The sequence below is a fragment of the Vidua macroura genome, chromosome 2 (assembly GCF_024509145.1).
Source record: "Vidua macroura isolate BioBank_ID:100142 chromosome 2, ASM2450914v1, whole genome shotgun sequence".
Taxonomy (NCBI): domain Eukaryota; kingdom Metazoa; phylum Chordata; class Aves; order Passeriformes; family Viduidae; genus Vidua; species Vidua macroura.
In genome coordinates this window covers 98,722,869-98,867,047 of record NC_071572.1, presented here as the reverse complement: position 1 = coordinate 98,867,047, position 144,179 = coordinate 98,722,869, and the positions used below count along the sequence as shown (strand labels likewise).

The window sequence follows — 144,179 nt, the reverse complement described above, 5'->3', positions numbered from 1 at the left end:
TGAGTAATTTTTAAATTTTGTTTGCATAATTTTTCCTTGGCTGTTCTAAATATTTCTCACAATTTTGTTAGCAAGGGAGGTTTTTTTTTTTTCCTGGAAAAGAGTGACCATTTTTCACAACTTGGAGAAGCATTATAGGAAAGATTTACTCACAAAGAATATGTGAAACTTGCAGTTTATTCCGGGGTTAGAATTGTGACCGTTTTTTGGGTTGCTGGCATGGGTTTCCTTTGCTATCTCCATGAACATTGTTGAGTGTACTCTGCTAGTCACATAAATTCTATACTTGATTCAAACTCAGAAATTTGCACAGTCTTTTTGGGTAACAGCCCAAAGGTATTAGAAACATATGCAATCTCTAAATAATTGATGCTCCAAATAACAAACTAGCCAGGAAGCTTATGTGTTGTTAGTGCCATATTGCTAGCAGGGAACTGAAATGCAGAGAAACACACAGCTGAGATCCAGCCCCCTTCTCCTATGCATCTTGCACATCACCAGGTGGCCATGTACATCTGCCTGGTCTGCTGGGAGAGGCGGGGGAGAACCAAGAGGGGCAGAGAGGGAACCACTCAGGATCACTTTAGTTCCTCCATAATTCTGTAGATTCCTTAGTGACACTGAAAATTCAGGTGCTAGTGCAAAGAAAGCACACATCCAGGGCTTCTTCCCTTGCTGTGGGATTAAAGCCTGAAATCGCCCATATTGGGCTGTTACTCTTTGTGTTGTGATAGTGCCATGATTTCCAAATCATGGTCAGGACTGAACCATCTGTAAGCACATTAGGGACCCTGTGAAACCCAAGCCCTGGTGCCTACACTGAAATGCACAAGTGGTAAGGTGCAGAAAGATGGGGAGAGAAACATAGGCATGAAGAGAGAGAGTGACTTGGGCAAGTTCAGGCAATAAGCCAGTAGCAGTAAGAAAATAGATGAAAATCTACACTTTATCCAGTGTAAGAGGCCATTCATTCACCATTTGAGAGCTAGATGTGAAACACCCTTGGATGGGGCTCAGGTCTGTTCACATACATTTGTAATGAAGACAGGCTACAATTTCAATCTTCAGCCAGAAATAATACCTCAACAAACCAGCGATGCTGATGCTTCTGCTCTTCCTGTCACAAGGCTTATTATATGGCCCCTACTCAAAATTGCACAGAAGTCTGAAAGTTGGATCAGAGTTTGTCTTTGTTAATGATGTGGAAAAAGTCTGGGCAAAGCAGCTGTTGAAGAAGAATCACAGGGACTGGTCTGATGCAAGGTAAACATAGTTGAATGTGGAGACAACGGCACACACTCTTGGTCCACTAATTGAAAGTGATCTCCTAGGAAAAGATCATAATTCCTCAAAGGACTTTATCATAACTGCCATTGGAGTCCTGTGCAGAGGCTCCTACAGGCATCAGTGGTACGGAATCAGTCCTTTAGAGAGAGCTGGTGACAGTCTGGTGAATAATAAAACAAAATCTGAGTCCAGTGCCCATAGAAAGATGCAAAGATAACAGTGGGGAGCTCTACAGGACCATGAGTTCACACTCATGAAACTTCAGCTCCACACCCACATTATTCTTGCAAACTCCTGAATGGAAAGTTTTCAAAAACAATACCACAAAATACATATCTGTCCTTCTCTTCTTGATAGGCAGTGGTGCAGTTAAGGGTACAGCGGGTTAGACAGAGTATAATCACTTTTTATTTTTGGAGGCAAAAGTTTGCCTGCTTTTTGGCAGCTGTAAGTGTGGGTATACCAGGAATAAAAACAACAAACCAACCATCTTGTTTACCTTACATAGCTTCCAAGCCTTTCACTTACTGAAACTATCCTGAAGATGGTACTTTTTATGGACACAACAGTATACGTGATGGTGCTGTGATAGAAGCTTTGATAATATCTCAACTGCTCAGTAAATCAGACATTGTCTTCTCATAATTGTCTGGGATGCTGATTAAAGAAAACAAAGGAAAACCAGAATTTCTTCTACAGATTTCTTTTCTCCTCTTGCAGGGCCTATTCTTGAGAGTACCAAGGGTGGCTGGGTGTCTCCTCTGGCTTCTGTCTGACTTTTTTTCCCCACTGAAAAGCATGAAACATCACTGCTATTCACAAGAGTCTGCCTTCATGTCTTGGCTTTCCAGAATTTGAAGTCACATTGACATAGATGTACAAGTGACAGAAGTGCTGTGGTGAGCCTTATCTGGCAGATGATTTGCTGAAAAGGACCAAAATGAAACAACCAATTTGCTGTATCTGCATCAGACGACTGTCCAACGTTCAGGGTTTTTAAAAAGAGCTGCCCAAAGAAAGAGATCTTTGGGATGTGCAGAGATACATGAAAAGTTGTCTTATTCCTAAAGAAGCAACCAAAAACATAGTAATGAGCATATGCAAATATTGGTTCCTGGACCTTACATGGTCAATTTACAGAGATAGGAAAGAGATTAAGATAATAATTTATTTACATTTTGCTTGGGACTGCATTGAAATAGTATGGCCTGATCTTATATGTGATGCAGTGAATGGGCAAGATTCCACAGTTATTCATAGGCTTTGGATCAAGCCACCAAGTATCATTCAGCCTATTTTCCTCAAAAGCCAGAGAATGCCAGTGCCAATACAAATTTGTTTGGGTTTATCCTGTTATGCATAGCCAGTATAATTGCAAAGGTAAGGGCAGAAAATATTTTTCCAATTAACATTTTTTAGTGATTTTTTTATAAAATGTGTGTTCCAATCAGCTTTGTGGGATAGCATGCCACTAGTGAGAGGCGCCTTAATTTTATGTTCCCTGATTTTGCCTCTTTTAGTTTACTTTAATGTTTCAGGAAAGTGGATTGTTCTCCATTCTTTTCCTTTGTTTCTTAAGCAAAAGTGGGCACATGAAATATTTGGATGTATTGTTTGGAAGTTTAATTTTGCTGAGTTACATAGTTTTTGCAATATTTGGCAGGAGGACTTCAAAGTTCACTAAGCAGCCTTTGTCAAGGATCTAAGGATCCATTGCAACCCGATGCAGTACAACTGTGCCAAGAACCTGAGGAGCAATCACATTAGAATCCATCTGTCCAGGGGACAAAAACTGGAGGAGGCAAAGATCCATTTTGGAAGCATACTCATAATTTCTCAAAGTTAAGGAAGGTTCTAACCAAAGACTGACTTTATTTTCTAATAGATAAAGGAGGTAGATCCAGAACTTGCTTGTCAACCTAGGTCCAACCTTCTCCAAAGTGGATTTTGGGTCTGAATAGTTCTTAGATAGCTCCTTAAATATCTGGGAAGAGGCTCAGTGGAGAACTCAGACTCCAGGAATTATATGATGACATAATGTGTTATCTTTTCCTATTTCTCCGCTTATTTATAAAGCACCCATCATGATGGCTCCCCACACTTGGGTAATTATTTTAAATACACACTAGAGCTATGGATAAAAATCCAAGTATCTTAATTTGCCCTACTGGAACAGTTCCTGGGGCTAAGCAAAAGGCTTTCTCAACTTGAAATCATAATTCACTCAACCCATTATCTCCAATAAGAACTATAAAACAGGTGGCTCTTGGATCCCCGAAGTCAGTGAGTTTGAGGTTTTTCATACAAAGATGGTGGAGGCTGCTCCAGAATGGAGGACCCTGGAGGGAAAAATGCCTGCTGTCAGTGCCTCCTTCCTAAACAAAGGATCTTTTTGCCCAGATTGCACCTGTGGCAATGTCACCTGTGGGAGGAAGATCTCTTTATAGCTGCAAGGCAAGCATACTGGTTAAACCTACCTATTCCTCTTTGACACTTTATGTTATGTCTTATGTTCCAGTGGTTGTAAAACACTAGCCTTTTGGAGCTCTTCCACACTGGAAAATTTCATCATGATAAAACACAACCCCGAGGAATCTTGGTAACTAAGACAATGCTAAACATGCTGTTAAACATTGAAGACAGACAGGGACTGTAATGTTTAACATCACATCAGCTGGTTGTGGTTGACCAGCTGCCACAATGCTGAATATGATGGTGTCTGCCTGCACTGATTATTTAGTAGTGTGTTAGCAGCCCTTATTCTCAAGGGTCCCTTTCTTTGCATGATCTGGTTTTCCAGCTCAGGCACACATCATACTCATATACACAACTGTTGCAAGAGACCAGATTAACCAGATTGGAACAGTTGACATGGTACTTGTATTTATGTCAAGGACCTCAGTCTCTTAGTTCAGCTCCTGGCTGCGGCAATCACATACATCACGTCAGTTCATACCTTGCCTTTGTTCCTGCACACTGTGTGTCTGACCTCAGCACAGCTGGATTGTGACTGCTTTGGTCTGATGGGGGAGAGAGCAGATGCATGGCACCCTGACAAACATTGGGATTTTTACAGAGATCTTATCCTAGCTTGGGAGAAAGGGGAGACAAATGGTTGAACAGTATTTATGTACCAGCAAGATGGTGAGGAAAGAAATGACAAGCATCTGCTTTCCCTCACGTGACTGGGCATGATGTATTGATAGCAGTCTCAGCTCTGTAATGTAAAAGGATAATGCAAAGTTAACTCTACTAATGGATCAGTTCCAGGACTATTTCAGCTCCAAGAAATATGTGACATTTGGATATCTCTTTTTATTTATTACCAGATATCAGACTCCTGCAGATATGCAGAAACAATAGATCAGTATGTGAATGGTCTAAAAATCAAGGCCAAGTTTGTGATTTTGTGCAGCATGATGCATGACAAACTCCCCACAAGACTATTGGGATGACCAGATATTTGGCTTATGAAAGGGAAAATAAAAGCATTCAACAAGTGAAACCAGTGCTTTCCTTGAACATGAGGAAAAAGAAACCCAAAAACCCCAACAAATGAGACACATGGCTTAAAGGTAAGAAATGGAAGCCTAGGGAAGTATTATTAAAATAGCATATGGCCTGAGAGATGGTCAGCTCTTATTGCAGCTTTTCCAAAGGCAGAAGGGCTGTTTAGGGTCTTTCTCCTCTCTTTAGCTCTGATTTCCCAGTGGCTGAAATTATATCTTCAGCTGCACTATATAACATTTCAAAGCTGTTGGAACTTAACATTTTGAGGTTTCTCTACACCTGTCAAATTTTATTGAAATTAATCAGTGGCTTCTGTTATAAAACAGAAATGATGAAAATACTGAAGCAAATGTTAACTTTGTCTTTACTAAGAAACTGGGCTAAAATGAATATACGACATTTTAGTTAACAACATATTTTTATTTTTTATACTTTTTGATACTGTGCTGGTTTTGGCTGGGGTAGAATTAATTGTCTTCATAGTGGCTGGTATGAGGCTGTGTTTTGGATTTGTGCTGAACACAGAACTGATAATACCGAGATGTTTTTGTTTGCTGAGCAAGGATTATATATAGCCAAGGCCTTTTCTGCTTTTCATACTGAGACACTGGTGAGGAAGTTGGGACTGCATGAGAGTTTGTGAGGAGACACAGCTGGGACAGATGATCCAAACTGACCAAAGGGATATTCCAGACTGTGTGAAATCATACTCAGTATTAGAAGAGGGGGAAGAAGAAGGAAGGGGGGGACATTTGGAGTGATGGCATTTATCTTCCCAAGTCACTGCTACACGTGATGGGGCCCTGCTCTCCTGGAGGTGGCTGAACACCTGCCTGCCCATGGGAAACAGTCAATCAATTTGTTGTTTTGCTTGTGTGCACGGCTTTTGCTTTCCCTGTTGAACTATCTTTATCCCAACCCACGAGTTCTCAAGCTTTTACCCTTCTGATTCTTTCTCCAATCCTGCTGGTGGGGCAGTGAGTGAGTGGCTGTGTGGGGCTTGGCTGCTGGTTGGGGTGAAACCACAACAGACACATTTTTTTTCTGTGAGTTTTATAAGAAGGTAAAAGCAGTCAGTGAAAGAGCTGGTATTAGTCATGTAGGTCCAAAATGAAGAAGGAAAGGTAAAAGATATAAAGGGTGAGTTTGAAGTGGGTGTGAAGCTAAAGATAGGGATATATGCTATGGGAAGGATGAAGAAGATCCAGACAGTAGAAGTTCTGCATAGAGTAAAGTCTGGGAGAATGAAGAGAGCATAACCACAGCTTTCACTATGCCAAGGAAACACTGTAGGTGCTACTGAGGTTTGTAGAAGCTTTCTCCTTGTTGTTGGCAATTTGCAAATCTATTGCCCAGGCTGAAGGACTTATCTCACTGAAAGGGAAGGAAGAGTACTGATGCATATTTATAATCAATGCCAATTTGCTTTATCCAGATAAGGATTTAATTTCTAAACTTCACGGCCAAAGAAATCCTCATTTAACCTAAATCCCATTGCCATGTCTAAATCAAGGTGTTCCTAGCTCTTGCTGGACCCCAAAAGTGTTTCAGTCTAAAGGTGCATAGGGACTAAACTGGAGTTTAAGTGAGATTAATTTGGGCCAAAGGCATCATGGTATGGTGCTGTCTGAATTTCCCCTTAACCCCAGGCATCAAGAGATCTAGTTCTATATCTCTGATACCTCAGTGCTCTGAAGGAGGTAGGCATTCCCCAAGAAAAAGGAGTGACAACAACCACCATCCTGCTTTCCTGCCCCTAGAGTATGTGGCAAAGTGACATTATTATTTATTATCTGTTTTGCTGTAGTCCTTAGGATCCTTTACACTCACAGTTGTACTCTGACTTTGGAAAAGGAAAATTTGTTGTGCATGAAGAGGCTGTGTCATCTCAGCTGTGCAAGAATTGCACCGTAAACACTCAGGATTTTGTGAAAACTCCTCTTGTCTAGCCCCAAAGTTATGCTGTCTACTGGGATAGCAGAGTAAGCAAGCAGAACTGTTGAAGGATTTACTTGCTGAACCAAAAAATCCTCTAAGTAGTTAACGAGTGTTTAGCCTTGCTGAACTTTCATAACACTGTCACTGATAACCAAGTGGGACCAGCATGGCACAGGATCATGGAAAAAAAGTGCTGGACTTGCCCTTTCTCAATTACAAGAAGCCTCTTAAGCCCCAGGTGGTGAAAGATGTCAAAGTTAAGATGCCAGTAAAAAGAGACAGCTGAAGGCAAAGCCCTTGCCCATTTTCTTTGACAAAAGTGTAGCAAAGCTACAAATGGGGTGGTCTGGTAGCACATGCACTAGGAGTTGTATTCTGTTCTGAAACGTGAATCTGGGCTGGAGGACCATTGAGAGAAAGTCATGATCCTGGGGGAAAGTTTTCCTCTTCAAGCATTTGGGTGACAATCTAAACATGGTGTGAGTAAGAGGCTAGAGAAAGGTTAAACCAAGGGCATTTATGCTTTTATTTGTAAGCTAAGACAAGGGCTTTTATTTTTCTCTTCTTTTTATTAGAAGGTTCATTTTTAATTTGGCCCTTGGTATTCAAAGTGCTTGCCCCTTCTTTGTGGAACAAAAACTGGGATTGAGTTGGTTTTAAAAGGATTTTCATTTGGTGACTGCTTGAAAACTAAGAAAAGCTATCCCTCAAGACCAATTTTTGTAAGTTCTTGTTCCCACAATGGAAAGGGTTCAGGTAAATATATATCTAATTAGATGACCATTACCCAAACATTTATGCAGTTATCTTCCAGGGATATGAAACCCAGTTGGAAACACTCAGTTTTTTAAATTACAATTTACAATTCCAAATTTATGACTAGTGAGAAATTAATTAGATTATTCCCTCTCTTCAGGAGTCGATGAACATCCCCAGTTATCAAGATGCATGTGGGCTGACTCATCAGAGTGGGATGGCCAAATTTCTGAGGTTCATACCAAAATATACAAAGAGTCTCATCTGTCAGAGGGCTATGGGAAGGGCAGACTCAGGAGTAAGAACTTCACAGAGATCCCAGAGATCCAGGCTCAGTGTGCAGTGACGTTTGCCAGAGCTGTTCTCCTTGCCCACCTTCTCTCCCAGCTGGAAAAGCAAATTACCCAGCAACCTTGGTGCTGCACTTACACTCTTTGCAAGCACATATAGCTTGAATCAAGATGCTCCTTCACCCCCTGGTGTGAACCACTATTAACAGCTCAGGGTATTTAATATGACAGGTTATGAGAGCACATGAGAGCTTTTTGAAGCTGGTCTACCCTGGATTATTCAGCTCTAGAGTAAAGGGAAAAATACAGAATATATGTAGGCTGGGTCTAAGAACATAAATTTTGAGTGAGATCAGAATGGGAAGAAGAAGCCAGTGGCAATGTGGCCATAGAGCAGCTGGCCTCAGGCAGGGTCCGTGCTGGTCGATGCAGGCACTGTGGTGCAGTGCCAGCTGGGATGAACTGCTTCAAGTCCCAGAGAGGCTGGTGAGGCACCTGGCTGTGCACCTCCAGAGCCACAGGACTTTCCAGGTGATCTGTATGGTCACCATGCTGTAAGTAGGTACAAACTGCTGGTGATGCCTTGTGATTACTACTGAAGTCGTTGTTGGCTTTTATAAGGGTCTGTTTTCTGTTTGCATACAACAGTGCAAGGAAGCCAGCAGTCAGAGAGACTGTGTTCATGCCACATAGATGTACAAATCCAACTTCCCCCTTGACAAAGTGCAGTTTGTTGTGCTGGTGAGGGAGGTCACAGGCAGCAAAAATCTGCAAGTGCTGCATCTAAACCCTTCATTTCCAGATGTGCACACAAAGCAAGTTCCCACTGTTCGTCTTGATAGGTGGTTTCTGTCTGAAGTGCTAAATTTGTGCATGGATCTGTGACAATGCAGGGTTGCTGCAGTCCTTCTAACTATTGCCAGATCTGCTGAAGAACAGTAAGAAGATTATGCTTCCCTCTGAATTCCATAGAGGTTTCCAAAGAGTACTTGTGTAAAGAGGCTCAGGCCCAGGAAGCCTGTAATTATCAGCTAAATAAATAATTTAATTAATACAAATGCTGGGCTAGATCCCAGTCTGACTTGGCAGTTTTATTCTGTTCTGGGGAGGTATAAAACAGTGCCAAGGGCCCAAAATCTAGCCTTTAGGGATTGTTCTTTTGTACAAAATTCCAGGTGTTATACAGAGGAGATGACCTAGCCTTGCAGGTTAGCAAAATCCTTCAGAAACAAATAAGAATGGACGGAACTTAATATTTTTTGCCCTTCAGTTTCTCAAAAGTTCAGCTCTTTTCCTCACCCCAATCTCCCATCTTTTTTTTTTTTTTTTCATCTTTACATACCTCTAAATTTCCTGCCTTTTGGCTGGGACCAGGCATGTCAGAGCCAAATACTGTTATAACTGTTTTTGTGTTGGTTCCAGCCCAACTGGAAGCAGGAAATACTAAAATTCTCATGGGTAATCCTCTTCTCTGGAGACTTTCAGTCCAATTTTGCAGATTCATGAGTGTTACGTGCTTTAGGCAAAGTTCAGAGGTGCAACCAAAGCCAAGTGCTAGAGATACATAGACTTGAGAGACACAGGGAAGGAAGTGAGTTCTGTATGGCTTTAACATCACTTGCTACCCGGGCACTTGCCTGCACCAAATGGCTCCGTTTCTTTTTAGAACTGAGTCCTGAATCATACTGTTTCTGCACACTTCAGAAACTTGGTCTGCACTATTTATTGTGTGAGGGCTCAGGTTCAGGGGGAAGCCAGCAGAAGAACCATATCAGGGCCTGAAAGTGGGGACTAGAATAATGCAAGCAGACTGTATCATCTTCAGTTTGTTCCTCATCTTTGTTCCTGGCGCGTTTCCCCTTTTCTAATGGTGATACTGTGCTGGATTACACATCTCTGCCAGCAATGCTGTGTGATGGACTTGCCCAGCAGGACACAAGTGGCTGGAGACGCTGTTGGTGCTGTACAGTGGCAGCATTGAGAATTCAGGATCCTGTCATCGTATGAAGGGCCACCTGGGCAAGAAAGTCCAGCTCTCCTGCACACAAGTAACATTTGCATTCCCTGTGGTGGGGATGGGACATGAAAGCACTGCCGAGGCCTCACTGGACCTCTCCTGCCAGATCCTCTCTTCTGGGCATGGACAGTAAATTCAGACTGGCTTGTTCTGGGAAGAGCACACAGAGATGACAGTCCTGCAAATGTAGCTCCTCTCCATGCTGAATGTCAGCTGAGATCTGCTGATGGCAAGCATGTTTAAAGCAGCTGCCACGAAATGGCACCACTATGTGATGGACATTTCTACTGAGAGTGCAAAAATAAAATCCTTTTGAGAATGGAGAAAAAAAAATGAGACTGAGAATAATCTGGTGAGCTGTTGGAGGAACGGGAAAGAATGAGTACTGAGTTAGCCTCATATCAATGTGATTTCTGTCACTAGTGCACAAATAATCCTAGAGGATACCCCATCCTCTTTGTTTGCTCAGCAAACAGCATGGACTTGTAAAGATTTATAGACATCATCTACTGTCAGATAACCAGGAAGATTTGCTTCACGCGGCCTGTTTCTGGGGAAAAAAATAACCTGAGCATGTGCTTCTTTGCCTGCTTTGGAGCTGATCAGAAGATATTAATTTAATAAGACTATTATTCTGTATTGTTTGCATGACATTAGCACAATATTAGTGCTCATTGAAACTGAAGACCCATTTCAAGTGGCACTGTACCCAAGCACAGTAAGATCCAGTAGCTGCTATGCTCATCAGCTGAACAGACAAAATGTGGTATGTTCCCTTTCTAAATGGGGAATTGATACACATAAATAATGAAGTAATCTACCCCACAGATATCCAGTGTGCAAACGCAAGCATGACAGCCAGCTGCAATACTGAACCATGGTAGGAGGTTTAACAACACAGAAAACAATAGGTATTGTATACTGTAGGCTTATAAAAAAGGACTGGATAAAAAAAGGTTCTTTTCTCCCCTGGGAATGGACAGATTTTTGTCAAACACAATTTGGCTGAAAACTGAATATGTGCTTATTGTAATATCTTTTGTTTGGTAGCTCACATTTATTTCAAGGACACATGCAAAAATGGACACTTCATATGCAGAGTCTGTCTTTGGCCAAAACAGGGAATAACAATTTTCACTAAAAATTTGCTTTGGTGAAAAATTTGCAGCCAGCTCTGATGCAAAGTACCGTATGGTAGGTGTTTCTTTTCTCTTTGCTCTTGTATCCATCTCTGCAATTCTGTATTGCTTTGGCCCTTACTCGAATACCACCTTCTGCTACTAATATAATGCTGCCAGCTCCAGCAGCTCAAGCATAAATCTTCCTAAATTTGAGCATTGGAGTGTTGTGGGAGAGGAGGAAGAGGAGAAGAGAAGGGGGAGACTAGATGGGCACAAGGGGAATTCCAATCCAGGTTTTAAAGACAGATGTCCATCTTCGATTAACAAATTAAAAAGGGAATTAAGTTTTAGCTGTTGTGGTCATGGAGAAAAGCTAGAAAATGTGAAGCTCACGGGCTCAAATAGCACTCAGCCACAGACAAAGATCCTTTATCTTCTGCTTTGTTTGCAGTGCTGGGGCCAGGTGCACCCCAGCTTGCCATGGGCATTCAGGGCAGGAGCTTCTGCCAGCATCTCTGCTCTGGTACCTGCCCCGTGGTGGGCCAGGGCGCTGATGCCAGTGGCTGCCCCTGCTTGTGCATGGCCTCTGCACACCTCCACAACCTGGGCCCCACACTCCAGCCCTGGAGGGGAGGAGGAGGAGGGGGAAGGACTAGCTGGCTGCAGCAGTGAAAAACCCATAAGGAGTAAGAAGAACCATACAAGGACCATGTGTGGACTTTTGTTTGGAGTAGCTCTGTTGCAGCAATGCTGGTTGCAAGCAACACACCCAGCTCTGGCATTGCCACTTCTTCTTGGGCTGTTCAGGACACTTATGTCTATAGGGCATAGGGTTACTTACACCCAAATACTGCATGCTGGTTTTGTGAAACCAGTGCTTGGCCTTAAATTCCATTACAGGGGTAGTAGAAATAGTGTGGAGTTGTGTCTATCAGCTACACCTATCCTAGTCTGAAACAATACCTCTGTGAACAATCTGTGCTGACATGCCTAAAATAGTGGAAGATTGTAATGGTTTAAGCTTTTTCTTTTTTTTTTTTTTTTTTTTTTTTTGTGGTTTAACCCCCTCTTCTGGGTACCTGGTGCTAGACCCCACCTACAATGCCTCTGAATTTTTTTTTCCTCTGTCAAAAATAGGTATAATTTAATTCTCAGGAACTACTGAGCTACTATTATACACATCAAGATCTGTGGACCAAATGCTTTTTGATTGAAATAATTTTACTAATTCTAACATGCTAGAAGAATTTTAAAATCAAAGGTAATACCAAATGTTCTGTGATATAAATGCCATAAAAATACGTTCAGATCCTCTTCTCTTATTTGCCTGTTATTTTGTGTGAGAAGTATACTGTGTACTAATGAAAAGGTTATACAAGCATTAAAGAGAAAATTCTGAACTTCAAATACTATATAAAAATGGAAATGTAAACACAGTTTTCAGAAGGACATGTCTTCGGGCAGACTGGGTGGCCCTAATGGTATGAGATGCCGCATTGCACAGGGTATCCTTCACATACAGTCATTTGGGGGACAACACACATTGTTTGTAAATTAATTCCATAGGCAAAAATGGGTTGAGAGGGTAAAAAGCCACAAAAATGTGGGGGAAAATGTTTGCAGATATACCCATATCTTTTGAAGTAAAATCAGTGTAATAGTTATGGTAGCATGAAGATTTATTTGGGTGGAAAAGACCAGCATGTAAGTATTCACAGAAATACTTCACATCTCTGTCTCTGCATTGTTTCTTTGTTTTGTGCTGGTTTTATTTTTCCCGTTTGCATCAATAAGTTGTATAAAAACCCTTCTCTCTGGGCTTTTGGGTGAGTGAAGAATACGGTATTGGTATAGGATGTTCTCTAATGTGAGAGATGAGCAAGTGCTCTACTTACAGTGAACATGGTACATATTCCCAGCATGACTGCTCCAAAGTGATTCTCAGGAAAGAGGAGAACTCCTTTTAATAATGTTCAATGTTGGACATCACTTGTTTCCTCTTAGAAATTTATTCTTTAGAATATATCATTTCCTCGTTCTTTAGAATAAAGAAATGTATTTTTGAACAGACGTCTTGGGTCATAAGTTATTCTTGATGTGAATGCCCTCCTGCAAAGGCTGTAAGTAAAACCTCCTTGAATGATTTTCAAAACCTTCTGCATTTGGGACTGGCATTTGATGCTTGAAGGGACCATACATGCAACTAGAAGACACGTAAGCAACCAATACAGATATGTTTAAAAATTAGTCCCACTGAACTGGGCCCATTGAAATGGCCACAAGAACATCTGTGTATCACTTAACACAATGGGAGCTTGGAGCATTTTTATTAAGTGTTTATCAAAACATCATACAAACCATCTGCATCATGTTGTCACCTATTCTCTATTTGTGATCAAAAAGGTGTACTTGATACCGAACATCTCATTTCTTCCTTCAATAATTTTAGGATGGCTAATAATTGTGTTTTGTATGACCTCAGAGAACTGTGTTTTTGTACACTTCTTCTAATGGCCTATAGGTTTCTGAAGTTCATACACATCAGGGGAAGATAAAAACAGCCTATATTTTCTGAGCTTATTTTGCTTGTGGAGATTCTTTTAAGTACCCACAATAAACTTATTTGTGTCCTTACTATTTTGTTTTGCAGAAGCTACCATACAAGACCAGCTTAGATTCAGGAGACAGTGTGTACAAACACACACACACACACACACACACACACACACACACACACACACAATCCAGTATGAACTCTGGTTACAACTAAATTGTAAATAGCTCTTCCATCAGGGAATCCCCCAACTCTGCATTACTGCATATTACAAAAGTAGCAAATGAGTCATGTTTCCCAGTAAACAGGAGCTGAAAGCAAAAGCAGGGAAGAAAAGCAAAAGCCACAATGAGACTTGTTATGACAAGACTGTCATTACCTTTCTTGTCTGTCAAGTAGGTATTAATAAAGTTACCTCAGTTACTGAGTTATTGCTTAAGGGACCAGAGGTAGATCAGAGAGGCTACCACTGCTTTTCCATGTGAGCAGGGGACTTCGAGAATTTTCTGAGCTGTTGATTCACTATAATGCTCTAGCCAGGAGTTAAAGTTTCATGTGGTGTTTCATCAATAAAAAAGCTGCCACTGGGTTGTAAATTATCTGTGGAATCCTCCCTCTGGGAAGCCCTGACCCTTTCTTGGCTGTACAATGTATCACACATGTGGGCCTGACCCTTATGTACAGGTAAAAAGGTATCAGCTATGACTGTTTGAGAAACTGGGCTTTTGATTGCACCCCCCGCCCACCATTTTCCTAGAAAAACAAAAGATAATCCCAAAGTTGATTCATGTTTTAAACCCATGACAACCCAAGACCTGAGGACAATTATTATCATTAGGCTGACAAGAAAGGGGAACGTGGGAACTCTGTATAGTGGCTGGCAAGTATTTTTTAAAAGGCTGGTGGAGGAGCATCAGTGGGAAACAGCAAAGTGGGGTGGAGATGCTTCTTAAGTGACACCTGAGACAACAACTGTGTATAACAGCTGTGATAATTTTAGATGGGAGGAGAAAAAATTGGAGAGAAGGGAATGGGGGGAGAAGGGGAGAAGCAGTAAGAGTTTGGACGTGGAAGTGGGTACCTGTTCTTCAGTATTCCTGAGCTATATCTCTAATGTACATGTTCATTAGGTCTGCCAGTCTGTCCCTTATTGCCTAAAGACCTGACTGATGGTAGGTAATCATAATGCAGTGTTTCAAAAAGTAGGAGTAAGGAGTTCATACTAAAAGTAAAACAAGAATTCTTACTTTCCTTACAGATAGCAGGGAATTGTACTTATTATAAAAATCTAAATGGAAGGCTGCAGCTTTCAAAAGGCAAGGTATGGTTTGTCTGCAGAAACAACTTGTGTTTTTTTTTTTTGAAACTGACTTTTAAAGCAGTTTAATTACAATGAGGTGCTTTTGTGTCTTGTGGTCAAGCAGTCGATCTGATGAAGAGGCAGACACTAAAGAATGAACTGCAGCAAAATCAAACCACTTGCAAGCCGAAGTGAGAGCCACTCCAGTTAAGGAAATTGTTTAAAACTCACCCGTGGTCAAGCGGTGCGTGTCACATGAATAATGCATGTCCGCTGACTGCCCGCTCCCTGCTCCTCTGCCCGCCTGCAGCGGCTCCGCCGGGGCGTGTGCTGGGCACGGCGCTGCTGCCCTCGGTTTGGGTAGTGGTGACAGCAGCAGGGACTGTCAGGCAGACCTCGCGGGGGCTGAACTCAGAGCTCTGGCAGCAAAGTGAGCCAGGTGCTCATTTTAAATAAATTGGCTGCAAATCCCAAATTTTGCACATTTTGCTTGTTTTTGATCCTCGCTTTCTCTTAATATTTTGCGAGTCTGCTCAAGATCTGAGGTTTCAACAGAAAGTGGTGCTGTGGGGGAGGTTTCTTCATTTATCAGGCTGTTTTACAATCTTCTGCTTCAACTCCAAGGCAGACAGATTGATGGAATAACTACAGTATGGTGGTGCCACAGCTGTAGAAGTGTGTGATCTGTTAGAGTTTGGTGTGGTTTTGTTTTCACACACTGGCTATTTTTTTGTTGAAGTAACTCTCTTTTTCCTAATACCTCCAGCCACAAAGTAGTTTCATCTCAGCAGATGTCTTAAGCATAGTTCAGCTGCATCAGCAGATATTCCAGCGATGGTATTGCTCCCCTGTGACTCTCAACAGGGATTTTTAATTTTTTTTTTTTTTATTTAAGTGCTGGCAACATGGTTTACTTATAACAAGGAACATATTTCCAGAACATTTTCTATATCCATATCTATTTCTTCAATCTTTATCTCAGTAAATAGAACTTAATGTTCACATTTAGATCTTTCTTTTTCTCCTGCTCCCTGTACTTTCTGCTCTTCAGACAGCTGAGTGGCTAAGAAATGCTTGGTCGAAGTGGTGTTTGGTGCTATAGTCTAGAGCAGACTCAGCGGCACTAGACAAACATTTTCTTTACAGCATTAGTTCTTTCACCTACAAAATATATCAAGTGAAATGTTCGTAACACTGCTTTTTTCCCTCATGTGTGTTTCAATCTTTCTGACATCTGGAAAAAGTGTTTTTTGACTTGGTCCTTCCTGCATAACTTCTGTTTAAACTCGATTCACAAAAAAGATATAGTGTTTTCCTAGGGTCTGGGTGATTAAGATCATTTCTCCTTTTACCTGGCAGTGCTACAACTCTTTGGTGGAAGGAGCCCCAAAAGAACTACTCTGGGAATTGTCACGTTTTATGATGTATGAGCTTCTTTTTCTTTTTAATTTTACCACAAGAAAAGAAGGAGCATTCTCCCATCTGCACAGATCTCCTCAGCCCTGCTGAAGGTTGAGACTCAGAGCTGCTTAACCATTAAAATGAAAGACCAAAATCCTGCAGAGTCCTCTCAGGCAAAGCTCCCATCTCCTTTCTTAGGTGCTCTGCTTGATGAAATATGGATGATCAAATGCTTAACAGTTGAATAAACAGGCTTTGCTGGGCCCCCACTCCATGGACTATGGCTGGGACAGGGTCCTTTTCCCAAAGCTGGGACTAGAGTACTCCTAATGCAATGACAGGGGTGTGGTGACAGCTGTCACCTTGTTGTTAAAGGGAGAATTTTTTTTCAAATTTTGTGAATCTCACACTTGCAGACCCACTGGCTGGGTCCCTTCCCCATTTCCTCCAGATGCCACATCTGAGCAGGAGCACAGCTAGGGCCAGTCAGTTCTGTGTTCCCAAAAGACCAACTAGTCATCACTTTAAGTTCAGGTCCAGAAGAGACATTTACATCACTGATCAGGGAGCTAAGGTAGGACCTTTATACTGGAACTTTCCACTGGCATAAAATGACCAGGATGAAAGCCTTCCAGCTGCTCCACTTTAACCATAGGCAAATGGGAAGGTGATGAAACTAAATGAAATTTGTCTGTGAGATGATTTGTCTTGGAAGTGAGGTCCAGTGGGATCCTGCCTACTTAGAGCTGCTGAAAGTGGCTTTATATTTCCAGCCCCTTAGGCGATGGGAAAGCAATTGCCCATAGTGCTCAACTGTTAGCAGAGTCCTTAGCATGGGTTTGGCCTTTCTGTGTCTGGCTGGTAGGTCCAGAATTAGTGCAGGAGAGGAGAACAACTTGGTAATAGCTACCCATTTTTGGAGAGTAAGTGAAGTTAGCCATACAGATGTGGGCTGTTTGCAGCTTGCTACCCTCAGGGACAGGGACTAGAACTCAGCATGTTTATACTATTACTATTTTATATGTTTACTATATGTTTTACTATTTACTATATTATACATTCACTATTTCTGTTATGGATGTGGAAAACCATGAAAGAAGAAGCTACGAATGCTCCAGAAACCTGCTTTAAGGTCTTCCTCACTATCCCTTGCTTGAAGGAATACTCCCTTACTGTGTTCATCTGAAGGTGGGACTGTTTTAAAATGCTAGTAAAAAGCATAAAGTTCTTCTCTTCGCACCCTCAGCACTAGATCCTGTCATGATTAATAAAACCATTTAAAGAATATTTTCCATTTCTTTTTTCCATCTGCTCTGCCTTGCCCTGACCTCAAATTGTGACCTTCCTGAATCTACCTTCTCTTTCCGTGTTATTGACGCTTCATGTTTTAGCTTTTATATTTTTCAGATTCTGTACTGCTTTGGTGTGTACCTCTGAGCTTCATATTAGGGGATAGTAAGCTCTCTTCACAGATTAGGCAGACAAAACAATTCCTTCTCTAGCTGGGGACCAAGGACAAATGATCCAAATCTCAGGTCCAAGAACATAAACAATGGTGGAATGAAGAGAGAAAAGCAAGAAGGAGGGGACTTCATAAACTAAAGCTATAATTGGACAATTAACTCCAATATGCTAATGGACCAGAACTTATAAAAGTGTGAGACCCTGTGACCGGTCGTCCATTTTGTGACCATTTTGTGACCATCTTGGGTGTAGCCCTGGCTGGGCTCTTGTATTGCCCAAGGTGTGTCCATTGAGGCCTTCTAATAAATATCCACTTTATTCTTTACCTCCATCTAGCCTCTATTCTAGGTCAGCCTTCACAAGGCATCACTATAATCCCAGGCTCTGTTTTGTCAGACTTAGAACTTTGTTTTACGGATTAACTGTCCATCTCCATGTCTGCTTTTGAACCATCCCATGGCAGTCCTGCTTTGCAGCCCTTGTCATTCATAACTGTCTTGTATTTTCACAGACGCACCACTGCAGATGGTACAAATGAAAAGAAGAAAGAGCTGCTCCTCCCTGTTACTCATAATGGCAAAACATGGTCTGACCATTCAGCTGCAAAAATCTTCAGAGCAGAGCTGTTTTCATTCCTGACAGTGTTACTTCTGCAATGCAGAAACAATCAAAACTCTTTCCTTCATGCACAGTTATATAATATTTGAGACACACCTGTTTGTAAATAGTGCTGAAATGTGTAATAGTTTATTCATCCTTTGTAATCTCCTTGTGGCCACAGGGAAGGTTTATTGGGGGAAAGGTGTGTCTTCACTGGTGATTTTCATTACAGATATGTGGGCTGTGCTTGGGCTGTCAGCACACAGCTCCTGCCCTGGTTCTACCATGACTCTTCTGAGAAGGATCAAATAGCCTTAAAGCCTTTCCAGCCTGACATGGTAACTTCAGGAACAGATGAGGAACCTGGAAGCCACCAGCACTGCAGGTAGAGAAGGCACTGTCAACCCTGGCTGGAGATTAAGTGCCTCCCAGCAAGCAACACTGGGATTTCTGCAGCCTGGCAGGGCGATGGGAGCTCCTGGATGCCTCAGCTTCAGACCTTCAGGCTATTCAGTGCCACAGTGCAGGTGGGGCCATTTGGGATCATGTTTACCAGATTGAAGGCAGGAGACACTTAGCAATGGTGAAAACTGAGCTGGAGGTGGCAGCAGACCCTTATCAAGAAAAAAGAGGCACATGGTCCCAAAATGTTTTTTTTTTTTTAGATTTTCTGTTTCCAAAGCATCCAAGGTACCTTTTCTCAATAGAAGCACTATTGTTTCAAATCACTTTCCTGCCATCTTGATAATATAGGCCTGACATCCAAAGCCATGTTTATGTCAACATATGCACACAAAGCTTCCTCTGATCCTGTTAAACTCTCTCTGGAGTCTCAGTTTCCATAATCAGCCTCCTTCCCCTTAGGCACTTTGTGCTTTGTAGTACCCTCAGTCTGTTGAGCTTTGAGGCAGATCAACATCTCAATCTTGTCACATAGGTCCATCAGAGAACCAATCCACTTTCTTTGCTCTTCAGAAATCAGGGAGCCAAATTTGTGTTGTTAATATTTCACCAAGTACTGGTAGAATTGCCACCTACCTTTGTACCTCGAGCATAGAGTTTATACTTAAATTGAGATGTCTGTGTAATTTTACATGTTGAAAATGGCAGACTCAGTCCCCCATTTCAAAACTTGATCGTGAGTATCTCCAACTTCTAAAACCATTTTCCCACTTAATATGTTCAGGTGTGTATGTAGTGGAAGAGGGGAATTTTAACACCGTAACATGTAACACCAGAATAACAGAGAATTTCAGCAGGTTGAATAATACTGCATTTTCATCCTTTCCCCCTAGCATCCTTGCAAAGGTGTGGATTTAATTTAAAAAATATATTTAGCAGCAAAATCCAGACTAATTAAACATGGTTCAGCTGTGTCTATCTAGGATCACAACTGAAGTTGCTTTTTAGTTTATTTAACTGAGAAGGCTTTAAAGCACAATAGACATTTGCAGAAAAAGAAATAAAAAGTTGAAAGAAAAATTATTGACATGATAATTAAAAAAAGAATTTCTAATTAGCAATATTGAACTTTTTTTTTTGTTCTGCTGACAAAACAAGGTTCCGGAAGTCATGTGGAAACAGTTATTTTATTTGAAGATCTGGGAAAAAAACCCTGTATACTGTTCTCAGTTCAGCCTAATAACTCATCTTAGGAGACCAGCTATCCTAGAGAGTATCCACACCCTAGTGTCATTCCATGTTGCTTCCAGAAAGCTACAAGTGAGCCACAGTGACAGCTGAGTGCTGGAGCCCTGCCTCAGGCAACTGGTGAGGTTTGTTGGCGGTACCCTGGAAAAGGATATTTCAGGTGAGTGAAAGAAAACCAGATTATGATCTGTAATAAGATTACTGCCGCCTTGATAAATTATAGGTGAATTAAATCTGTGATTCCCCAAACTCTCTCTCTCAGCAGGTTCCTTGTAGGGCCATCTCCCATTTGGTCCCTGAGACCCTCTCGATGCTGACAGAACCAACAGTCTTTGGGCTGCATCATGTTCCTAATTATCGGAGAAGTAATTTTCATGGTTACCTGAAGAGTGTGGTTGCAGAGTTGTGCTCCTTGCACAGAGAACATGAGACAGGAACATGCTCACCATCAGCAGTCCTTTCCTCAGTTAAAAAAGCCCCAACAGGAAGACTTCAGTGTCTACATATTAAGTTGTGAATTAGGTGCTACGACTAAGGAGAAGGTAAGCTGGGTGCACCACCCTCATCAGCCTGAGGGCATTCAAACCCAAATTCACTACTGAACTGGGGAATGCCTTGAGTCATACCTGTGAAAATAAGGTCATGTGGAAGGGTTCTTCCAACCTTTCCTACTGAACTGGTGTTATGGTGTCACATATAATGTGGGGATTATGTGGCCTGAATAAAAACCAAGATGGGAGATGACTAAGGCTTCTCAGGATCAGGCTGTTCATCTGGTGCGACGTACCCCAGGGCTGGTCTGCTTTCCATGTGAATGAATAGTCACTAGGATACTCTTAAAAAATTACTTCCCCTATAAAATACTGAGATTATTAAGAGAGCGATCCTAGGCCTGCTTTCCAAGGTGACTTTGGCAGATCCCATGGAGCCCTGCAAGTGCTAAGTAGTTGGAGGCACCTTCTGCATTTGGTGCAGAAATCCCAAAGTTGTGTGGAAGTCCAAACACATTGCTATGGGTCGTGGTTCCTCTTGATGACAGTGGAATGCAAAGTTTGGGGTTTTCAGGAGTATTTTTAGATTATTTTTCTGAAGCTACAAAAAATCTCTGCCCTAGCTGAACTAATCTGAGTCATGGGTTCTGTTCTGGTGACCAAGATCCCTGAAGACCCATCTCTGACTCAATGTGGCTGTCAATGTGTGTCTTTGAGCAGCTGTGTGAATCCCACTGCTGAAGGCAATGTGCTGTGCCATCCACTTTGCTTAGCCAGACAAGTGTCCAGCATTGTCACTGCCTGGTAACTAATGCATACAGTTTTGACTTTACACAATGCAGTGCAATATGTTTGGCTCCACAATTTGAAAAGGGTCTGCCCTTTGTCTCTCCTTATCAGTATTATCTGACATTGAGTTATGAGCTGCTAATGACCCAGAGATAATGAAAGTCATGTCTCAGAAAGCTCACAGTTTGAAACACTAATGCAAGAAGACAGGAGAACCACTCAAGAAATCCAGTGGGAAGAATAATCTGTGCCTTTGAGCATAATATATGTTTTAATTACTGTTTGTTTGGCACTCTGGTGGGGAATATGGAAGCAAAAAAGCTTTTAGAAGAGTTTTCAATGGGTTCATGGCAGTGGTTTGATTTTCTTAGCTGAATTTCCCTTCTTCCCTCAGTTTTTCATCTCAGAGTACTGGCACTTTGATAAGTGTTGATGGAAAACACTGTCTTTCATGCTTAATGTGGGTGTGAGTAGAGGGGAGAGTATATTGAAAGTTCTGCATGCAAGTGCCAGAAATGCCTGTGGTTCCCACACTCGAAGGAGCAGAACAACTGCTCCTCCCAGGAGGCCCAGCAGTGTCAGAAGGTGCAAAGCAAAGGGAAGGTGGGCTGTAATCCAAGCTACTGTCTCTTCCCTAATTCTGACTAATTTGGAAAGCCAAGCAAGGTCATGTAAATTAGGAGCTTAGTGCTCTGGCATTGCCTTCTGAAGACATTTCTGTGAGGTATCTTTACAGCAGTTTTGCAGACTTTACTTAGGCCAGTCTCCTGTTGGAGCCTGTTGGGCACTTTTTCTCCTCAGCTGTAATGATTTCTGTCTAAATTATTCAAGATTTACACTGGTATGATCTGGATGAAAATATGGTGCAAGCATCCTGCAGATATGCCAAGAAAGGAGGCAGTTGTATGTGAACACATTCATTATGCATATTACCCCAGAGAGGCAAGCCACTGTCTCCACTTGCCACTTCAAAGGAGTAGAGTGGGTCTGTTAAGAGAAAAATAAAATCCACAAGATGCCTTGAGGGAGAATAGTTGAGATTTTGTTGATTTGTACAGACAGCAATGGAGACAGAAATCTCACACTTGATTTTAAGTTTATATGGCACCCTTTTCTCAAGTACACTGTTGTATCAGAGTCTGAAATCTTCAGCGAAAACACTCTGCAGCCCAGCAATGAGGCTCCATGATCTTCACAATATGCCTTTGCTTTTGTTTTTATAAATCAAGAATATGCAGCTGATGAAAGACTGTCACAGATTCCCTGCAGAGCACTCGCAGTCTGAATCTCTCTCTCATGCCACCAGAATGAATCAGTCTGCAGACAGCAGTTTTTAGCAAAGATGCTTTATTACCAGGGCTGTAGCTCCAACTAGAATGAGGGAACTCATTACTTTTAGAAAATTATTCTGAAGTTTGAAGTTCTTTTACAGTCCCAAACTGGAGAAACTGCAAAGCTCCACATTTCTTTTTTAATGAGAATGAATGCACTAGATCTCTTTAATTAGACAAGAGGTGGAAATGTATTAATTACTAGAGTACAACTCTCCATCTTCAAGTAACGGTACAGATGGACTGACCTGAGCTCCCAGTGGTAATAAAGCATCCTGGCATGTTGACTAACAGCCTTAGCTCCTGCTGGGATGAAAAGAATATGTGGGTATTTCCAAACCTTCATGATCATGAAGTACCATGAACAGGAAAGAAATGCTGGACACTTTTGGAATGCTTATTTTCTAACTATACACAATGTTTCTATCGAATCTTACTGATTTGCACATGAAAAATAATTGCCTGTTCCATTTTCCTCTCTGCTTCCACACCATCCTCAGTTTAGCAGCAGCTGTCTAAAGGATGGAGGCAGTAGACAATTTTAGAACATTGTTACTTCTATTTTGAGTGGTTTAACTCTTAAGCATTATTTGCTGAGTCCAGGACTTTGTGAGAAGTATGGTTGCTAAAAATCATGCTGAAACTGAAGTAGAGGAAAGTGATAACCAGAACAGACTGATTTTTAAGTGAGATTGTGAATAAACTTACTCAGCTTATGTGCCTTTCTGCTGTTATCTTTATCAGCTGTTGTCATTCACCCATCTGTTACAAATGCCTAAATAAATTAAATGGAGGAAAACATTGGACATCACAAATATTGAATTCAAAGTAGCTGGGAATAGTTGCAGTGCCTATGGCTTGAATGCACGACAACCAATCGTTCGGGATGGAAGCAAAAGAGCTGTTCTGGAGCTGAAGGGTAATTACTGACAGCAGGACTTGCAAAAGCATTGAAACTTCATTGTTAACAGAAGATTGTGCATCTGTGAGTTGAATCCATATTTTTCTTCCTCTAAACACTGCAAGAAGCTTCTAAAAGACCCTAGGTAATTCTTAGACCGGATAATTTTTATTTTTAGATTTGACGTGTGAAGAGCAGCTAAAGAAAGTCTCCTTCCATTGGTCAAGGTGAGTAATATTCAGAGAAGTATTACTTCAGAGAAGGGGAGTAATACAAACCTATCTCTGCAACTCCCAGATTTTCTCTATCAGCTTGAATGTCCATTACTTTACCGTTTTGAGCAGTTACATGAAAATTGTACAACAGGAAGCATTTTAAATTGTGTGAGCAAATCTCTACCTTTTACTGAAGTGGCACCTTTTCATGTGCTTGCATGGTATCAGTGGTAGTTCTTAGAGTAAGGTGGGTATGTCAGTTGTTTTCCTCACTGTTATTGTTTCAATTCACAAGCCAATTTAATCAGATTTAACAGAGGGTTAAATCTCCAGTATACAAAATTTCTGCAGAAGGTCTGTGAGATGTATGGTGAAACAGTACAAATATCCACAGTTACTGGACTTTTACCATGTCCTGTATTCTCCTTCCGAAAGAAAAATGTGGCAGAATTCATCACAGGGCACCTGAAGCCCTCTTGTGGACTCTGTTGTGGAAAAGTGTTTGACTTCTGACTGGATGGTTGAGCAACCAATATGGGGTGTCATGGCCAGTCAAACTGCATTCATGTAGCCCTGGTCTCTACAAAGGTCTTGATTTTTCTTGGCCTACCAGTAAGCTAGACAAAGTTGATAAAAGATCTGCCTAGGAGAAGAACGAATAGAAAGGGCATAAGGCTGTTGTGGTAGGGGACTGAAAGGCCCTGCAGTGAGGAGAAATGGGGGAACTCAGGTTATTGTGGGGGGCCTGTAGGTGAAAAAAGGATGAGTTCATTGTTGTGATTTGTTTGAAGGTGCAGTCAACCATGAAGCATAAATCCTGTGGAAATCATAATTAATTAGTGATGAAGCTGTTAGATTTACTTGTTGATAGTGTGTTGCATTGTTCTGCTTAATTCCCTTTGCCACATCGGGAAAGTGCTCTTCTTTTCAGACCAAGCTGTATGAAAGGTCATATTTTTGACCCAAAAAGGTTTACTTAACGGATTTAAATGATGGATTGCACTGTATCTTAACTTAATGATGCTTGAAAAATGTGGTGGTGATGTATGAATGAGAAAAACAAGGCTTAGATCCTGGTTTCATGCCAGATTTGTGTTAGTCAGGCTCTGGTGTATTCTGTTTTGTAGTGTTTAAGTATGTGCATAGGACCCATCAACACTGTTCTCAGAGTACCTGACTTCTGCAGTCATGTTGAACAGTTCATTTGCCTAACTCTGATCTAACAGGAAAATTCTAGTAGGAAAAATCAGCAGTGATTTGATTTAAAATGACAGAGATAATGCAATATATTTAATGTGGTGATGTCAGAATCAGGTTTGTAGGATTTGATCTGGCTGGTGTGCTCATACAATAACTGGAAGAAGTGCTAACTGTAAAACAATAGGCTCTTCCCTTTGCTTTTCTTTCTTTTACTTGAAGTTTTAACTTCTGGATCTGAAGAGTTGTAGCCTTGTGGGAATCACTGTAGTCTTCTGGTATCCATTCCTCCCCAAGGCAGGAGCACTGCTGGTAGCTGATATGTGAGCTTCTCTAGAGCTCTGTAAATGATGGTGGTTTGTTTCTAGAAGATGGTCCTCTCATGTGTTAGGAGGAAAATTCCATGTAGCCTGGCTTTCTGAGCTGGCTTTAATACTTAGGATCAGTGGGCAACCTGTTGAAAGAGCAGACAGGCCCTTTCTTGACCCTGTGCTTTCTGAAACATGTCAGGTATGGAAACACTTCCTGGCAGAACCTCAGCTGTCCTAACCATCCTCTTCCAACTTTAAATCTGGTGGTTCTTTCACTTATAAAATTGTGCAGTTTTGACTTTGTAGGTTGCAGCTCTGGGTATTTGTGGCAGGGATCATCCACTATGTTTCACGACTCACTGAGTTGTCATGTTGCAACCAATGCTTTTATTTTAACTTTGAGAAAGTTAGCTGTCCTGTTTGAAAAAAATTCCAAACAATAAACCAACCAAAAAACCAAAAGTTTGCTGAAAGTTGATAAATCAGTTGTTTAAAGCCAATTTTGAGGTGATAGGAGGGAAAAACACAAGAAATTTTCTGAAGGGGTAAGTGAAGAAGAAAGAATTAAAACTAATTGCAGGGTGTCCTGTCACTTTTAGATAGGTACATTTGCCATTAAGTTGAGGGAAGGTTTTGATAGTATAGATAGGACCAAGCTTTCTTCCATCTCCTGGCTGTAAACAGGTAACCCTGACTTTATCTTGTGGTGTGGAGTGCCCGGCAGCCTGTAGAAAGTGTTGTTTTGTGTTGTCGTTTGCCTGAGAGCTGTTCTCCTGCCCTGGCAAAAACAATGGTTGTGCAGTGTTCTGGTTTATAAACAGGATGTTCTATTTCATGTATAAAATGTGAAATGACTTACCATGAGAGTTTGATTAAAGTAGTTAAAAAGACCAAGAATTGCATGCATGGAATTAATTTTTCTTTGATATCAAAGACCCTTTGGCTTGGGTTTTTTTGTCAAATTGGAGAACAACTGTGCAGATAAATGAGTTCAGTGTCTGCCTCAAACAGCATGTGTAATGTGAGAAATTTGGAGACTTATTTTTTTTCATGCCAAGTTGATACAGGAACACTACAAAATAGTTTATGTAGCATTTGGGCTGATATAGAGACAGGTGGGCTGCTTGTCCAAAGGCCTGAATGTTTGCAGCCATCCCAAAAAGCACATCTGTAGGTCACCAGAATGCCTCCTGTCTTACCGTATAGCTGTTGGATACTGGTCTGTACTGAGAATTTGCACGTGTGAGTAGTGATGACAGTGCTAGCATTTAAGTATGCAGCAGTGCCTAGAATGTGTGTTCACCACAGCTCCCCACGGTGTGCCACGTGCCATGTATTTCCCACACCGAGCTCGCATTAGCTCATGAAGTGATAACCACAGGGGTGCTTGGGGCTGGAAGAAATGAGCTCCACCCCAGGGTATCACTATGAACTTTTGGCAGTCAATAATGGGCACTGCCTGGTCAGTTTGATATCGTGAGTATTACCAAGAGGAATTAGCAGAGGAGTTTAATATTTTCTAATCAGTTGATTCAGATTCCTTGGACAAAACCCATATAAAGTCATGGGTTTTTTTTTCAGAACTGCATTTTCAAATACGGTTTATTGTCTGAGAGCTGTCGCAAAGTAGCTATAATTAAAACGTTTAACTGTAGCCTGCACAGTTTTTAAGAATAGCAAAGTAAATTACACCCTTGTCTCTATATGAATTATACCTAATTGTTGAATTTCAGATACGTGACTGGGAATGAAATGTGCCTTTTAGCTTTCTTTTGAGACAGTAAAAAACTGGATTGCAATTAATTTCATTCTTCTATTATGCTCATCTCTTGATACTAGAACTTGAGTATTTTGTGCTATTACTATCAAAGTAATCTCTGTTGCATGTTTGCTATTTCAGTTTCTTAGGGAGAGAAACAAGCATGAGGAAAAGTTTTGAGTTTCAACTGTATGAAACATGAGAGTGTTTTTACAGATGCACGTGCACACAACCAATCTGATATATTTAAGTTATTTTACTTAATGCTCACAACATGTCATTGGAATAGATATGTGTGGTTCAGTTCAACAAACTGATACTCTGAAAATTTGTTTCAGGTTCTCTTATACTTCAAACTTAGTCATCTTACATGGGAGTGTAGCCAAGAGGTCTCATTGTTACATGATGTACTATGAAATCAACACACAGTACAGACTAAACTAAAACTGGTGTTAGATAAACAGATCCAAGCATGGAGTAAGTCTGGATGACCTGAATGGATGTGTCATATATTGCTATGAGTTATTGATGACCTTTCATAATTCACAAGTGGCTCAGGTTCCCTCCACCACTTCTGAGATATGAGAGCATTAAAAATGTGTGCAAATAAATAACATATCTTGAGTCAGCTCATTGTATTTCCTATTGCTCTCCCTTTCCCTCCATGTAAGGTATGTATGCATATCATATTTATTTCAGAAACAGTGAAATTCCCACCAGCAGCTGTTGGGAAGAGAGTTATATAGAATAGTTATATCATTGGAGAGCTATATTTCATAGCTGTGAGGTTATAGACATAAAATATAGCCATTTAATGCGTTAAGAAAAATTTCTGCAGTTATTTAAACCAATAAAGCTATTGCATTTAAATTAACTAAACTTTACAGTTTAGTCACATCCACTGGATCAAATTTTACCCTGACTTACAAACTGAACTCATTGAATATTGCAAATGGTGTCATCAGTCTCTACAAAACTGACTCAGCAAATCCTCTGGATATGGTGGAATCATATCAGGGATGATTTGTCCTAGCAACTAAGGTCTTTTGACCCAAAATGTGTAGTCTCAGTTATCGTTTGCCAAGTTTTCTTTCTTTTAACTTGGAGTAATGCTACTCTCTCAGCCAAAAGTGAAAATGATCCCAAGTCCATTGAAGTTAAGTCTTTCCATTGAATTCAGTAGGGTTTGGATCAGCTCCTAAGAGCAGCTGCCATCTTGGAGAAAAGCTATGTGAAAATTTTCCTTGATTTCACTATTAATGATCTATGTCTTGAGACTACTTCATTTTTATATTTTTCCTATACAGTATTTAAATGCAGGTTTTCATTCTTCATTGTTCATGCGTCTTTTGCGGTCAGTTCCCATCAGCAGCTTTCTTACTGAGCTAATAAGAAAAATATTGCAGTTTGTAATCTGTTCTTTCATCTTTGTATTTATGATGTTTTGAGAATGTATGCAGTTCCATGGGTCAGTCATGCCTGTGAAACAAGTTTTGTCATATTGCTCAAGGTTCCTGCTTGTAGCCACGTAGCCCCTTATTTCAATTTCTGATAGGCACCACCTGGAGAATGCTGTAGTAATTGAACCAACAGCACATGCCTGTGAGGGAAGGAAGCTGAAGCCTATAATCTTTGTTTTGATGCATGTATGGTCATGTCCTGATAGTTCATTGATTGGTTACTTATTGGTTACTTCATTTATTGGTTATTTCAGCACATAGTAGTAAGCCAATGTACCAGTAGACAATTATAGTGGTGGTGTTAATGAGGCTGGTGTCAGTTTAAGAAACCTCTGCATTAACCTGATGCCTGTATCCACAAAGATAGATTTTCAAACAGCAGAAGCCTTATATTACAGTATAAGTGCATGAATCTTATTCTATTTGTTTTTTTCTGATATTATTTGAAGTGAGGTTGTGCAATTAGTCAGTTAAATGAAAATTAACAGCATGGTAAGAATACATACCTAAGTGAATCTTGCTGTATGGTCAGAGAGTCATAAAATGTTTTGGGTTGGGAGGGACACTACAGATCACCCAGTTCCAACCCCACTGCCATGGCCAGGGACACCTTCCACTAGATTGGGTCACTCAAAGCCCCATCCAGCCTGGCAATGGTCCTTTATTCTAGGTCTGAACAAGAGCATTTTGCTCCTTCCACTAAACATCTTACTGGGGAGCTTTTATCCAGTGTAAAGCCATTTTCACAGTCCAAAGCATTCAGGATGAGGAAGGCCAGAAGCAGAGAGCTACTGCTAGTTTCTGTACAGCCCAGCACATTTAGCACACCCAGCAGTGCTTTGCTGCAACGTGTGAGGGATTACTTAATTTACTTTGAGATAGCTGTCCAGTGGAAAGTCTTGGAGGAAGAGTTTGGATGAGAGAGAAGAGAGAGAGGGAAAAAAAAAAAAAGTGGTTGAATTCCAGCTGGGAGACCATAGAGGATCTGGATGATGGTCCCCTCTCTGTAATGAAGCAATGCTGGCATTTGTAGAAACTATCCAAGATTATAGCTGAGGTAATTGAGATGATATCTATGCAATCACTAAAGATTCACTTTCCACATCTCCCAGAGTGATCAGAAAACCTGATGCTTCCCAAAACTGCCACTGAAGTCACTACTGTTGTTAGATTACACTGGCTGCATTCTTCAAATTGAAGTGCCCTCACTTTAAATATGATGTTTTAGGGACTTCCCAAAACATGAGTCATTTCTTCACAGACAGTTTTTCAAAAATTGTTGCCTCTGTGCTAGCAGATGCCTGTCTTTCTGCTAAATAAGCCAAAGATTCAGTTAACTGTACTAACTGTGCTGAGTAAATCACCCTTTTGGCCCCTGAGTGCAGCTACCTTTCCACTATAGCCATGAAGTAATTGATGCAGTAGCATAGGAAAGCTTACATTCCTGCTGCTTGACAAAATCATAAAAAACATGTATTATTTCTTAATGGACATAGGAGAGATGAGTAATTTAAATCTGGTAAACAGATGAGAGCGGCAGTCACCTTTTCCTTGGATAGCAGAGGAAAACATTGCTTTAAAAAGTTTAAATATGAACTGAAAAAAACTCTACATGAACTGAAAAATTGTTTCTTATCTATCTAAAACTGCAACAAATTGTTTTTATCCAAGCTAACCAGGTGCAGTACAAGCCAGAGGGGTCCTGGTCAAACTTCACCAGCAGAAATCAGCAGAGTTTTTCCATTGACTCTAATGGGGTTTTTTGTGTTGCTCAATGCTGATTTGAGAATATTGGGCAGGCTGGCAACCAAAAATTTCTCTGAGCCATTACAAGAAGGACAGACTTACTGTAGGGGTAGGACAGACATTGTAGGAGTGCACAGATGATTAGTTTCTGCAAAATTTGATGAAAAACCAAAAAATTTGTCCATGGCCTCTTTGATGTGAATGGGGAAATTCATCTGTGGTGCTGGGTTCAGTCCAGAGCTCCTCAGAACAAGAGAGACATGGACATACTGGAGACACTCCAAAAAAGGGCCACAAAAATGTTTAAGAGACCAGAGCACCTCTCCTGTAAGAAGAGAAGAGAAGAGAAGAGAAGAGAAGAGAAGAGAAGAGAAGAGAAGAGAAGAGAAGAGAAGAGAAGAGAAGAGAAGAGAAGAGAAGAGAAGAGAAGAGAAGAGAAGAGAAGAGAAGAGAAGAGAAGAGAAGAGAAGAGAAGAGAAAGCTCAGAGGATACCTTATCAGTGTGAATAAATACTTGAAGGGCAAAGAGGACACAGCCAGGCTCTTTCTAGTGGTGCCTAGAGACAGCACCAGAGGCTATGGGCCCAAACTAAAATGCAGAAGGTTCTCTCTGAACATCAGAAAACAGGTTTGTTTACTGTGAGGGTGACCGATCACTGGTGCAGGTTGGGCAGGGAGGTTGTGGATTGTCTCTCCTTGGAGGTAGTAAGAAGCTGATTGGATATGGTCCTGGCCAGCCAGCTGTAGGTGACCCTTCTTTACCAGGTGGGTCAGACCAGATGAGCTCCAAAGGTCCCTTCCAACCTCAACCATTCTGTGATTCTGCGATGAGTGGAACAGAATTAAGATTGCAGCTGAGAAGAGCACATGTAGCCTCAACAAGAGATTGTTCCATTGATTGTGGCTTCAAATCACAATGGGACAGGTAATAAAACATCCAGCAAGGGGAAGAGTAAGGAAACTGGGTGAACTTGTGTGTGTCATGTGAATTAGTCATTGAGGTTAAAGAAAATAAAAGCTTTCACTCCTTTTTTTTTTTTTGTTTCTGAGGAGAAATGGTTCCCTTCTATACCTATAAGGTAAATAAAATCCACATCCTTAACTTTTAAAGAATGCAAGATTAAAAACCTAGGAAACAATCTGCTATTAATTGTAAACAGGCACACAATCAGGGGCAATTGGAGATCAAGGCAATGAATACCTTTATAAAGTGCTTCTCTAAAAAATAAAGTGTTGCTAATTTTTCACAATTCCATCATATGGTTAGTTTAAGGTTAAGACAAACAGGTTAAGAAATATGAGCTAGGTCTTAGCAAGCCCTTTGGCTTACCAGACAACAAGCAGTTACTTTTTACAAACCTGAAAGCAGTGAGAAATGACTGGAATAAGAAGAGAAAAACATTAGCAATCCTCAAAAAAGAGAATATTGTTAGTAATTACCATTTTTATAGTACTTTAATCCAAAACTCAACATCTGATAAGGAAAATAATCTTTGAACATCTAGAAGACAGTAAAATTATGATCAATAACCTGCATTGTTTTGTTAAGACTAAATGTTGCCAGACAAACCATTTTTATAGCCTAGACTAATTAATGGAAGAAGAAAATGAGGTAAATGTTATACTGAAGGTCAGAGTCTCAGCTGGAGGAAGGAAACATAACCATATTGACTTCATCATACTTATTAAAGCAAGCTGAAGCTTATTAAAATGCTGAAGAACAGCATTTATACTTCAGAACTGCATTTCTCTAAGACTAACAAAATTTCACCCAAAAAATTAAATCAAAATTTTAAAAAACATTTCACATAACATGAAATCTGGGTAAATGTCCACAAAATGGAGCAATTTGAAATGCTTTTAGGTGTTGCAAAGATAGTTTCTAAAATGTATCTTAATTACTGGTTTTCTTAATAATCCAGGGAAGGTCCAAATTTTATTAGTGCAGCCTTGTACATGCTGTAAACATTTGGAAAAAAAAGAAGAATAAAAAGTATACACCGAGTTAGGGAGAAAAGCTGGGTAATAATACAAATATGATATTTTAAAGGAAATAAGTTCAAAAATACTGATATTCAGAATGAAGAGGAAACATGACAACAGTAGTCCATTTTTACTGCCTAAAGATCTAAGCCTAGTTTTGGTTTGTGTGGGTTTTGTCATAAATCCTGTCTTCTATGTATGTGTTTCTGTGTGAATTAAATAAGTTCAGTGGAAGGGATTTCCATTCTTTTCCTTATATTATCATCTACTAAAAGAATTACTTGGTGTTGACATTACATAGTTACTGACATATTTTTTAGTGTCCATAACTAGAAGTATTTTGGTACATAAAATAATAAAGAACAATCTTTTACTACAAGAGAAGAGGTAAGATTTAGATGTGGACAATCAAAGAGAAAGTGAAAGAGCAGTGACACAATACTGGCCAGACCGATAAGCAATGATTTTGATGGAAGTGGTGTGGATCTGTTTTTTATTAACTCCATCTTGAGGATATGCCTCTGCTCTCAGATCAGTGTTGGCCAGAATTTACTTCCAAGGTGAGATTTTCCAACAATGTGCTGCATGAGCATTCAGCCATATCTTGGACATTACTTCAGCCCAAGGTCTGGAGCTCTGTAGAGGAAAATCCAAGAACAGCCATATCATGTTGAGATAATGCAATCACACAAACGAAACCAGTTTACAAGGCTCCTTAGGATCAGGACAATTTAGTTATATTAGGTTGCTCTTTGTGCAAGCTCATAAAATAATACAGGTGGAAAGGGTGCAGACTGTGCCACCTCTGATGTTTCAGAGCTCTCTTGGTTTTTCAGGTAGATGGCATGGTAGATTTCCAGGTGCTCCTATAAAACCAATGCTTTTTGATATACAAAGTGGTTACTTTTCTTGGCAGCACCAATAGGCACATCAGAATTGCTGTCATTGTGTTGCAGGCATAGCTAAGCATAAACAAAGAAGGGGCAGCCTCATCTGCCTGGATGTTTGTGAGAAAATAATCAGAAATATTTGCTGCTGGGAACTCATGTGTCCAGAGCTGCATAAAGGTTATGTGCAGTACTACTGTTCACATGCTACCGTTTGTAGTGAGAATGTGGGGCAATTATGAAAGTGAAATTTGCTTTTTCTGCAATGTGTGCAACATTTATTTGAAGTGAATTGTTCCAGGGAACATATTTGCCAAGAAACTCTTTTAGGAGATAATTTAAGGAAAATGAGCACCAAAGAATGGAAATTATGGGATTGAATTCGCGTAATTCAAATGGAAAATGTCTTCATGGTTTTTACCCAGCAGGTAATGCATATGTTTATTGCATTATAGAAATTACAGAGCTAGTTAAATTATTTCACTATTTCTGACATTCTGAAGATCTTTCCACTCCTTATGATCCGAAATTGATACTTTTTCTGCTTATTTTTACAATGTATTTCCAGAGGGTTTTGCCAGAATTTTTATGATATAATTTTAGAAAATTCATGTTTACTAATAATCTATTTTCTTCCTGAAAGTAGGGAAAATAATCAAAGCAGCAATGTTCAATTACATTTTAAAAATATTGACATATGCATTTGCCAAAATTTTAATAGGAAGTGCTGATACTGCTTGAAACATTCCCCTTGTAAAAGTATAGACCATTTTTTCAACAACATAATGGCACAGGATTTGCTGAGAGCTATCATAAATCATAGAATTGTGGAAAAATTCAGGCTGGATCTCTGGCGGTGTTGTAGTCCAGCCTTCAGCAGAAAGCAAGGCTAGCTTTGAAGTTAGATCAGGTTGCTCAGTCTTGTCCAGTTGCATTTTGAGTACCTCTAGGGATGGAGATGTCACGATTTCTGTGGGCAACTTGTGCCAGTGCTCAACCACCATCACTGTAAAAATTTTTCTGGGACACACTATTCCAGATGTATGTTCACAGATCCTGAGAAGAGAGGAATAACCACTTTCTCCAGAAGACTTCCTACACTTCTGCTAATACTGCTCAGTGTGTGCACAGCTCTCATTCCCACAGTTGGGATCAGCAAGATCCATATCCACAAAGCAACTCCCCAAAGCTGGTTGACTCCAGTCTTGTGCTGAGCACGGCGGGTAGATCCTACCCAGGTGCAGGTCTTTGTAGCATTTCATAGAGTTCCTTCTGACCCATTTCTCCAGTTTGTCTGGGTCCTTGGGTGACATCCAGTGTATCAGCCAGTCCCCCCAGTTTGGTGCCACCAAGAGACTTGCTGAGGGCTCGTTACATTCCCCTGTCCAGGTTATCGATGAGTTCAGCATTTGTTAATCCATGCTGGCTGTTCACAGTTGCTGTCTTTCCTTTCACTTGCACTGAAATGACCTGCATAAAGACTTGCTCCTTAATTTTTCCAAGAACCAAGGAATGAGCAACTATCTTTTAGCTGCCTGGGTCCACTTTGTCACTTGTTTTAAAAAATATCTTTTTCTCTTACTGCAGTCCCCTCAAAGGACATCTCTTCTCCATGGAGACATTTGGGCAGAGGAATCGCATATCATGTAAATAATCAAGTCTGTCCTCTCCGACCTAAAAATATTCTGTTTCCTTGGGGAAACAGGGACTTCATGGGGGCACAGCTCTTCAGTGTCCCCAGACATGCCAGTGTTGTCTATTAATCATGAGTCTTTCCTTTTCCTGATGCAGGCTTCTCTGTCTGTGTGCAAACATATGCTCAGGTGTAGGAACAGGCTGAGTTTTGGAGTTGTTTATGAGAACCTAAACATGTCTGGCAGCTTTGCACAGGACAAAGACCTTGTTCACTGAAGCAGACTGTGTAGAGGAAGGACCAAACATTCCTGCTAGGTCTGCTGATCCATGCCCCAAACATGGCTATTCCTCAGCACTTCATGTAAGCTTCAAGTCTAGGCCACATTTGAAGAAATATCCAGTGAGAAAGACAGAAATTATGAGGGTGATGGGCTCCCACCCACTGTGAGGTGGGTAGGGTGGGGTGGAATGGGTAGTTTCTCATTCCTCTACAGTCTAGGGGGATGTGATGAGCTTGCTATGTTGCGTGGAGTAGAAGAAAAGGTTGTGAGATTAGTCAGTCTTTGCTTGTTCCATGTGCTCACTGAGAAAGAAATGCTAAAATAACAGCTAACAGGTCTAGTAAAAGAAAACATGTTTGCTTTCTCAGAGACTCTAGGTGACTTTAGGCAAAATCCATGGAGAGGGGTTAGCAATCAGGCTATAAAAATGTTACAGCTCTAGCTTTGTTCCACGCTTCTTTATGGCTGAACACACTCTCACAGCCGATCTCAGCCAGCTTGATGCATAAACTATTCAGATAACCTATATTTTATCTTCCCAAATCAGAATTACAGCAACTCCTCTTTTCATCAAACAAGCATTCAGGAATGAAGGGGACTTTCACATCAGAAGTGTGTTTCTGTGCCATGACATCGTGTCTGGGCTCTGGGAACTCCTGTTTCCCTGTGAAAATGAAGGTGGATGAGTGCTTGCTCCAAACACACTGCTGATGGCAGGGCTCAGCCTAGCAGCTCCCAACAGAGCCTGAGTAGAAAGTGGCATTACCTCATATGTCACTGTGATATTTTAAAAGGTTGCATAATTACTCTGACTGTTGCACTCAGACTGGGTGACAAGAAAACTGAAGTGTGATCCAGAAACTGTTTGGATTTTTTTTTTTTTCTTTCTTTTCCCCCTTCTAGTCTGGGGGTACACTGCAGCCTGAGTGGTTACACTGGGAAGGAAAGTCAGTGAGGAAGGAGAGGAATAGGCGATTCCAGACCCACTCTTTCTGCTGTTGCTCAAGACTCAAAGGAAGGGCATACAGCCACCTGATTTCCATAACCATGATGGCCCTCACTGATGGTGCACAGCACATTGCAAGGCACAAGACAGCCATCTCCCAGCCGTGGTGCCACGGAGGAAAGATCAAGCATTACCCAAAAGCACTGTGCACCTGAGGCAGCTCCTACCAGATGTGTCATGACGAGAGAGGGCAGCAAACTTTACCATGTTAGGAGCTCCTCTGCCCTTTTTGAGGCAGTGCTCAAAAAATTTCCCTGAGAAGGGACTTTTTGGAGTGTAATGATGCCTGTCCTACTCCTGAGGATTGTGGTCTATGTTTGGAGGGACACAAGGACCTGGTCCTACCTGACCTCCACAGGCTTGGTACCTCCCTGGGACATGTAGCAGTCTCACTGAGTGATGGGCCCCAAATTAAAATACAATGAGGTTGCCCTGTGAAAAGTAGAATCAGTTCACTGCAATGCAGATGTCCTTGACTTTGAAGGGAATAAGGAGAAAAAGAAGTTTTTTGTTACTTTCATAATAGGTATTTGCATTCAGCCTTTAGACTGAAAGCTACATTATCTGATCCAGACTAATCTGCTGGTTTTGGGAACTCACAGAACCATGGTTAAGATGAGCACACACTGCAGCATGTGAGAATCTACTGAGTGGTCTCAGCTTTTGCACAGTTTGTAGAGCAGAGATGAAAAATGAGTTTCAAGAAAGGCATTTCTCAAAGGCACATAGAAAGCCCTTTAAGTGTGGACTGCACTCCGCACAGAAGAGAGACCACATTAAAAAGGCATTTAAACCTCTGAAAGTCTTTTGACTTCTGACTTCAAAAGAGTTCCCTCACAGAACTGTACCTGCAGTAGCTGCCTTCTGATCATATGGTCAGGCATGAGGGAAATTCAGCTGATTTCTCCCTCAGCTATACAATGAAGCATGTTAAAAAACATGAAATTGGAAAATTATGTTTGGTTTCTAATCTTTTAATGCCAAACAAATGGATTCTCTATTTTCCACTCTATGTACTAGAAATGCAGACAGTAATGTATGAAATTAATTTGGAAGCTAGATGTTAGTAAGGTGAAGTTTTAATTTTTTTTCCAGGGATGGGGTGAGTAATTAGGACTCCTTGGTGCTTTATCCAAAGTAAAAAGACAACTGCTCCTGTGATAATTTGGAAAAAAACAGTCTGTGTTCCCAGACATCTAAATAAAGTGGAAATGAGTCAAATGAGGGCAGCAAGGAGGGATTGGGTAAATAACCAAGTTATATGTTATTACTTTGCTGATCTGCAAAGTAATTGAAAGAAATAACTAAAATGCAGATTGTGTTCTACTCTCCCAACATCAGGATTTTTAATTTGCTGTAGAGAAAAGACATTTAAAAAAACCCCTAAACTTTGGGGTGAAAAGTCATGGAAAGTTTGTTACTCAGAGTTCTGAGGTAAAAGCCAAGAAAATTAAATTAATAAAGTTGGCAGCAGCTTGTACTTCTCTTTGACTTGAAAGGAACCCCTGGTTACTCCTCTGCCCATGTTGCAAGGAAGTGTACAATGTGCTGCTGCAGGCAGCTCTGCCAGCCCTGCTCCTGGCCTCGTCCTCACCTCCTGGCAAAGCTCTCCTTGGAACATCCTGAGCCTCACACGTGGGGTACTGGCAGAGCACCGGGAAAAACTGAGAGGGACCAACAACAGGCTGAGTGACTACTGTCCTCCAAAGGGGTAGAGGGCTTTAGTTCAAGCCAGTCCTTTTAATCAGAAAGGACACTTAATTTGCAGACTCTGCAGCACCATCCACAAGGGTCCAGGAGACCAGAAACACACCAGCACTGACTTATGGCCAGTGGAGTTTTCTGGAATATGAGTGCACTCCTTGAGCTACAGGAAGAAATCAAACCTACATCTTCCATTTTTTAGCTGAGGGTATTAATTTTGTGTTATTGGACGGAAAGTTAACTACCACCAATTTTATTTACATGACCTTTATTTACATGACCTCAATTATAAGTACCCAGAAAGTTAGATATTTCAAAATGTGAAGGGCTTATGTTCAGTAAGTGTCTAAACAAACTGTTTCTGATAGATTAACTCCTCCTCCCTCCCCTGCCTCCCGCAGTCTTCATTTGTTTTCGCAAAACCAGTTTATTGAATTTGTTCAAACTTCAGAGAATGATCAGCCAACCTGAAATATGCTTTGTGACTAATGATTTGCCAAAATAAATTTACTGTCTTCTTCCCAGGAGGCATATAATTCATTTGGAAATTCATGGTAAATTTTCCTTTATTCCTTTCTCTCTTTTACAGTGGATTTGAGCTTCCTCAGGAGACAGGTGGCTCCCTTTTGCATTGCCTGTGATTTGGCCTTTCAAAGAGGGAGATTGCTAGCCTCCTGCTTTGGATGGGATCATTAGGACATTCTTTTTGCTCTTCCTCTTGCAGAGAAAGGGGCTGCTGTCAGCACTGGGGGGCTGTGACTGCAGTCAAAGGGAGCCTGAAACCATGAGGGCTGCAAAATCAGTGTCCAGTTAGTGTTTTGCCTGACTTTGCATGCTGTGTTTGGGCAGATTTGACATCAGGCAAAGGGGATTTGGTTACCTCTGTTTGATTTGCGCCATCCTCAAGCACATTAGGCAGCCGACAGAACCAATTTGGATCCATGGCTTCTTGCTGCAGAAATTTTAGGGAATGGGCTGAGAAAATACAAAGTGAAGTTGCTCAAGACTCAGTCCTTCTTGGTGCTCCTCTAAAACTGCCCAACAGTTTGCTTAAATTAACCCCCTCTGGGTGCCACTGCAAACTTTCAGTGTTGTCACAGTGCTGATGTAGCTGCAGGAGGGCATTTTTCCAGGGGAGTTTTCAATGAAGAAGAATTCAAGACAGAGCAATGGTGAAAAGTTTCCTGAGTCTCTTCCCTCACAGCTGAAGTGGTGCCCAGCCCAGGCAAGGGGCTAGCAGAGGGAGGACAATCTAAGCATAACATCGAGCATTGTGGGGTGCTGGGGAAAACACCATCTCCTGATGTGGTAGCTTTCCCATGTCCCATGTAACACAAGGGCAGGGATCTTGCCAGTCACATGCTGAGCACCATATGTGAGCTGGGTTGCATTCACTCAGAGTCATTCAGCTGTTGATTGCAGAAAGCCTCCCGGGAAAGTGGGTGGTTATCTTTAAAACGATCTTCATCCAGCAAAGCAAGGCTTTGGTTCAGTTTTGCTTGTGTGGAGCACTCCCATAATTTTGAATCATATCAGGATTTGTGAGTTTAAATATATGTTGTGAACATTCAAGTCCTGTGCAAACAAAGACCAGACAGAGGCCAAGACAAGCTGACGCATGAGCAGCCATGTTGTTCCCTCTGTGGGCCAAGAACTGGATTCCTTCACAAAACCGTCTGTGTTACAGTGATAAAAAGATGAATATTTGACATAGTTAAATAGATAACACCCTGATGCCCTAGTAAAAAAAGTGAATTAATGGTTATGAGGAGACTCTATAACATGATTGCTTGCAGCAGCAGTGAGTTGGATGTGGTGCCCCAGAGAGCACCTTCCAGCTTAATTTTATTGTTTGCTGGTACAGATCCATGAGGAGGTGTTCACTGGGATTTGGGTTACTATTTTGTTTATAGAAAATCTCGCCTACTCCTTGCTATATAATGCACTCAATGTGTTGGAACTATGCTTGAAAGAACAGATCTGGGTCATAGTGTCTCTCTCTTTTCCATCAGACCGAATTGTCATGCTCCTGTTTGAATTGACTGGATTAACAGTCCCCTCCAATGTCCGTGCAGCTACCTGTGGAACAAGCAATACTGAGTGCCCTGCCTTTAGCTCCCCTGAGACAACGTGAAACAGTGCCACAGCTCGGTGGTGATGATGATGTAGCAGCCACTGATGCTGCTGCACTTGCCTGCTGAGACCAAGGGCCCCCCACAGAAGTCATGCTGGTGTTCACTGGGATGCAAGAGACTGAAAACTGATCAGGCTTTGAATCTCTGCAGACTGTGTAGTTCATACAATATTAATTAAAAGTTCAGATAGGATAGTTTGCCTGTGTAAGTCCAGTTTAAAAAGTGAAATAGATGGAATGTCTGCAAACTGGCATATCAGACTCCTACAGAGGTGTCCAGAGTTCCTGTCCCACTTCCAGGATAGCTGGTTCTTATACCATGAGCTTGATTTGTTAACATGTCTACTGTCAAAAGGTCTGTTTCTTATTTTTGTTGAGTTATATCTTAAATGTGTCTTTTTTTGGCTACTTACATTCTCATTTCTGCACAGCGGCAGCCAAGCAGGGGCCCAATTCCTGGCCCTCGGATTTATTCCCATTGCTTTGATGGGTTGAGTCTGGTGCAGCCTGTATCACAGAACACCTGGATGGGCTGATTGCAGATATTCGCTGGCACTGCTGTCTCAGCTGTGGAAACAATTTTGCTGGCAATGGAAGCCCAGATTTGCTGGGGAGGGGCCCATATTTCTAGTTTGAAATGTGTGAAGCCTCATCAGAGGTCTGCTATCAGAACCACTGGAAATTTTCCACACACTTTCTTGGTCCATTTTCTCTCATCCTTCCAGATCTTACTTCTGCTTCTTCTCAAAATCCTTGATATATGTTTTCTGGCTTCTTTTGCTATAATCTCTCCCCTCATTTTTTCTTCACACATTAGTACTTTCTCCACTGCCTCTTCCATTTTCTCTGCCCTTCCTCTTAAATTCTCAGGACTCTCCTGTTTTTCCTCCTCATGTCCACATTTTGGTCTTTTCTCCAGAATCTCCATGAATGACAACCTCAATGCTAGGGACCCATGGTGCCAAGTATTGTGCAGCTGGGCAGAAAAACACAGCTCTTGTGCCACAAGTCCTCATGTCCTCCACAGGTATAAAGGGATTACAGCCTCAATCACCAGCAACTGAGGCATATGGAAAATAAGGATAAATTTACTAAACTGTTTAGCACATAAAGTTGCGAACACATTTTTTCTCCTCAGTCTGATATCCTTACACATGTTAACTGTCTTAATTCCATTCAACCTATTGATTTTACCGGGGTAAAGGAATGACACCCATGTAGAAAACATAGACAAACTTGCTCTTGGTGTCCAAGTCAAGAGCACTCAGAGAGTTCAAGATCATCAATTTCTCTTCACAGTGTCATGGTGGGAAAGTAAAACTCACAGGAATTAAAGGCAAAGAGAGAGAAAAGTGGGAGAAAAAACAAGGAAACTTTATAGTCTGTGCTCATCACCTGACTCTGGCTCACAGACTTGGACTGGAACGCCTGTTTTCCTGAGGCATGGCTAGAGCTGAAAAATGCAGCAAAGACCTTGTATTCTGTGATATTCCAGTACAGTGTTTGTGAAATTCTGTGTCAGCTTCATAGATGTTTTGAGACAGAAGACTGTAAGATCTAAGCATGAAAGTAATGATTTGTGTTCTTCCCTTTTATATTGCTGATGTTTAGACTTAAGGTTTGATGTCATCTCCTGGTTAGTAGGTTTTGATGTGCCACAGGCTTTTCTATCAATATATAGTTTTATTGTTTCCTGTGACTTGGAGGTCAGCTGGCCAAGGGATAAGTAGACCTGTAGAGTTTAAGAGCAGTGGAATGGTTATTTTAATAATATTTAACTTGCCTAATACATATTTGCACAGGTAGTGCACTAAGGAGTGCAGCAGGGTGTTGAGATCTCCTTTAGCTATCAATTCAGGATGCCTGCAGAACCAGGAAGGTTGTGTATCAATTTGCAATTGGCTTGGTAATCTTGCATGGAGCCTGTTTGTGTCTCTTGTGCTGAAGGCTGAATGTAAAATGAACATTGTTAGCCAAGAAAGCAAATAAAGGGGAACTATTTCCCAAGGCATTTTACTCTGTTTATTTAACGCCTCTGAGCAAACCCCTTTCCACATCCCCTGAACCTACTGACTACTTCAGATAGCTTCATTTCCTGCTGGGTGAGTTTTTTCTAAAATGTTTATTCAGCTCCAGGAAATGATGATTTCCTGAATATTCTGAAACTTCATATTTTTGTTGTATCCCTGTTTATTTAATAGTTTTACTTATTGTGCAAGTGTGCAAGGCACAGCAACACCTCTTGAAATGTAACCGTGAGTACAGAGTGAAACTAGACACAGTACAACACAAAACAGAATGAAACTAAATCTGGTTTTGCTAATTTATACACAAGTGTATTAGCATTAGCATGAGCCATTACTCTTATTTATACTGGCCTTAATGAGTTCAGAAATAGGTTTTTATATTTATCCTGCTCTAAGGAAAAGTGCCTAAAAATTCAAGTTAGTGAAGGAGAAATAATTAAGTTTAAGATTTTGTATTTCACAGTTTACATTAATGTCTTTTAGTTTTATTTAAGCAGCAAACCAACGGAAGGGACTATATGTTTTCTCACCCTACAGTGGGACTGAAAATAAGCAATGCTTATTTTGTGAGGTTGAAATTAACCTGCTGCCAGCACCCCAGCCTGACATGAGTGTCACTACAGAGTGAAATTTGTGCACATTCTTAATGAAAAGGCCATAGTACTTTATGCACAAGGATGGGAACAAAAATAACTACTCTGAAATGAAACTAGCTTTTTTAAAGTAAATTAACTGGGATTGGTCCCAGAGGAAATTCAGGAATTGCATAGCCTTACCATTTACCCTGAACTGAGCCACATATCCCAGTCATGCTTTCCTCTTCTCCCTTTGTGCCTACTTGTTTTTAACCTATTTCTCCTGTCACTACTGGCTGTGACCCCCTTTGTTTTTTTCACATCTCCACTGAGTCTGAAGAGAAATACAATGTGAGTATGATGCTTGCCCCATGCTTACCTGGAACTTCCAGCCTCACAAAAAACATATCCTTCAACGTGTGTTCATTTGGTAAGATTTTTGAAGGAAGAAGAGACTGAAGACTAAACTTTCCTTTTCTTAGACAGCCTTTATCCTTGCTCAGGAAACCAGCTTCTTCCTCTTCTGTGAATCCCTTGTTGCCACTCCTATACTGTCAGTTAATATCCTTCCTTCCTTCCTTCCTTCCTTCCTCCTTCCTTCCTTCCTTCCTTCCCTGCCTTCCTTCCTTCCTTCCTTCCTTCCTTCCTTCCTTCCTTCCTTCCTTCCTTCCTTCCTTCCTCCTTCCTTCCTTCCTTCCTTCCTTCCTTCCTTCCTCTTCCTTCCTTCCTTCCCTTCCTTCCTTCCTTCCTTCCTTCCTTCCTTCCTTCCTTCCTTCCTTCCTTCCTTCCTTCCTTCCTTCCCTTCCTTCCTTCCTTCCTCCTTCCTTCCTTCCTTCCTTCCTTCCTTCCTTCCTTCCTTCCTTCCTTCCTTCCTTCTTCCTTCCTTCCTTCCTTCCTTCCTTCCTTCCTTCCTTCCTTCCTTCCTTCCTTCCTTCCTTCCTTCCTTCCTTCCTTCCTTCCTTCCTTCCTTCCTTCCTTCCTTCCTTCCTTCCTTCCTTCCTTCCTTCCTTCCTTCCTTCCTTCCTTCCTTCCCTGCCTTCCTTCCTTCCTGCCTTCCTGCCTGCCTGCCTTCCTGCCTTCCTGCCTTCCTGCCTGCCTTCCTGCCTTCCTGCCTTCCTGCCTTCCTGCCTGCCTTCCTGCCTTCCTGCCTTCCTGCCTTCCTGCCTTCCTGCCTTCCTGCCTGCCTTCCTGCCTTCCTGCCTTCCTGCCTTCCTGCCTGCCTTCCTGCCTGCCTGCCTTCCTGCCTGCCTGCCTTCCTGCCTTCCTTCCTGCCTTCCTTCCTGCCTTCCTTCCTGCCTTCCTTCCTGCCTGCCTGCCTTCCTGCCTGCCTGCCTGCCTTCCTGCCTTCCTGCCTGCCTTCCTGCCTTCCTGCCTGCCTTCCTGCCTGCCTTCCTTCCTGCCTGCCTGGCCTTCCTTCCTGCCTGCCTGCCTTCCTGCCTTCCTGCCTTCCTGCCTGCCTTCCTTCCTGCCTTCCTTCCTTCCTTCCGTTCCTTCCTTCCTTCCTTCCTTCCTTCCTTCCTTCCTTCCTTCCTTCCTTCCTTCCTTCCTTCCGTCCTTCCTTCCTTCCTTCCTTCCTGCCTGCCTTCCTGCCTGCCTTCCTGCCTGCCTTCCTGCCTGCCTTCCTGCCTTCTTCCTGCCTGCCTGCCTTCCTGCCTGCCTTCCTGCCTGCCTTCCTGCCTGCTTCCTGCCTTCTGCCTTCCTGCCTTCCTGCCTTCCTTCCTCCTGCCTGCCTTCCTTCCTGCCTTCCTTCCTGCCTGCCTGCCTGCCTTCCTGCCTTCCTTCCTGCCTTCCTTCCTTCCCTTCCTTCCTTCCTTCCTTCCTTCCTTCCTTCCTTCCTGCCTTCCTTCCGTCCTTCCTGCCTTCCTTCCTTCCTTCCTGCCTTCCTTCCTTCCTTCCTTCCTTCCTGCCTTCCTGCCTTCCTTCCTTCCTTCCTTCCTGCCTTCCTGCCTGCCTTCCTTCCTTCCTTCCTTCCTTCCTTCCTCCTTCCTTCCTTCCTTCCTTCCTTCCTTCCTTCCTGCCTTCCTTCCTGCCTTCCTTCCTGCCTTCCTTCCTTCCTGCCTTCCTTCCTGCCTTCCTTCCTTCCTTCCTTCCTTCTTCCTTCCTTCCTTCCTTCCTTCCTTCCTTCTTCCTTCCTTCCTTCCTTCCTTCCTGCCTGCCTGCCTTCCTGCTGCCTGCCTGCCTTCCTGCCTGCCTTCCTTCTGCCTTCCTTCCTGCCTGCCTTCCTGCCTGCCTTCCTTCCTGCCTTCCTTCCTTCCTTCCTTCCTTCCTTCCTTCCTTCCTTCCTTCCTTCCTTCCTTCCTTCCTTCCTTCCTTCCTTCCTTCCTTCTTCCTTCCTCTTCCTTCCTTCCTTCCTTCCTTCCTTCCTTCCTTCCTTCCTTCCTTCCTTCCTTCCTCTTCCTTCCTTCCTTCCTTCCTTCCTTCCTTCCTTCCTTCCTTCCTGCCTTCCTGCCTGCCTGCCTGCCTGCCTTCCTGCCTTCCTTCCTGCCTGCCTTCCTTCCTGCCTGCCTTCCTGCCTTCCTTCCTGCCTTCCTGCCTTCCTGCCTTCCTGCCTGCCTGCCTGCCTCCCTGCCTGCCTGCCTTCCTGCCTCCCTCCCTCCCACCTTCCTCCACCACGTTGTCCCCAGTTCAGGTGGCCACGTGCTGGTGACGATGTCTCTGTGACCAGGTCACTGCCAACACAGAACCTTTGCAGCAGCAGGACAGGGGCTGCTTTCAGACCACCCTTTGTGATGCAATGTGACACCACTGTGCCCCTGTCTGACAAGAGTGTTCTTGCTTCTGACACGAAATACTTGATATCCATTGCTGAGCTTAGGGTGCTGTTCCCAACAGGTTGCTCCCTCCCTGAGTTCATATGTGCAACTTTACCAGCAGGATGCAGGGCTGAAAGCATTGGATTTTTAAGCAGGCTTTGACTGTTTTTACTTAATCTCTGATTAATTCACCTTAATTCTGTGTGACTTGCTTTCTCCTTTTGAAGGGGAATAATTCCCTCTCTTCCTCTTGTTTAACATGGCTGGACAGAGCTCCAGCCCTTTTGTCTTTTTGAGTCCAGGACTGTTTCTCTTACTACTTTTTCTGCTCTAGCACAGATACCAGACCATCAGCTCCATCAGTGTCATCCCCAGCTTTCACAGAAGACTGCACCCTTTTGAGGGATGTGTTACATTTTAGCTCTCTTTAGGTTTGATGAAGATTTCAGAGGTTATAGAGGACCCATGGAGAGTGATTTTTTTTCTCCTCCAGAAGTTTGTGCTACTTGGCCTCTATTATCACTTCAGCTGCTGGGAATCATTTGCACTAACATGTTTAAACCTGAAATTTCATGAGAAATATCTACCCCAGGCTACAATTACATTTGTAAAGTAAGCTGCTAGGTGATAGGAAAGCAAGTGAATCACACAAATAAATAGGTTTAAATTAACTCCAGGTCCTATACTAATGCATGATGACATTTACAGCTGCCTTGGCTTACCCTGCCATCTTCTGGTGATACCTGCTGCAAGATCAAAAGTTAGAGGTGAAATGAGCTGAAATACTTTATTACTTGAAACACAAGAGTTGGCTCCAGTCCAACAGAACAGTTTCCTCAAATAACTATTTTTAATATACAGCACCATATAGAATTCCTGCAATAAATGTTAGTATTTTAGACTTTGATTTAACTTCTTTCAATAATGTAGTATTTTACTGGATGATATTTCACTAGGCTAGAGAAACGTCTCTGGCCTGACAATGCCTACCCCGGCAAAGGCAGATTAAAAAAATGTGCCCCACATTTCTCTCTCATATAAAGCAACCAAAGATGTTGAGGCAGACAGAGCCACTGACTGGCTGAGTATTCAAGACTGTAACTGCTTGGTCTCCAAGTCTTTAGATGCTCAGTTGGAAACTGCTTTTCAGCCATCCAAAACCAAACCATTTGACACTTCCTACAACAAAACCACCAATATGAGCTCCAATTCTCTCACTGTGTCTCTCAGCTTAATAGCTTAAATAATTTTCTTTTTTGATGGTCGTGTTGGGTTAGCATGTCAAGGCTTGGGTAGCAACGGGATTAAAGGGGTGACTTCTCTGAAAAGCTGCCACAAGTTTCCCCCATGTCTGACAGAGCCAATGCCACGTAGCTCCAAGATGGACCCATGGCTGGCCACTGGCCAAAGCTGAGACCAGCAGGGACAGTGGATTCTCTGGGATAACAGAGTTCACAAGGGGAATGATTACTGCACAAGACCAGTTGCAGTGGGAGAGAGGAGTAAGAATGTGTGAGAGAAGCAGTTCTGCAAGTTCCAAGGTCAGTGGAGAGCAAGGGGCAGGAGGTGCTCCAGGTGCCAGAGTTGAGATTCCCCTGCAGTCCCTGGTGCAGACCATGGTGAAGCAGAGTGTTCCCCACAGACTGCTGGGCTCCAAGAGGAGCAGAGATCCACCCATGGCCTGTGGAGGACCCTATGACAGAGCAGTGGGATGCCCAAAGGAGGCAGTCACTCTGTGGGAAGCCCATGTTGGAGCAAGCTCCTGGCAGGACTTGTAATGTTTTTTCTTGAAGGACTGCACCCTGTAGAAGGGACCCATGCTGCAGCACAGTATGAAGTGCAGCCTGTGGGAAGGACTCACCTTGGAGAAGTTCATGAAGGACTGTCTCCTGTGGGAGACACTGGTGAGGACCAGTGTAGCAAGGGCAGAGGGTAGAGGAGTCCTCCCCCCGAGGAGCAAGGAGCAGCAGAGACAAATTGTGAGGAACTGACCACAGTCCCCATCCCTCAACACCCTGTGCTGCTGGATGGAAGCAGGTAGAGAATTTGGGAGTGAAGCTGAGCTCGGGAAGAAGGGAGGGGTGATAGGAAAGTATTCAAAGATTTTTTTTTTCCTCATTACCCTCTTCTGATTGTTAAAAAATTCAATTAATTTTCCCATAGTGGAGTCTAGTTTGCCTGTGATGGTAATTGGTGACCTCTCCCCATCCTTAACTCATGAACCTTTAGTTGTATTTCCTCTGCCCTGCCCAGCTGAGGAGGGAAACAATAGAACAGCCTTGGTGGGCACCTGGCAGCCAGCCAGCATCAACCCAACACACTGGTTTTCCTGGTTTTTTTTTCCATTTCTTTTTGTATCCTACCCAGAAGCAGTCTGGTTTTCTGCTTGATTTTGCTCTTTGACCAGCTCCCAATACTCCCTCTTTACAAAGATCTCAGCACTGGCCATCCCTTAAGGCTGGAACTGAGTTTGAATTTCTTGTTTGGATATTTAAAGTACTGCTGGTTTGGAAAGTGCCCCCCTTACCCAGAGGATAATTTGGACTTTTTAGTGGAAAACCAAGAAGAATTTGGTGTTTGGCAACAAACGGATTAGTCATGTCTCAAAACTACAGGCCATTCTTTAATTCTCACCAAAAATGTTAATTTTTTTTTTTGTCTGAAAATGTTTAGTTGCCATAAACAGAGGGTTGGGTGTTTTTTTGCCTTTCCACAAAACTTTGAAAATTTTTCATGGAAAGCAGCTGTTGTGGGTCAAAAAAAAAAAAGAAATCAGAGTAATCAAAAAAAGTATTCTTTTTACCATTTAGTAGAGAAGTTTGGATGGAAAATTTTGACCAGCCTCGTTTTAAGACTTTTTATGGTGCTGTTTTGTGAAAGAATTAGACAGGGGCTCTATTGGGCTCCTCCATCTATTTCTGTTTATACTTCATTATGACAGTTTCTTCACTGCCTTCAGGCCTGTAAACCTTTCTCTTACGATATATGCAGTATTTATTCACTTGCTTTAAAATGTTTTGCTTGCTTCTATTTTAATTTTACCAACAGGGCATCTTGTTGGCCTGCCTGATTTCCTCCTGGCTGCCTGACTCTTCTATGACATATTGCTCTTAAGGGCTGCTCTAGTTGTGTGGCACTAGGTCTTTAGGGCACTTCAGCCTTGCAGAACTTTATATCTCTTTTGGTGTTCCCCAATGGTGTAAGGCTTCCTTGCATCTTTGCAGCACACTCAGACTTCTGTCCTCCTTGGTGTTTCGATGCTGAGGAGCTTCCTTTCATGTTATAGCAAAATTAGTTATTGTTCAGTCATTGAGGGTGATCCTGTTGGTGTTATTGCATTATTGCTCATCTTCACGGTGTCCGGGTTCTCTGAGATTGTGATGATCTCAGCCTTTTCTGCACCAGCTTGTGGCACCTATTCTGCTCTGGGACCGCACCCTAAGAGGCACTGTGCTTCCTGAGGGCTCCTGCTCCCACAACAGCACTAACTAGGGCCCTAATTATGGCAAACTGCACAAGCTAATTCCAGATGATGACGGCTGCTGGTATCCCACAGGGAAAAGCATTGTGGGGATGCAGGACCATGACTGTAAAGGAACTTCAGAAAGACAGAAGCAGTTTTTCATTCCTTCATGAACAGCCAGTAACAGTGATGTGTAGAAAGCATGCCTGGAGTTGTGTTGGTGTGAAAATCATAAGGTAATGGTTTTTTTTCTGTAATGCACTGAAGATCTCCAGGGACATGGCAAGTCAGCTTTGCTGATTGGTATCATTACCCCTCAGTGTGTTCACCAAAAGCAAGACTAATTAGTTCTCTAGACACTACGTGAATGCAAACATACCGGGTTTTATTTTGCTTCCTCTAACTCCCATCTGATCTCACTCAGTAGCACCTTCAAGCAGTGAACACATGAAGAAGTCTGCTGTCAGGAGTTGGGGATGCAATGGGTATTTGTTGCAATTTGCAAGGTCCTGATGGACAGAAGCTGATGCTCACAATGTGCTGTAGTGGCAGGTCTGAGTCTCAACCGCCCATCAGCTGAGGCAGTTCTAATTCTCATTCTCAGAAAAAAGTGTAAAATTGAGTCAAGTCAGACGCCCTATACTCCATCTGTACTTCTAAGGCAATGAGGAAAGCGTCACTTTTCTCCCCAGGCAGTCAAATGCCTGAGCCCACTGTTGTAGACAGGATAATTAACCTACATGGAGCATTGATTCAGATAAAAGGGGCCATTTCCTGCACAAAACTAGGCAAGTGTAGGTTGTGTGGGCTCTGCCTCTCTCTCCAGCCTTGCCAGGATCCTTGTGTGCAGACTCAGACAACAACTGGGCTGGGCAGTGACCCAAAATATTCTGCAGGCAGTGACATTGTGTTCATTGTAGTGCTTGGTCCCACTGTGCCCCCTGGAGCACCCGATGCTGCAGGACAGTATGAATTTTGCAGAGGCGATGGTAATATTTGAAATAAGTTTGACCAGATGGTGAGAGGTTTCTAATAACGTAGGACATGCTCTTAGGTAGTGCCTATACTGGGACAAAGATACTTTTGGCATCTTTTTCTAAATATTGTTTTTGAAGCAGGCAGAGAGGCAGAGTTTGATCACACTGACACTGGTGCAAGTCCAAAGTACCAGCCGTGAGTGACAGAATAATGTTGGATTCACTGCAGGATAATGAGATCAGATCCTGATCCACAGTGATCACTCTGTTCTGCAGTAGGTATATGTAATTTCTGTGTGAAAATGGCAGGGATTGTAGATAAAAATGTTGGCCATGATTACTAGTGTGTTTTACAGGAGATGCAACTGTCAGTGGACTCTATGATTATAAAAGTACAAACCCACCAGATTTCTCTCTCGTTTCAGGGGCCATGGTGCATTGCAGGTGGTGAATTGCAGGTGGTTTGCTAGGGTAGCCACAGCAGTATCCTGCTGGAGGCTCTGGCTCTCCTACACACAGCATGGGGAGCCGGCAGCCTTCCAAAGCATGGCAAAAAAATGGCACCATTTCATGCTGCAATGCTACAGAAAAAAGCCTGATTAATAAAAGTTAAATTCCTTACTTTTTTTTTCTGCCTTATAGTCACCTCTACACCAAGAATTCTCATCAGACTATTTTCCAGACATCACACACTTATTTAGTCATATTTGATGCATGTGATAGGTAGGTTTGAAATCTTTGGGTGAGGAACAAAATATCTGTTCAATGAAAGCATACAAGAGACGAGAGCTCGTGAAGACTGCTAAATGCCAAGGGGTAGTATAACCTTATTATACTTAGAGAAATATTCTTCTAAGGAAATATAAACAGTCCCTCAAAAAAGCAAACTGACCGTGGCTGAAAACAAACCTGTGAGGAGATACACTACACTGGGATGTATTTATCTGAGGAAGGCAGGAGCAAATCACAGGATGGTAGAGGCTGGAGAGGCATTGTTGATTAAGGATCCAAAGTAATTTTTAATTTCAGCTGGGTAATAGATTCTCCTATGCTGACATTTTTCAGCATTTCCTTCTCTGTGCTTCCTAATTAGAGATTTTACATCCTGTTGCAATTAAAAAGAAATAAACCCATAAAAGGTTTATTTGAAAAAAAAATGAAGGGAGGTGTTTCTGAGAAATGCACAATTTTAGTCATAGTTTGTATTCTGAGAAAATCCTTCAGCAATTTTGCCTTCTGGCTCTGGATTTCCCCTTCCTATTTATTATAAGATCCCCCAATGAATCTCCACTTTCAAGGTGAAAAGCTGTTCTATATTTTAGGTGGGCTTGCTTTAAGCAAAAGATGCAGGCAGATTTAAGTGATCCCCATGTCTGGCTTCTGCCACACCCTCCCATCCTGTTTCAAAAATAGTTAACAGCAAAATACATAAGTTTAGCTGAGACAGTAAGGACTCAGCATCCGAGCCTGGCTTTGGTGTCCTGTTGGGGCTAACGATAGAGGGTATTCAGAGCTCTCAGATGTGGTTTGGTGCTGTGGTAGGCACATACCATACTCCTTATGCCCGTTTGATGGCTGGAAAATTATTATTACTACCTAGAAGATCAAAGACTCGGCTTTAAAAAATAAACAAAGAAATGGAAAATGGTGTTTCTGCAGCTTACAGGCATGCTGGGTGGACACAGAAGGGCTTTGGTGAGGACTGAATGTGGTGTGCTGCTTCCTGTCTGTGCACACTCTGGCTATGTGGGTATCACAGGTACGGACAGCATCCCATGGTGGGATACCATTGCCTCTTTGCTGGGATAACACAAGTGGCAGATAGGACTGGGAGGTGGATTTAGCATGGCCCCTGCCAAGTTGAGCTGATCTTTGCTTGGAGTGGTTATGTCTGGGAACAGGAAATTGAGAGACACATTTATGGGCAAATACTTTGAGAACACACCAGGATGCACCTGAGGAAAGCCCTGTGATGAGGACTTGAAATCAAAATATTAACATATAGACAAATAATGAAAAACTAAGAATTTTTCATTTATTTTCCCCTTCCCAAATAAATTATTATGAAATTTGTGTTCAGCAGTTCAGTAAACAAGAAAACTTTTTCAAAATGGGATTTAAACTACCAGATAAATCTGGTAGGACATTACCCTTCTGAAGTATGCCAGATATTCTTTGGCATGCTACTTGTTATTTAACACAGCCATTAAATGTGGTTTATCTGTGAAAGGGGAGAGGGAGAGTAATGAGACCAGCAGAAATGATGAATTAACTGGCTGTGATTAGGTGGACTTGCAGAGTGAGCTACTGTGGTGAACAGTTTTGTGAAAACAAGCAGTGTTAAAGCTGAATCTCTGGGGAGGATAGAAGTGTCATGACTCTAGACAAGGGGCCGCAATGGGCTCTTTTCATGGGAATAGGAAACAGACTTTTTATAGGACCCCTGGGAGTGCTGTAGGACTTAGGACTTTAGGGTACCTGTGGTACCATCTTGTGATCCTACAGTCACATATTGCACACTCTTAAGACATCTCTCTGAGGCTAGGCATGATATTTTGGCAAGCTGCTTAGCACGTTCTTTTCAAATGTGGACTCAGCTTTTTCCAGAGTTTCTTGGGATTTCTTAGTAACTCATGTTGACAGAGAATCAGAGCCTTTGGACACACTTGAAAAAGACCGAAGAACATAGTATTGGCCTGAAGAAAGTTAACTTTGTTAAACAAATTTAATTTGAATGAAATAGACTTTCGAGGATAATTTAGTGAAACCAGTGCATATCTGTGAACATGCATGGGTGAACACCAGATTCTTCCTAAAATATGAGGCAGAGGCCAGAGTGCTCAGGTACAAGGAGCAGAGGAGCTGTGGGGGGTAGGACAGTGTTTTCTACCTCCACTGAGCCCTTGTTTCTTACCTGATTTTGTACACCAAAAGCTAAAATGACCATTAACTCCCCTGGAGCATTGGAACCTAGGAGTGAACCATGTCAAGACATAAATGGGTGTTGCCTGTATTCAGTGCTGTGGTGCTGCCTGTACCCTACTGGCTGTGCTTCTGCTTCCTCTGGTTTGAATGAGTTAGGCTTCAACAGTCTATGATCAGATCCATCCCCAACATTGAGCTATTTAATTGTGGTCATGATTATTCGTGTTTTGAAAACTGCTATGGCACCATGTTGCAGGCTTTTTGCTAGGGATACCATGGTGAAGTCAGCTGAGTGACACTTCTCTCTGGTGGGAAGGGTTAGGAAATACTAATAAATATGTCAAATGTGCTAAAGTCAGAAAAACCCCTTTAAATGTAAAAGAAGAAAAGAATTTTTTTGAAACACATTTGTGCCATGAACATTTTCAGAACAAGACTTTTACTGAATCGGAACACAGGGAAAAAAGACTTTTGTTCCCAAAAGTAAAACAAATATTTCACACTGGGTCAAATGTAGTAGTTTGGGTTGACCCAAAAGGAAATTTGTCAATTCAGCTTATATCAATGTTTTTCCCCCAACTAGATTGTGATTGTCCTGCTTTTCCTGAACCAGGGTGGCCCAGCAGAGACCTGTCTGCCTGAGCCCATTGCAAGGGCTCTGATGATGCCTTCAGAGCTGGTGCAGGTACCACTATGGTTTCCTTAACCCAAGCTGCCTTAAACAGCCAAGGTAAAAACTGCTGAATGTCCAGGAACTTATTACAGCTGCTTATGTTGGCCAGTCCTTAGAGGCAGTGGTGCAGAAATCCCTTCTCTCTGAGGCCATGGTCGACCTCCCACCCTGGTGATACTTTTACCCAGTAAAGAAGTGCCTCTGAAGTTGACAAATTTCAGTTAACTCAGGGCATGCTGGGCCAGGGGAAAACAGCATTAAGGACATGGCCTAGAGGGGCTGGGAGGCTTTGTCCTTCAGAGAGCAGACAGAAGAGCAAAAGTTAGCACAAAAACATGGCTTGATCCCCAGCCAAGTACACAGGTTGTGGGACTGGGTGTGGCATGCCATACCCTGGGAAAGAGAGGAAGGACTTTGGTGCATCAGTGTTTACATGCCATAGCAGTGAAATTTGCAGTCCTTGGAGAAAAAAAGGAAGAGCATGATTCTGCGTGGGGAATATGTGGTAGCAAATTATGCTGGGTCTTGTCTAGTCTGGTGACAAGTTTTTGGCAGTGGAGGGTCCAAGTGTGCATGCCACTTCCACAGGAGCTTTCCCAGCATCCAACCATTCACAGACCAGGGCTACCTGAACCTGAAGTTCTGTAGTACACTGAACACCTTCAGTGGATTTTTGCTCGTCCAGTCTCCCTGTGAGCCCACGTAAAGTCTTCGCATTCCATAGTTTAAGTGCACACTCTGTGCAAAGCTGCCCTCTTTCATAGGATTTGATCCAACTAACAGCTGCGAGCTCCACAGTGTGCACTAGAAAAGACAGTGAATGGGCATTTTCTCCTTAAGCTTTCCATGCTTCTCATGATTACTTGATTTTTGATCCTATTAAACCCTTTCCTTTACTTTCAGGTCTTCTGTTTCCCAGGTTGAAGCATTCTGGGGCATTCAGCTTTTCCTTGTTTGCAAACAGCACTGAGCTTCTGACCATTCTTTGTTGCTTTGCTCTGACCCTACTCCAGTTTGCACTGTATCATTTTTAAGTTGTGTGAGTGGAAGAACATCCAGGACTGTACAAAGTGTTCACAATGCAAGCCCATCCTGGCTTTACAGAGTGGGAAAAGCTGCTGAGTTAGCCTTTGGCTCAGCCATACCAATCTGAAGGGTACAGGCTGCTGTGGGGGAAACAGACCATCTGAGAAAGAGCAGAGTGCTCTCCAAAAGTGTGGGAGCTCTGTGCCCAGAGTGTCCCATCAACCTGGCAGAGAGACCTCCTTCAGGCTCGTCCTGGAGGAAAGAGGAGGAGAGGGCATTAATGAGGCATTTATTCTTTCCCTTATGAAAAAACCTGAAAACCCTCCAGCCTGTGAGCTGTGATATTCAACTTCCCATCCACAGCCAGGCTCCGTGTGAAGGAGCAAGGGCACAGGACACAGAATGGGCAGCTTGCCAATGGACATGAGCTGGAACAAGGCTGATTTGATAAAAGCAACAGACTTAGGAAGGGAAAAGACCATAGGCATGTCTGGATACAATAGAGAGTGACTGCTTATAAACTAAGTGGTCTTCCAGGGTCTGGTGCTGGACCCTAAGAAATGGAGGAAAACAAAACCGGAAAGGGGAAAAAAAAAAAAGGATGCAAACTGAGTCCCAGTGGCCAAGGACTTTATTGCCATAACTATTATACCAGTGCACTCACAGTGGTCCATATTCTGTGTGCAAACAGCACTGAAGATAGCCCCTGGAAACTTGTCTTATTTGATATGTCTGTGCTCTAAGCTGCAATTTCTCTGACATCTGCTAAGGGAACAGAACTGCTTTTTAACCTTGTTTTTATTAACCTTATTTATTCTCCCCAGCATGTGAAAAACACATGTTGAGGAGCTGAAAATCACTCATCCAATGAAGGCAGAGTCTTGGTAGCTGAATAAATGCTGTTAGAGATTATCTCATTTTAAAATGAGCAAAGTTTTTGAAGAATGGACAGTAAATATTTGCCCCAAGGTTCAGAGGCCTCAGGACGCTGGGTCTTGGCTGTTGCTGTTCCAGCTGTGTCATCTTTGACTTCTGCAAAGCCACCTCAATATAATCTACCAAGGACATGGTCCCCCATGTCATTCACTCTGCATTTGCTCCATAGGGATATGGTTTGCCAAAGGCTTTAGCATTCTGTTTGTGGCTTGGTTTACCAAAAGCAGAGCCAACACAGGCAGTTTTAAGGGTGGGGCCACATGCTGAAATTTCAGTGCTTGCAATTTCTGTTTCAGATTAAAAAGAAATTAGTTTCTGCTTTCCAGTGTTTTGTTTTGCAGCTGGCAGGTAGCTCTTATTTACTTGAAGATGGTTTTTACATCTTCTGTTTGAGTGCTTGGAATAGAGCAGGCTGTGTGAAGAAGTGGGAAGAGTTAATCCAAGTAGGAGAGGTTTTGACTGCAGCTGTGTGAAAAATGGGCCAGAAAGTGTTTTATACATTTCTCTTTGTTTCAACAAAGCCTATTTCTTTTTCATACTTCAAGTACATGAGAGGGGGTAGTCAACCTGAAATGGTTTATTTAATCCAAAATAGAACAACTTGGGTTTGGCCTGCTTAGTCCTAATAAAAGAAATAAATAAAATGAATCAGTCTCTAACTGAAAACATCTTCTAAACACCAATTTATGAAGATTTCAGTTTGAAAATGGGAATGAATACATCTAGGCTAATAAAAATTATTATTTCAGGTCAAATAAATCTTGTCCAAAAATAAGAAAAAACTGTTGTGTGTAGGGGAGAGAGAGAGAAATCCACTTTCTAGTGCTTGCAGTTAGGTCAGTGGCAAGGTTTGCTGAGCAGGACTCTTTCCCATGTGGAAGATCCAGAGATACACTCAGTGAGAAAACTTCCCATGTCACCTTTAGCTCAAAGAAATTTGGTGCCCTTGAGGAGCTGGGGTCTTCCAGCCCACCTTTGGCACTCCCTGACACTTGACTTGGCCCATCTGAGGATTCCTTTGGGATACCACACCGCCGCTGTGGCAAAGAGGCCATGTGGGATCCTGGGGATCTCTTCTTGAGTCCTTGGTTTGGAGATCTGCTGGATTTGGCTGCGTGGTGGCTGAGCAGGGCCACAGAACCTGTGCATGCTCAGCTGCCATGAGAAGCCACATCAGCCTGGTGCAGACACCAAGGCTTGGGCAGCTGATCTGCCTTGGATGATTTCTGCAGCATTGAAGCCAGGAGAAATCTTGATTGAATCTAACTCATAAAGAGTAAGTCACTGAAAACTCCTTGAGTTACTTGCACACATTTTTCTAATAAATGAGCCATGCAAATACTTAACCCTATTATTGCTTCTTAAGAACGTGTTAATAGCTTGTCTTTAGTAGTACACTGATTGAAAGTTTATCTGTAGGGCATTAAAGTTTATAATGAACAATTTAAAACCAAACAAATAATAAAAGTAGACCAAATATCGCAGGTGAGATTGTGAATAACGCACCAATAAACTTTCTGATTGAACACCTGGAGTAGGTGAACAAGCATTTTACTGCAGGAGTCCTGAGGAGACCTACAGGTGTCCTGTGTATTACAGGCAGGTTTCTGTCAGGAATTAGATCCATTCCCTGGGAGCTCACAACAGGCTGTTTGCTGTGCTGATACCTTGGGCGCTACAGCAACTCTGCTGGGTGCCTTGTTCCCTGTGGTCCAAACTGCAAGGAACAGCCCAATTAATTGTTATGGAATAAATCAGCTGGATCTTTTTCAATTGTTTCCTTTTGAACAATGATCTGTGGCAGTCTTGACTCTCTAGCTCAAAGGAGAAATTTTATTAACATCAGAATTGACATGCAACATGGAAAATCCCCATTTTTCAGCTGTTTTTACAATTGAGGCAGTAACGCAAACCCATTTCCAGAGCTTCATATTACCCATGGAACCAGCCACAATGTCCATGTTCTGGTGGACAGGGCAAACAAAAGACCGTCTGAAAACCTGGGCATTGCTGGCAGGAAGCAAGGAGACATATTGGATGCTCATTTGCCATTCATAGGAAATGCAAAAATGCAAATCACTAACAGATCTGTGCCGCTCAGCAAGTTTTTTTATTCACTTTATCCCCATTTTTTCCCATCTATTGTAATCTACCATCTATTAAAGCCCCTTTCCTGTTTCTCTGTCCCCCCCTGCCTACGCACTGGGTAATTTACCCTCTTCCCATGTGCAGGTGGATGGCAAAGGACTGCTGCTGCTGCCCACTCTGGCTGCAGGGAGGGTTCCTCTGCCCAGCATCAGCCAAGTGGAGCAAATGAAGAGCACAGGCACTGTGGTTGCCACAGGAGGGTTCCATAGTAGCTGGGGTAGAGGGATGAGTGGCAAGCAGCTGTTTTACACACCTATGTTTTACACACCACAGATGCCTATAGGACTGCTGTGTGTCTATAGGTGGGCATGAAGCACAGGGAGTCCTGGAATCGTGATTCTCTTCTTCAGCCTCCTTGCCACTTATCTTCTGCCTGCCCAGTTTAGGAGACACTAGCTTAGGGCTTCCCTCAGTTAAAAAAAAAAAAAAAAAAGAAAAAGAAAAAGAAAAAGAAGAAAGGTTGTTCTGGCTTTTGAGGCATGCAATGTAGTGTGGGAGCAGCAAACCCTTGGCGCGGCAATTGCAGAAAGCAGAGCCTTTGCTGAGTCAGGTCCTTGATGAGCTGGCAGCTCCTCATCGGCCGTCTGGTATTCATTGTCGGCAGCTTGCAGTCTCAACTTCCTACATCATCTCTTATTCCTCTAAAAGATGTGTTGCTCTGACTCAGACTGAGTGCTCTCTTGCTCCCCGGCCACTGTATCCCTTTCCATGGAGTCGCAAAGGACCTGGCCGCCCTTGCTCTGGAGTGATGTCTGCCTGTCCCGTGCTTACATCATAGCAGGCAGATGTCTTCAACCCAATCATGTCCTGTGGCTGGAAAGCCATTTGTACCAGAGAAAGTATATTCCAGCTCTACTGTGTCAACTATATTCAGCATGGTGTGGAAGGGTAGGGTGGGGTTTTTTCTGCCATACTGTCCCCACCAGTTGTGTCTTCTCTAGACTAAACAGCATGAGACCTCCAATATTTCCTCCAGAATAATTTTTTCTTGACCTCCTTACTTTCCCCTTGGACTTTCTTTTCTTGCTCAAGATCTGCTGTGTTAAAAGACACCATTTTGCCTTTGACAATCAGTGTTTTCTCAGGGAGCCAGGAGATGTCATTGCAGGAGGTAAAGAACCTTTACACTTGAGACAGATCAAGCTTTCTTGTTACAAATAATTGCTATTTGCCTCCCTCTTCTTGGTCTGCTCTTTATATTTCTGCATTGGCTATACACCCAAAGGTAAATTGATGAAACTGGCAGTAATCAGTATGATAAGTAAGAGGGCAAGTACTTAAGGAAGGAAGGATGTTTTTCTAAATCAGTATAATATCCTGCTCATTGTTTAAGAGCTAGCATATCTTCATATAATAGAATGTTATATGACAGAGCTTCAGTCAATGTAAATAGGCAAAGTTCTGTGATCAAGTTACACTGTGCTACATCAGTGGAAAATTTGTCCCTGTGCTGGCAATTTAGGGAGTTTAAAATGAACAGTTTTGTTGCTGGGGTTTGTTGTTTATTTGTTTGTTCATTTGTTTTCAATTAATATTAATGTGTCAAGAAACATAACTGAAAGAGAGCAGCGAAAATTTTTCTTCTATGCTTCTTATTTAGCTCATTTGCTGGTGTGTTTAAACTGAGCCTTTAACATCCCTGATTATCACCTGTTCACTGCATCCAAATACAGAGCATTTTTTTTAGTCCAGGTCCCCCTGCTCCTGGAGGAAAGAAAAGCCTCTTTAAAATGGAGAAGGCCAGTGAATAGAGTATTTTTAAAACTCTCTGGACTGAATCTAGGTGGGGAACCTTCAGAGAAATTAAGAAACTGTCCTTATCATTAAGGACATGTTCAAACATGCCTTCTGCTTCCAGGTCACTTACTTCTGTGCTTAAATTTGGAGTGAAAAGTTACTCCGAAGAGATGAAGAAAAAAGAATATTCATTTAGATACCATGTGGATAAATACATGTTATTATCTTCCCCACTCCCAAAGGTGTATTTTTTATTCAAAGCTAGTGCCAGTGTACTCTTTGTTGGTCCTGATTAAACCATATACTAAGTTGAAATGAAGCTATTTGCATTCACAGACTTGCACAGCACCAGAAATAGTCCAGAAACATTAGTTACAGATATTGCAATAGGACATTTTTGTTGCTAATTAAAGAACCATTTTATGCAAAAGCAGTGTAAAATTACATTAAGTGTAAAATACACTTAGTAAAAGCAGTTACTATGTTTAATAAACAGGTTTTTTAGAGATCTTTTCTATTGAGCCAGAATTAGTTTTAAGTTCTTTAAGTCCTTTCCCTACATTGTCTCACTGTACAATGCAGCAGTGAATTAGTGGCACAGATGACTGATTTTTACTGTATGCTAACTTAAAGGAAACGGTTGTTGTACAGTGTTGTCTGTACATTGCTACAGTAGCTATCACTGAGATGATAATACTTGGAGATCGAGAAAAGTCAATTGGAAATAAGCCCCGAGGAGAGTAATTTTCAGTGATGTCTGTGCACGTTTTAACTCTTTTTTGCTACATAGAAGCACACAATAAAGTTGTTCATTGCTTTTCCTTCTCCCATCCTGTTGTTATAAACTATTATGTGAAATCCTGTTCTGAAATTCTCCTTTTCCCATGGTGTTTCAATGGGAGTATTTGATCTCCTGGTCTTCTCCAAGGGAGACTGTGCTAGCAAAGTAGGATCTCCTCATGTTATTTCAGGAGAATTATTTATGGGAAAAGACCTAAGGAAATAGGGTTATTACTAAGGACTTGGGAAAGGAGGAAGATGAACAGAACTGGAGGCTGTAAATTAAAGAAAGAATGAGAGTGAAGGAAGAAAGCCTTACAGCAAGTTATGGGATCTGGTTCTGCTCTTTCTTCACACCAGTTTGCAATCACTGACTAAAAACTTCTACACGGCTTCAGAGTCTGTTTTCTTATTGTACATAACAGGTCTGAGTAAAAAAAAAGTCTGGGGAAAAAAATTTGTGAAATACATATAGATTCCAGGACAGATCCCCAGATGAGAGTAAATGACACAAATCTCAAAAGAGTTCAGAAGAGCTGATGTGATTTGAGCTCTTGGGGGAAATTTGGGTGTGTTAAATTTTTTGCTGTTATGAATACATAATAATACAAATTATTACTAAACTTGTTTCAGCATTTTGTGTATGGCTTGGCTTTTTTTTTTTTTTTTTAATATGCTGTATTTGTTTAGCTCAAGTCAATACAGAAATACTCATCCTCATTGTCTCCATTTGATGGATTTGTGCTGCTACAAAATGAACCCAAATCTCAGTTTAGTGTTTTGGTGTTTTAAGTGCTTCAAAATAAATCACTGAGTTGCAGCCTTGGTATCTTTCTCCTTTGTCTGACCGTGCAGTGAATTCTCTAAGTCAACAAAGTGGCTTTTTCAGCCTGACATCGTTCCTTGTCCTCCAGGCAGGGCAGATAAAGAGACATTTTTCAGGGGAAATGTTGAAAGCTACAGCTATGTATGTGTCCATCTCTTCTTGAATGTTTTGGAAACCTTCTGTAAATTGCTTTATAAATTGTTCAAATGATCACGGAATGGGAAACTGCAAGAAAAGTGGTTCAGCCACAAATGGACGATGAAGGATAATGAACTGCCACTTAGCCTGAGCGACTGAAATTTTCATCCAAACTATCCATTATTTTCAAATGTTTGCCTGAATTGCTTCCCCAGGATTTCTTTTGGTGATTTGAATCTTTTGTTGGCTGAATTATTTTTGCTTCCTGTAGCATTTCAGATAAATGAGATTGTACTGAGAGAAAAAAGAGCTTCCACCATTCCAGTGGAGAATTTTTTGGCTCTGCAACCTGTCTTTTTTCACTTCAGAGACTCTCCAAGTAACAGAACATATAACATAGCCTATTAATGTGCACATTGTTTCCAGCCTTCCTTCTAATGGCAATGCTGTAAATTGAACTAACCATTTGGTCATGTTTTAATAATTAACACTTTAACACAAAAGAGTCTTTTCGGTATCCTGTCATTTGTTGAAATTTCATAGGTGATTTAAAAGTCTGTTTTGTCAATCTGCTCTGTAGTTGTGAGGAAAGAGATTCTAAATTAAATCTAATGGGCCTTTTAAATTTTTTTTAAAGGGCCTTAGACTTGATTTAATTTGTGCCTGTAATACCGTGGTGCGATGTGTGTGATTTTACTGCCTCTCCATAGTAATGGCTCTGCTACAGTTGCAGTTCCCATTGCAGCTGGAGGCAAAGCTTTGCCTTAGGTCACATTCCTGGTGCTGGAGGCACAGGCCCTGCTGCTGGAGGGATGTCTGCATGGTGTTTGGCCAGTGATGGCCCCAACTGCCTCTCATTTTAATGGGAAACAGGTTGATTTTCCAGACATTTAGGTCTAAGGAGTAGGTTCATCAAGGTATGACCTCATCCACTGGTTAGGAATTGCATTTCCTGTGATATATTCAGGACATACTGAACAGCTAGGTACCAGTGCAAACCTTGCCTAGTGCTTTCTTGCAGAAGGTATGATTTTGGATAGCAAAGGGATTCATACTCTGAAATGGTTCAACAGTTCTAAAGATACCTTCACATTACTGCATGTCAAACACATGCCTGACGTACCTGGAATTAAGAGGCTATTCTCCTTAGCTCTACATCCATAGTCAGCTGAGTGATATCATGCTCAAGCACCTATTTGTACTCTGGAAAGAGAGAGAATACACAGTGCAATGAGGGAGACTTTCCTCCCAACACAAACACCTGCCATGGGAGGTGTGAATACACTCCTTCCCTCGCTGCTTTGCTCCTTGAGTGATCATGAGGCATAAAACCCACTTTTTGTGACATCTGAAATGACTTTCCATTGCCAGCTTCTGTGTCCCTTCCTTCTTCCTGTGTTCTCACTCCAGAGCTACAAGAGATTCTTTGGGGTAGGTAGGTTTATGGTCCATGGTCATGTGCTATGTAAAGGGAGATATCTGGGCTAGCTTTGGACAGAGCACTGGGATACTGCAGGGTGCCAGTGATGGGGAAATACGCCTGTGCAAGGCTCTGTGCTTCAGGTAAGTTATGGTGGTAGCCAAGCCACTTACCCTGAGAAGAGCCCAGGACTCTCACAGCAAGGTATAGCTGGTGGTCCAGATGAAATAGGTGATTTCACAAAATGGGAGATAAAACTAAATCCTGTCTGAAGAATGGTGTGGTGCTCACTGGTGTACTACCAGAGAAATAGCAGTTCACAAAGACTTAACCCAGAAGAAAACTATCATCAGGGACCACACCCAGAGTATGAACCTAAATTGCCAAGTAACCCGCTTTCTTTATGAAATAAATCCATAACCACAATGCTGCAATGAAATGGAAAAGCAATTTTGCCCAGAGAATAGTGTTTCTAAAGGCACACAGGACAAAACTAAGAACCCACCACACCCAAAGGTCAGGACAGCAGTGAGAAACAAAATGCCAAAAAAATAATGCAATCTGGTAAAAAAAAAAAAATCTCAACACATACACACACTGCTTCTCTCCTTCCTGCCCTTCCTCACTTCTTCATTTTCTCATCCTAAGCAGATTTCCAGATAGCTGCTAAGCTGTATGGAATTTGTGAAGAAAAATCCAGATACTGGGCATGTACAGCACCTCTGCTTGTTGAAACAAGTCTCAAACCCTTAGCAAGGAGCTGAGCATCCAGCATGTAGTCAGTACTCAGGGTACAGAGCGCTCTGAAGGAGCAGTGTAGACCCTCATGCTTTGTTCAGCTAGAACTCTTAGCAGAATGGTCAGCTCCCAGGTAGTCCTCCTGCATCACTTCTCACCATTCACCCATTCCTGCCAACACTTCTTGCAGTCAGAGAATATACAGTTTAAATGCAGGTATCATATTTTTTCTAGCTAGCCAAGGTGATTCTTAATCCAAGATTATGTTACTGCTGGTTTTAGCATGTAAACAGACTGAATTTACTTGATGATTGGCATTTTTAGAGGTGTTCTCCATTGGCCTAATTCTGCATGCATTAATATGGACAATGAAACACTTACCTGCTTTGGAAGCTTCAGCAATATGTCATACTAAAAATCTTTAGTTGTTTTTGTTCACAACTTCTCTTCTCTTCTCTTCTCTTCTCTTCTCTTCTCTTTTCTTTTTCTTTTTCTTTTTCTTTTTCTTTTTCTTTTTCTTTTTCTTTTTCTTTTTCTTTTTCTTTTTCTTTTTCTTTTTCTTTTTCTTTTTCTTTTTCTTTTTTTCTTTCTTTTTCTTTTTCTTTTTCTTTTTCTTTTTCTTTTTCTTTTTCTTTTTCTTTTTCTTTTTCTTTTTCTTTTTCTTTTTCTTTTTCTTTTTCTTTTTCTTTTTCTTTTTCTTTTTCTTTTTCTTTTTCTTTTTCTTTTTCATCTTCCTCACCATTTTCCCTCTCCCTAGTTTTTCCTAGTCAGTTATGAGGCTAAAATGGGTCAGTTGATATACCATTATACATCAGTGTCACCATACCACAACACCTACTCAATTGTCCCTTTAGTATCACAGTATTAGTGCTTTTATGGTTTTTAATTAGGAAGTTCTTATAAAACTAGAGCAGTTTGGTTGTTTTTTTAATGTGAGCTTTGTAAAATGTTGAACTCTGTGTAGAGGTAGCCAACACAAATGGATGGGGCCATTTGGGTTCTTTCACTAGGGCCATTGATGGAGGAAGTTTGTAAGCAGTGATGACACTGAGGTAAGCACAGTCAATACTATTGCCTTAGGGATGGAACCCCACTGAATGCGATGGGCAGAAGAAGCCAGGCATCCCTCAGAAGATGCTGACATGTGGGCAAATGTGGTGGTGGAATATTGCTAATTGTCCAGTACCAGGAAGAACCAGGCCCCAGAGATCTTCAGGTTGTAAAATGCAGCCTTCTCCAAGGTGAGTTTAATTATGAGTAGAGTTCACCTGACTGACACCTCTTCTCAAAACCCAAACATTTTGCCTTGGCCTCCTTTCTAGCAAAGAGTGCCATCTTCCAGAGTAACAGCACTGTTACAATAACGAATGAGGCTCCAAAGTCTCATTCTCCCTTCTGGCTAATGTCCCAGCACTGCAATCCCTGGGTAGCAAAAATCATGAGTCAGCTCCTTCTCCCTTTCCAGCAACTTGCTTGAGCCCAGTCAGGTCATGTTTTCTGCAAACAAGAGGGATGGAAACTTCTCCTGCAGGAATGAAAGTTGAGGTTTGTGTTCAGTGTCTTCATTCCAAGCTGGGACTTGAATACCAGCTTTACATTTGTGAAATGCTGGATGAATCAGAAGAGCTGGTAGCAACAGGGAGTGTTTTTGTGCTTTTTTAGCATAACTCAGTAAGTGTAAAAGTGGGAAGCTGGTTTTCTTGAACGACTGTTGGATGCTCCCCTCTCTTACACCAAAATGTTACCCTGGATGGAGGGAAAAAAAAAAAAGGAAAAAGACTTTGGGTGCAGACAGCAAGTTGGTTTGGGCTAGCAAGAAATATGGCCATATGTCTGCTTAGAGGCAGGTGAAGTTAGAGTTTGTGGCACACTGAGCTAATGAAGTGACCTTGTTTGCAGTATTCGATCAGGAGTGTCTTTATGGGCAGAAAGGAAGGATGACTGCAGGAAGGCTGAAATGTGACACTTTCCTTTCCTTGGCTGGGCAGACTGCAAACAACTGCTCCCTAAATATTCCTGTCTTTGACTCTTTAATGAAAAGGTGGTTGTATGGTTTCTTTTTCATGTAATTTTTTAAAGAGAGAAAAGAGGGAGTAAGGCTTCTTGCAAGCCAGTGTACCTTGGGTTGAATGAATAATTCATATAATATGAATGTAATGTAAGAGCACCATTGTGCCCAAAACATGTGGCATTGTTTACTTGTGTCACAGTAAATGATTCATGTGGAAAAGCTGCATTTGAACAAATGAGATTGATGAGAGTTTTACAGGCTATTTTTGTGTAATTTAAAACAGTGCCTATACTTGATGGTAAAAAGAACAAGGAAGATAAGACAGCTAGCGCTGTCAGCTTTTCTCATTCCTGATTCAGTCTTTGGCCATTCCCTGCCTCTGTTACAGAAAGCCAAGGGTTCAGATGAAGAATGGAAGAAAAAAACCAGAAGACTGAGGGAAGATTTTGATCTTGATCACAGTGACAGATTCAGAGATATCTGAGCTTACTCTTTGACATTAAACCTGGAGCTCTTAGTGCCAGGAAAGTTGGGTGATGGTAGGTACAGAGACACCTGAGCTAGCTGAACTTTTTCTGGGAGAGGAAGGGAAAGTGCACAGATGCAATTAATCCATGTTTGTCTGAGCCCAAAGGAACAAGGTCACAGTGCTGACACTTACTGTCTCCTATGCAGTGCCCAGGTTACTGGGATAAGTTGCCTCTGGACCTCATCCTCTTAAAGAGGTAGGTGTTGTGCTGTATCCAAGGGTCTCTACTAGTGTGCCAGTTTCTCTACTCCAGTTCTTCATACCCTCTAGATATGTCTTTAAGGTTGCTTAAACCTGGAAGCTCAGTATTCACAGTTATTTAAAGCTAAAGATAGGCTACAGGTAACGGTATTTCATATCTCAGGAAAAATTTCTAGGGGATAAAAGTGGCCATTCTTTAGGCTTCAGTTAATAATTTATAGGGGATGTGGGAAGTAACAACAGTCAAAAAGGCAAGAAGGAAACTTATAATGGATGACTTCAACCAGAGAGCTATTTGGTGATGATGTCCCACAGCCAATAACATATTTCCTTTGTGTTTCTATAAATAATAATAATGTTTTCTTTTCAAAACAGGAAATCCTGTATCCAGTATAAGGTAACCTGATAGTGGACTTAAGTCTGCTGAATGAGAAAGTGTTAGTTACAAACCCCAAAAAGCGCAGTTGCTGAGGTACCAGAAATCACAGTCAATTTAGATTTATTTTATACAAATGAAATCGGGCATTTATCAAAATCTGCCCATTTGGAACTTTAATAGGGACAGCTTTTCAAAGCTTAAAGCATTTGCTGGCATAACTGACTGAACATATGCATTTTAAGTGGAAAGGCACTGAGAAAAAACAGGAATTATTCAAGAATATCATGCTAGTTTTCCCAAACTCCATGATTTCATCAACAACAACAAAAAAGGGATATATAAAAGACCACCTGCAAAAAAATTCCCTAGTAAAACAAAGAAAGAATGAAAAATTACAAAAGATATTCAGAACAGGAAAAAGATCTGATCCCAATGGAGTTAAAAAAGATATGCTGTTTTTTCAAGCCTGTAAAAAGCCAAAATAGTTTTTTGCCTGTTGATACCTGTGATAAAATCATGAATGCCAATACAAAAAAGAGTGGAAGGTGGATAAATGCTTTTTCTATACCCATCTGAAATGCTGGGTTGTGGGATAGGAATGTTGGTAGCTGTAACCAAGAGATATGCCATAGACATGTAAATTTATTACCTGTGGAGATGATGGTGATGATGATGATGAAGTTTTGCTAAACAGTTGCTGTCATTTTGTAGATGAACAAAAAGACTATAGAACAATAAATGTTCACCAAAATGCTGTGGTTAAAATGTTCCAATTTCAAAACATTGGTCACTGTTCACAAGGGCCATCAGCTGTGATTTCAGATTCACTACACTTTTTTGGGTTTGCTTTATTGGAGAAGTTGGCAGAGAGAAGGAGTTGACTGCAGCCTCTGGCTCTCATGGTTGACTTTAACAACTTGAATGGGCAACATGGCAGGGCACAGGCAATCCAACAAGTTTCTGAAGACTGGCAAAAGCTCTTTCCTGACACTGCAGATCTATGAGCCAATTAGGTAAGATGTGCTGTTGGTCCTGCTACTCATTAGCTAATGGGAGTAGATAGAGAAGACAGGTTTGTACTGCTCACACAAGTGCACATTGATAGAATAATAGACAGCAGACAGAAATTGCAACCAACAAAGTTCTGATGGATACCAGGACATATTTTCCTCAGGAAGGTGGTAAAATATTGGCACAGGTTGTCTCAAGAGGTTTTGATGTCTCTGTTCTTGGAGGTGTTCAAAGCCTGACTATACTGAGTAACCTAACCCAGCTGGATATATATGGTTCTGTTTTTTAAACCTACAGAAACCTACAGAAAGATACAAACTGAATGAAGAATTAGTTTTAAAGTAAGATCTATTATAGCAGAGGAACAATGCCATTAACTGTGATTTCTTAAATCTGTAATATCCCTCTAGCATACTTATTATATTGTCTCTGTAGTGAAGGTAATCAAACACAGGACTAAAATATTGGATGAGACAGAAAACACACTTCTGCTTGGAGTCTTTTTAAATCAGCAATTCCATCCCTAATGTTGCTGTTGGCAGAAAAATCAACCATAGAAACAAAGAACCATTTAGGTTGGAAAAGACCTTTAAGATCATCAAGTGCAGCCATTAATGTAATACCGCTAAGTCTACCACTAAACCTCGTCCACAAGTGCCTTACCTACACATCCATTCAGTACCTCCAGGGATGGTGACTCTATCCCTTCTCTGAAGGGCCTGTGCCAATGTTTGACAACCCTTTAGGGGAATTCTTTTCCTAAAATCCAATCTAAACCTTCACATGTGCAATATGAGGCCTTTTCCTCTTGTCCCATCACTACCTACTTGAGAGAAAAGACCGGCCCTGACCTGGCTCTACCCTTCTTTCAGGTAGTTCTAGAGAGCAATAAGGTCCCCCTGAGCCTCTTTTTCTCCAGGCTAAACCCTCAGCAGCTCCCTCAGCAGCTCCTCATAGGAAATATATCCCAGAATGTTCCACAGCTCCAATGCCCTTCTCTGGATACACTCTAGCCAGCACCTCAATGTCCTTCCTGAATTGAGGGGCCCAGAACTAGACCAAGATTCAAGACGTGACCTCCCCAGTGATGAGCATAGAGGGACAATCCCTGCCCTGGTCCTGCTGGCCACACTATTTCTAATACAGGCCAGGATGCCATTGGCCCTCTAGTCCACCTGGGCACACTCTGGCTCATGTTCAGCTGCTGTTGAAGAGCTCTCCCAGGTCCTTTTCCACTGACCAACTTTCCAGCCCCCCTTCACCCAGCCTGTAGTGCTGCAGAGGTTGTTGTGACCTAGGTGCAGGCCCCAGCCCTTGGCCTTGTTGAACCTCATCCAATTGGCCTCAGCCCACTGATGAACAAGTTTTGGTTGCACTGGGTCTGTGCTCAGTACATCTGTACTTGGATTCCTCTTTCATTCCTCCTGCTCACCGCCTGCTCTCATGATCATTTCAGGAAATGGACTGTATAGCCCTCAAAATGCTGAACTGTGACACCTTGCATATTTACCTATTTTGCTAAAAAAAGCTGCAATCCAACAAGGTAGTATGAGATGCTTTGCTGTCAACCCTTCACAAACCATCTGAAGAGAAAATAAGTTGAATAGAAGATTCTTGTTAAAAATATTTGCATAACTTTGTAGGTGTGGTTGCTTTCTTACTACCCAGATGGTCTATGATTTTACACTACTGTTATGGGGCCAGTTTGATCTCTTCTCTAGGCAGGGAAGTCAAGGTAACCTAGTTAACCTTAAATACAAGTTTATATGGCATTTGGGGTACCTACATACTTGAATTAGTAACACAACATGCATGTTAAACTAATGACTTTGGCTTTTAAGTGGCATATTAAATATGGGGTTGTAATTACCTAGGAACATGGGAGAAAATTCAGGCATCCTGGAATCTTCACGAGATGTGATTCAAGCAGTTTGAAGTCAAGCTCTGAGCATGTTGACAGGTCTCCTGGTTTGAAGAGGAAAATGTTTATCTCCTGCCAGAAGTACCCAAGGCTTTCTGAGTAGATGGATGTCATAGGTGTACTGTTGGGTCTCCAGATCTTGCTCATATTGAAATTTTATAGTTTTACCTTCAGATTCATAAAGCTACTCAGCAATCTAACCCATAGCACTGAAGTTTTTCTGGACTGCTGGGTTACTTGATAGTAGCTTATATGGTGATTTTCTAGCCATATCAATCAGATAAACCTTTTAGACGTATGTGTTGGGACTGCATTTCAGTAAAAACACTCCCTTAGATTTAAAATAAAAAATAATCGCCTATCTTTTGTCAGGAAAACAAGACTGTGGACAGAGATTGTTAGCATATATGGCAAAACCCAGCATGTCAAGCTTTTCTTCATTAATCAAATTGTATTAGCCAATGAAACCTTCATCAATGAAGATTTTCTTACATTATGAAGCTGAAACAGACTGAATTTGTGGTTTAGGTGCAAAGCGTCTGAGGCCCATCAAGCACATAGCAACCACTTCAGATAGTCAAAACCTTCTGGGTTTTGTTGATCAATCTGTCTTTGATAACGAAATAAAGGCTAAATTGATGGAGTTGTCTCTCCATTTCATAAGAGCCCAAGGATTAAGAAAATATTTGTATCGGTATTTGATCTGTTCAAACTCAGGGGTGTGAAAAAATTATCTGAAACATTTTCTGAGAAGATCTATTCCTTGTCTCTTAGATTTCCAGTATTTTGAGCTTTTAATCCTCTTCTTCAAGAAAATAACCTTAAGCATGCAAGAATGCAAGGCCTTATATTTTTTTCTAAGGCCTGTGACTTGTATGCTCGCTGTATTATACTGCCATGATTTCTCAAGGTGTAACATAATAGTTTCCAGCAGCGAAAGGCTAATGGCACTTAGCCAAAATACAACGTTTGGAAAAGTAAGCTGTACATCATTTCTCTGAATGAAACGAATGTGCTTAGAATGCCTTAAGCTTCCTTGAAAATTTTATGGACAACCCAGATCAATATGATTTAAAGTGCAGTGAGGGCAGATGAGGAGGGTGTGTTACCCTCCATGTCAAGGACCAGCTGGAGAGCATGGAGCTCTGCCTGGGAATGGATGACGAGCCAGCTCAGAGTTTATGGGCTAGGATTAAAAGCAGGGCAGAGGTCACACTGAAGTAGGGGTCTGCTACAGGCTGCCTGACCAGGAAAACTGAGTAGATGAGTCCCTCTATATACAGATATGAGTAGCCTCACTTCTACAAGTCCTGGTCTTTGTGGGGGTCTTCAACCACCCCAATAACTTTTGAGACAACACATCAGGGCATAAGCAATCCAGGAGGTTTCTGGAATGCATTGATAATAGCTTCTTTTCCAAGTGATAGAGGAGCCAACAGGGAGAGGTGCTATGCTGAAATCTTGTTCTTACCAACAAGAGGAGCTGGTGGGGAATGGGACATTCAAGGCCAACCTTGGGTACAGTGACCATCAAATGGTGGAATCCAAGACCATTAGGGCAGCAAGGAGAGTGCACAGCATCACTACTCCAGACTTTGGAAGAGCAGACTTTAGCCTCTTTAGGGAACTACTTGGGAGATTACTGTGGAATCCGCTGGAGTGAAGTGGGACCCAGGAATGCTGGTTGATATTCAAGGATCACCTCCTCCAAGGTCAAGAGTGATGCATCCCAACAAAGAACAACTCAAACAAAAACACTAGGAGGTCTGCATGGATGAACAAGAAGCTCCTGGACAAGCTCATGCAATAAAATAAAGCCTATAGAGAGTGAAAGGAGATACAGATAAATTCTCTGAGCAGGCAGAGATCATGTTAAAAAAAGTAAAGCCCTAATAGAATTGGATCAAGGAAGAGAAATTGATGTCATCTACGTGGACTTGTACAAAGAAATAGACATTTTCCTGCATTATTCCTGCAGGATTCCTGCATCCTTGTCTCTAAATTGGAGAGACACAGATTCAAAGGATGGACCATCCAGTAGATAAGGAGTTGGCTGGCTGGCCATACTTGAAGAATTGCAGCCAGCAGTTTGGCATCCAAGCAGACACCAATGACGAGTGGCATTCCTCAGGGATCGGTATTAGGGAATGGCTGTAAACTGAAAAAGAATAGGTTTAAATTAGATATCAGGAGGAAATTCTCTATGAAGTTGGTGAGGTACTGAAACCAGTGGCTTGGGTAAGTGGTGGATGCTGCATCCCCATAAAGTGTTCAAGGCCCTGAGCAACTTGAAAGGTGAAAGGTGTCCTTGCTTATGGGAGAGGGGTTGGAACTAGATGATCTTTAAGATCCCTTTCAATCCAAACCATCCTATGCTCCTCTGATTCTGTGATAAAGCTAAAGATTTTCATTTGCATGATCCAAAATGGAAAAACGAGCCATAGGTCATAAGCTCAAGGTCTTAATACACGAGATTTTTTAGTTTGCTAAACATGTTGTGACATTCTCAGAAGATCTGGGCAAAAGTGACATTGAATGAGTGTAGAACAGAAGACTGTTCACCAGCAAAAGAATGCAGAGATTTTGGTTATTGCATTTTTCTTGGGCTGATGATTTAATTCCTTCATTTCATAACTATTGCTTAAAGTGTTAGTGAAAGAGTGGCATTTTTAGAATACTAATTCCCACCTGCCTGGGTTTTTTTTTTTCATTGAGCTTTGCTGACAAATGTTTGCAATGAACTTTAGGAGCAGTTTTATGTGAAACATTGCGCTAAAATATCTTGGAAAAAAAACCCCAGAGGACTGAGTTCTTACCCGTTTTCTCTCTTGCTCATTGTCATTGCCTCTTGTTTCTCTTCATGTTTAGATGTGTGGCCACTGGATGATTTTCAAAGGCTCCCGGGCTCAGACCTTTGGCTCAGACTCCCACTGATGATGGAGGGCTCAAAGGAAGAATACCAGCATCTTTGTCTTCTCACAGAGAGTGAGATTCAGCAGATGGAAGAGGAACATGATATTTCTGGAGTTTGTCAATAAACCTCTAGGTGAAACAAAAGAATTATGTTTGCACTTCAGGTCAGATCTGCTGAGAAATGCCTGCAAACACCAGTACGTTGGAGAAATGTATTCAAGAACATTTCATCCTGTGAAAATATTACCCTATTAAAACAGCCAAGGTCACTGAGACCCAGAGTAATCTTCTGGTCACAAAAGTTAAAAATGCCTGGCAGCTACTATAATTAAATTACGAGTGCTAGGAGAATAGGGAAAGCAGTTTTCCCACAAATATTTATTTGAATTTAAAAGTGACTTTAGACATGACTTTGGTCAGAAATCCTCTGTGTTCTGGTTATTGGGTTTTGGTTTTTTTCCTCTTTGAAAACATTCAGACACTGAAACTGGATGTGAGCACCCAGGCCATCGTAGTTTCCACAGCCTTCAGCTTCAGCCCAACTGAAGGACAAAAGCAACAATCTCAGGTCTGCATCAAACACAATGGGGCTTTTGGATGTTTGCAACTATCAATTCGCATCTCATAAACAAAATCCAGGTGATTACCTGGTCAGTTAAGAAATAGGTAGGACAAGAAATGTTTAATTCCCACCAGAGCATGTCTGTAGGTAAGCCACCAATATAAAAGAATATTAATGTTAAGATAAACTGCCTTGATAATCATTAGCTACTTGTTTTCATCTTTAAAATCTTCAAATTTCATATTGCCGGCCATTTTGGAAGCGCTCTTTTGTTTGTACTAATTTCTGCTTTTTGGATTTTGGTTAATTTTCTTTTTTTCCCTCCTGAAATGCTTAGCAAGCAAGTTCATAGGCAGGTACATGCAATATGCAAAAACCTGCTATCTCAAGGCCTCAGCACAAAGTGGAAAAGACATCTTACACTACTGGGTTTTTTTTTTTGTTTCCAACTACATGAAAATGCACAGCATTGAGTACCAGGGAAATCATGAGCTGACCACAAAACATTGTGCACACATATGAGTAAAACTGAAGTACAAGGGGTGGCAATATGATAGGTTTAGTATGGCATATGTGACAATGCTCTGCTTCCACACTAGGTGTTTAACAGTTTTCCATTGTTGTTTACAATGCAGCTATACAAAAGTAAAAAAAACCCCAAAACCCAAATAAACCAACAATAAATGGCAAAAACCCTCCAGCTGTGTCTCATGTGGTGTTTTAACACACACTATGTAAAGAATATTCAGTAAATTTAACCTGCAGCTAGATGAGGGATTAAACATGACTATTCTCAACTTGAATGACCCTTTCCCCTAAGTCAAGCTGCCCATTTAGCGCCCTTAATAAATACAGGGATAATTTAAACCATGTGGCCGCAAATTGAAAACATGGGCTTTTGAACTATGTATTTTCTTTCTCATGTTGGAACTCCTCCCTGGAGATAGACTCAAGTCCCATGATCTTGTAAAAGATAAATCTGTGTATCTTTTTTATTAAGTGTTTCATGATATATATTTTTTCAGCTCTGTTGCAGTGGATGCATCTGAAAGACGTATTCCATTGACAGTGCACAATACCTCAAAGGCTCTTGATTCATTTATCAACTCAAACTAATAAAAGGAGGATAATATTTCCATGAAAAAGAATGGGTTTTAAAAGCAGCTTGACAGCTTGGTAGAATACATCAATTAAGTGTAGAGAAAAATTGAAGGAAAAATGGGGATCTTACTTTCTTTGCTAGCATTAGAATTAATAAAAAATATTTAATCTGTCCTTCAACAGGAAAAAAAATAGATTTCATTCCCCGCTTGCATACCTTGTGGTTTGAGCTGAAGAATGTTACAGTCTAGTCTATATTCAACTACTGGTTTAAATTATGGCCTTTAGAAAATAATCTATCATTCACTTTAATTAATATCAACAATCACAGAGTCAGTTGGAAAAAAACCCACACAACAGAAAATGCTAATGAAAAATTAAAAATGTTTCTGCCCATTTTTTTGTTCATAAAAACATGAAAGAGCCTCATCTATTGGCAGTGTTGGTACTTTGTAACCTTAGGCTTCTTTCATGTGGATCCAAGGAAGGTTCACAACCAGTTTTTTCTAGCCAGTGGCACATGAGACGCATCTGGCCCCATCATTTCATCTGTGGTCAGAAGAGACACAAAGTGCTCTGCTAGACTGTTTTACTAGGAACTCTTTTTAGTACCTTATTCCCCTGAGACAAATCCTTGGGCCTGCCTTTCCTGTTTGGAGATTTATCCCTGTGGAAGAAGTAGTGGCTAAAGTTCCTCTCCAGCACTAGGCCAGAGAAGTCAGCTTTCAGGATTTGGTCTTAAATCCAGTTGGGTGCTTTTTCCAGGTGTTTTCCTGTTAAAATTGGTGATGTCAAGACAAGAGATTTTCTCCTACAGGTGGAATATTCTTTTCCTCATCTGAAAGGTCCAGATGTCACTGAAAACAGGGTGGTAGTAAACAAAAAAAGCAAAGGAAGATGTTTCCTTCTGCAGACCTTATGTGCAAGCACTTGAATGCAGCTGAAAGGTTCAACATGACATAGCAGAGAGCAAATGTACTCTCTGAGGATTCAGTGGGCAGGTTTGGAAATCTCCAGCTGAGACAGTATGTTGTGTTTGACTCCTAGGCTGGTGCCAGGGATCATTTGTATTACTTAGAAACTTGTCTTCATATTGTCAGCTTGAAATCTGTATGAAACCCTTGGATCAACAATGTCTCTCTTCTACCAGTGATTTGCTGGAAAACCTGAGTAAAATTAGGGCACAGTATACCAAGAGCTTGTGGTAAATGATTTGGGTTTGGCTCATAAAGTAAAGAAATTGTGAAGACAATATTTTATGAGCTATATTCCCCCTGAACAGCAACACTAATTTCTGTTTTGTTATTCTAGCACACTACCAGCAACATTATAAAGCTTCTCTGCAAAACACAACTCTGCAGCAGAGTTTACTAAAACATAGCCAATCTATGGTTATTGACCACACTGAAAAGATTATTTTTGCAACTATCCCCTAACAATACACTGCATATATTGTGACTATACAGTCATGTCAATACTGTGTCCCGTGTCCCCTATCATTGAAAGAGTTGTTCACAGCAAATTTCTTGCATTTCTTTGTATCTTCTTTTTCTTGAGGGTAGAGGATGAGAAAGAAGTTTGCATCTTCAGATCTTAAAAAGAGTTTCTGCAGGATCTGATGCATTCAGTTCCCAGCTCTGCAATGGCCCAAGGCCCTGTGGAGTGGTGCAAGTAAAAGTCCTGTTCACTTTTGTGAAGATAACAACTGGACTGTCCAGTGTTGCTTGTCTGGGTTACTGTGTAGAGCCACAAGTTCAGTGAGAAATCTGCTCTTAGTGCATACTCATCTTTCTAGATTTGCTTTTTGAGTTTTTAGAAGCTGGTGGGGTAAAGGTAAAGGTTGACTGAGTTTCCTAAGTAATTTGTTTTTTCACAAGGTTCAAAAATGATAACTGACAATTTTGCTTGACTAGCTGGGAACTTAGTTCATACATTTTCTTTTTTTGGTTTTTTTTTTTTTTCATGGTTTATTGCTTAAAATTTTATGATTGCAATAATTTTTGTGAACACTCCTTGCTTTGTGCATTGCCCTCTAGTCCCATTCCCAATGACGGTAGACTGCATTTTTACTCAAGAATAAAAGTAGAAGAGGTAAATTCATGAGATGGCTCAGTCCTACAACCCGTTTCATACTTTTATGTCTCTAGCAGAAGACTGGTCCCATGCAGTTTGCTGGCAACTGGAATCTCTGCTCAAGTGTCAGAATTACATCATCTCCATAGCATCAGGAAAAGTTTGGAATATGATAGCAAGGGACAGGAAAGTTGTCTTACCTCTGTCTGAAGGGCTGCCAAATGAAAAAAACCCCAATGTTGCATATTCTTAAGTTACACATATAATACGGATCATTCTAGTTCAGCACTTTGCTAAATGGGGCCCTTTCCGAGCTTCCAAAATTGCAGGTTTTCTGTGGGTGCTTTCTCTTGGCCTTGTCTCTGCATTTGTCTTTCCTTCACTTCAGTCCTGCTTATGTACCTGAGGAATACCTACTGTCAACAAATTAAAAGAGAGATGTTGATGGCTGCAGTTGATTTGGCATCATCTGCTAGTTACTGAAGTTTAAGTTACTATTTCTAGTAAATCCTCCAACTTTGAAATGGAGGTTTGTCTTGATTTAGTTTATTCCTTATGGTATCAAAATGTGGTGACAGCTTTAAAAAGAAAAATAACATAGTGCTTTAGGGAGCAAAACCAGAGTACAGCATTTTTAATGGTTTTAATTATATTACAGAACTGTTGGTCTTTTTTTTTAAGCATTCACTCCTCATATTTTTCTTTTGTTAGTAGCCAGTTGACAGGGGGAAGCTCTTATTCCCTGTTCATATTATTATGTTCAGCTTTTGAAATTCCAGTTGGAAATATTTTGTTTATCAGAACTATATAAAGAGTTGTTAAGTGGATCTTCATTAGCTTCAGCTTTTGAAAGACCCATTTGCTTAAAGCAAAAGCACATCACTCTTCTTTTTCTATGCTCCCATGTTGATTGTCCTGGTAGAAACTTTTTGCCTATATGCAGGGGAGAGAGATGACATCAGGATTCATGGGAGGAAACCCTGTGGAGTGAAACATTTCTGTTTATGAGCAGTGATAACAACAAAATAGTTGAGCAAGAGCCAGAGCAACTACACATGCATGATCTGCATTGCTGCTTTCAGGGCTTACATGAGACCTTCCAGCGTCAATGCCTGTACGATAACTCTTCCACCCTGACCACCTTGGGACAGGTGTCATCTGCTGGCCTGAGGCCCTGCCATAAATACAGGGCATGGAGAAGTGGTTTAGACAGGACCCTGTTTGGGATGGAGGGTCCACTTACATGAACTTGTGCACAGGGTTGTTCCTTGAAAGGAGAAGAATGGTATAAAATCATATTTTCAAGGGAGCATTCTGAGCCTATATGAAACTTCCAACCAGCTCCTGTTGAACCTTCAAAAGGTCTTCTGACTCTGCAGCCTTCAGAAATCTGCCATGAACTTCAGGCCCAAGGAAACCTTCAGTACAGCTGCCAGTCCTGACTATGTATCTATGGTAGAGAATCAACAGGAAGAGGTGCTTATTTTTTTCACCTGATTTTGGGAGAGGTCAGGCTAGAACCAATAAAACCAAAGGATGGGGAGAATTAGTTTGGCCCTTGCCAGGGAACTCTGTCATTTTGCCACCTCTATCATGAAAAATTATTGTGTGGCTGAAATACCGCCAAGAAAATGCCAACCGCAAGTTATGCATCAGGATTTCTAGGCCAGGTCTTTAAATGTTACCTATCTCATCTTTATTTTATGCATTTACTATAGTTGAATGCTTTAAAGGTAAAAGAAATGAACAGTCAATTGCAAGAATAGGGAAAAAAAAAGTCTTCATTTTCACAGCTGGAAAATCTATCCCTTTTTATACCTCTATTCCCTCAGACTATTTTCTGGTTTGGAGCTCAATAGTCATATGTAATTTTAAAATCTTTAAGAAGTTTAATCCTCATGGTTGTAACAACATACAACAGATTCATACAAGGACGGTAAAATCCATGGGGTAGACTGCCAGGAAGCTGGAGACGTGCCATCACTGAAAGTTGTCATCATTGACCTGACAAATCTTAAGGGATTTTCTTGTTTCACTTGAACTTGCCCTAGTGCAAGGAAACAGACTGGATGATCTCTTGAGATCCACCCTATCCCTCCACTCTGTGATCTTATCTTGGATTTCCTAGTGGCAGTGTAGCCTTTGTTATTATTTTCTGCTGTGCCAAGTAATGCAGCAACCTTTGTAAAATTAAGCTTCTATTTTAATAAGCAGACATCCTTATGGGAACCCAAAAGATAGTAACAAGAGGTTTAAAAAACATAACCTACAAAGAAAGGTTGAGAGAATGGGGTTTGTTTTTCTGGAGGAGAAGAGACAAAGGGGGATGTGATATATTTTCCAGAATGTAACAAAGAGACCAGTGAATAAAATGGTCCCCTGTAGCTGTCAGGAAAAGGTCAACAGGAATTTAGCTTAATTTGTAGCAAAGAATATTCAGGTTCCGTGTTACAAAGCAAATTCCCAACTTTGAGAGTGATGAAACACAGTCTGCTTAGGGAGGCTGTGGCTATCCCCTCCGCTTGCCTCAAGAGCAGGTGAGAATAACATCTGTCCGGGGTTATATACTCCTTATTGCTGCAGCAGTGTAGTGTATCAGATGAAGCTGAGCCTCTTCCAGTATTCTGTCTACAAAAAAAAAAAAAAAACAACAGGATCCATGAGTGAAATGTTGCCACTGATGACTCAGCATCACACAGAGTGTGTACCCCCCTAAAGCTTGGTCCTACAGCTCCTCAAATCAGCCACAATGCTTGGTAAAACAATGTCCTCTGGTCTCCAGGCTGAGGGCCAGCAGGAGTCCCTGAGATGTAGAAAGCTGAGTCTGGCAGGGCGTTTCGAGGGAGAATGGTATATGCTTCCTCTGTTTTCTCTCCTGACGTGTGCATCTGACCACTTTTAGAGATAGGATACTAAGGCAGATAAGGCTTTAGTTCCATTGAGTATAACCACACTTTATTCTTACCTGTTTGTGTTCAGGACCCTGAAGAAGAACCGCAGAAGAGCAATACAAGAGTTTTATCCTGTGGATGTCTGGGGCAAGCTGGTTCTTCCCTATCTATTCCTTCCTGACAAGTTTGTGATTCTCACCTCACCCATTTTTGACACTAAGGCAAAGAGATACAGCAGCATAGGATGTGAGGAGCCAGTTCCTGCTCAAATTGATGGGAAGCTCCTCCTGGCTTCCCCAGGAGAGTTAACGCTTTCTTTTGTCATTAAAATTGACTGGAAATATAGCTTATGTACAGATACCAGCATTTGAGAATCTAGGAGTTATTTCTTCCAATGATCACTTCAGCAAAATACTTGTAAAAGAAAAGCTGAATCCCCATGTTCCCTGTGGTAATAAAAGCACCTTAAATAGACTTCCTAGTCAGGCACTACCTAATTTGCAACAATGAACTCCCTTCAGCTATTTAAATCCCAATAAACTATTCACTTTGGAAAATGGATTCCACTAAACACTTGTCAGTAACCATGATCTAGGAGTCTAGCTTGATGCCAAACACCAATAGGTAGGTTTCAGGAAGAGCAGCATGTTGTACAGTGCTCACAGCATGCAAATATGTTGGTACATGTGGAGGGAGGCTAAATCAACACAGCAGGGGCTCAGCTGCTCAGCTGTTTGTAGGTCTTATGGACTTCTTTTCTTCAGTATTACTCAGTTCAGCTGCAGCTGAATTTCACCCGAAATTATGCCCCAGCTTGCCCTGTTTAAGCCACAGCATCAGCAAGGCAGGACAAATAGCCCTATGAGGAGGTCACCCCAAAGGAAAAATGTGCCTAACCCCTGGAAGCAGTTTCTGGCACCCAAATAAAGGGACTGGAGTGGGGATGTGAGCAGGCAGCAGCGCCTGAAAGCAGCAAGGTCCAGGCAGGGGACCCGTGGGGTGAGAGAGACATGAAGGGAACGTCAGGCGGCATAATGTCTCTCTTGAGAGTACTGATGGTAGCACATCCACTATGGAGCCTGTGAGGACCTGATCTCAAAGGAATCTTTGTTACAAGGGTTTTGCAAAACAGCTGTGTATTTTTAAAGATTTCATTATTACAACATTTTGCAATGACTCCTTGCAAAACTTCCCTTTTCTGTAGAAAGGAGCTTGGCAGGCCAGAAGGCTGAAATACCAGAGCCAGGTTTCAGCAGGTCCTGCAGCAGCTGACACAGAGCGTGGTGGCTAATGACTCTGAGCCGTACCAGCTCTGAATGAAAACTAGGGCTAATTTTAAGCTAATTCTATGCTGAATGTTCCTATTGCTCTGGCCACAGGGAGCTGTCTGCACATCATTTGAGTCTTGTCACTTTCTTTAATGTTTCTGTGTGTCATTTTAGAATAGAGCACACCCTGATTTTCAAGTTCAAAATCTATTCTGAATTAATTTGCACACTAAGCAATGAGAAGACCTCACTGTAGCTAATGACTGATGACGCCAGTATTTATAATGTGAAGGGTATTTCTTTCTTGTGTTCCTTTGCACACTCTGACCTACCTCCTGCAATAACAATTTAGTAGTTCAATTCAATTTCAAATGGAAAATGAAATCAGAAACCAAACAAGAATACTTTCTACATTTTATCAAACGTGATTTGTGATATTTAACTTTCCTTAGTTTCATATCTACACTTTTGCAATCTTTTTAACTCTTTCCCTTCCCTGCTTCCCACACCTGACAGCTCTGGTTCATTTCATCTCTAAAATTTTCCAAACTTATAAACTCAAAACACAGATTTTAACCGACGCAACAACTTTCTAATCCTGACAGCCATGAGGGACTGACTGGGTTTTCAAAAGAGGCCAGTTTTGCTGTTGGGTTGAGAACAGACTCTTCACATACTGTAATAGGAACTAATAGAAAAACAATAGCAACAAAAATAACAAGAAGATTTGGGTCAGTTCTATCCCAAGGCTACACTCTTGTGGCCCGTGGATATTTGTTCTCTGTTCTGTTCCCAAGTTAAGTACTGAAAGTCTTAATGTGCCCACATAACTTCAGAGAAAGAGAGAGGGCAGGCCAACCTTGCCAAGATTTGTCCCTCTGATTTACTGTGGATATTCTGCTACCATTTGCTCAGTAAAGAGTGTCTGCAGATGGACAGGCTCAGCCTCTGCATACTGCACTGGGAAAGGAGATATTCCAGCCTGTTCTGACTCTTCTCAGGCCCTCCTGTGCACAATCAGGCAAAAGGCCTGCCATTCCCCTGGCTCTGATTCAAGCTACCCAATCAACAAAACTAGTTCACACAGTCTTTGACTGAATTTACCCACCCAGTTTTTGATAACGTGGCAGGAACAGAACATTATTAAAACCTGGCTTTGGACCCTTCCTGGGGCCTTATTCTGATTACCGCTGGGATGGCTTTGGGAATTGGCTCAGAACTGCTCTGTGGGCTAGAAAGTTTTTATCAATCTTTCTCCTTTGACACTATCCCTTTTGTGGGGGTGACAGCAAGGTGCTCAATCCTGCTGTGGATGCTACTGTGCTCATAGCCAAGCGGCTTCACAGGCACCTCCTGCACCTCAGGCCTTGTGCTATGAGCATGGGGGTGGCAGGTTGTGTGCTGATGTTTTGCAAAGCCAAAGTCTCTTTCCATGTCAAAGAGGTGCCTTGAAATGTGGAGAAACTCCTTTTTCTCCCACACGTCCCAGCTCCTTAAGGCTGACACCCTCTGTGCCTCCCCCTTGGTCAGATGTGTTTAGGAGCATCTCCTGCTCTGTATCCTTCACCCCACAAATATCATCTTGTGAGCCTAGCAGCATGTGACCATTGCCACATGCTGTTTTCAAGACTTCAGGGTCTTTATCAAACCATTCCTTGTTCTTTGTACCTGGATTTGTTCCAAACATTGCTCTATTGCCTTGCAGATTTTGTAACAATATTTCCAGTGGTCTCCCACTGAGACACTAGCCTCTCCCATCTCATTCACAAAGGAGTTTTCTGAAGTTTCAGTCTTTTTGGTTGGTTGATATTCCAGTCTGAAGTTTTTTTTTTCCAAAGGCTGTGTGTTGTCATTGCGGCTCATCTTTTTCCTTTGGTTTCTTATCAGGAGAAAGCTGTCTTTCACCCTAACTATTACCAGGTAATGCTTTGGTCCCTTCAGGCTTCTCATAGACTGCAAGATATTTTTTGTATCTTCAATCTATATCTTTAAGTTTCTCTTTCTGAAGTTGCTTCTCCTCTAGACCCCCATGTGCCACTGTGAATGCTCATATAAGAAGACATTCACTCTCTGCATCTGTGACTTCCTTTCTGAGACTTGGAGAAGGGTGTTTTTCCTGCTATCATTTTCCTTGTGCCGTTTGCAAAGTGTGGTCATTTCATGCATATATGGGATCTGATCACACTCCTCAATACCTGTGGGACTCCAGGACTTTTCATGACACCATGAGCAAGAGTCAAGGCTCATTTGAGTGTGGATACAAGGAACAAACCCCATTGCCCGATGGATTCACTGCCTCTCATTTTCTTCTTTCCTTGGTACAAGCAGGTAGCTGCTATGAGCAGTTTTCTCACTGACACTGAGTAGCTGTATTCACCTAATTTTTCTCCTGGGACTAGACTGGACCCTCACCCTGAGTCAGGATAAAATGACCAATTTTCTCATCTCTGTTCTCCTGCCCATAAAGCCCTTCTACTTCTGCATTGCACTGTGTGCACAGCTCACATCAAGCTGCTGTGACCTCAGAGAAGTGGTTTCAAGGCAGATGAGTTGTATCTTTGCCCTGAGACAGTCTAATGACAGCCTAGACCTGAAGCAATGCTGAGACGGCAGTCATGAGCAGTAACTCTGCCCTGACAAAGTACAAGTTGCTCAAGTAAATTTTACCCTGATTTAGGTAACCAGACAGCGGCAGGTGTGGCAGCAGGGAACTACTACCTGAATACTTCAAGTTCTTGGAGGGTTCTTCAGATGATGCTACCACTTCTCCTCCTGCTGTTACCTGACCTATCTACAGTGTATGTTCCTGTGCCAGAGCCACCTCATCCAGGAAAACCCTGCTTTGGCTCAGCTTCAGCTTGCGAACCCTGAGTTAGGAATTAATTTTCTGCAGGTTATCAGAGCTTCTGTTGTACACTGTGGTTTCTCTGCCCTTAAACCTCCATGGGAGCACTCCATCATGGCAACTTTCTTCTTTCTGTTGTGTCCAGTTCCTCTTAAAATGCTCTATTGCAGTTGTCTTAACTTGGGAAGAAGAGAGCATATCCTCAGTAGAGAGGCAGCTGTCAAGAACCTGTTTCAAATGTCCTTTTAGGACTCAAACCTGGGAAGTAATATGGCTTTTGAAAGCATTTAAAGCATTTATGCTCCCCCTCCGTGCACAGCCCCACCAGCCAAAACACCTTGACTCTCTAAGCTGCAAGATGTGTTAAATGCAAGTCCTTCCTCCATCCCAACCTACCCAAACCTTCACCTTAATCCTGAAGCCACTTGGAGCTGAGAGCACAGAAGTTGTGGGGCAGCCTCTTCCAGCTCTCCATTTATACTGATGGAAGGGAAAGCAGCTCCCTCCAGAGAGGCCCTCCAAGGAGGTGCTGTGGAACCCCAGGAGCCTGGGGAGCCCTCAGGGGGATGAAAGCGATGCATATCCAAACCACAGCTCTCCCCTCTCCTGCCTTTGTTCTGGCTGTGCTGACTGTGGGCATCGTGGTGGCAGGCAGCTTGCCATTCTTCAGATGGACTTGCTGCTGCCTCTGTTTTTCTTCTTTTATTTCTTTCTTTTTCTTACTCTTTAATTTTTTCCTTTTTTTTTTTTTCTTTTATTTTTAATATTTTTTTCTTTTACTTTTCTTTAGCCACAGGCTAAATCACGATCACAGGGAAGTCAGTGGCAAAACTGTCATCTGTTTCTTGGGGACCCAGGTATGGCTGTGTGTAAATGAATTGGGATAAAATGGCAAATAGGTTGTGGCAGAATATTTGTACCACAGCAGATAGATGAAAACTTGAATCATCTCCCATAATTTGGGCTGCTGTGGTAGCTAACTAACTAACATTGAATCCTCTGAATGCTGACTGAAATATCTATGGTCTTAAGGTTGTGCTGAAGCACCCAAATACAGCTTTTCCCCTTGGAGTTTGTATGCAGCCCAATGTGTTAAGGTCAAGATCCACACTCCAGAGAGAAGCAGATGGTCTCCTGAGTGAAATGTTTTCATTCACTGAACATGAATATGAAAAGCCCTTCTTATTTTCCAAGCATATGAAAGTCAGTAATGTAGAACAGTTTCAGGGAATCTTAATATGTGAATAAACGTGTGTTGCAAGAGTTTATTTTGGTCTTTGTACTCACTATGGATTCATAAGATTAAATGATACCCAAATACTATAGATCATTGTTTTTAATGACTTGGTTCAAACATCAGAGCCATGCCAAAGTACTGTTTCAATTTGTGTAGATTTACAATAATTCTGACCTTCAAAATGAACCAAACAAAAGCAATTCTGGAGTCAGTAAATGTTCACATTTCAGAAGTATCTATAAATTATAAATACCAAATACTCTGTGTGAATGCACTTATGGTGTTTCAGAGCTGTATTGCTGAGTGAAAGGGGTGAGGACAGTTGCTGGAAACTCTCTGTATACAAATTATGTTGAATTTTAAAGGCCGATCCTGCTCTCTCTTTGCATCATGCACTCTTTAGCAAAGAGCCTCAGGCGAAGGCACCAACTAAGGACCATCCCCACCCTTCACATCACTCAAGGCTCAACACACCATATCCAAACCTGTTCCCCTCTCAATACCTCCTTTGCCATCAGACAGTTTGAAGGCCTGTGCCCTCCATGGCCTTTCTTCCTCCACCCCTCACCCATGCAGAAAAGGGGAGCAGTGGGACAAGTCACCCCATCACCTACCATGCTGGAACCCAGATCGTTTACTCCTGGCCAAGGCCAGAGTCACCTGGGTGGTTTCTCTGAGTTCAGGCTGCATAGAGAGACCAGTATCTGCTGCTTCTTCCCAAAATAGCTGTGTTTAAGAGGGCAGGGAGGAATGTCAAAAAGTTTTTGAGAACCAACACAGCATTTGGAGCATTTATTTCAAGTCTTATTTATCCAGTGGAAAGAGACCCATGGATTTCAGCAAGATTTCTATGAGACTTTAAAATTGATTGTATATCTAAGAGGGGTACAAAGCAGAAAATTTAGGGGAAAAGCTCTTAAGAATTTTTTTCCCTCTAATCCTCCACCTGTACCAGCTGTTGGAAAGCATCTTGCCAAGCATCCTCTCTCGTCATGCTCACTACAGAAATTTCCTGAGCTTGTCCAGCCAACCAAAACAGTAATTTCTACTAAAACACACAGAACCCCCCACCTTTCTCGCCAGCTCAAGTAACATTAAACATTTTATTCAAACACAGAAAAACACGGAGATTCGGAGCTGAGACTACTGCTTCTCTATGAGCTCTGTGTATTTTCAATGGTTCTGGCTAAAGATGTGAGGTAAGGAAAAAGTGGAAGTGAGAACAGTGAATTCCATCTTGAAAGAGTCATATGGAGGTTTTTAACAGCATTTTAAAGTGCACCTGAAAATTTTAAAATTGCATCCATTTTGTGTGTGGAAAATTGCATGGTTGTGCAACCTCTTTGTATACAACAAAAAAATAACTGCAAATGCCTGTATAAAATGTCATGTCTCTGTTCATTCACCCACTTGCCAAATGCAAATAGACATGTCTACAAGTTCTGCAAAAGGGTCATGTAGGAGTCTGTGTTGAAAATACACCCTTTCAGGGTCTTTAGATGTTTTCTCAGTTCTATCTGCTTATTTCCCACCAACATCTAAGCCATGTAACGAGGGCAGAAGAAACCCTCTGACAGTCTGAGGAACCCCCATAATCAACAGTTCATTGGTTCTTAAGAGCATTAAGGCCCAGAAATGAATGCTGCAAGAAGCTTTATCTGGGAGCTGACTGACTGATGGATGGAACAAACCACAATGGTAGGCATTTAAAAACCCAGCTGGCTGTGTCACACTCGCACTCTTGAGTGTGAGCAGAATGTATTGTACCTCCCCCGAAAACTCTTATAGCACACTTACTCCTTCATGAACTTTGATAAATGGGTTCCATGCTATGCCTTTTAAATCCCCTGAGGCTCTAACCCACTGATTGTCTGCAATATTTTTTTGGTGGATTTTTTTTGAGTGACATAAATCTTTATTGTTGCCATTATGCACTAACAGTATTAGCTGAAAATTGATGTTAAAACATTGTTTTGTTTCGAAACAGAGGGAGAAATCCTTCAAAAATTACAAATTTCTCTTTGGTTTGTTTCTTTGGAGATTGTTGCTAGATTTGTACCCTAAGCCTGCTTTTAATTTCTTTTGACTCAAAATTTATTTGTCTCTAAAGAAAAGGGGTTCCCAGAGACTGTTTGCCTGGTATATGTATTGTAGCAGAGGCCACAATGTATGGGGTTAGAAGAGAAATCTTATTAGTCATCGTCTTTTTATTCTGGTTCTGACTCACTTGTTGGAGTACATGTGGGTTTTTTGCCAAGTAAGACTTTTTTCCCTCTTTTCCTAATGAAATGAGCTTAGCCCAGTGATTATGACTGTAGCTTGACCCTCCAGACCATTAAATATGCCTCCCAGGTTTGCAGTGGCCTTGTGCAGCTCCTCAGACTTTCTAGCACTGACCCCAGCTCCCTGTATCCCAAAGATGGGGAGCTGGGGGTTAAAGGATGGGTCTCCCCAGGGCCAGTATGATGAAGGAGATGGTAGATCATGAGACACTTCAAGCCATGACTGTGTTTTGGGTCCTCCCACTGAAGTGCCTTCTACCCTGGGGTAAGTGCTGAGAGGCAATTTTGTGAACTGGAAACTGTGGTTTGGGTGTACCCTGAGGATGTGGGCTGGGATGCAGCCATTTGATCTCATTTATAGGCTTGTAGGACCATCTCTCCATTGTCAGCCAGGATCAGCTACACCTCAGATACTCCAGCAAGCATTTCAAAAGCCTACCCTGGTGGACGTGCCATGGTCCAGTTGTTCCTGTATGATCTCCCTTCAACATTAGGAAAGTGCTTCCTGATCTCTAACCTCAGTCTGCCTTCCTTTATGCCTGTCTTTTGTCACCCTGTGTGTCATGGCAGTAAGTCCTCTCTACTCATGCAACTCTATAATTTAAATTTTCTCCTGCATTATGTTTCTAGACATTTAATTAGCCCTTTTGCTGTTCTTTCAACTTAGCACAGCTGAATCACGTCTTTCTGGGACAGCAGGTTACCAGACTGCACACAAATCCTCAGTCACTTTGCAGGGATGAAAATTGGTTATGTGTTTCACAGGGTGTAATTCTGTTTATACATTGCTAGGCTGGGGCTACCCTCTTCTGCAACAGCACAAAGTTGCTGTTCAGCTTGTGATCCTCTACAGACCTTGGATGGTTTTCTGCAGAGCTGCTGGCCAGGCAGCTGTTCCATCCTGCAGTATACAGCCAGTTATTGCCCATGTCATGAAGAATCTGCAAGCTTGTTTCCAGAGTAACATGTTTTCCTGTTAGACCTTAAAAATACTGGTCTTCCAAGATAATTTTGAATTCTAATCTTGTCTTCCAAACTCCTGACAGTCCTTCCCTGCTGGCTGCCATCTGTATATCCTCTCTGTTCCATCATCTGAGGCATGAATAAAAATATTGAATATGACTAAATCTGGGAGAGACTGTGCCCCACCTATCCCATATGTCCTTCCACTTTGACTGGCAATGCAGTCAAATATCCTTGCAGTACAAACCTCCTGCCCCACTATGTTTTCCTCTGGATTACACCACACCATAGATGATTTCAATGACTTTTCCTTATCAGGGACAAAAACTACAGTGAAGGGCTGATGTTCAATTACTTTCCTTTCTCCGTGTTCATGTTTACTATTATTTAAAAAATTATTTGCTGTAATAATGAATTCTGAGATGAATAATCTTTAGGCACATCATTTATTTGGAGGTAGACATGACATTTGTCCTTTCTTGTTCTCTTGCCATAGCCAAGACAATTCCTTCTGCAAGCCAAGCATAATAATGTATCACACTAACACTAATGCAAATACATTAATACAAAATTTCCAGATGTATTTGAGATATTTAAAAAAACTGTGAGCCTTACCTAGTTATTTTTTATCTGTTCTCTTGAGATTTGTGTTTCTGCCATTCCCTATTATTTTCTACAGTTTTTCCTCCTTTCTGCTGTGCCATGTTTGTTCTGCTGCCCTCTGCTTCCAGGGACTCTCTGAGCAGACAGCAGCTTCCCTTCAGTAAAACCTTGTCTTCCGTGCTGGAAGTTTGCAGTTGTGCAATTTTACCCTTTTATAACCTCCTAAAATTCTTCCTCAGGTTGATCTACTGTGGTCTCAACCTTGTGGAAAATGAGAGCATTCTGGGCTATAACTAAGGGGGGATTGGGGTTCCCTGCACCACCCTGGCCTCAGGGGAGAGGCGGGAGCAGGCAGTCATCCCAGTGACATTGGCACCTGAGAGGGGCTGAGTGCTGGGCTTGGTAACTCCTCGGCTGCAGAGAGAATCTTGAATTTTGGGCTTGTTAAATTGCCCTGTCATTATAAAGGCAGTGCAACAGCTCAGATCAAAAACCTACCCAGGCAGATTAGGAATGTGTCAGATGCTGAAGTCCTCAAAAGCGCTAATACCTTGCTGCGCTTTTATGTGGTTTAAGTTGTGCATTTGTTTTGGAGCCAACAGACAGTGCCAGAAAAGAAGACGAAGCAACATTTGCCAGTCCTCCCTTTGTAAACCTACATTGCACAGTGGGAAGCAGGAGAATTTACTTTAACTAAAGCCAAGTCAGTGGTTTAATCTTTGTAAACACATCTTAAGTGCTCTGCCTCTTATCTTTATGCCGTGGCTTTTGTACCAGAAAAAAAAAAAAAAAAAAGAAAAAAAAAGTAGAAATATGTTCAGCCAGAAATATCACAGTTCTGACATGAAAAGTGGTCATCAATCACTTTCCTCTGGAGCTCTGTGTGTGCATGTGTGTGTGTGAGAGTGAGCCTGTGTTTGTGCTCCTGCATTGTTCAATCAGCAACTGGTGGCCTACAGTGCAAACACAGCCTGCTCCTGCAAGTGGAAGAAAAAGAAAAGAAAGAAAGAAAGAAAGAAAGAAAGAAAGAAAGAAAGAAAGAAAGAAAGAAAGAAAGAAAGAAAGAAAGAAAGAAAGAAAGAAAGAAAGAAAGAAAGAAAGAAAGAAAGAAAGAAAGAAAGAAAGAAAGAAAGAAAGAAAGAAAGAAAGAAAGAAAGAAAGAAAGAAAGAAAGAAAGAAAGAAAGAAAGAAAGAAAGAAAGAAAGAAAGAAAGAAAGAAAAAGAAAGATTAAGCAGTTAAAAGGGAAAAATCCTCTCACAACAAAATCTGAATTCTCCAGAACTGTGTGGAGAAGTCTTCCAAGGAGGAAGAGTCTTGCTGCAAGCTAAACTCAAAATTAGAAAACTATCTGGTTCTCTATGTAAGTGTACATGTGTTTTTTTTTTGCAGAAATCAGATCAATGTTTTAAAATGCTGTTCTTTTAAAAAATGAAATCATCATGCAAGACCTGTTTGCTACTTTTTTCAGGCTTTGTGGAATAGGTGAGCATTGCAGATGCTGGTAGTGGTGCTAAAAGTAGGTGTGAGAAATAGCAATTTAAAAACTCAGCATTTCATATATGTCTTTAGCAATAATATGTTCTCCCTATCACATGCAGATTTACATTAGGATAGTTTTTTGGACCACATGTCCTCATCACAGCACAAAGAATGCAACACAGGTTATTGGGAAATTTGAGGCAAAAAATAGTACCATTTTTTGCAGCACTGAGTAACTGGACATCTAAAATGGAACTGAGAGAACACCATGCAGTATTGGTGAAAGAGAAATCTAGCAGTGAATCCCTTCGACACAAAGGGAGCTTCAGGGCTTGCTATTCCTACATTTATATGTAACAGTTGTATTTGCCTCATCTCTCTGTGCTGTGCAGATAAAGACACCCAGGGGATATTTTTCCAGGTGTCATGTTTACAAACCTTTTTCTCAAGTGCATCTTCCTTTTTAATCCTTTTTGTTATTTGGATAACAGTGAAGGGCAAACTGCGTGCACTGTGCATTAAACCTCCATTTTACCCAGAAGCTTTGTGATGTCCCTGCAGCCAGACCATTTTGGTTTTGACACCAGAGGTGATCCCTATATGCAAACAAGGAGCCTGTGCATCTTCTGAATCCCTGCTGAAGTAAGGTACTGAGTGCTGGTGACATGTCATGGGCTGGCTGCTGAAGGTGCTACTTCTATTAAAGTCCATAAAATATTACAGGACTGGTGTTCAGAGGGATCAGCAGGATGTTTCCTCAGAATATAGCCAGCTGTGCAAAGGAGCTGGCCTGTTTTCTTGACCTGTTTTGTTGCCAGGGTTTTTATCTTTTGTGTAGCGTGACCTTCTGAAATAGCCTGAATTTTCCCTACTAAATAAAAGACAGACTATCACTGCAAATGTTACAGACAACAGTTTCAGTGCTATATTCAACTAGTAAAACTCCTACATTAGATCTTGTTTTTACTACAGCAGAATGACTAAATACAAAATGAGCAATTAGCAATGGCTTGGGTATAACTGATGACAGTGGGATTATATTTATTGTTATCTCCAAACAGAATGAAGTCCAAGTCAAGAAAGGATATTAATTTTGCTTTAAAGAAAAAAAAAATCATTTTAGCTAAAAACAATGCTGGGAGAAATTCAACTGGGCGAAAGACTTTATTAACAGAAAAATCTGAATGATGATTGAGAATCATTGGATAATACTTTAGGAGATGCCCAAAAAAGCCCCACCAAGCAAAACAATCTGCAGTCATTAAATGGCCTGCTGCAGAAGGGAAGTAAAACTTATGCATATGTGTACTTGGATCCCAGGAGAAAATGCAAAATGCTCTCAATGTCAATACATGTAAATTAGCTGGTAGATTTTGGAGAAAATTGATAAAAGGGAAAAAAGGTAACAAGGAGAACCATGACAAGCAGATCTGAGGAAAGTTGCCTGTTGAGGAGCATTTTCTTGTATTTTGGGGATTTTATCTTAGCATTTCCAGAATAAAGAACACTAAAAATGACATGCATCCATTATGAGATGAAAATAGTAAAAGTGCAAATAGGAAAAGAGGCTTATTCTGTTGTATTTTTGTCTTCTGTCCAAGGAAAAAACCCCAAACCCTAATCATTTATTCATGCCAACCAACAGTAATCACATAGTTTTTGTTCTAGTTGTAACCAAAGACGAGGTTAAAAAACAGATAATAAAGTCAGGCAAGGATCTGAGTAACCTGTATCCAGCAGTCTAAAAAAAGAGCAAGCCAAAGAAAATAAATCTTAGCACACTGGGGAAGTTCCAGATGCCTGGGAGAAAACTAGCACGATAAATGGCATGAATCAGAAAATTTGTAGACCTGTCAGCCTGATGGGGATCCTGGAAAGTGGAGTTGGTACTGCATAACATTTTTATCAGGCAGCAAGGGTGATGCGGAATCAATGGGGAATGTGCCAGATGCACCAAAAATAGGTCAACTTCTGGTCTCAAAATACTCTTCTGCAGGGGTATGTTCATAATCTAAAGATGTTTCTGTTATACATGTGTTTCTGTGAATCATGGGAGAGAGAATCGTGGGAGAAAGGAAGCAGGTGGGAGTCAGAGATCTCACACTGGTGTTGATGTTCTTCAAACTCTTCACAAACAAAGCACAAAAATATGCTGGACTGAAAAACATACCTGGGAGAGGTCTAAAGGGACCAGTAAACCAGAAGGTGGTCTGATTACAACCTAGAGCTACCTATATGTCAACAGACAACTTGAGAGATTGTCTCAGTCTGGCAAAGATACAAAACAAGATCCAGTGGCTGGAGTTGGAAATACATTTTTAATTAAAAGTAATTTACTGTAAGAAAGTACTTCATCATCAGAACAACTCACAATGGATAAAAAAAAATGTTTATACTGGAAGTTTTTCCAGAAAAATCTGTTTTATTCCAACCATTGTCTTTGGATCTGAAGCTTGAACTGATTTCAGTAAGTCCTGTGGTCCATGGAAAAAGAACATTGACTTGAGGGTCCTCGGTGAGTCCTGTCCTTAAAATCTATGACCTGCAGAGAAATAAAAGTAATGCTGCATGCTGAGGGATCTATTCTGAGTCAGGTGTCTGACAGAGGAGGCCCCACTCCTTGTGAAAGAAATGATTTCTGAATCAAGGACATGTTTTATTCAGAAGAGTGTAGTCATTTAGGGTGAGTGTAACAGCTTGGCCGTTCACAAAAACCACAGCGCTGTAATCTAATGATAAAACCAGCCAACAGCACAGTGGGAGAAGGGTGGTTATTCACTGTCTTCAATGTCTTCTTTAGCACATCACATTCAAATATTTCCTTGGACTGGAAGAGATACTCTTTATTGCAGAGATTAGATTTGTCCTTTTGGGAAAATGGGGTGGAGGAGGAAATCTTACAGTGTTTTTGCTTTGTTCCTTTTAAAGCCATTATATCTGTATGTGAAAATACCACTGAACAAGTTGGCAGTATCACTAATTCCCAACATCACAATTATACCCATTTTCTCAAATCTAAAATGAAAAAATAAAAAAAATAAAGCATTAAAAAGGAAGAAACACCATGTAAGGTAAAAACCAGTTCAGAGAAAGGCCATCAGAGCTGCTGCCTCAAATGTGTCTTTGCTAAAGCAGCTCAGACTTGAAATTAAGCAGCAGTGGGGAACATCTGCAAACTATCAAAGATGGTACAAAGGTTGGTGAAAATCTTTGTGGCCTCTGTGATTCATAGATACCAGCCAAATACAAACAAAAGCTTTTTTCTTTTGTGACAGACATAGTATTGTGGCTTGAATCACACAGAGCCCTATTGTTGGGTTATTTTATCTTATTTCTTTTGCAGATTCAAGTGGGGAAACAGGCTTAAAGAGCTGTTGGGGCAGAGCCTGTCTTGCATGAAGGCAAGTGAGATGGCTCTCTCATCTCAGGCTCTTCTCTCACAGCTTTCTGTGAGTGGCTCTGTCTTCCCTCTTATTATCTGTCGTGCAGAGAGATGTGATTGAAGATGAGGCAGATCTCGGCAGGCTGCAGGTTTTTAGGACAACATCAGTCCAGATTTTAAGAACCTTTGAAGGTTCTTGGTGAGGCCTGTCCTTAAAATCTATGACCTGCAGAGAAATAAAGGCAATGCTGCATGCTGAGTGATCGTCTCTGTGTCAGGTGTCTCACAGAGGAGGCCAGGAGGCTTGGGTAATTGTTTGGGTGTTTAAAGTACACTTAAGTCCAAGCTACACCAGCAAGCCTAATAGAGAGCTGACCTGGGATCTTAAACCTAGCTCTACAGTCCAGACACACCTTTTGTTTTTAGGGAAACCCCATCAGCCCAAATGCCCTTTTTTTGCTAGTACTTTATTCCATGTACCTTCAGAAAAACTGATTAAAGGATATTAATTGAAATCAAGCCTTGCCTCTGCAAAGTGATCTATTGTAGGGGCTGCCAAACCCAGCAGCCTCATCGAGGCAGGGTGGCCACATCTTTGTGTACCCAGGACTGTCCCACAGAGGGGCTGAGCACACAGCCACCACAGGAGCCCACCCACACTCACACAAGATGCACACGTTGCTGGCAGAAATACACATACACAGGTGGCTCAAATGGGCCAGTCCTGTCCTGCTCTCTGGCAGTTCTAGAAAGTTCTAGGAGTGGGAAATGTACACATACATATAATGTGTATGTGTATGTATAATGTGTATGTGTAACCCCCTCCATCCAGGGGGTTGGATTGTCAGCCTGCCTAGCAGCTGCCCCTGCACTCCAGTCTCTGCAAGCACTGGCACCTTGGCATGCAAAGGAGAAGACAAGACTCCAGGGAAGCTCTACTGCAGGCTTTCAGTACTTAAAGAGTGTTTATACAAAAGATGAGGAAAAATTTTGAGCAAGGCCTGTTATGATAGGACAAAGGGCAATGGTTTTAAACTAAAAGAAGGTAGACTTAGACTAGATACAAGGAAGATTTTTTTTTTTTATACAATGAAGGTGTTGAAACTCTGGAACAGGTTACCCAGAGAGGCAGTGAATGTAGACATTCAAGCCAGGCTTGATGGGGCTCTGAGCATCATCATCTAGTTGAAGATGCCCCTGCTCATTGCAGGTGGGTTGGATTAGATGACCTGTAAAGATCCCTTCAGTTAAAACAATTTCTATGATTCTATCTAACATCAAGACTGAGCCATTTCAAAAATCAAAATTCCATCCAAAATTAAGTCATATCCAACAGAAGCAGCAATAAAATCTCTGGCCATGCTAAGGTCAAAGGGGACTTTAGGGCCTTTTGTTGAAAGCTTGAGTGCCATGTTTGAGAAATTGATTTAGCATCCATCTCTCTGCAACACATGTTGTGCACAAAGTCCTGTAAGGACTCTGCCAACTTGCCACTGTCCCCTGTAGTCCCTTGTTACCACAACTGATGATGAAGGGTGATGCCATGACAGAATCATCTGCACCAATGGGCTTCCCCTCAAATGCTGGCCCCTCTTATCTTGGGGCAGGCTGGGCTCCAGCACTTCTGCAAGTCTAGCTGAGACTGATCTGAGCACCCCCCACTTTGATTTTTGATAGACTAGCAGAAATACTCCTGGCTTAAACACTACAGCTGTGCAGAAAGGTCAGAGACCTGGCTTTAACTCAGTCTGATCATAGCAAAAACGTATGTGTGTCCTTCACCGAGATGCTCCCTGAGCCAGTCTTTGATAGAGCCCTGTAAACCTCCACCATAAACATCCAGTGCTGAAAGAGATCATATGGAACCCTTCTGATCTTCCCTTTTTGGCACCCTCAACAGCTGCTTTCTCAAGCAGAACAAGGGGACTAAAAGAGAGTGAGAAAGGTTTCATGAGGCTGATTAATCAGAGACATTTTCCTCCTCCACTTTTCTATATTAGTCATAGATATAGTATTTAGCAATTTCCTTGGCATTCAAATTCTCCTTGGCTAACAATTCCCAAAAAGAAAAAGGAATGGACATTCTTAGCTGAAGTAGAATTGTCCAACAAGTCAACCAAGCAATGTCTACAAGTCCAGATCAAAAGACAAACAACTATTGTTTTGTTTAAACTCCTAATATTTCAGGGATTAAATTCAGTGTTTGGAATTGGCTTCATTTTCCTCATTTCTTAGCCCTCCTCTCTCCAATTCTTTCCAACTTTGGTCACAGTAGGAATTGTTGAGATGGTCTTAGACACCAGCCATCATCCAGAAGAAATCCCAGTTTACTCTTTCTGGATGTTAGCAGCAGTTATTAATACCTACTTTCCTGTAGTGGTTTTGGAGGGCTGTCAGATGGGTTTGGAGTACTGTATTTACAGATCTTCCAAGGGTGGAGTACTTGTGCTCGTTTGCTAATGCTCTTGGCCCCCTGTGCGGTATCTTCAGTGCTCCTAATCTGTAGGTGAAATGGGACCCAAGACCATAATTTTACAAGATAGTTCCACAATACATTAGGAGCTGGACTTTCCCTTTGCTACAAGCCATTTTAAGAACTACATTCTTGTCATCTTTTTCACTTATTTCTCCTTCTGATATACCAATATGTTGGAATCCTTTCTAAAAACATGTCATTTATACTTATGTAAGTATTTGCTATTGTGGACAACTTGCTTAGAGTTACCTGGCAGCAGCAAGAGCAAAGCATACAATGGCAAATAGAAATTCACTTCTTGAGTCAGCTTAGAGCTGAGGGGCTTTCTGTTTGCTGTTTCCTAACTGTGAGAATTACATGGAAAGTTCTGCAGGTATCAGCATTTTGCGATAATCATTTCCATATAGCCAAATAGAGAAATTCATAATTTTGGTTTCTACACTAGATTTTGTAGGCTTTTAGAGCAAACTGAGAGACCTCTGAACAATATCCTCCTACATTTACATCTCAAAGTGTAAAGCTCTTGAGGGTGATGACTCATAAAGCATTTCTTCCTTCCTCAGAGATCTAAGCTTGCAAATGGAAACAAGGTCTGCAATTCCAGTGAGGAGGCTGGCATGGGGGGTGGGAGGAGGTGTCAGGGCCCACACCACATTACATGATGATGGATTGATGGGACCACATCAATGGGCTCTGAGAGCTGTGTGGCTCTCTGGGTAAGAGGAGGTGGCAGGAACAGAGGAATGATATTAGTTAACCCACCCATGAGGCAAGAAAGGCCTCAAAGTCAATAAGCAACAGCCTGGAGGTGCCTGGAGGCTCACAGCTGAAGCCAGCAGGTGAACTTGGCTTCCTGATAGGAAATCTCCAGCCAGTGGAAAGTCACCAAAGACCTCACCTGCTCCCCCACTTAAATCAAAGTCACAAGGTGTCATGCCACAACACAAACAGAAATAAAGTCTGGCTCAACCTGAAGGCTATATATTTAGAAAACAAGGCTGGCCTTGCTAATACCATGTAGTCCCTTTGCAGCTCCTGAGATTTTAAGGCTGGAAGAAATTACCAGAATCTAGTTGTGATTATAAGCTGAAGCCAGAACACCTGCTTCTGCCTCTTTTGTCACTAGCCCTGTGGCAACTCCAGTGGAAAAAATCAGTCAAAGGAGTAAGAGGGAACAGTTAGCATCTCCTCACAAATGCTAAAAGCAGTACCAAATGACATGTATGAATCATCCCATCTACTCTTATACAAGCTAGGATAAAAATGTAGCAGTCACACAATCTGCAATAAACTGTCATGCTCTGGGACATAATGCATGTCTTAAAGTTAAGCAGAAACTGTTCCATGGGCAAATCATTGCATAGTGGTACATTGTATTGCAGAAGGCATTTGACTGATCTGAATGGCAATTTCTATCTCACTACAGGTTATATATTCTCTTCCCCTTTCAGTTTTGTGGGTTTTTTTTTGTTTGTTTGTTTTGTTTTTTTTGTTTGTTTGTTTTTTTTTTGTTTTTGTTTTTGTTTTGTTTTGTTTTGCTTGCTTTTTTGGTTGTTGTTGTTGTTGTTGTTGTTGTTTTTTTCACAATGCAGTCAGGGAGTACTTATGTCCTTGCTAAGAGAATGTGTCAATAATGTTGCTCAAAGGGAAGATGGTTCCATCTACTGTTAGGTTTGCCAGGTAATTAAATTGCTCTTTTAATGCTCACTTAATCAGAGTGACTTCTCTGCTGCTCTATGTGAAGAAATGATGATGTCTTACTTTCAGAGATTATACAAGTGCTCTTGTGTTTGATATACTCATAGTTTAGGAAGCTACTGCTCCTTTTGTTTTGCCTCCTGCAACAATATTCAGAACACTGTATTTTCAAACGTAGCATTTAACACATTGCAGTGGTACAAACGTCACCTAACCCGCAGGGTGACCAGATCTCAAAGGCAAAGCATGTGACAATAAACTGAACAATGCCAGGGCATGTATCTGGGCACTGAGACTCAGCCGTGTATATTGTTAATGTGTCACTGCTCTTCCTGGCAGATTTTCAGTGCAGCCCAAACACCAATATCTCAAACACTCCCCATTTTGGGAGTTCGCATGGAATACTGACCATTTCCCTCAAACTGTTTGGGTGTGGTCAACCTACTCTGAAGATCTGCACTGTGTAAGTGAAGTGAAGCTCACCCTTTGCCCACTGTCCTCATTTCAATATGACAGCAATGGACACAATTTATTAGTGTTGATAGCAGAATTTCTTCCACCGCATGCTCTTATTTTCATTCCCTGTATTCCTGCATTTCCTATTCTCATCAGTCCTCTGTTCTGCTCTATCACATTAACGTAGCATGCTGCCAACAAGTCGAGCAAGGAGACCCATTATTATGTGCTCCCACATGCAAGGTTTTTAGGGCTGAAGTGCTGGCAGAAGGTCCTGGGTGTTGCATTTTCTCATGTTTAGGGTCCCCTTCACTCAGACAGGCCCTACATGTGCTGAGCGAAGAGTGGGATCTTCAATGGCCAGTAAGCTGACAGGTATCAAAGAGAGCTGATGGGGAAAGTCCTAGAGAAGAGAAGGGTGACCCTCCTTCACAGAGCCAGAGCTGTGTCTCTTCAGATGCTCCCTCCAGTGCAAATAGATGATTCTGTGATGTTCTGGGATTGCAGTCTTAAACCAGACCTTTTTTAGGAGCTAATAGGTGTGGAGGAGACTTTCCAGGCAGACTAGTAAATGCTTTCTGGGTTCAGACAGAACAGGGGGATTAGGAAACATATATGTGTTTACAACCTTTCAGTGGAAGTAGGTTGCCCTTGTCTGCCTAAATGATTTGTGGATGAAGCCACAAATTAGCCACTGCTGAGATTTACGTGGTTTCCTCTGACTAAGCCTCATCCGCCCCATATGCCTCGCCACAGCTCCCCTGAGCAAGTACTCCATAGGGCCCCCAGGACAGAAGGCCAGACCAAGGTCAGGATACCTCCAAATTCATCAAAATTAAGCCTAAATGAACGCCACACAACATGGGGGCACTGTAGTGTCCCCACACAGCTGTGCCTCTCTCCCCAGAAGCTCCTGTGTATCATCTGGTGCTGGATGAGGGGCAGTGCTGTCAGCACAGGCTTGCTCCATCTGTGCACACACCATCTGGGTGCCTTCTCTTTACATGCAGCTGCAGGTTTCCTGCTGCATATGTTCAGCCTCCCACAGCTGGAAGCAGTAAGAGGTAGTTTGATCTACACATTATACACAGGAAAATTGACGTTTGCAAATTTTTAGCACTCTGCATTCTAGCAGGCCCACAATAATCTTTATTGGCTGGTTTGCTTGCTTTGTGGTTGCCATTTTCATCCTCCTATGAGAAGATGCTGCGACTCCTTTAGGAGGAAAATGCTTTTGTCACTTTATCACCTCACTGTCATGAACCACTTGCTATTTTGTGGAAAGAAAAACCATCCCCAGCATTGCTTCTGTCCATCAGGAGAAAGGGCTGAGCTGGCACTTTGCCATACTTGGTGAGTGTAGGTTGGTACAAACTGTCTGAGGTTTTTTATAGTGCTTATCAGCAGAGTATCAAAGAACTGAAATATTGTTAGTCATGTTTGCCTCCCCACTGATCTTATCACCAAAGGCCAATCCTACTGGAGACCATTGGTCTTCCATGTGGTATTGCTTAGAGGGTTTGTTTTGCTAGATGGACTGATCCGTAGCCAGCACTGGGATAGTCTCTAACTCTGGGGTCAGATTCCAGACTTTAATTAATACTGATGATAAACACACTGCTCGTAAGGGCCTTTTGTAAGGTGACTTTAGTGCAGCTTATAGATGTGTTTTCTGAAATTAATTTGTTTCATGTTGTGAAACTTCCAGTGCTTAAAGAGGTCTATGGACACTATAAGTCTTGAAATTAAAAAAGTCTTGAGGTTAAAAAAATCCTGTGACAGGTGCAACTCATGTAGGAAATGTCACAAAAATAGATTTATAAGAGGTCTGTGATATTTAGAAATAGCTGACTGTACTGTTCTGAGTTGACCTGCAGTTTTCTCAAGGATCTATGTAATAATTACATTAGACCTTTTAAATTTCAATATATTTTCATGCTTTGGCACTCCCCAGACACATTGAAATAAATCTTGTGGGTTATTGCGTGTTGCAACAACTGGGTGCGTGCTACTGTGGTCAATTTTAATAGGTATTAATACAGTGAGTAGCAAGCAAATTATAACTGTTTCACATTAGACATAATTTTACAGCAGACAATTTTATAAGGAGAATGGAATGAATCAAATTCAGTAATTTGTATTAAAATATCTTTTACATTCCCTGTGTTCCAGTGGAACTGATGACAAGCCTAGAGAAGCACGCTAGGACAAACAGACCAGAAAATTAAATTCTTCTAGTTTTCATATGCCTCAGCAGGAAAAATTTGCTTCTCTTTTTTTTTTTTTTTTTCTCAGCTTTTCATTTTTCTTTTTGAAGAGAGGATTACGATGTAATCTTACATTTCTAAATCCTATCACAAATATTTTTTTTTAGCTTCATAGAACTGTGATCTGTTCCAGTTTTTTTGGTGTAGACTCTGATGTGGTATGCGTGATAGATTGCATTTGCTAGGATGTGAAGAAAGCCAAAAGGTTAAAGTCAAGGTTGCAATCTCAGGACTATGAATTTTGAGGAATGTTTATTCTCTCAATTAAGCATATACATATACTTGCCAGATGTCCAAGATTATATCACATTTTTCACATACAACCCATGTTTAAAGAGGTTGTAAGCTCTTTAGCTCTGGATGCTCTTGAAAACAGAACACTTAAAGACGTGGGGTATCTTTGGGCCGAAGCTTTGAGCTCATTGTGCCCCATTGATCAGAAGATTCCTCCAAAGGCTCTGAAGGGCTCCCTGGTTGCTGTCAACTGTGGAGAATCCAAGGTCAAAACTTGCTTAGCAAGAACAGAAACTCCTTCAGCTTGGTTTTAGCTCCCCTTCGATTTAGAGTCCTTTCTGAGGCACTCACTCAGTTATAATCAGTGCAGAGAGAGATAACACCTGTAAAGCTGTCTCTTGGCCCAAGCTTAGGTACTGCAGTCCAGCAGGAAGGCTGCTGGGTGTCTGCTCATCATCTACAAGGAGAACCCAAACAACAGCCTTGGCTAGATATCTAACATTTAGATAGCTTCACTGTAGGCTGGAGCACCACCAGCCAGCTAATTGAGAAGCAAAGACTGATGGAAGGTTTGCTCAGGTTTTGTTTGTTTGTTTTTGTTTGTTTATGTTTTGTTTTAAAGCCCTTTCCTTACCTTGGAGCAGACACAGCCGCTTCACTTCTCTGAGCCAGTCATAAATCAGAACAATTACTGCCTTTTCCACTGGATCTTTACCACTTGTAAAATAAGGACTATGAAAATATTTGTGATGGCTGTTACACAAGGCTGATGCCTGGTCGTTAGTCAGTGAACGCAAAGGGATGTGCAATTCATGGATCAAAGATGTGGACCCTTGTCTCCTTGGTGTAGGGATTTCCATTGCACTCATTACTTGCTCTTAAATCCTGACCCTATAAACACTTCTGTATGTCCTTAATTTTTTTATGTGAGGAGTTTCCTTGATGAGATAATGATATTACTCACTACACAGCTACTTATTCCAGCTCACTGTATTTATAAACCAGGACTGTTTCTCAGAAGTTCCAAAGGTCAAAGCCCTGTAAATGTTTACGTGAAAAAACTCAGGTATTTTCCATTTGAAATGTTTTGGCACTAGAAATAAAAAATATTTTGCTTTTAAAATATAGAAGATTTGTAAATATATAATAATAATAAATTATCTATTAGCCTTCTTTGTTCCTAATCTCCTTTTATTGATATTAATTAATGCTATTTCTCTGGAGAAGGGTTTAATTCACTAATGCTATTTCTCTGGGGAAGGGCTTAATTTTTCTACTGCTGGTATTGGTGATATCTAGAGCTAAGTGGTGAGAAAGCTTAAAAAAATATATAAGATATCTTTTTTAATAGCTTCTTGTTTATTTTTTTAGATGGGCTGATATATTGGTCTTCATACCTATCTTTGTGATACTGAAACCCAGCAAAAAGAAGCCTTACTGACCCAAATTTTTTTTTTTTTCTTTTAGAAAACTTTCTTTTCTCATCAGGGTCACAATGTGATCAGGTTTTGAATTTTTATGACAATTATTCTTTTCTTTTAATAATGCCTCAGTTTATATGGTCATTACAGGGATGCTTGCATTTAAAGAGAAAAAAATTGCAGGTAAACACAGGACCTGGAAAGCACACTCTGACTTTAGACTTTCCATAAAAGCAGCCTGAATCATTCTTCAAAAGAAAATAGCTTTTTTTAAAAATCTGGTCTCACTTGGGGCAATTTTCAAGTTCTTGAGGAAGTCAAAACTCAATATCAGGCTTCACTGCTGGTAATTAGTGTTGTATTGGCCTACACTGAGGACTGCTTACTGGAACTGATGCTTTCAGCTTGTAATAGAAATTAAAGTTGCTTTCATTTGGTGTATCTCCTTAGGGGTCAAAATAGAAAATAGAGGGAAGGGGAAGGGGAAGGGGAAGGGGAAGGGGAAGGGGAAGGGGAAGGGGAAGGGGAAGGGAAGGGGTGTGCTGCTGCCACATGAGACTTCCACAGTCTGACTGCAAACACCTTGGGGTACCCAACACTCTCCTGTGCATCTGCATGGAAAGGAGGGGTGAGAATCCCTTACTTCTGCTCCAGCAAGGATTTGGGTGGTATAGTATAACAACCTAGACACAACCACACAGCTTCATGCTCTGCCAATCACATCCTTGGTTGAATCTAGGACAGAGCACAATTACCTGTTTCTTATCACAAAACAAAAGGCTCAGCTCTTTAACTGCAGGCAAGGACCCCTAGGGATAATGATGGGGTAAAAAGGAAGCCAGAAGTTTTTGAAACCTGGATGTAGCAATGCTGTGTCCAGGTCTCAGCCGTGTTGAAGCACTGTTCCTGGGCAATACATTTCCTTCTTCACACTGCACTTGTTAAAAAGCTATAAAAACTTCCGCACATCTGTCTTCCCCATGCAGAATAGTGGACTGTCATCTCTACGTAGCATTACTAATATGCCAAGACCCATATGAATAAATGACAGGCAGCACTACTCAGGGACTTTTCTTGCAAGCCAGGTGAGTACAGTATGGCCTTGAGGATTTTCCCTGTGTTGTTTCGTGAGCCACTTTGCTTTTCTAGAGTAGGAAAATTTGATTGGTCCTTCTAATATTCCCTTTCTGACAGTCCCAGCTCAGTTTGGTCTGTTCATGCTCTAGCTTTAAGCCTTCAGCTAGGCCATGGCTGTCTCCTGTACTGAAAAAATGCTGTGCTATTTACAATATAGCTTGTTTTACTTGTACATATGCCATAAGTAAGAGTTAGTAACAGCTGACAATTACATATAGATTTCACATGAGTGAAAAATAGATGTCCTGCAGACACCAGATTTGAATGCTAAGAGTGCTCACCTCCATAAATTGGGCAAAAAGCAGGAACAGCTATAGAAAAGACAGCAGCATTCTGCCAATGCCTTCCAGTGTCACCAGTGAGGGAGTTATCAGCCTTTCAAGGTCATCCCAGTCTATGACTAGCTGAAAGGCCAAGCAGAAGAATCATAGATGCCATGTAGAGTTGCCTTACCCGCCTCTTGGCAGCATTTAGGAAAGAGGCAATTCACCTTTGGCAGGATTCTCCCCGCTTCTGACGCAGTAATCTTTCTGGATCTGCTTATTTTAAGCCTAGGCAGATGCTGAGGAGGAATCTGTGATGAATTCACACTCTTCATCTAGCTGAATATTCCGGGCATGTTCTCTTTGATGTTCATGCAGAGGGTGAGACTCTCATGGTTGGAAAAATACCACTACATTTTCTGTGTATATAGTACATCTGTCAAAAGGTGTGAATATTCTCTATCTAGTCAAGACACTTCTTGTGCTTGCCATTCACCTGGCACAGTACTTAGGAAGATCATCACAGATTTCCCTCCTACTGTAATAAGTGTTATTGACTAGCAGGCATTGAAATGCTGGTAGAGTACACTGGCTGGAGTAGAAGAGCAATGCAGACCTATCTGCACCTATGAGAACTGAATAAAACCACACCCCAAGTCATTCCAGTCGTTCTGGAAAACAAAACAAATGTACAAAGTGTAACACTATTCACAGTCACAGCCTTAAAGCTCTGTGCCATAAAGATGACAGCAGTGAATATCATGCATAAATTTAACAAGTTGGAAAGAATAATCAACCCATGCTTACATAACAGTTACACAAAAACTTCCTAAAAAAATTGCCATCATGGCTACAGCCCTCCTTTGTCTAGAAAGGTAGCCATGTCTCAGCAGCCCCAATCAATGAGGGGTGAAATGACCCTCATTCCCACCAAAGTAGCTGGTGAAATAACTGAACTGCATAACACCAAGTGGCAGCCTGTAGAAAGCTGGCTGAATCTGACTGCAAGGTCTGCTGCTCCAAAAAAGGTCTTAGGAGCTTGTCTTTCAGAGTCCGGGAATGCAGAGAAGAAAAAAACAGTTAGAGCTGGCTTAATAGGTTAAAACTCCAAGCAGTTGTCCAAGACCCCAAGACAGCAGGGCCCTGCTTGGTTCAATTTAGCAGAGAGGCATCCACCAAAGGGCCTGAGCCCTTTGCCCAGGCTCTCTACAGCTCTGACACCACCTGTACAGCAAAGCTGCTGTGCTTCCAAACAGCCCCAGCAGCAGAAATGCCAAAAAGATGAATCTGATCTTGGCTGACCATCCCAAACACTGCAGTGAACATGTTCATCATCAGCTCTCTCCTGTGGATGTTTTCACATCATGAATGTAGACATTGCACCATGGCATACCACCATGCAGATATCCTACAACACCAGAGCTGTCCAGTCGAGGTTCTGGGTGAAATCCAGAGCTCTCCACATGGCCACTGCCATCTTTTTGTGTCCTTCACTTGAATCTTTTCACAAGTATTTTGGAGAACATGGGATGAGATGGGGCTATCTGGATTGTCAACACCACTGCAGTTGTGGGCAGCACATCACTCAGTTTAGTCAGAAATGCCCAGGATGACTTCCTTCTTATCACCCCTCAGAACATTCCCCATTCTCCAACTCACACCTGTGCAAAGTCCAAGAAAATAAGACTGGAAATGAGGCCTATCTCCTACAACTGATGCCACCCCAGAAGAACCTGATTCTCCACATGGGCTTGCAGAGAGCTCTGGACAGAGAAGATTGTGCAGTGTCCAGTGTACAACACTGCACTGGACAGTGCTGGGGTGGAGAAGAGGGGCTTACACCTGCCACCACAGTACTCCTAACTATTCCAGAATTAATTTGCATTTGCTCCTTTCTGGCTTGTTGAGACAATTTCTCAATACAAGCAACATGCTGTACTTTCATCTCTGCTTTTTAAAGGTGTCCGATTGGCTGTATCCGGAAATAAAAGATTATAGTGTCTTTTGACACTTACTTTATGTTTCCTCCTTTATGATGGAGCATCTGCTGTTGGGGATCCTTTCTGAGTTGTGAATTCTTCCCTCTGCCTCTTCCACCTGGCATGGACCCATGTTCTCTTTTTTTCTCAAAACCCAAGCACCATTGAAGTCTCGCAGAATATACCAACAAGACCTGACTGCAGTCCTGGTAGTCCAGCTGCACAGAGGAAGACTTTCTCCACATGCAGTGATACTTCTTTGAAACTTTCTAAATGGCATGAGAGTCACAACAAAGTGATGCTATACAGGATATGCTGACAGGCTCACATGTCCCATTTATTATTTTGCTAAGAGCTTCCCTTTTTCAGGATGTTCGAGAGCCCTCACCCTCAGCCTGTGGGTACATTTGGTTCCCTGCATCTCCAAGGTGCTCTCTGGATTGCTGTGGGTTGCTGCAGCTGCTGTGGTAAGCGCTCACATAAAACCTCTGCTGGACTGAATGCAAGTCAAAGCAGCCCTTGAGTAGGCTTCACTCATTCAGCAGCCTCCTGGGGAATATCTCTCAATGTTTCATTTTACAGCCTGTCTTTTCCTTCACTCAGCCTGTACAGTCTGTAATTTTCCCTCATTCCCTCCAGCTCCATGCGGACCATGATCTGAGTGACCACTGATCCACACAGATCTCCTGGAAATATCCTTAAATCCTATGTGCTTAGGGAGAAAGATGCCTAAAAGAAGCCACGTGTACTCAGTGCCAGATGCTTTGAGAGGACATAGGGAGAAGAAGTCCACCACCAAAAAAGTCCATCCATGTGCAGGAGCCTGCCCCACTGCATAGCCAAGGATGAAGGAGGAGACATCAGGTGGACACCCTTGCCCCTGGCTCTGCACATCTCCACACGTCCCTGCACACAACCATGTGTGTCACGAGTGGCAGAGGATCCTCCAGCCTCTGTTATGCTTTGGAACTACATTTATTAATTGTTTCTCAAGTTCAGTTTAGGCAAATGCCATTTTAGCATAATTTTATTTACACAGGGGACAGATTAAACCAGTAATAATAATGACACATATTAGGTGCAGCTGTTCTATTTCCCCCCCCCCACCCTCCAAGCAGGCCTGGAGCACTGTTTCCTAATTTAAGTCCTGGTGCTACAAATCTGAGTAAATTTTACACATGGGAGTATTTCCTCTAGACTTGATGGAGGCTGCTCTGATGTAAAAAGCTGGATTTTCTCACAAGTATTTTCAGGACTGAACCCATCATTTAAGTGGCCCAGTTTAACCTAGTTTTTGCCTATATTAAAAAAAAACAAAACCACCAAATGGCCAAGAAAACCTCTGTTACTTTTCTGACCAAGTTTTGCTTAATTATTTAATCATAGTCATGCTAATAAAACAATATGTTTCACTTTGGAAACAGTCTTTCAAAAGTCTGATGATGATTGTTCGTATCTCATCTTAATGATGTATAAATCTTAAAGACTTTATTCCTTAAAAAGTTAAAGGAATGAAATTTTGTTGGTCGTGAAGTTTTTTTCTGTTTGGTTGGTTGATTGTTTTTGTTTTCCCTAAACCTAGAACAGTAAATGATTTCCCAAGATAATGAAACAAAAAAGAGGTAACTTCACAGTCAACCTCCTTAATGTGTAGCCAAATACAGTGAATTTATGTGCTGTGGAGTAAGTGACAGATGCATAGATTCTGTGTAACTTTTTACATATTTTTTAATTTGTATCTATAACACATAAAAAAAAAAGGAACAGAAATTAAGAGAAATTGAGGACTAACATGGGAAACTTAGAAAATCTTTTATATACTTTTAATTAAATTTATTTCCATTTATAATTATGGTATAACTTATAGTATAAAAATTATTTTAAAATAGCCCAACTTTCTGAACATCTAAATGCTTTTTTCCATACAATAGGAATAATGTTCGTTTCAGAAGAGCCATAACATTGGACCTTATAATCCTCACACAGCAGGTATAATATAAAACATTCTGCTGTGATTAATCTTTTTTTAATGAGGACTTCAAATAGTTTAAGTTTCTAATAGCTCGGGAAATTTTCAGGATGTTCCATAGACATTTCAGGACATGACCCTCAGTTGGATAACAGAGTTGTAGCTCATTGAGTTTCTTGTCTAGCTGTTGATAATGACTTCTATTATTTTTTTTCCATTTGTGATTTTTTAAATTCAATTTTCCTATTTTCCTGTCATTGCTTTGTGCTTTTTTTCTTAGTTTCTGCCTTCTCTAACTATGATAGAAAGAAGCATTGAGCTATTGTGGGCACTGGCAGATGGGGGCAGGGACAGGCAAATTAATTCTGCACAGGGCATTTGGCACTCTTTTAATTTTGCAGACTTGTCTTTTCGACTTAACAACATTCCCACTTAGCAACATAAAAACATATTTGCATTTAATAAAGGGGGAACCAGATGAGAAAGTAAAGCAGATCTTGCTGTGACCATAATAGATTGTGAAAAAGAAAAGGAAAAAAAAATTATTTCAGTGCTTCTTGTAGCCAGAGGCCAAAGCCTCTGGGTGTTGTTACAAGAACACTCTTACCACTACTAATAATGGGAGATCGGAGAGAGGATGTAACTGGAAAGAACAGTTTATCAAAAAATGACCATCCCTCTATTAGACTTAATCACATACAGGCACAGAATGGTTGGTGTCACAATTCTACAGTTGAATGGCAAGAAACGAGTTGTTGTTGGATCACTGTGGGTACATCAACAGCAAAACAAAAAAAAAGTGGCTAAATAGTGCAAAATATACTGTGAAAACAGGAAGGAAGAACATGTAGGTGGGACCATATGGCACAAGTGTCTTTAGTAACTATAGAACACTCCTCTTCAGAGAATGAAGAAATAAGAGCTTGATATAGAAATATTTTCCCATGCAAAGTACTTGCTTATTATAGAACATGGAGAGAATCAAACTTGAGGCTCCTGCTAGGATCTGTATCTTTGATGGGGGGTTTTGGGCCACATGGATTGAGGAGCACTAGCAGAGATGGAAAAATGATGATAAGCACAAGACTTATATATGTGCCTGACTAGAACAAATGCAAAAGGGATTCATCCTCTGTGGCTAAGCTTAGGAATAAAACCTGCTTTTCGTCCTCATTGTTTTCCTTAAACATAGCATCACTTTTTGGAGGAGAAATTCTATAAAAATTTATTTATTTTCTTCCTTCTTTGTCAGGAAGCTAGAAATTCCAAGCCATTTTATTTGTGGAGAATTCCTGAAACATTCAGTCACAACAGAGAGGATGGAAGAAAACCTAGGATGGTATGGTTGGGTGAGACAACACAGATGGTTGTTTTTAAGAGGCATGAACTGTGTGAAACCCTGTGAAGATACAGCGTGAGGTTTGCTGGAGTATTGGGGTTGCAAAGCCTGGGATGTAGTCCTAAGAAAGCATAAAGCAGGAATTGTTTTCTGCTGTTTTGAGTGGTTTCAGCACTTAGGGCCTGAATTACGGTATTAGTCAAAGAGGAGCAAATTGAATTCCTGTATGACTGTAAGTAAATGCATGGGAACCTCACCTTGGGCAAGAGAGAAGGCTTTGGATTCATGAAGGACACATGGGAAGGAGGAGGGGGAGAGAAGATAATAGTTTGAAAAAGCAAGGACCTGGATAGTGCAAAAGGAAAAAGGGAATTATAAAAAATATGATAACATAGTTATTCTCATTTGTTTTTGAACTTCCACTTCCTAGAAGGGACAGAGGAACTGATTTACAAGGAATTACCTCAAGTAGTGGGTAATGGGGACACTGGCCTCAGGCTTGAAATGCATTAAGAGATTGAACAGCTTTAACTGAGAATGCCAACTTTGGTATAAGTGTCATGTGGGCCAGAACACAGACTGAAGTAGCAGAATACACAAAGCTGCATAAATCTAGGCTTCAGTTATGGAAAAGGAAGCTAATTACACTTAATAATGCTGGTATTGGAAGAGAGAACTGCAGAAGGAGAAAGGAAAGTCACCAGCCCAGGGAGAGGCTATTCCAAGGACATGTTGAGAGCATCATTCTGCTTAAATGATTCAGTCATTTGACTCGGGAAAGGGAAATTTCACAGATGCATTATCTCCAGACACATCTTCTCCTAATTCTTTCCTCAAGGATGTCTGGATAATGGTATCTTGTGGTTAGCTGGACAACCTGTGCTGTGTTGTCTGGATACAACCCCAGCTCTCAGTCTCTGATGGCAATCTTCCCAGCTAAAACAATGGTATTTTACATGTACCAGGGATGCAGACCCAGCAAATATATCAAACCATAACTGTGGTGTTTTTTGGTTTTTTTTTTTTTTTTTTTGTGTGTGTGTGTGTGCGTGCGTGTGTGTGCGTGTATGTGTTAATCACCAGCCAGTGATTTTATTTTAAATGAGCATGACAAAGCAAGGGGCCATGACAGCAGGAGCGCATTGCAGGAGTTCTGGCACAAATACATTTGAGCTGTACCAGACATTCATGTTCTTTGTAATCCCAGCTATTCCTGCACCAGCAAAGAGAGGATATCTAAAGGTAACCCCTGCACTTAGCAAGCCTTTCAGCTGACTAGTTTTTATGGAACTGCTGCCTTCAGCAAGACCAGAAAACACTAGAAAAGCAAACATTTCTTATCTTCTAGTATTTCTTGGATCTGAATCTCTCCTACCTTTCCCTAAATTACTGTTTTCTTCTTGAGAGATCAAGACCCACAGTAGGATTTTCCATCCCTCTGCCTGGCCACAAGGACTGCTCATTGAGCTTGGAAAGAAAGATAGAGGTGATTGGAACAAACTAAGCTTGTCTGCTTTCTTGATACTGTTGGCTCAAGGGAAACCATTTCTCTGAACAATTATAGTATTGCTAAGCAAGTTCAAAAAGGAAGAATTCCCTGACTGACTGAAAAAAAAAAAAAAAAAAAAAAAGGATATCCAACTCCCTACAAATATTTTTTTTTCATTCTAATGGTAGAAATAGTGCTGTTTTCAATAGATGGGAGCAATTTGTCCTCAGAGTACCATGATAAGGCCATGGAGATATCCTTGTCCTCAGAGTGCCAAGGGAAATGCTGCACTCAGAACAGCCTCTGAATATGTAAAATACAATACAGCCCAGGAGACAGGATGCTTGAGTGAGCACCTCATGGCACAGCACCATTAAAGACTGTGTAAACTCTAAGGAGATTTTTTTGCCAGGGACATAGTTTTCATTTTCCAATGAAGGCCAAGGGAGTTGTTCACTCAACCCCTCTGTTAAATCAAATGGCTCCTAAGCAGTGCAGCTCCATGGGCAGAAAAGCAGACACAAGTCTAAAGACAGCTGTAGGCCAGCCTGGCAGTCAGGGGCTGTTTGCATCAGGGCTGATTTTGGGTCCTTGCCTGCAAAGTGCAGCTCTATGAACCACTGCAAGCAGGAGAAAGCAGAAGTGTGTAGGTTTGTATCAGAGAAAAACTTCTTAATTTCAAAACCTGGTTGCCATAGAACAAAAAGCAGTTACTTCAAGCATTCGGAAAGGGGAGTTTCTTCCTAGTAAACACTTTGGCCAGTGCTTGTTCCTTGCTTAATGAAGTCACTGTAAGAGAGAAGAATTAATTGTAATAGTAGTCTTTTGAAATGACATATTTTCTTGCTCTGAGATTCTTAAGATCTATTGAGATTGTCAGAGACTTAAAACATCACTAAATACAGCTAAAATTTTCAGTGTGGTGGAAACCGGAAATGCCTAATGATTTGAAAAAGTTAATTTCAGAAATTTTTTAAAATTTATTTTCTTTTAGTTAATATAATGTCATTTTAACTTTTACTCTACTTTTTCACAGTATTATACAATGTGTAATTAATGACAGCATGCAACTACTTCTCTAAAGTACTCTTATTTAAATTGCCTTTAAAAATGACAGAGACAAGAGAGGTAAGTGTCATTTAGCAAGTTTAAATTTTTATCTTCTTTTTTATTTCAAAGTGTCTCCTGCTTTAATTTTGACACTGGCATAAATGCCAGAACATTGCGTAAAAAAAAAAAAAAAATTAAAACAAACATTAAGTCCCTTCAAAACTGAATAAAGAAGTTCTTGAAGCTCTGAAAATACTATTTTCATTTTAAAAGTTATGAACTCGTAGCTTATATCAGATTTCATGAAAATCTAGGGTTTTACAACTAAGTTTAGATTTTTATTAAAATTATACCTTCAGATAATACAAAAAAGCAAGACTGAGAATAGATTCACACTGATCTATAATAGACTACTCTTCTGCAGAGTAGTTTTCATGCAAGTTTTGTGAAAACATAGACTTTTGATCTAGAGCTCTTCCTTCAGAGACATAATCATAGTTCCCACTAAACCTAAGAGACTTATGCATGTCATTGCATGCATAAATCTGGAGAAAGAACTGGGCCTAAACTTTGAAAAAAACAAAATTATCAGATGGCTAGGTAAATTATGGTGATGGAGGATATGACTAGGCAGGGATGACTGAATTAATTCAATTGCTTCATTTTTGCCATAGGCAAACAGATACCACAGGTTAACTCTGAAACTTGCTACAATGATAGTTCTCATGTGTTTAAATTCTTTTGAGCTGTGTCTACTGAGAGGAAAACTGTTTTAGAGAGAAAATATGCATTTATATAATTTTTATGAGAATAAATATTGAATTTATTCCAGATTTTGATGTAGCAGACAATGAACCCATGTAGAACACATCAGTATTTAGACAAAATAATATTCTAGAAAAATTTTTCATTTCTTAATCTGGAAGGCAGCAGCTGGCTGTGCAGGAAAGCTAAGAGAAGCTGGACTTCCACATGTGTCACCCTAATGAACAGGAAGAGTCCTCTTATGGGCTAAATGAGCCTTCCACAAGTGGTCCTCAAATGGTGGGCATGATGTGGGAGAGGCAATCTCCTGCTCCTTTCAGACATGGCCTCCTGGCTTTAGTGAATGCCATGAAAAGATACAGAGGGGAGAGAGGAGAGTACCAAGGTCCAGGCACTACCTGGGACTCCCACTGTCACCTCTAGGCAAAATCAGCTTTATGACTCCAGGGCTTGTGACTCCATGGGAAACGCACTGCAGCTCTGGCATTAAGACCTGGAAACCTCTCTCCCCAGACAAGATAACATCTGCTGCTGCTGCTGCAATTGTGAGGTGATGTCATATTAGTCAAGCAGTTTAAGTGGTAGCAGGCTGTGCAGGAGTAGAGAAAGTTCAAGTTTAAAGGCAGCTGTCAGTGCACAACTGAACAGGGAGGGGGTGGAAAGGAGAATTGTTAGAGCTGCACATAATGGAATTTATTTCTAGGAGGGGAGGGTTGAAGTTTGGTAGTTTGAGGCTTTTTTTAATGTAAATTGAACCTTAGAAATTAATTGCTGCCTTCAGGTAGGGAGCCGGTCGAGGAGCCTCTCTGGTGTGGAGGACCCAGCGAGAACTCCCACAGACTGATGATGGCCAGGAAACTTGCAAGTGTGTCAAAGCTGCCTCTTTCTCTGCATCACGTTTCATGTTTGCAATCTTATGGTGAAGAGAATAGAGAAGTGCTCTGTGACAGCACGAAATAACCCCAGTCTCTCTCTCTCTCTCTCTCTCACACACACACACACACACACACACACACACACACACACTCTGCCCATACAAACTCCACCATCCTGTCCCTGTTCCATATGGGAGATAATTTGTATTCGCCCAGATGCTAAGGAAGTTGTAATTCCAAGAAGTCTAGAGCATGGACTAAATAGGTACTGGATTGCCTGTATGATCCTGAGGGAGGGAGAAATGCAGCCCCCTGGGTGCTGCCATGAACACCTGGCCCCTGTAAAACACAGAAAGCCAAGCAGGACCTTAAGGCAAATCCTTCAAGATGCAGGTTTCTCAGGGACTAAGCATCCCTCCCATCCTGACAATTCACAGCACAGGTATCAGCAAGGTATTGCAGCAATGAATCCAGTGTTTCACCAAGAAGATTTTTTTATATTACACCAGCACCCAAAGTCAGACATTTGAGCACTTTGAAAACACCCCCTGTTCAAACCTGGGCCTCATGGCAAGTCTGCCTCGTCTCTCTCTTCAACTGTTTGGCTGGTATCCAGTTTTTGTGGGGTTTGGGGGTTTTCTCAGTGTGGGTTTAGGGTTTTTTGAAAGTGTAAGTCAACAGAACAAGTCCGCGAAAAATATAGCAATGGCTAATTTCTAATGAAAGAAATGTGCAGACTTAAGGAATACATGGAAAGAGCAAGCTCTGGACTCTTTGCACAAAAAGTGTTTTTTTTTTTTGCTTGACTTCTCACGGTGTCCTGGGGGGTGGGGAGGATACGACAGTCTTTGTGTTTTTTATTGCCACCTTCCCTATCTCTGGAAATTATGATACACACAGACACTGAATTCTTCTCTCACCAGAATAAACCCACAATAAATCCAATGGTTTTGAGTAAACTGGTTACACTTCCTCAGCTGCCCCCTCCCCACACCACCCTGGTGTCCCCACCATGCCCCAGGGAGCTCTGAAAAGCATTTGGCCAAGGGTGGGAGGAGGGGAAAACTGAGAGGGCTCAGTGTTGCTGTGCTACGAAGTGACAGATAGAGCCAGCCAGGCAGTGCCCTGGCCCTGAGCACGATGATATTCATTTCACACAGCCCTTGCCTGTTCCAGCTGGAACGATAGGAGATGCAAACTTTGACTTCTGCATTTGAAAGAGATATTGTTTGATGGGAGTGTGTGGGTGGCGGGTAAAACAAGCAGCTAAGTGTCAGCACAAGAAGCAAACATTCTCTTTCCCTCCCTCCCCAATGTAGTTTTTGACGTAATGAGCGTTGCTCCCAATTTTCCTTCCAAATAGGCATTGCACCCGTCCCCATGGCAACTGTCATGCTCAAAAGATGTCCTGTCAGGAGGCATGAAAGGCCCAGAGACATTTGTATTAGATGGTCACAACTGTGCTAGCTAACGCTTAACAAATACACCACGAGGCTGCATTCGTCAAAATGAAGAGCACAAACATTTGTGTTCCATTAAACAGAAATTAATAAGATTCAAATAGGAAGAAACCAAACTGGACTGGTTTTTTTTTGTGTATACAGCTGTGTTATGAAGTAATACAAGGAACGTTAGTATGAATAATGATTGCACATGTGCATTCAATTTATTTCTTCTACTTCTTGTATGGTCTCCTTTAACCCTTTTTCTCTATAGGTTTTTCAGAAATCAAACACAGGTTTAACAGCTGGACAAGACAGGGATCTCAACTGCTCCTTTCACACTGCCGAGGCCCAATAGCACTTCTTTATTTAAAGGCACTCTGGGTCATTGGGAAGTTGTGCTTTTGAAAAATGTTCACATACTTCATGACTGAGCACATGAAAATGGTGGTCTCAATTTTACTGGGGAAAAGAAGTGGTCCAGTCTCTAAACAAGGCAGGTTGTATCCAGAACCGCTGGGCATCTTCCTACCTCCCTCAGCCACAGGGAAGCGGAGTGGATTTATCCCAGCTGAGGATCTCGCCTCAGGTCCAGGCACTGAAAAAAAATAATAAAATAGAATTGTGTTTCCAGCTCAGCTGAAAATCAAAAGTGAAAGTTCTGGAAGACAGCAGAGCCTCCTCCCACGACAGCCCTTCTCCTGGCTCCTCATCGCCAAACATAACTTAGATCAGTTCCTTTCACCCGCTGCTGCAAGTAAACAACAAAAGTGGACTGTGTTACACAGCCTGACAATGACAGTCTGTACTTGGCTTTACTGGCCACAAAAGGCTGTGGTAGCTTTGCTTTCTCTGGTCAGCTTAAACTCAAGCTTTTTCTTGCGATACGGGGAAGAAAAAGGAAAGTTGGCCAGGGTTCTGATTCTGCCACAGGCCCAGGCCTGCTACCCCATGTGTGTGGGTGTACCAGTGCCTGGACAGCCTCCACATCTGCTGCTTAGAATGATCCTTTCCCTGTTTTGACCTCCTAGCTTTGCAGCTTCACGGGCAGCAGAAATAATCATACCAGAACCTGCATTTCCATCACACAAGGTTTATATTCTCACAAGATCTAGTTTTGCAACAGTTTGAATGCATATATATTTGTGCCAGGACTCTTACCTCCTTCTCCCCCTCTTTCCCCCTTTCTCCTCATACTCCTGTCTCTTTCTTTTTGTCCCTGAAACTTCTGTTATCCCCCAACCCTCCATCTCTCTGGCTGAACTGAATAACACGCTTATCCAACACTGGGCAAGTGGGAGGAGAGGCAGCAAATGGAAAACATTTCTCTTTCTGGCTGTAATTGCAAAACAGGAATTTGCTATTCCATCAGCATGCACACGTCCAGACCTGGACTTTTGTAGAAAAGCCAACTTTCACTTAATCCTTTGGATAGATAACTATTTTTCTGGAGAAGCTTCACCAGTCTCCCATATTCCCATCCTTAGTTTCCCCAAGCCTTCTGTCCTAGTTTAGGGCAAATTTGGGAGGAAACTTCCAAAGGGGTCCCTCTAGAAAGCAGTTTCAAGCAGCCCCGCCCCCAACTGGTTCAGGAAAAAGCTTTCCTTGGAGAAAAGTGGAAAAAACCTGTTTATTTAAAAAGCAAAGCATTCACAAGCAGAGAAAAAATGAATAATATTGAACAATAAAACTTCTTGCTGTTCTGAAAAGATGGCAAATTCAGAAAGTCCTTTTCGCGGGGTTGTAGCTCGGCTCACTCAGTCTCTTATCAATCTCTCCTGGGCTGGAAAATGCTGCATCCTTCAGGACAGGACAGCAACCTAAAGAGAACAGTCTTCCCCAAACCAAACTACTGCATTAAGCAACAAGCTCTGGTCAGTTCTGGATGACTATAAAAGAGCCCTGGCATAGGCTCATTCCTTGTTGCATCTCCTGCGTTTGCTGTGCAGCCACGTGAGATGATGCCCCTTGTGTGAAGCACTTTCCACCTTCTTGAACATCTCCAGACTCTGAAAACACACAGCCTTGGAGCAAAGCAGGAAACTTAGTCCACAGCACATGTTTTAAATTGGAAAATTACTATTTGCTGAAACAAGAAAATCTTTAATACAACTAGACCTTTCCTGAAAAACTCCTGTTCAGAAGCTCCAGACCAAGCTTCCCTCCAAAAAGAAAGAGAACTCCTGTAGAAGAACATCTTGGTGCAGTTGCTTAGCTGAAGGTTCAGACACCTGGCTCAAGCCCTGGCCCCAAACCCTGAGAGAGATTTAAGCAGTGTTTATGCCCTCCAAGGTTTGTGCTTCAAGAAATCATCAACTATTTTAGTGTGTGTTAAGCACACCGTCTCTCCCTCTGAATATTTCTGAAAAATAATTAACTTAGAATCTACTGAAACAAGGATTTATTTAAAAAAAGATAAAGTGGAAAAAAATTCTCCATTTATCCTCTTTATACGCTCTCTTTATCCAGCATCTTCAAGGAGAACAACCCAATATTCAGTATTCCCATGTGGAATTTCCTTCTTCAAGAAGAAAAACAAAAAGTTCAATTTTCGTGCTAAATAGCTTACATGCCTAACAATATCTATTATGATCAATTCTTGCCATATTCATGAGCAAAAGTCACAATAATGGGTGTCACTTTTAATGCCAAACCTTTCAGGAATATTCTGTATTTCCCAGCCGATATCCCTCTAAAAGATCACAAGGTTCCGTGATCTTGTTTTTGACATAACACACATGTATTATTTCAGCTCAGGCCATTGCTTTAGTGAAGCCTTGGAGCCTTTGCAGTCTCCAAACCTGCATACAAAGACAGCTTTGAATGATGTTTCTGGGCTAAAATCAGGCTTTGATTTTTTTATATTTTTGTCACTCCTCAGCTGGACAAGATGGTACATGACAGGAGCCATCAACACTCAGGAAATGTGGTCCATGTGCCTCTTCAGCAATGTGAGTTACCTTAAGTTTGTTCTTCCCTCTCTGGAATGTTTTCTGCTATCTTTTTTTTAAAAGCTCAACATTTTAAACTTCAATTAAAGAAGTAGAAACAGAGAGAGATGACCTAGGAGGTACTACAGTGATACTGCCTAAGCACACAGCACCAAGGTTGGGAAAGCCAGAGCCCACCTGAAAGATGATGAGGAAAAGCTTCACAGCATCAAAAGCAAAAGGAAGGCCAGGGAAAATGTGGGCCCACTGCAGAATAGGGCAGGAGACCTGGTGACAAAGGACATGGAAAAAGACCAAGGTACTCAAATCTCTCCTCCTTGTCTTTACTGGTAAGATATACCTTCAGGAATCCCAAGTTCCTGAAACTGGTGGACCTGGTGACAAAGGACATGGAAAAAGACCAAGGTACTCAAATCTCTCCTCCTTGTCTTTACTGGTAAGATATACCTTCAGGAATCCCAAGTTCCTGAAACTGGTGGAAAAGGTGGGATCAAGGCAGAACTTCCCTTGGTGGAGAAGGATCAGATTAGGGAATATTTAAATAAACCAAATGTACCCATGCCCACGGACCTGGCAACTTACACCATGAGAGGGAACTGTGGTTGCCATTGTGAGGTGATGCTAATGGTAATGAAAAAGTCATGGGTATCTCAAGAGACTCCTTAGGACTGGAGAAAAGCAAATTTCACTCTTATCTTCAAGAATGACATGAAGGAGGATCCAGGGAACTATAAGCCACCCAGCCTCAACCCAATCATTGGGAAAGTGATAAAACAAAATAATTTCCAAACATATTAAGGACAAGTCGGTGACTGGCAGAAGTCAGCATGGATTATAAAGGGGAAAATATGTCGGAGCAATAGAGAATCTTCTGCAGGAGCTAGGCAGCTGAACTGGGGCTTAGGCAGGATACAGATACCAAAAACAAAATTGCCTTTTTCCCATTTCTTTCTTGAGACTGCTCCATAAGAGGGATGGCATAATCTCTGGCAGGCCTCTGGCCTCCCTCATTTCTGAGTCAACTTCTTTAAATGAGCAGATTGTTAAGAGTCCAAAATATCTGTAGTCAAAGCTGAACAACATGAACTGATAAAAGTCAAACTTCACGAAAGATATTGTCTTGTGTGTATTAGCCAAAAATTCTACCCTTGCTTGCTTGAAATCTGTATTTTATTTAGTTAGTCTACATGAATATGTGGTTCTGGCTGCAGCATGAAAATTCTCGTAATAATCTTTATAACAATGAATGCCCTGGCCCAAATATTTTCCTTTATGTCAGTGAAATTTCTGATAATTAATTTTGACACCTTGTATTAAAATAAAAATAAAGAGCCCTTACTGAGGTTCTTTAGCCAAAAATGTAGCATAACAGTCAGAGAAGCTTGAAAATTTTCCAGAAGACAGGTTTTTTTGTCAAAAAAGGTTTCCCTGATTTTACAAAATGGAAATGTTTCACAAGAATCTCATTGAAAGTTTGGCACTTAATTGTAAATATAACATTTAATTTTAGCTTTATTGAACTGTCCAAAAATTATTCTGTTCTGGTCTACACCTAGAAGACCTCAGAGTTTTGAACTGAAATGCTGAATGACAGAGGTGGGAAGGTGAATAAAACTCTCTCACTTTCACACAGGACAAGAACATCTAGCAGATGTCAGGCTGAGAGCAAGCAAAAGGAAGCTCTTTTGCGTGTGTTTATGCTGAGGATATCCTTCAAACACAACAACAATAAAGGTTCGGGGCACAAATCCTATGTGTGCTACTGCATACAAAGACACCAACCCCAACATAGAAAGTCTCTGAGCCATGACTACTAGACAGTATTCTAGTGAAGAATTGCTATTTGTTTGCTCTTTGATGTTGGTACAGGATGCCTGGTTCAGGGCAAAATGAACCTTTGATCTTCTGTTTCCAGGGAAGTAGAACTGAGCTTTCTGACTGGTAGCAAAATTTTGTTTCCATCTGAGTATTTTCTGCATGTTCTATTTTTATGTTTTTCAGGACAAAAAAAACCCGAAACAAATGCCACACACAACCCCACACACACACCCCAACATTCAGAGGCTTTTATTACAAAAGATTTACTTTTTTAAGAGAAAAAAACCCCAACCTTTATCAAATTTCAAGTTTGTTATATACTTAAAAAAAAATATAGGAGAGAATAATGAAATATAGAAGAGAAATTTTAAGCTCCTTTAAACCAGGTAATACAACCAAACACTCTTTTTCTTTTCAGACTATACTTTGCTCACAATTCAGCAGTTATTTCAGCAGTTATTTCTGCAAAGTGTACCATGCCTTATGTAACAACACAAACAAATTCAATAAGTAAGCCAACCTTAGTTTCTGCTCACTAAATTTGTAGTCTGAAATAATTTAGGTCAGGTGTACCCTCAGTTTTTGGGAGAATGGTCTTGTCCATTTTGCTCAGGGGACCAAGAGAGTCCAGAAGCATGAAAATTACTCAGCTAGGGTCAAGATCCAGATTGGATATGTCATCTTTAATTTTTAATGCCCTTGGCTTTTTCTATTGACATAAGAATCACAATGTCTTACTATTTTGGAAGGTCTTATTATTTTAATGTAAACTTTAGAAAAAGCAACATGGTTAATCATTCAGTGACTAAGTATGAAAATTGTTAGAAGGAATCTTTACAGTTTATTGAAACATTTGCTAACTACCATGTGAAGATTTACTAGCCCTTTAAAACTATGATTATTTTTCCAGGACACTGGAAGCTCTTTTAAGATCTGTTACAATCCAATATGCAATTCTTTTTCAGAGAGATTTCACAAAGCATTGAGCTATTTTTTCTTTATGCTATGCCTGGCACGTATATGTAGCGAGTTTGCAAGTTTGGTTGTCATGAATATTTCTTGAGAAACAGCCTTGGACGGAAGTAATTTTTCTAAATGAAATAAATATGTTGTTTCTGATTTTCCAAAATACCCAAAGGAACTAGCTTTCATTCTAGATCAATGGCCTGCAAAATTTCACCTTGAAATATGATGACTTTTTTTATTTAGTGAAGCACAAAAATGTCTCTGGGAACAAAGAAACTCTGCAGAAGATTGGGTCCAACAAACTATTTTCTCAGAAAGCAAGATTCCTGTTGATTTTAATGGTGTTGATTACCTGAATTTTCATGTTAGCTGAGAGTCAGGAGCACTTTGAACAGGTGTCTTTACAGTCAGTATTATTTTGCAATTAGCTTTCTGGGACATTTGGACTTCTAAAAAGAAATTAGGTTTGTTTGCTTTCTTAGGAAAAGGAAAATTCCAGTCCTCTATCAGATAAGGATTTATGAGAGTCAAATTCCAAATAATTTTAGACATGATTCCCAAATCCTTTTTTGTATTGTCAGTTTGTATAAGAGGAGTTGAAGACTCCAAGAAGCATAGGGGTAGGAAATAAAACCTTTTGAGAGCTCAGGCCTCTCTGAAGACAGTAACTCAAGTTGGGCTGGGAGCTCTGGGTACAGCAAACCACTGTGGATGAATTTCAAAGACACTGACTAAAAACTTTAGGAATCAATGGAGAGGTATTGATTTAAATGAGGTCTTAATGGCTTTGTTATAGAAAGGGGACAAGAGAGTTACAGAACTTCTGTCTCCTCAATACCATGAAGCATTAGAAATGAGAAGGTGCAGATGTGCATAGGGAGGGCATCAGCAGCCCTGAATTCACCCATCATTTAACACCATGGAAGACCAGCAAGGAAGCGAAGGCAGAATGGCCTTCAGAGTGTTTATGACTTCGCTGTTTGCTTGAAGACATAGATCACTTCAGCTTAAATGTCTCTGCAAGCAGGGCTTTGTCTTGTCTAAGCTACGCTTCTTGTTAGCTTTGGCAATAGCTGCACAACTATCTCTCCTCTCAGTGCTCTGCCAACAAAAGGTAAATTGGATGTGCAGGAAGACTTGGTACTGCTCCACAAAGTGTTATCCATAGAAACAGAGTCAGCAGGTCACACAAATGTGCCCAGAAAGGCTATTAGATAATTAAGATTTATTTACCAGGATAAAATAGGCCATGATTTTGTTCAGATTTGTTTGGGTTTGGGGTTTTTTTGTGTTTGCTTGTTTGTTTTAAATTAAATTTGTTCCATATCACATTTCCTACCTTGAGTTTCTCCGAATCACAGTCTTCCATATAGACATCTAGCCTTGAAGTGAAGACTTTTGGGACAATAAAGTGCTTTGGCTTTCCAAAACATTTTCTTTACTTGTACTTTTCTTCACTTCAGTCCCAGAATATCTTGTGATGAAAGAATGTGTGGCACATTCAAGTTACTTATTCATTCTCTTTTTGATCAGATTCTGAGGTCTTGCACTGTGCAGAATTTTTTTTCTCGCACTGGGATATTTTTCCTGGCTCATTTTTCTACATCTTCTTCATTTTTTCAACATATTTTCATAAATATGGTATGACCAGAACTGTACATAATGTTCCAACATCTGTGTTCCTACAGTTATATACAAATGTAAAATTATTTCCAACCATATTGATTTGCGATATTTTCTCATCTATTATTTCCTTGTTACATTTGAGTGAAAAGTTTCTTTAAAACTTCCTATTACCCATTGAAAAATGCAAATTGAAACTAATTATTTTTCTGAAATAATGTTACATCTCTGAAATTATTACAGCTGAAAACACATGTTTTCATATATGTAGGGGTACAAGGAGAACCTAAAAAACAGCTGAAAATTATTAGGTTGACATTTTAAAAACTAAGTAGTTGAATGTTTTATTCTGAAATGTTTTATTTCAAAATTTGCTTCAGCTTTGTTGTATGAACATTTTATACTTGAATACCAAATAAAATATTTCTGTGGGGTCAAATAAAGTAATTTCTTCAATCTATTGTGGGTTGTTTAAGTCATCAATCGAGAACAATTTAAAGAACAGAATAGCAACCTAATTAGGAAAGACTTGTATTCTGCCTCCTTTATTGATGATTTTCACTTCCTTTACTCTATTTTTTTTTCTTAAAATTTCTGTCTGATGAGAGAACCTCTCATTACTTTTCTTTAGAGTTACCTATTTTCCTTCATGAATCCTGGCACAAAGTCAATATCTCAGTTATCTGAAATTATCCTGATACACTAAAATCTATTAAGCATCTCCTAAATATCAGACCACTTAGCCAAAGGTCATCTCAGATATATCTTCCTCTGGAACAGTTATTTTTAACAGCCTCTGTAGGTATATTGCTCTGTAATACTCATGTGAGCAGCACCTATCTCCTTTTGCTGCTTGTGAAGTGTCTCATGGAATCATTTATTTCAAACATCACTGGCTACATCTTTAAAAGAATTTTTGCCACCTCTAAACTATGAAATTCCTATAGGAATTCCTCATTCACCTCTTTTCCTTTAATGATCCACCTACAGTTCTACAATGGAAAGACAGGTATTTAATGGACCCATTTATTTCCCTGTGCTTTTACTTTCTGTATTATTTTTCCACATTGCCATATTCGTGTCTACATCATCTTTTTCCTGACACATCTTAAATATTATCATTGTAGTTCCTTTATACCTAGTTCTCTTTCTCCTTCTGTCTCTTGTTTGTGGAATTGAAATGCTCTGGTCCATGCAGTACTTGTCTTCTAAAAAGCATTATTCCTTACTATGCTTTTTCTTGGATTTTTTTTTTGGATCCCTGAAATTTGCAAGGGTCCATCTCCACTTATTATTAAAACTGTCCTAGTATTTATTCTCTGTGAGTCCTATTAAGCATTCTTTACCTAAACATGCTAAAACAAAGCTTTTAATCTTATGCTACCAGCATAACTGCCAACAAAGCACATGGTTCACAAATGTGAAATGCATGAGATAAAAAGGCAAGGAAATAGTAGTTTCAAAGTTAGTTCTTTTCATCATGTCAGTTTGCTGTGGCAATGATTTGAGGGTTTGCCTGAGCATGTGTTATTTAAGGAGTTAATCACAGTCTTCTAGGATGCCATCACCATTCCATGCTCAGTCCTTGCACTCTTGTGCTGACTGGTGGGGCTCAGAGCCACAGTCATGGCTGTACAACCCACAGTCAACATCCACATCCACTCTTGGGTTTGGATTTTGCTTAACATGCCACTGGCATGGGTGGATGCAGCCGGACTGAGGCCATGCTATAAAAAATAGGATTGTTCCATTCAAGTGTGATTTAATTGCAGAGGAAGAGCACTTGAACAAAAGCTAATTTTATTGACACTGGTAGGGAAAGCCCTATTCTGGGGAGCCAAGTGTTTAAATGGTGGTTAAAGTAACCTCTAACAAGAAGGATCTTAGTACTTAAATAATGGGATCATGGGGTCATATGAAATCCTCTCTAAGACGGCAGACTCTTTATATAAATCATGAGAGCATAATCTCTCCAAAAAGCACAAATAACAAAGAGGGCTCAGTACATAGATGGTAGGTCCACAGGTCACTCAAGTTTAAGTCCCTTCTAAAAAAGGGGAATTCAGTACCTAAATACTGAAAGAACGGTGTCACTGTGTACCATCATTACAATAAAGAAATTATTTTTAAGATGGAAGAAGCAACCCCTTTTGCTTCTCTGTGGAAGTCTGTCACTAAAGCTGTTACATGCATTTCTAGACATACATACAGCAAGGACTACTGTGCCTATTCCAAGAGGCTTCCTGAAACCCTGCAATTTTATTGACTTCATTTCTGTGCGCAGATGTGTCCCTTCTACCCTGGACTTACACCAGGCACGTGGTGTCCCCAGTGTCTCGCTGTCCCCCTCCCTTGTCATGTTATCCCTCCCTGCTCATATTGTACTCTTGTCTGGATGACTGTGCTCACGGCTTTTTGTAAATGGTCCTGACTCCATCATGTGGCAGCTTTTATGTGGTCTGAAATACTGCCAGCTGCCCGGGTCCAAGGCAGAGTGACTCTCAGAGCCCTCACAGGACTATCTGGAATAACACATTGCTTCTCAGCGCGATGCACAAAGACTGGCACTTCAGCAGAAAGCAGCAGCTGAATGGGACATGGACGGAGGTGTGGATTTCCCACAGTGTTTATTTAAAATTAATCATCACTGCCCTGGAAAGCACATCAAAGATTTAGTGTGGAGGTGCCATTTATACAAGAGGAACACATTGTACATAACTCCTATCCATTATGGGCCAAGATGCAATGTGGCTTTAAGAGAAGATGGTTCTTCCAGGGAGCTATGGACTGCTGGGACCTTGGTCCTGGGTCTTTCCAAGTTAATTCTACCAAGGTCCTATGGAGTGCTATCCAGATCAGTGAGCCTCTGGTCCAAACCTAATCAGTGCATTGCTTCTGAGAACTCTGGCCTATTTTTAGAGTGTATTTGCAAGAGCAAGGGGTTCTTGGCTTATCCCGTGAGACATCGTTCTATGCAGGCTATCACTTCAAAGTGAGAGAGCGTTATACTGTATTTGAAACATGTTATAACGTAAGAATCAGATTATGAACAAATACTCTCTCATAAAATTATGTGTTAGTGTTCTACTGCACATTTGCAAGCAGAACATTTTATTTATTACATTTTTATATGTAATGCAGTTGTGTCCGTCTGCATATGTTGCACTTAGGGGAAGAAGAAAAGCTCCCATAATGAATGTAAATGCATCTTCAACTCAAGCAGGCCCACTTACAGAGATATAAATCCCACTGAGGAGCACAAGTCTGACAGGTCTTTTATGTCTTTTGCTTAGAAGAAGTACATCTTCCTAATGTAAGATCAGAGGGATGTCTTTCATCTTGAGCAGCAGTTACACTGGTATAACTGAAAGTAAAATATCTCTCTCTGCTTAACAGGGGTCTTTGTCATTTGGATTACATATCTAGGTATATTTCTGATAAAAGTGATGTCTTCATTTAATTCAGCAAAGACAACTGCAGTGAAAAGCAAAGATTTCCATCATTAAAGTAATATTGGCTTGTACTTTGATCAGGTAACAGGTTTTCACAATTCTGGTAAAATAATAATATTATATATATATATATATATGCATGCATGGAATGAGTGTGGGTGTGCAAATGCATATATAAATGGTATTTACATTCTCTTCAAATATATGCTTCTAAAGAGAGACTGACCTGGTAGTCCAAGATGCGGAGAAACTCTGAAAACACAGGTCACACGCATACTTACTAGATTTCTGCTGCTTGGTAAGATCTCATCTTGAACACACTGAAATCAAGAGCAAAATTTTCAGTCCCTTCCCAAGTACAGAATCAGGCCTGCTATCCAACCACAGCTGAAATATTTGAGAAAGCTTTGCTAGACCAGAAAAAACAAAGAGTGGCAGGCACATTTTCAGGTTAACTCCATGGTCACAGGAAAAAGAGATGTTCCCCTACAGGAAAAGGAAAATCAGTACAGTGTGCAAGTGTGTGTGTGTAGCATCTTAGGGTGTCAGTCCTCATGGTGGGTTGGTGTATGCTTTTAAGTACTCTTTTGGATAGGGACTAATTACTGCCAGTTTAAATTACGTTAGTTGTCCGTGGGTGCAAGGGCTTATCACTGATTATGGAGACGATAAGGGGCATTAACAGCTTGGTTTTACTTCAACATTACTTTTCACTATATTCCATCTTTTCTGTGCTTGTGAATATTCCTAGTAAGGAATGTTTTTGGAAAAAAACCAACTTTTTGAAAAAAAAAAACTTTCCATGGGTGGAAATCAGTGTGACTATGAGCCTTTCCACTCCTTCAGAGCAGTATAATCCTGAGAAAGGTACAGAGTTGCCAGAATCAGGGTTGTGTTTTGGTAGAAACTTGTCTTTTTCCCTTCTAAAAGAAACTTAGAGCAAAATTTTGCAGCTGCACTTGATTGTATGTCAGAAAGGTGAACTGACCCTACTTGTGTTGCCCCTGTTTCTGGTCCTGGAACAGGCCATCTTGTCATGATGTGAGAAGTTCTGGACCACTAGTGATTTTAGGGTGATGAGATGCAAATACCGAGATGATGCAGAGCTGAGTCTGGTCCAAACAGCTGCAGCAATTACTTTTGTAGCATTAAGTTTAAAACATTTTTGTTGCCCATGTCTCTAATATCTGACTAAGGTTATGAGCTCAGATTTTTGTTAGTTTTTTTTTTTTGCCCAATTTAGGCTCAGTCTCCATTCTCAACCTAAGAGTGTATTGAACCTCCCAGCAATCCAAATCCATAAATCCAACATCCTACACTCCAAGAAAAGGTTTTGTATCAAATTCCTTCAGAAGTTTTAAAATGTTGTTTGGGTGTTTTAGTCTTCTGTTTTCAATAGCTGTATTTTTTTGGCATGTTGCACCTACATTGTTTCAAACTTACTTCTTATAAAGACCTGCTTATGATGCACTTAAAGGGTGCTATATAAATTAATGTAAATCATAAATCATTTCAACAAACATTTGCTCTTCAAAACCAAATCAAACTCAGGAGAGGCTGATAGTGAAAGGAACACACAGGATGATGAGAGGAGAACCATGTACATCCTGCAGCAGACCATTACTGGTCATCACCAACAGCCTACAAGATTGCCAAGGCCCACCAGCCCTTTTTTTGTGAGCAGAGGAGCCACAGCCTCCAGCTTTGGGCTCCTATGTTACTTCTTGGCTGTGCTCACAGGCTGTAGGGCAAGGGGGATTGAAGGTACAAGAAGGAGCCCAACCTCGGCTCCTGGGACAGAGGGAGCACGTTGGCACACATCCTCCCGCCTCTCCCAATTTGATGTGCAATTTTCAGGCACAAAACTATTGTTTTGCTTGCTGGGCCTTCTGTGGTGGCTGGGCCAAACTTCCTGCTAGGAGCCAGGATCTGCAACCTTATGAAAGTTGCAGGGCCCAGCAAGCTGCCGGTATTTTCAGCTGGATTGAGCCCAGAACAATTTTATTTTCATCAGAAGTGTTCCCTAGCCCTACCACATGTGCAAGCATATATGAAACCACCAAGAAGGCTCCCTCCCCCAGCTATCTTGTTTAACTAAAATTCAGCTGCCCAGCAGAACTGTTTCTTATCCAAGCCCTTAGAGACGGGAGAGGAGTGGAGAGATTTAATTATAATCTTTCTCTCCCTGCACCTCCCACAGTACACTAATGCTTTTCATTAGCTGAAGCCAAAACCTTGCTTTATAAGCTGTGAGAGCTGTCTTTTAAAAAACACATCCAGCATTAAAAGAGTTCTAAATGGCAGTAACAGCAGTGTAACCCTCATCCACAGGTGTGGGAGATTCGCTGGAGGATTGCTGGTGGAGAGGCAAGTTTTATTTGAAAGACATCTGATTCCTATTTCTGTCCACTGGCAGATTACGCATCACATTACAACACTTCTGTGCCCACTGACAATTTCAGTCCAAATGAATGAGAGAAAAGACTCGACATCCAGGAGCTCTGGATGATTTTTATAAGTATCCAGATGTTTAGACTTTTATCTGAAGCTTATACAAAAAATATGAGGCCACTCCCAGGGGCAGCTTGACAAATACCCTGTCATTTTTTCAGTGTGTAGGTCTAGAGCAGACATTCATACAGACATATCACTGGAGTAGGTACATCTGTTAACCTCAGTGGTATGGAAATGCAGGAGAATGAAGAATTACATTTTTGACCCACAACTGCAATGTTATTTGAGTGACACAATTAAAGGAGTACCTTATATTGATGGAAAGGTTCTGAGAAAATATTACTGACTTAATTGTCATTGTCTTACAGAATACATTGAGCTGACTTTCATCTTTGAAAAATTAGAGTTTTTTTCTGGTACCTCCCCAGAAGGTGACTAACCCAGTGGTCTGAGAACACTATGAAACAGATGGATCTTGATTCCCCACAACACCTGATTCTCTTTTTTTTTTTTTTTTGGAAAATGTCCTTTTTCTTCTCATTCCCTTGCCCTCTGTCAGCTTCAATAGTATAAATAGGCTAAATAGGCAAATAAACCTCAGCAAATCACTAGGGTGGCTTCAGGGGTATTTGTTTGTTTTATCTGGTAGCCCTTGGAATCTTCAGGCCAGTTGTGCCAGCTCTGTACAAACACTGAGTGCGGTAGGAAATCCTCATGTATGAAGAGCTGACAGCCTGTGTGGAAGGAAGAACACAAGCAGCAGCATAACAAATACCTGTCTGGTCAATAAAGGACAAGTGAAAAGGCCATGGGATTACATGGATTACAGTACTTGGTTACACAGATTAACCAGGCAATTAAAGGCAGCAGGAATAATAAACATCTTTCCAAGAGGAGCTGCTATTGGGCTGTAGGCTGAATGTGGCCATTCCAACTCTAAACTGGTTTTGCCATAAACACAAAAGCACAATAGCTGAAGGAGAGGGAGAAGGCCCTGGAAGGAGACCCACAAATGAGACACACTCTCCTTGATTCCTCAAGAAATTTTATACCGTTGACTGGGGTCTTTTTCATTTATATTTTGATGGTTTCTTATCTTCGGTTTTAAAAGGAAATCTGCTGAATGTTTAAAATTCCTTTTGGCAGTCAGGCCTTTTGTTGCTGATCTCTGTCTTAAAAAGAGTTTAACTTATCAAGAAGCTTTGGTGTAGATCTGGTGTAGTGGGTTGGTTCATTTGGTTTTTAAATGCTTTCTTTTGGATCACTTTTAATCATCACTTACATTGCACGTGGCCATTTATGCATTGACAGGTTGATGGGGACTTTAATGTACATAAAACTTTCTCTGTCAGGACTTATGCCTCTCTGTCAGATTTTATCCTGCAGTAGAGAGGGTTCATGTACAGTTGCTGACAGATAAAATAAGCTCCTCCAGCAGCTGCAGCTCTGCCTCCCACAGATTTTTTTTTTTTCCTGCTCTGGTTCTGTGTCCCCAGCTAAGTGTTGAGAAAGAACAGGGCTGTGCTGGGACAGACAAGCAGGAGCATGACACCAGACCTGCAAGAGGGACAATGACTTTGCCACATCGAGGCCTGTAGTGCAACACTAAATATTTGACATCTTTCTTTAGCCTCAGGTGCAGGAGACAAGTAAGTAAACTCTTCTATTCTAAAGAAAAGTGAATTTCCAACCTGGATTTCTGCAGAGAAAACTTAAAAGGCAAGAAGCTGACTTTGAAAAAAGATACAAAGTCATGAATCACATAAAAAAACTGAAAAATATCATTAATTTAAGTCTGTCCCATGATTTTAAGGACCTGAATCCTGAATTTGCAACTCATGGGTTTCAATATGAGAACCTGTTTTCTGTTGCGTGGTTCAGAAGACAAAGCCCTAAGGTTTCTGACAAGCCTGGTGCAATCATCTAACACTTGAGGTATGCAGATATTATAGCTGATATGAAAAGATGCCCAGCATCTGTAATTCACACAGAAGCCAATGGAAACTGCAAACACTCAGCTCTGAAGGATCAGCCCTTTAATCATTAATATGTTTCCAGATCTATAAAAAAATGTTTCCTAAGACACTTTATTTCTCCAAGAAATTCCCTGTTGGCAAGAGACTTTTCATAGCTCCTTAAAGACCTATAAGAAACTGTGGAAGAAATAAAGAGGGGTTTTGCTTATGGAAATGAGACCTACTAGAGAGCAACTGGAAATGTTTTTATGAGACTTTATAATGGAACTTCAGTAGCAGTTCCATGTTGATTTTTATTGGAAGACCCAATATTTTTTTCTTCTTCTTTTGTAAGCCTAATTTTTTACCACCTGAAGCTTCATGTGTGGTCTCTTGGCAAAGGAGAATATTTCTGTAATGGCTGATATGATATGGCTTTGTTTTAAGTAAGGAGATATTTCAGAGAACACTTCAAAAATTTCTTCAAAGCTTTCCTTGTTCATTTAGAAGTTGAAAACTGCTTACTTTAGCTTACACTAAAAAAAAAAATCCAGTTTGATTTTATATTTGTTCTTACAGAGATAGATCTCATAAGCATATTTTTGGTAATTTCAGTGGTACCAAAATTTTGGGGTTTATTAAAGGTAATTTCGAAGAATATAATAAAAATAACATAAAATATGAGAAACTATATGGATAGAAGATTTAACTATTACATAGAGGTACGTCAATCAACACGAGGATATAAACCAGAAGAGATAACAAATTAAAATGTATGCTAGAAGCTTTGAAATAATTAACGTGTTCATGTGTATTAGAATTATTCAGCCTTCTTTTTGTATTGATGATAAACATTTTTGTAAATAACTTGTTCCAAGCAAATTTAACCCAAACTACTGTTCATGTCTAATAACTGATTTCTAGTAGTAGCTGAGAACTGCCACATTCCCTCAACTGACTTGGTACACAAGTAGCAGTTCTTGTAGGGAAAACATAAGGAAAAGTAATTTCAGTGAGTGCATCACACTGAATTTTAAACAGACCTACCAAAGTAGACAAAAAACTGAAGTGCCCATATATGACAAACAGTTTCGTAGAGATACTTTGAGTTACCCCAGGTAGCTCTGAAGAGAGTTCTGGGGCACAGAAACTTCTCCCCTAAGCAAGTCCAGAAAGGACCATGTAGCTTTTTCATTAACCAAATTTTAAAATGCCTTCAGCAAAATTTTAGCAAACAACTCAAAAGCTTTTGTTAGTGGACTCACTTTATCTTGTGATATGTGGCCTGATCACAGAGGTCACCACATCTGACCTCTGTTTAGGACTGCTTGTTCCAGGCTTTCCTCCATGGCCATGGCTGTCAAAGTGCCACCCTCAGGCCTGCCTCCCTTTCCAGCATGCTGGGGTGCTGAGTGTTCCACCTCCTTCTCATTAATAGACACTTGAGTTGCAGCCTACAGAGATTTCACCTCAGTTTTTATTAAGCCTGCTTCTGGGAAGTTCTGTTGGTCTTGCCCTTTGTTTTCCTTAAGAAAAAAAAATGCAGGAGATAAAGTGATTCCTTTAATCTCTGGAAAAAGAATCTTTCTCCTAGCAGACAAGTGCCACATCTTCTTTCTGTGTGCTCCTCTCTGCTTTATTCCTGTTCTCTCCTTTTCCTCCCCCTACGCTGATAAATCCATGCCTGCTTGTTTGCTTTACTATCTTCAGCACAGAACCTTTTTTCTTTATTTATTTATTCCCTATTGATACGTCTACTGCCTTTGGTTATATTTTAACAGGAATTTATTTCCAGAAAAGAGGAGAAACATGGAGCCTCTTTTCCAATGATGCCATTATGCCTATCATATATACAGTACAGTGTATATTCTGGTATCCTGTTTTTCTACAATTACAGCAGAAAATGAATCCACCTAATTCTTTACCACATGAAAATATACTATGCTCAGTAGGGAAGGAACTGCTTGCTTGTTCTCTGTAAACTTTTGTTGAGGTTTGATGAAGAGCAATTGCAGAGGACTCCACCAGCAGGGCTTCCCCAGCCGGCTGCTTGATCACCATCATGCTCTTCTGCTCTGTCCCTGTAAAGTGCTCAAGTGACCTGGGACTGTAACTGCTCAAATTTGGCTCCTTATAAACTCTGCCAGGTCAAAAACTCATTTCAATCACAAAGCAACTATTGTAGGGTGAGATGTTATACCCAGGGTAACAATAACTTCTATACTTCTGTTTCAATGAATGACCCTCACCACCAAGAATAAGAGTAATGTTGGGCAGGCAGACTATAATGTAGGTAGGTTGGTTTCTGATAAAAGGATTAACTTGCAGTCCTGATCTCAGTTAAATAAATTCAAAGTTTCACAGAAGTTGCACAACAGCTTGTTTTCCTTCTTCTGCTTCTTCTGCAGCTTCACATTTCTCATGGTAATGAGTACCTGTAGCAGAAGATCCAATGAAAACAATTTTTTTTTTGTAGTCTTTCTCATATAATTAGAGATGAAAATGATGAGCAATCTCATCAGAGTATATTTTCATGTTTTTCATAAAATTCTCAGCAATTTTCAATGCTTTTAGTGACTACTTATTTAGACTTCTGGAGATTCACCCTTATTTGCTAATCAATTTCTGGGATCTGATCTGTATACCTTGCCACAGACTTTTTCTACTGTGCTGCTTGTGATGAGACAGCGTCATGCAATACACTCCATCCAGTGTCTCCTTTAACAGGGACCTGGATATCAGGTTTGGACAAAGATTTGGAAGGCAGCACTGAGTTTTCAGCTAGATATGACCTTAAGCAGCAATTGCTCAGTGATTTTCTATGTAGGTTCCATGGTGTGATGCTATGTACTAACTGGAGATAAAATGTCCTTGTGGATTGTCTTTCTGTACTGAAGTAATTCCTTATGTGCTGCTTGGATGGCCCCTTCAGAAACATGACATGGCTGTCTCAAGTAGTATACCTGTTGAGAAACAGTCCTTTGGTCATTGGGTTGTCCACAGCAGAATTCCTCTCAAAATAAATGGTGTAGTTAGTGTTAGTGGTATTTGAGGGCTTGGCTGTATCACCATCTTCCTCAGATATTTGATGTGTATATTGAGTTGCTAAGCTTGTCTCAAGGTTTTATATGTGCACATTTATTATTATTATTATTATTGTTGTTGTTGTTGTTGTTGTTGTTGTTGTTGTTGTTACTATATTTTATTTACTGTGAGGGTGGTGAAACACTGGAATAGGTTGACCAGAGAAGCTGTGGATGCCCCATCCCTGGAAGTGTTCAAGGCCAGGTTAGATGAAACTCTGAGCAAACCAGTCTAGTGGAAGATGTCCCTGCCCAGGGCAGGGAATCTGGAACTAGACGATCCTTAAATTCCCTTCCAACCCCAATCATTCTAGGATTCTAGCCTTCAATGGCTAAACCCCTTCAAGAAAAGAAGAGGTTCTGATATATAATACCATTGTATGTATTTCATGTAGGATTCATCTGAACAACTTTAGCTATCAAAGTGTTTGATTTCCACCATTCCAAAACAGAATGCACAAAATAAGTGGGATAATCTCTTTGCTTGTGTGTGCCTCTCTGATTGACTCCAGAGGAAATCCAGAAAAGAAGCTGAAACCACCCTTTGGAAGTGGAGAGTGGATGCTGTCATGTCCTTCAGGACATGGACATGGTAAATTCTCAATTTATTGTGATTTAACAATTTATTCTTCATCTACCAAGCCATAGTAATTTATTGTGCACATGATCCCAGCTCACCCAAGCTCAGTGCTCATTTTAATCATTCTATAAAGACATGCCTTAAGTTGTGGCAACTTAATTGCTTATTCATGTCTATTCAGACCTTATTTTCTCAAAGTGCATGGTCATATTCACCCACTTTGTTCCAGAAAGTCAACTAAATCTTGGCTAACACTTTACACATAAACTGAGACACACAAAATTAGAAAAATTAGAGAAGTAAAAGGTCTACAGTTGTTTTTATCTCAAGCAAACCTTCCAAGAAACAATGCAAATGTAAAAAAGTAATAACATCTAGATGCCCTCCTAGTGTAAAGTTGGGAGAAAGGTGCTAAAACTATCAAAAATATTTATAAATATTAGGAGTCATATTATATTTTTTATTTGCTTTCAAACAGGAGCTGTGTGGCTCAGGGAAGGGAAACACTGACCTTTCACTTCTGTTCTCTCCAGCTTCAGTGCTGCTGCAGGCCCTAAGTGAAAATGAGTCTATTGGTCTCATCCAAACCTCAGCCCATCTTAGCCCACATTACAAAACACCAGAGAATTTGGCATGATCAGCAGTTTCTGCTCAAGAGAGGCCCAGGACTGCAATAGCAGAGGTGTTAGAGATCAGAATTTGGGAACGCTGGTTGAGTTACGTGGGAAAGCAAAATACTTGGTCTCCTGCTTTCATTGGGACTGTATTCACTTGCACAAAATAAACACAGTATGAACAATACAAAAAAATATTTATATCACAGCAAACGATACTTATAAATAAGGCAAACAGCTCATTACAACCATTCACACAAAGGTCACAGAGTGCTTTTAAAGCAGAAATTTAGCTGCACTGGTGAAGCAGTGTAACATCATTCTTGTTTTACAGATGGAAAAACTGAGGCACACAGACACCTTCCTATCCAAGACCGCACAGGAAATCTGTGGCAAGACCATCATAGGCTCCTGATCACAGGAGTCTGCATGTGTAGGGGTCTGGGGAGGACAGCTGAGCTCCCTTGCACTCAGATGCCTGTGGCAAGAGCTGAAGCGCACACCAGCAAAAGGTCAGTGTATCCATTCTCCAAGCCACAAAGTTCCAGTCTGAAAAGAAATATAAATGCAATGAGATATTTCTGAGGTTTTTCTTTTTCAAATATTAATTGTTTCTTGGCACCGGGAGTCATTTTTACATCAAAAATAGTTATATATTACATACTGTTATTTACCTAAGTTTGCACTGTCTGTAATTTGGAAAGTTTAATGAGAATAGAAAGAAAACCTGTAGATCACTAGATATCAGCCTGATGCTGTCCTCTTAGCACCATGTGATGGTAAACTGTTCTAGCTGAAATGAGTGAATGTGCTCTTATGTCTCTGTTTCCAGGTTACTGGGTTTTTTCCTGAACTGATATCCACATTACTTCCTCCTTACATCCTCTGAGCTGTAAATTAAATTAAACATTATTCTGGATCCCAGGCTTTTGGCTATGAATGTAGCTGCTTGGAGTAAAATCAACCACCCAGAAGAAACCAGCCTAGGAGAAGCAATGCTTGGGTACTGTGACAGAAGTGATTTTTACTGGAATGAAGCCAGAGGAAAATCAGTTGCTCTATAGCTGGGGATCTCCCTGATCCTTTTGCAAGCCTCACAGTATCATCACCACATCACCACATGTGCACAGACTGTCACTCCTACAAACTACTCTCACTCTTCATTCTCAGGTCCTTGATCAAATGCTTTGGACTGCTTAGGGTGACTTCAGTCCTATCCTCCACACCTTTCATTTTTTAAGGCTCTCCCCTAATTTGCTGTTTGCTCTCTGCAGATTCCTCATTTAAAAACAATTACTTGGATGCTTGTCACCCAGTTCCCCTGCATAACAATGAGCCCCTTTAAATGGGATTACTGGCTGAGGACACTGCTGTGCTCACTAAGCACCAACCTAGTGTTGGAAGCAGCAAGGAGCTGCAGGACTTCTTAGGGCTTACACATACCTGGACAGTCCTTGGCAAGAGGACCATCCACTGCAGGGAAGAAAGATGAGATTTTCGTCAAAAAACTGCACCGGACACCATATTAAGTGGTGTCCCTCATGTGAGCTTTCAGCCTGTGAGGAACAAAGCCAGGAAGCAAAAGGAAGTCACAGGGGACTTGGTGCAGCACACCTTAAGATGCATGTGCTTCACAGCACATCCAGCTGACCGCACCTCTGGCTTGCAGTGTGAAGCACCAGCAGAAAGTATTGTGGAGAGACCTCAAGGAAGAAAGCAAACAAGAGAAGAGTCACGCTGTGATGGCTTCTTCAGGCTGAGACATCTTGCTAACTTTTAAAGCCAAAACACAGTGGGAGTGTTAATGCTGCTTAAGTTAAATATCTCACCTTCTTCAGACAACCCTGGGGGAGTGAAACTCGGTCTGAAATGAGAAAAGTTTCCCGAAGGTGAGTTCATAGATCACAAAATGTGGAGATGGAAAGAATCTATTCAATCATCTATCGCATCTCTCTGCCAGTTCAGAATTACTCCCCATGACGTTTTTAACATAACTGCTTTTCTCATTAAAAAAAAAAAAAAAAAAAAAAAAAAAAAAAAAAAAAAAAGGGGGGGAAAATGGGGAAGAAATACCTAAAAATTGTCTATGAGCTTTTCTATGAAAAACTGTTTGATTCCTTGACTTAATTCTAGTGTCTCCTTTTGCTTTGTGCAGATGAGTTCAGCATGTGCCAGGATGAAGAGCGAACCAGTATTTTCTGGAGGGACTCTTCCACCATCTGCAGCATCCAACAACTGGAAAAATCTTCCCAATAACTGGGTTTCATCTGCATTTTCTTAACTGTGTTCAATTTGTCCTCCCTTTGCAGGAGACTGAGAAGTTGTTCTTTCATTATAGTAGTCTGTGTGGTTATGGACTAGCTGATCTGGAAAGTGCTACCCTATTTCAAATATTGCATGCAGAATGAGACACACCTTTGCTAAAATAATGGAAATAAGCCACGAGTCTAAAAAGTGGTTTGGACGGTGCAGTTATGAAAGAAACCATCCTATTTCACTGTGGGGAAGAGAAGAACAAAGAGAGTTTTTCACCTCTAACTGAGGATTCCACAAATCCAACACTATATTTTTCCCAGTTTAATTTATGTCCACGTGTTACAGAGTCTGGATCTCTTTGAAATGTCTGGTTTGACACTGCAGCCTGTTTCTCCCCCAGCACAAGTTTCCTATTTCCCTATCAGAGTCCAGATATCCTGAGGCCCTTGCAGGGCTCCTTGATGATACATATATTTGGGACAACCCTGTCCATCCAAGAAAAGTTCAGAAAACAGACAACACATGTATTCCTCAGAATATCTTGTTAACACAGGCAAATGGTAACCTGTAGGGGCAGCAAGACTTCTCCCTGATCCCTCTGACACTAATGCTGCAGTGGGACTCGTGCCAGCAACTCTGTTTGGCTTGTGTGGAGTCCACTTTGGGGCTCCTCAGCCCATCCCAAAGACACCATGGCCATTTTCAGACTACTGAGGTGTCAAACACTGATATCAGCGTAACATCACAGCTGACAAAGCTTATTTTATCAGAGTAACAAAAGTGAAGAACTTCTCACTCCACTCATCTCTTGCATTCATCACTGTGAAATGGAAGAACGTGTACAGAGTCGTGCAACAAGCTGTCACATCAGCTTCAAAAGCAATGGCCCACACAAGCAAATTTCCCTACTGTACAGTGTTGTTATTTAAGATTATTTAATCAAAGGTGGCAGAAAGCAAGGGGTGGTTGTTGTTTGTTAGTTCTTTTTTCCCAAGAAAACAATTCAGCCATTTCCAGAACTGGCCTGAGTGTTGACAGCAGCGTCTACCCACAGATACAAGGTATAAATTGCTTAATTATGTATGAAGATTATGGTAGTCATGTCAAGCCTGAGTCACCAGCAGTTATTTGAAAAGGTAAAACAAAAATGATTAGCAGATTCCTTTGGAAAGTGGTTATTGTAATTTTCCTTCATGTGCATATGGGTGTTGCTGTGTCTCCTGGCAGTACTGTGGCCACCTTCACATGTGTGCAATGGCAGGGGCCAAACAAAACTCAGGGCTCAGACATTGCCATATTAGCAGCCTTCCAAGGGACAATGCAAGGGAGCAGAAGAAAAGCTGGAAAATATTATTTCCTAAAAAAAAAAAACAAAAAAAAAACAAAACAAAAAAACAAAAAAAAAAAAAAAAAAACAAAACAAAAAAAAAAAACAAAAAAAAAAAAAAAAAACAAAAAAAAACCAAACAAGTAAAATCTTTGGGTTAAAGACTATTGTTGTAGCACTAAGGATCTTTCCCTCATCTGGTTTTATGCAGAAAGCTTTCAGCATTTCCAGAACTACCATTAAAATGAGGAATGCCCAGTGATACTACATTTTGTGTAGTCTCATGCTGCCGGCAAGTGTTGAGCCCATTAGTGTGACTCTGAACACAGAACGTATCTGTTGGATGTCACGGCACAGTGCAAGCGGCACAGTCCTGCTGGTAAGTTTACTTAAGGCTCCTCTTCACTGGTGCAATTTTTGACTCCTCGGGAGAGGTAGGTGCTATACTGGTACGTGTTACCACTAGTGAAGGCAGAGTTGGACTTGAGGTATCACCAAAGTAACCGTGTGATTACAAAAAGAGAGAAACCTGTCTCTTGTCATAGCTGTAGATTTCCAGTGCTTTGGGGAGTGCCGCAAACATTGTATTGGAAAACAGCCTTCCCGCGGTGTTTGAGTTCCTGCACTTTCAATCCCTGCAGATAGCGTGGAAGTGGGTGGAAATTTAATAGCGATAAAAAATAGCGATAGTTAACTTAATAGCTTTGACCTTCTGAAAAAGCTGAGGGGAAAACGCACAGAGAAGTTTCTTCCTTTTGTTTATTTATTTACTTTCCTTCCTTTCCCTCCTTTCCCTGCCTCCTCTCTCCCTTCCCCTCCTCTCCTCCTCCGCCGCTCCATCCCATGCCCCCGCGGCCCGGCCCCGCCTCCCACCACTCGCGCAGCCCTCCGCAGCCCCCGCGGCAGCATCACTTTTTCCGCTTTTAATTCCTCCCACCTTCGCGTTCCTCCCTCCCCGCGCCCGCTCCGCGCCCAGTTTCTCACCTTCTCCGCAGCCTCCCGCCACCCACGACGGGGCTGCCGCGCCAGACCCGGCTCCCGCTCCCGGCTCCGCACCCGCTCCGCTCCGCTCCCGCTCCGTTCCCGCTCGTTTCCCGCTCCGTTCCCGCTCCCGGCTCCGCTCCCGGTGCGCTCCCGCTCCGCTCCCGCGCATCCCCCGCCGCTCTCCGTCGGCGACTCGCCAGCGCCACCCGCTGGACGGCCGCGGGAAGGGCGGCCCCGCGCCGCGCCGGCCGCGCTGCGGGGACTCGAGGGGACCGAGGGCGAGTGGGGCAGTGGCGCTGCGGGGCCCCTCCGGAGCGGAGCCGGCATGAGGATGACTGATGGACACCGATGCAGCTCCAGTCTGTCACCACGGGAGCTGCGCCCGCCTACGCATCCCGGCGCCAGAGGCGGCCTGGAGGACACTGGCCGGGACCCCTCGCCAGTTCCTGCTGGTTTTCTTCTGGGCAAACAAGGTTACACCAGGCATTGAAGTGACGCACCATCATGTGCTGAGCTGGGCAGCAACGTGAAAAGCTGGTTAAAGCCCGAGTAATTCTGTCTCAGCATTTCCTGGGTTGTCCATTCCCACCCATCAGAGGCTGAGCCCAGGCCTGGCCTTGTCCTGCCCGTGGGAGGGATGACGAGGAGCTGTGGCAGCTGGGGTGCCCTGTGGCTGTGCGCACCAAGGGCAGCATCTCTCGGCTGCCATCTCCGTGTGCCGCAGCTCCTCCTCAGCAGAGCGGCCGTGCGGCAGCGCGGGCAGCAGGCGCGGAGCCACGCGCGGCACTAAAGCTCACAGGGATGCTCCTTTGGGAAACGCTCTCTGTCCTGAGTATGCTCTTTCTGTCCGGTGTGCAGACTCAGCAGGAGCCTTCAGACAAAGGGTCTGGAATTAAAAACTTCCACATTATGCCTGTCCAAAAGGGAGGTATTGGTGGACTGGCAAAAAAACCAAACTTTGACAACTCTTTCTTTCCTTTGCCTGTTTGATGGCACTGCCTTAACAGTGCTTGTTGCACACTGACCTTCTCTAATGACCACAAACATGGCTAAAGAAGAAACCAGAACATTCCATGGTGTGATGCAATTATAAAATCAGTTTTCCTAGGGAAGTTTTAGATGCTTTTTGTGACATTTTTCTTAGGATGTGCAAGTTTGCACATAACACAAATTTAGCAACCTCTGAACTGTCTGGAGAGGTTCAAAGTGACAGTCACCACTAAGCCATGTGATATTCAGCTTAAAATTGTTTTAAAATCTCAATTTCTAGCTGTGGGGCCCTGTTAGATATTGCATATTTTGTCTGGCACTGAGTATTTGAAGTTGATGGTGAAGGAAGTACACTTTAATATTTGACAAACAAGAAGCTCTGCTTCTTTGAATCTGGTCAGGAATTTGGGAGGCTAAAGCAATCACAGAGTAGGGATTCATGAGCTCAGGTGTGCTGCTCAAAGGTGAGTGACAGATGAAATGTGCTACAGAGATATGGAAAGGTTACATAAGTGGTAGGACAGGTCAGAGCAAAACCAACACCTTCTGGAAAAAATGGTTCCAGTCTTCTTTTATGATTTAAATCTCAAACTGTTCCAAGCAGCTAAAAAAAAAAGCAGGGCAGTTAGCATAAAATTTATTTAAGGAAAAATATCCACATGAAAAACCATTAACATTTTTTCTAATTTATTTTTTTCAGTTTTCAAACTTCATCCTAGATTTTGGAAACAAAATTCAAGTAGTTCTATATATGCCATGAGAAGGGTGTATATATCCATTTTTGTTGCATTACTATGTAAGTTTTCTATTTTCCTGGACTACTTTGTCTCATTTGTTAGCCTGAGCCTCATGTGAAGAGTACAATAGGAGGATACTTTCATCAGATGGAATTGTTGATACATTCATGCTCAGGGTTTCCTTGCTGATTCCGTTTCTTATTCACTAGTTCCCTGCTGTAGCAAGGATACCTTGTGTTTGAAACCTTGCCTGCTGGTGGGAAACATCCTGATCCTTTAGATGCTACTGTAGGAAGATCCAGCTGAAACAACAGAGTGTGTGCTCAAGCAAGGATTGCTCACGTGAGCAAGGATTTGAGTCATCCAAGCCCAAAAGGACTGGTAAGGAGGAGGAAGCTGTTTAATCAAAAGCCTGGTAGCAGGAGATGTAAATACATAACCCGGGCAAAGAGGCTGATTTTGTGGATCATATGCACAGCGGTTGTGCTAAACTGGGTGGTGTCATTTGGAAAGCAGGACAAAAAAGGTGCATACAGAGAGCTCTGAATCAAAGATGTTTTGGTGTATGATGTTGGGGTGGGTATATGGAATAACAGAAGTGCAAGCAGTGTTCATTCTCCTTCTGAACCCAAAGTGGAATATCCTGGCATTAAAATCTGAGCTTTTTTAGGTGTGGCAGCACTGTGTGTGTGGCACTTGAGCTGGTGACAGCAGGTCCCTTTGCTCGTGTTGAGGGCAGGGAGGCAGAATGTAGGCTCTTCTCTCTGATGCTCTAAATTTCACCAGCTGCTTAGCAAACACAAGGCACTGCAGAGAGCAGCTTGCACCCTGGCTCAAGGGCTGCTCACCCTGGCAGGGGACTGCCAGCCTGCCGAGGCCACGAGGCCGGGAGAGCTGTGCATCCCCACCCCAGGAGCATGTCGGATGCTTGTATCTTCTAACACACTTCATTTCAATTAAGGCACGATGAAACGGGACCTTGAGCAGCAAACATGCCAAGGGGTAACTTGAGATAAATGTGCAGCTGCACAGATCTCCTGAAAGGGGGTGAGTTGCACATTTTGCAATTAGGGTGAGCTAATTGTATGTGCACAGGCAGTTGCCACAGCTCAGCTGATGGGTGGTAACTTATTAAACCACAGTAATGTGAGCACTTTGAGTCATGAAACCATACCCAAAGTATTTGCAGACTCAGGGCCTCAGAATCCATTGCCCTCTCATTCTGTTGCACCGTCATCTCGAGGACAGGGAGAGGAATTGAAAACCTGTGCTGTATATTCTGATGCAAGATGAATTTCCCAAGGGATTCTTGAATTTCTAGCCAGAATTTCAAAGAATTTAACAATGTTTTCTTTTTAAATGACCATGAATCAAAATATTCATTTTAAGTGGGAATGTTTGGGAAAGAAACAGTTCTGGAAATTTTCAGCATAAACACTAGTTCTTGTAAAAAGACATGAAGAGTGATATTCAGAAGGCCTAAATTCCCCCCAAGTCTCTGGGCCTTGTGTTTCTTCAGCTAGGAATCTCTGCAAGCCGTGAGCCAGCCAAAAGGGAACCTGTCCAGTTTGGTGGAACTGTGGCTGGTTTCTAGGAAGCTTGAGGAGAAAATGATCTGCCAAATACTTTCACTCCTCTGCAATTTCCTCATTAGTTTTCTGTACACATGCATGTGACCTGACAAACAGAGTTCAAATCAGCCAGGGGTTGGTTTGTTTGTTTATTTTCAGAATCTTCCTGAGGCCAACCCTGTTAGCAACACTGATGAAGTGAGCTTTGACCCGGACAGAGTAGCTCAGATTCTAGCCCTGATTATGTCAATGGGATCTTCCTATTGATCTTCAGACCAGGATTTCAACACACTGCCCCTACAAGTGAGGGGTATAGATATTCTTTGGGAAGCTTTTTTTAAAATGACTTTTAAATTAAATTGGAAATGAAACCATTTGTGCTTGGGGCTAATGCATTGCTGAAGAAACTGGAACTCAGGCCCTGTAATAGGGTATTTTTGTGTGTGAGAGCAGATGGAGTGAACTTACAGAAACACCTGTAAAAAGCCTAAATGGTGGGAAATAACAAAACAGCCCCTTGCAGCTGGGGCAGCAGGGTGGCTCTCCCACCAAAGTGTGTGGGGCTGGTGGCACCACTTTGTGCTCTGCAAAGAGAGGCAATCTCGGGGCTGCAGCTGCCTCCTCACAGGTTTCCTCCCCCGGCCTCTCTGCTGCCTATGTGTCTCCTCTCCAAGAGGATACCATTAGAAAAATAGCCAAAAGTCTCATTTCATAGGACTTCTTCAGCTTTCTGTCCTTCCCTATGATGAGTGGTGCTACCAACAGTAGACGCACGCTCACTAGAAACCAGTGTAGGGACACGTATAACACCTTTGTGTGCATTCCCTCTGTTTATTTGCTGCCTGCTGTTATGCTCAGCGTTGCCCTGGAGATCACATTTCAGCAAACACCACCGTGTTGTGCTTCCAACAGAGCCTTTTTCCCTCTTCCCTTGAGGGACAGAGTCACACTTGAAAAAAGAAAGCAGGTATCTAGTGCTGGCTGGACCTTCATGGCGCTTTTTTACTGTTTCTAAAAAACTCCTAAGCTAAGACATCCCATGCAAAATTTCAACTCAGGGCAGCTGTCTGCGTTCACACCAAGAACCGATGAGTAAGTTTTTTAAGGTAGCCTTAATTGTAGTTGTGAGAATGACACCAGTGTAACATTTAAAGTGTGAACATAAAATATGGCAAATCAATCAGAGTATGGAACCACATTTGGAAAGTATTCAGCTGATGATGTTCCTGATCACATGTTAACAAATTTTAAAAAATAATAATTAAAAAAAAATTAAAAATCACATGTGGAAATTTACTCCTTTAGCCAATGGAAAGAGATACTTTTCTATCTCATAGTCTACAAAATTCCCTCACCTACTACCCAAATCACAGTTAAAAGGAGCTTAATTTATACCTTAAAAAAAAAATTTACAAGCCCTTATTCCTGCTCAGCAATCACACAGACATTAAATCTTATTACAGAAAAGGGGGGGGGGGGGGGGGGAAATGTCTCTTCTCAGCATTACAGCTGCAGCTGTTTGACAGAAGTAAGTGACTTCATAAACCATCCTGATTTGGCAGTAGAAGAGCAGAGTTTTATGCTGTCTGCTGCACAGTCACGGGGCTGAGAAAGCTCTGCAAAGCAGTCTTCACAAATGTTTCACCTCAGTTTATAAATACCTTCGCTTCACTGTGTTAATGCCTCTTTTGCTTTGCTTTCCATTCACCGTCACTGGATCATCTACCAAGACCTTTTATTGCTATAAAGTGATTGAACCCACTGGGCCCACATATTTTTCTTCTTCTTTTTCTTTTTTTTTTTTTTTTTTTGTCTTTTCTCAACAGAAGATACTGCACTTATACCTCTCCATTGGTTAGTTGACTTATTATGGTAAAATTCAGTAAAGATCTAGCAGACTGTCTTTACTTGCAACATAATCAGACTGTATACCTTCTCATGAAAGAGTCCATACTTAAGCACTCTGTTTTCTCTGTCTCTCTCAAGTGTTCACTCAATAAAGAATTACTTGAAAACACATTTTCCTGAGCTGTGATGAAAACAGAGAGATTTCTGATGGTTGTCTTCTCAGCCTCCACATTTCTGTATTCATTTCAAGACCTTATTATTTAAGAATGAATTCTTGTTCCTCCAGAGCAACTTCTGGAGACATTCCCAGCTCCTAATAACATGATTTTTGTATGAGTTTGATATGAGAAGGCTATTCACTACTTTGCAGGAACACCATTTCCTCTGGGAAATCTTCACTGATGTAAAGTCAGCAGGAGCTCTCGCTGAAATCTCCAGGATTCACCTTTCAAGGTATCTGTTATTTTTATAGGAACGTTACAGCTCATAAGCTTTGCTCGTTCCTTGGGCAAGCAGCCTGCTCCTTCACATTGCCAGGGGATTTTGCAGGATTTGTCTCAGAGCAGATCAGACCAGAATATAAGAATCTGAGGGGAAAACTGCCAATGAACAAATAAGTTTCTTAATGATGGCCTTCAAACACTGATGAGCTTCATGTAAGTATTTCTCAAATTTTTGTCCCTCTCTTTGTAAAGCCATATGACTACAGATGTTTCTTAACTCAATCCTATCATAAAAGAACTAGCAAAAAGAAATGAGGAACAAATACTGCTCCACAAGCATTCTAGGCATGATTTTCTAAGCAGAAATTTCCTAATTATGCATATTTTCTGTTTTAATGTGAAAGATCTTCAGGTTTGAGATAAAGTGTGTAACCATTAAATACCACTGCAAGCTGTCTTGGCAAGATGCCCTAGATAGCAATTGCACCTGCTCAGTATGAATGGGCACCTACTTCTCCAGGCCTCAACAATTAATTTTTTAAAAATTTTATTTCTGCCAGACAGACCTTTTGCATCTGTCCTCAAGCAATTTAATTCCCTCTACCCCATCAGGCAGGGGTAGGACCTCAGGGAAATGTTATATCCAGAGGTCTCTGGAGAGTTCCCAATGGCTCCTGATGGGACTTTATGACAGCAGCCCTTGCTGAAGCGTGACTTCCATGCAGTGTTCCTCATCTGTGATGTGAATGGGATCACCAGTGAGGTGGGTGAACTCAACAGCTCTGCCCATTGCACACCATAATAAATCCTGAAGGCTTCCCAGTCTCCAGGAGGTGGCATGGCCTGCAGCATGGAAAGTGCTGCTCTAATAGCTGCCTGTGATGAAGAAATGCTCTGCATGAGATAAATGCATTCCTTAATGCAGTCAAACTAATGTTGTGTGTTGAAGCTCATGGAACCCCTTGTCTTCTGTGTTCAGAAATAAAAGCCAAGTGGAGCCAGTTTTTCCCTAAGGATGTGTAGTGCTGCTGGCTGTAGGACCTTGCCTGTGGCAGGGACAGCCTTCTCCCTGCCACTGACCAAGGCCAGCACAGGTTTGTGAGTACTGTAAGGGGGTGCACATTTATACAATGACTAAAGGAAAACATTCCCTTT

The 144,179-nt window shown here is 41.4% G+C and overlaps 1 protein-coding gene across 1 annotated transcript; it reads right to left on the bottom strand.

Annotated features, from left to right (window-relative positions):
* Nucleotides 1-77,890: 77,890 nt before the first annotated feature.
* LOC128803167 (translation initiation factor IF-2-like) lies at nt 77,891-140,399 on the bottom strand. Its single transcript, XM_053969817.1, has 5 exons — nt 140,337-140,399; nt 139,394-139,464; nt 137,436-137,895; nt 124,409-124,502; nt 77,891-78,189 (listed from the first exon to the last, which is right to left on the bottom strand). Exons 1-5 carry the CDS (start codon nt 140,397-140,399, stop codon nt 78,122-78,124), a joined length of 756 nt encoding a protein of 251 aa, XP_053825792.1. The 3' UTR covers nt 77,891-78,121.
* Between the last annotated feature and the right edge of the window lie 3,780 nt (nt 140,400-144,179).

Bases quoted from the DNA above. Each gene is read 5' to 3' on its own strand.
- LOC128803167 (XM_053969817.1), bottom strand. From the start codon at position 140,399: ATGACGGTGCAACAGAATGAGAGGGCAATGGATTCTGAGGCCCTGAGT. The intron at 139,465-140,336 runs GTATGGTTTCAT...CTGTTGTTTCAG, and splicing joins TGAGTCTGCAAATACTTTGG to CTGGATCTTCCTACAGTAGC. The intron at 78,190-124,408 runs GTCAGTCTCTCT...TTTTTTTTGTAG, and splicing joins TCCGCATCTTGGACTACCAG to ACAGAATACTGGAAGAGGCT.